Source organism: Phyllostomus discolor, chromosome 1, assembly GCF_004126475.2.
Source record: "Phyllostomus discolor isolate MPI-MPIP mPhyDis1 chromosome 1, mPhyDis1.pri.v3, whole genome shotgun sequence".
Lineage (NCBI taxonomy): Eukaryota > Metazoa > Chordata > Mammalia > Chiroptera > Phyllostomidae > Phyllostomus > Phyllostomus discolor.
In genome coordinates this window covers 211,575,344-211,700,374 of record NC_040903.2, presented here as the reverse complement: position 1 = coordinate 211,700,374, position 125,031 = coordinate 211,575,344, and the positions used below count along the sequence as shown (strand labels likewise).

The 125,031-nt window shown below is 52.2% G+C and overlaps 1 protein-coding gene and 1 long non-coding RNA gene across 6 annotated transcripts; one reads left to right on the top strand and one right to left on the bottom strand.

Moving 5' to 3' along the window:
* The first annotated feature begins 3,725 nt into the window (after positions 1-3,725).
* Positions 3,726-67,019, top strand: DICER1 (dicer 1, ribonuclease III). 5 transcript variants are annotated; one of them, XM_036013669.1, is made up of 29 exons: positions 3,726-3,862; positions 23,257-23,320; positions 24,260-24,360; positions 27,848-28,036; positions 28,682-28,844; positions 29,793-29,923; positions 30,889-31,023; positions 31,435-31,595; positions 33,486-33,654; positions 34,874-35,346; positions 41,721-41,853; positions 43,039-43,281; positions 43,868-44,022; positions 46,447-46,579; positions 47,386-47,461; positions 48,118-48,257; positions 49,037-49,216; positions 49,444-49,657; positions 49,861-50,014; positions 50,962-51,144; positions 51,393-51,498; positions 52,683-52,858; positions 53,659-54,439; positions 57,485-57,640; positions 60,996-61,884; positions 63,550-63,818; positions 66,137-66,299; positions 66,391-66,466; positions 66,825-67,019. In XM_036013669.1, the coding sequence occupies exons 4-29, from the start codon at positions 27,893-27,895 to the stop codon at positions 66,988-66,990; spliced, it is 5,769 nt and encodes a 1,922-aa protein (XP_035869562.1). In that variant the 5' UTR covers positions 3,726-3,862; positions 23,257-23,320; positions 24,260-24,360; positions 27,848-27,892; the 3' UTR covers positions 66,991-67,019. The 5 variants fall into 5 exon arrangements, with proteins under 5 accessions (XP_035869562.1, XP_035869567.1, XP_035869574.1 ...); XM_036013674.1 differs by having other exon boundaries at positions 43,868-44,032; positions 46,457-46,579; XM_036013681.1 differs by lacking the exon at positions 24,260-24,360.
* LOC118497845 lies at positions 24,887-28,129 on the bottom strand. The gene is made up of 3 exons (XR_004900353.1): positions 28,117-28,129; positions 27,208-27,213; positions 24,887-25,359 (listed from the first exon to the last, which is right to left on the bottom strand). It is a non-coding gene; the product is annotated as an uncharacterized LOC118497845 (long non-coding RNA).
* Positions 67,020-125,031: the final 58,012 nt, after the last annotated feature.

Below are 125,031 nucleotides of genomic sequence, written 5' to 3'. Positions count from 1 at the left end.
TTCCGAATTTTTGTCCATCCCATGTGGGGTCAGAAGCAGCCTGTTCCACGTCTCCACCCGCCCTACCAGTCTGGATGGATGTGGATTGTTTAATTCCGTAGTTGTCAGACTTCCATTCGGCTCGATTTCTGATGGTGCTGAGTGATGGTGGTTCTATGATTTAGTTGTGATTTTGATGTGCTGTGCGAGAAGGTGAGCCATGTCTGCCTACTCCGCCATCTTGACCAGAAGTCCAACAACGAACTTGGAAAACTTCGGTAAGGTCCTGTGTGCTAGATTCTGTTTGTGAAGTTCTCACTTTTTTTAAAGAGGAACTTTATGGGGAGATGCTTTGGACCTATGTAATCTCTCATTCCTTGTCCAACTTCGACCCACTGGATTTAGTGAACATTGACATTTCTTGTCTGGTGATTGCCGAATGGTGATTTTTCTCATTCCATCGTTCCTTCCAAATTAATTGGCTGCATTCTACTCTAAGGGTTATCCCTTCTCCCATTTATTTATTCATTAAAAAATATCAGTGTGAACTCAAGGATTATACTTTATTACATGGGCTATATTCTCCTATTATAATTTATTTTAATGCTCAAATTTTCCCAGATTTGGCCAGCGGAAGCCCCTTCAAGATGACTGCTTTGTCTTGTTGAAATGTTTCCATAATTCCTTGAACATCTTCATACTTTCTGGCACAGTAAGATGTTCCAGGCTCACTTATGTGGTAGTTAAAATACATTTATATTTATTTATATTGCTATGCATATTGAAAACCTTGAATTCACATCAATACCTCTAATTCCAATCCAATCACAAGGCTTCTTGCTTTGCTCACTGCTCTGTCACCAACGGTGAGAAATCCGGCTCGTGTTGTCCTCAGCACAGTTTTCCTGTGTGTCATCCCCCTCGACACACCCAGCCACCTGACCTTCAGGCTGCCCTACCCTCCTTGTTTGTGCTCTGACCCCCGCATGACCTGACTTCCTAGCCCAACACGAGGGCGGCTATAATCTCCTCTGTAGACAGAAAAGCAGGGAGAACAAATTAGCAGAGAGAGATACACCAAAAATCAAAGGACACAGAGTATCCTTCGGGTTCCTGGAAGCTCTCCAAGGTTTCGTTCTAGTCCTTTGCTAAGAGGTGGCCGTGTTCCCGTTCCTGGCTTTGTGAGAAACTCCTACATCCTGATGATGAATTCTTCCCTTTTGGCTAAGCTACTTCAGGTTGGTTTCTGTTCCTTGTAAACAGAGTTATAAACAAGGGTCTATTTATATCCTGGTGTGTGCTACAAAAAAATAAAAAAGAAAAAAAGAACAAATTGTGGAATATAATCAGGGCAAAGGGAAATTAAAAATTAGCCTGCAGAAAATGCACACCACATGGTACCGTGCTATTGCTTCATGTGAGCTAAAATATTGGCGCTAAGATCTTCAGTGATCTAAACTAAGTGTGAAGTGCTGTCCCTTAGAAGATTTTGTCTCCACATTTAAAACAAACCAGCAACGGGAGGATGAATAGATACACCATCTGAGCAAAAGAGCCTAGAAGTGAACCCTTTAACAAATGGCCAATAAATGGCAAACTTTGTAGCCATCTGGAAAAAATATTACTTTGGACCCATACCTCACCCCATATGCTGAACCAGTTCCCAATGGATCCACGTTTAATTGCAAGAGATTGGAACTCTAAATGTCCATCGGCACAGTATTGGTAAATAAATGATGGCATATCCCTGCAATAAAAAGTTATGGGGATTGAAAACACAGTGAGGAGGTCCGTGTATATTGCCATAGACATCTTCTTGATGTATTAGGTAATAAAGAACAAGATGTAATCATTGCGTATGGCATACGGCCATTTTTGTAAGTCAGGGAATGTCTTGGCTTCTATAGGCATAAAGAATTCTCTGGAACAATGAGCAAAAAATAGTGGTTACATGTCTGGGCATGGGGATAGGTGTGGGGGAGAAATCCTTTTTATGTTTTCTGATGAATGAAACGTGTATAAGTATTTATTGAAAAGTTTTTAAAAATTGATGAAATCAGAGGAGCCCAGCTAGTTCTGACAGATTGGGAGGACACAGGAGCGGCTGAAAGTCTTACCTGCCCACAAATTCCCACTGCAGGGGGCCCCCAGCGGCCATCCCCACCCTGAGACGCCATCCTTCTCACCACGTGTTCCCTCCCCAAAGCCTTTCCGGATGTTCCTCGGGAGGCCTATTGCCCACGGTGCTTGTCGTAGAAGAAATGTCCTTCTTAGGGAAGTCTGCCAAGAGCACCTGACTATTTCCTCATTTTACCCACGAACATTCCGATTGTAGGTGCATTTATAGTGAATATGTGATCAAATCTGAGCACCGGAGGTGGTTGGCGCACACCAGCTTCACAGCCAGAACTCCTGGGTTCACGTCGCAGTTGTTGACTCACTAGCTGTTTATTTGCTGGAGGTTATTCATTTTGTTCATCTTGATGGACAGGGGTGTGGGGGGGACCCTGCCCCCAGGGTCCGTGTAAGGACCACAGGCTGACAACCGTCTGCCCAATAGCAATATAATGCGGGCTGTAGGAAGCATTACAATTCTTCTAGCACTCACATTTTAAAGACACAAATGAAACTAACGTTGATTCCCATATATGCAAAATATTACCACTTTAACATGTAATCGATATAAAATTATTAGTGAGATGTTTTACATTATTTGTTGGTACAGAACACACACATCTGAGTTCCGACCAGCGTGTCTCATTTGGGACTCGCTGTATCTTCAGTGCTCCGTAGGCCTCTGTGTTGAGCCTTGCTGGCCTAGCTAGGGTGCAGCACATAGTAGGCGCTAATTCTTGTGAGCAGAGGTGCAACTGCTGTTACCACCCCTCACCTGGAGTAAACCTGTGGGGGTAGTCCTCTGGGTGAGATGCCTGCACTTTGGGATAAATGAATAGGGTTTACTTTAAGCCAACTCAGTTGGCCTCCGTTATTCTAATTCACAGCTGCAAGGTGTGGTGCCGGTCACAGCCTCTGCAAATGAACAATTTACGCAAGAGGGGAGGCCACTGTCCCCATCTCAGTTATGTGGCTGTCCCAGTTCCGGGGGTAGGGGTGGGAGGTGGGGGTCCGCTGTCCCCCGACATGCGTTGGTCCCTGCACCACTCTAGCGGGGGTAAGGCAGGAGAGTGGGCAAGTCTTTTAAAAATGGGAGGCAAGCCGAGCCCCCGGAGAACAATTACGGCTGTGGGGCAAGGCCACGTTCAGGGAGCGGTGGGTGCCAGAAAGGGTAACGAGGCGCACGGACGAATTCCAAGAGCCCGCAGATCCGGCCAGGCTGGGCGAGCGTCCGCCAACTCGGCGTGCGGGCCCACGAAGGCCGCACCCACGCGGGGCCGCGGCGGCGGCGGCGGAACGCCGGGCCGGCCGGGCCGCCAACGCCGCCTGAGCCCCCGCGGCCGCCGTGTCCCGGCCGCTGAGTGGCCGAGGGGCCGGGATTAACCTTTCACCGCGGCGCCCCGCCCAATCACAGGCCCGCTCTCAGCCGGCGCGCGGCGAGCGCGGCGCGGGGGGGCGCGGGCGCCAGTGGGATTCTCCAAGCGGCCGTGCGCCGTCGCCGCGGGCTGTGCGCGGGCTTCGGGCGAGCCGGGCGCTGCGCAGTCTCCGCAGGCGCCGGCGGGAGGGGTCGAGGCGGAGGCGCGGCGCGGCGCAGGCTGCTCCAGGCCCAGGTGAATGGAGTAACCTGACAGCGGGGACCAGGCGACGGCGAGCGGGAGGAAATGGCGGCGGCGGCGGCGCCGGGCGGCACCGAGAGGCCTGGGCTGTGACGCACGCGCCGGAGCGGGGTCCGATGGTTCTCGAAGGCCCGCGGCGCCCCGTGCTGCAGGTGAGGCGGGCTCCTGCTGAGCCGCTTTGTGTCCGGGGCGGGGAGCGGCTCCGCCCGGCCCGGCGCGCGCCTCCGCTCCCGGCCCGCGTGGGCGCCGGGGCCCTGGGCCCGCGCTCCGGCCTGGCCCGCGGGGCGGAGACGGCGAGGGGCTGATGGTGCGGCCTCGCCTGGTCTCGGGCGGCGCGGCCTGCGGGGCGGGCGCCCACCCGCCGGGCTCTGCGCCTGCCCCGACCCTGGCGCGCCTCCTCAGTCCCCGCTTTGGAGTCACTTTGTGCGGTCGCTGCGGCCCTGGATCGGGACGCGGGCGCCTCCGCACGTGGAGCGGAGCGTGTCCTCAGCGCTCTTCCCGGCGGGTGGAGAGCAGGGGTTTGACAGGTCCGGTTACGCGCATGGAGTGGTGCGGACACGGCAGCGGCGTCTCGGGAGCATCCTAGGGACCTGCGGTGGCGGCGGTCACTGCTCTGGGCGTCACTGGACACCTTTGGAAGGGCCTGGAGGGAAGGAAGCCTTCGGGGCCCGCCCGGGCAGGATTGGGAGGATTGTTCGTGTTTATTGGCAGGTGACCAAGCTCTGGGTCCCAGGGGACGGGTGACCGAGGCCATCTTTCCGCCCCTCCCCTCCGATGTTTTTGTGCCAGAACTTCTGGACTTGCAGAGAAGCCTTTCTTCAGAGTCTACAAGTTTGGTGGGGAAATCAGTGTGTGATTTAAGTTAGCACACCAGATTTGTGCAGATTATCTGGAAAAGCCGAGCTGCCCCGTGGCTTTGTCCGCAATACAGAGCTAGCAAACCACGTAGTGTACCTTCAGTAGCCTGAAGATGGGCGAAAACGGAGAGGAGTGGGGAACCCTTGCTCTGTAGTGTTGAGTCTGTGTGTGTGTGTGTGTGTGTGTGTGTGTGAGAGAGAGAGAGAGAGAGAGAGAGAAGAAAGTCATGCTGAAAAGGCACGCGTTACTGATCCACGCAAGTTGAGTGTTCTTCCGACTTTTCACAACATTCATCTAATGAGAGCATCGCTTTGAAGTCTGTGCTCCTTGAGGCACTTTGTTCTCTGCGTTTTCTGGATCTTTACAATGCTGATTTCCAGTCGTCTTTGTGTTGCTGCTCTTGGAGTGCAGCGCTCTCAGTGAATGGAAAAGGGCACAAGTTAGGTAACTTGGAAATCATGTTTTTTTAATGTGCTTTGATAAAAGGACACATGGTAGTGGAAACATACAATAAAGACCACATTTTTAAAAAGGTCAACTAATTTGTAAAATGTATTGATAGAAACTTTAAAATTTCTAAATAAAATTACTCATCTTAACCAAGAGCCCCAAAACTTATTACAGGGTGGATGAGGGAACAGGAGCGTGGGTGAGGGGGCTAGTGACAGTAATTTTAACATCACTAATGTCTGCAGGAAGTGGGTTCTGGAATAATCAGTGTATTTTGCCAAGCATTGCCTTTAGAACTAGATAGCTACATGTGGTACATATATGTTATATGTGCCATGTGCCATGTATATACACACATAGCGTTATTTCAAAACTTCATTTTAAGGCATATTTTATAAAACTTAAGTCTGCCTATAGATTAGAAACATGAAAGATTGCTTTTAATATGGTCACTGTGAGCCTTTAAATGGTAATGTTGGTTTACAGGTTTAATCATGGCATCAGAATGCTCTTTTAAAAAGAGATGGATTAGTCAAATTTAATTTGGGGAGAAAAGACTTTTCCTGCAATTATTTTAGTAAGGGCTTGCTTTACTTCGATGCTGCTGCGGCGCCCTGGAAGGGTGAGGATTGTCTGCCGTGTAGCGCTCGTGGCGTGGCGTGTGCATTGTGCAGTGAGGTGGGTTTGCCGTTGCTGAGTTTTATTTTCTTGGTCATAGAAGACACGTTATTTCGCCGTGGCTCACGGTCTTCTTTGGCAGTGATTCTGCGGCGTTATGTGCTGGGCATTATGTTCATAGTGCAGCGCTACCTTCCAGGAGGAAGGATGTCATCTGTGGCTTTAGGATAGACGGACATCCGTTCCCTGCTGCTGTCTGCCGTGCGAGGTGCTCGCTCCGCCTGAGAAAGTAGATGTTCAGTAGACGTTCTCTCACGTGCGGCCTTACCACCCCGTGGTCATTCCTCGTGGGAAGGAGAAGGGGGATACGCATCAGTGAGAAAGGCCTCCTTGTCCGGTGCCAGGACGTTGCAGGTGCATCCTCATGTGGTCCTCGCGGGAGCCGAGGCTCAGATTATTGCCCAGAGCCGGGAGTCTGGCCGTGGCGGAGCAGGGCTGGCCCAGTGTGCTTCCAGGGCCCGGCCCCTCTGCTCCTTCTGCTGTGTTCCGTTGCCGCTCTGCGTGGATTTCAGGGAACACCTACCTGACCTGTAGGTAAGTCTCCAGTTAATGCTTGCTGAGTGAAGGAGACGCTGTCGAACCATTTTTAAATGTTCAGGTGGCCTCCCGTTATTGGACTATTTCAGGTTTTTTCTTTATTTATGGTAAAACATACTTAACAGAATTTGTCATTTTAACTGTTTTTAAGTGTACAGGTTGGTGGCATTAAGTACACGTTGTTGTGCAACCATCACCACCGTCGGTCTCCAGAACTTTTTCGTCTTCCTCCACTGAGGCTCCGTCCCCATGGCACACCAGCTCCCCTCCCCCCTCCTTCCAGCCCAGCAGCCGTCCTGCTTTCTGGGTGCGCGGGGCTGCTCTCGGAACCGCACCTGAGTGGAATCATTGTTTAAATCAGTGTTTATTCTTTTGCAACTGGTTTACTTAGCATAGCGTCTTCAGGGCTCGTGTAAGTTGTAGCATGCGTCCGGATTTCCTTCCTTCCTGAGGCTGGATGGTCTGGGCATACACTGCATTTTATTCAGCCCTTTGTCCAGAGGTGGACACCTGGGTCGCTTCTGCCTTTGGCTTGGTGAGGAATGCCGCTGCAGACACAGGTGGGCAGGTGCCTGTTTGAGCCCCTGCTTTCGTTTCTCGCGGGCATCGTTTCTTGATCTTCAAAACGCCGGACTCAGAATTTATCGCAGTGTGAATCTTCTCAGGGTTGTTCCAGATGTTGACTTTCCTACAAACAGTTCCTCTTTGTCATAAAAGACGTGAATCTCCTCGAGGCCCAGGATTGACTCATTTTTATGACTTCAGTTCCTATCGGTGTCTGGCAAATGGGTACTCAGAATAACCGGGTTTATCCCGTCCGTCCATCACGGAGCCGGAGGACAGTGCTGGCCGGGTCCGGGTTCAACTGGTGTAAACAGTGAGCCGGAGCCAGCGGTTTACCTTGTTTGCCTTGTGCTTTGCTTTTCTGGACGTGCAAGGTTTGGTTCATCCTGGAAGCCCAGTGGAAGTCCTGCCTGCTTTATCATCTGTCTGCTTTGGGAAAGGATTCGAGGCCGTCTGAACAGCAGCAGGCGTCCGGAAGGACTGAGCACGGTGACGGTTGCGGGTCCGGGGTGGAGGGGGCGGGAGGGGAGCGGAGGAGAAGCCCAGGGCAGGCATAGCTCTGCATTTGCATGTAACTAGAGGCTTTTTTATTTATTTAAATATTAGTCAAAGCAAAAGAGGAAGCAGTGCTAATTATAGTTGGCATTGATTAATGAAAGGAAGTATACCAGTTAACCAGGAGAAAGACTTTTCTCTTGTATGATGAATAAGCAGTTGTTTAAATTCCTACAAAAATGACATTAATAACACGAGGACAGAACGGCTTACCAATGGTAGAGAAACATTTTTCACATGCCGTTTTAGAGAAACTAGTTAGAAGCTTTAGGCATAATTAAAAAGTTTTAGTAATACAGGTGTACGTCATCCTGGTGATTTGATTTAGTAGATGTAGTTCATTTGTCCTTCACATGATTGCCCGGAAACACCAGTCATCCGATTCAGGCTTCTGACGGGTGCCCAGTGGCAGCCTGTTCACAGTGCCCGCGATCCCCCCAGCGCGGCAGTTGGGGTTTCGGGCTCTCCCTGCCGTCCTTAGGGGCGAGGGCTGGCCTGAGGGGGGCGCTGCTTGTGTGGAGGTGCGTGCTCGGCCAGTGCACGCGGAGGGCGCCCTGCAGCCGATCCTCGGACAGCGTGGGGCGGAAGGGGGGGCTGATCCCCACCCAGGTGAAAAGCTGTGTATAACTTTGGATTTCTTAAAAACTTGTGTGCCCCTCGCAGTTGGCACAGAATTGGCTCCTGGACCAGTCCTCCCCACCCCCGTCCCCCTGTGAGTGCCAGAATCCGTGGGTGCCCAAGCTCCCCGTGTGTGATGGCCCTCTGCAACCACGGATCGAAAACGGTGCAGGGATTTGTTGAGGGAAAATCCGCGCGATAGTGGGTCCCTGACCCTCGCTGTGGTGTGTGTTCAAGGGTCAGCTGTGTTTTTGAGGTCTACCTGATGACATGGAAATTTTCCGTAACATAAGAAGACCTTTTTAAAATAAATTCTGAGTACAAAATGACTCTCCTCTTTATATCTAAAATCGTCAGTGAATTGTTGGTTCACCTTTAGCATGCGAAGTTGCTATCCATGTCAAATAAATGACTAAGAAGTTGCCACAAGAAAGCATTGCCTGAGGATGTCTATAAGACTTAATAGAAATGAGACATGAAATACTTGAATTTTGTTCTAACGCTTTGGTTTTTTATACTCGTAGTGACATTAAGTGTCCGTTACAGTTTCTAGAAGAGTAAGGATGGAATAGAACAGTGCCTGGCGTACAGAAGGTGCTCAGATTTGTTCAGTGAGTAAATTAGCTTGTATTACTTTTTTCAGTACTCAGAGGCTAACACAGGTTTATGGAGAATAACGTTGCTTTTATATTAAGCTTTTAAAAAAATTATTACTGTTCTGATTTCGGACAAATCATGCTGCTTGGCTCATCTCCATTAGCGAGGTGCATGTAATTAGTGGCATAGAAACATTGTGGGCTGGGAGAAGTGTTAAGAACTTCATAGAAGAAAATTGCTATAAAAATCGGGGAGTTACACTGGTAGTGTAGGCTTTCTCCTCGTTGAAGTGGGCTGAGCCTCATAGTTGCCGTGGTTCTTTTTTAGGTCACAGTTCAATGTATGTAATAAAGCCAGGATTTTAAAAACACATTTGGAAATTCTCTTGGGGATTAAAAAATACCAGTACATCATCATGAAAGAAGGATCTCAACTTGAAAACTGAGCTTGAAATGGTAGAGAAAGTTTCTTTGGTTGAGGAGTTAGATCAGTAGCCCCGTTTGAAGCGGGGGAAGGCAGTGGACTTACCTGGTATTTTGAGATTCCCGGTGTTCCGTCCCCCTCCTATCCTGGGGACAGCCCAGGAGGGCACAGTCAGCAGGATGAGCCCACGGATTGGAGGGCCCCTCTTACTTACACACCCTGCTGCACGGCCTTCACTCACGTGCAGCTCCGGCCAGTGGCGTCTTGAGCCTTTCCCGCTTTCCAGAATTAAATGTTAATGCATTATAGAGATGTTTAAGATCACAACTTTGGCGTCAGAGAGACCAGGGTTCAAACCCAGGTTCCTGCAGTGCACGGCTGGGGAACGGAGGCCTACGGCAGCCTCCGAGTCTCACCTTGCTGGTTGGCGAACTGGTCGTGATAACGGTGTCTACCTCTGCAGGTTGTGAGACAATCGGTTTCTTAAACTCCTAGCTGATTTCTAGCACGTAACTACCCTTTGATAACATTTAGTTGGTTTTTTAAACATTTAAACACTCAGAGAAAACCGTGCTATCCTCTTCAAGTGATTAGATGATGGTATTTTTCTCTGAAATTGTTAACACTGAGGCGTGAGTCTGTGTCGATGACGGGAGGTGAGAAGGAAAGGCGGGCTCGCGGGCCCGTCCTGCAGGCGGTTTCTGTGTTGAGGGCCGTCTGCCCTGGGTGTGGGCTTCTGCGTCAGCGACAGCAGGTGTCACCCTGCCTTCGGTGTGGCCGACTTTCCCCGGGTCTCCGTTCTCCGGCCGTGCGTGAGTACGCGTGTCATCCTCAGATCTGTGTTTTGAACCAGCATGAGCGTTTTATGGTGTCGCATGTACTCGATGTGGCCAGTGGTTTTTACTCTTCAGGGCCTTCTGATTGGCACGTACTCGTAATCTCACATGAAATTGCGGGAGGCACAGGGCATCCCCTCGACCGCTATCCATAGACGCTTCACGCGGGTTATGTCTGCGCAGGTAGTGACAAGTCGTGGGCTCCCTCGGGGACAACAACAGAATTCTGGGTAATTGCGGCAGGAGTTACGCGTGGTTGGAACCGAATGAACGGTGTGAAGTAATGAGTGGTAAAGAAACCTGTGTTCTGGTTTGGTTTTACTCCTAAGTAACTGTCTGTATGCTAAGGGAAGGCTACCTGGGCCTTTCTGGTCTCGTCTTTAATTTTCTCACGATAAAAGGAGAACATTTACAAGCCTCCAGCATGCTGTAGTCAGTGATCTTTGAAGCACCCATATAATTCAGGTACCTGTCTGTTCCAAGCTGAGATTCTAAACTGAATTCTGGATGTGAAAAGGAGAGGCTGCGCGTCCTGAGCATCGAAGGAAAGGACGTGACAGAGTTGAGAGGTGTTCTGAGCAAGAAATGTCAGATAAAAACCCTGGGAAGTAGTCTTAAAAGGAGATAAAGCCAGATTTTTGCCTTGACTGGATGGCAGCATCTTTCGGAGACAATTGAGTCTTTTCATCGTCTGTCTCTGCATCTGGTGTGGCTCAGTAAACGCTTGCTGGTGGGAGAGACTCTGGACCTGTTTAGTGCTTTCTGTCTGATTGGCGTGGTGGAGCCCACGGCCCTAGTGAGAGGCCTCTGCTGCGGTTAATGAGAAGACAAGGGCCTGATAGGTGCCCTGGCGTTTTAATCTTAGAAGCATTTATTTTACATACAACACTGTACTGAGATTACATAGCCTTTTTCACAGTTTTGTGTAGCTAAACATTAAAAAGGAAAAAAAAGCAATTTCTAAATCTTTATATGTACCCATTACATATAATAAACTTAAGTGATTTATTAACCTTATACCAAACATTATTTTGGGTATTCTAAGGAAAAGGCAGAAAGTTGTTGATTAAAAATATGGACACATAACAGAATGACCTGAGTCAGGTATGTAATGTGGCACGTCCAGGGAACTGGGATTGCGGCAGGCTGCAGTTCCCGCGTGCGGCCACTCTAGCGTCCCGGGAGGAGGGATTCTGTGTCGCTCACGCAACCCGTGGGCTCGGGCTGCCCGCACGGCCTCCCACGGTGAGCCATGGCCGGGCAGTGTTCCCCTTTGGAAACATTCGCCCAGTTCCCACTGACGTACAGGGTGGGACAGAGTCGGGGTACGGTTGTCAGTACGCGAAACAGAACTTTCATATTATTGTTTGTTAATTGTATGTATTGTTTTCCATACAAACAACTGGAAACCTGCTTTTGCCCCACGCTGTGTGAACAGTATTCCGAAGGAGAGTATCGATTTCACACTCAGTCTTTGTAGACCTGTAGCTCTTCCTGCTCCTGAACGTTAGGGGAATTCTGGAAGGTTTTTCTTTTCTTTTTAAACATATGAGTTGGGTCCATACTTGGGCCAAGAGTAGGAACATGAATAATTTTTAAAGCCTCTTTAGCACATACACACACACACACACACACACAGTGAAACCTGTGTCTGGCCCGAGCAACACACACGCTGGCAAAATGCGCACTGTGTTGTTTGTCTTGAGTGAGGAAAAAAATGGCACATTGTGGTTTCTGTAAAATTCATTTATCTGGCTTCATTTACTGCATCTGAACCGTTCCCCTTTATGATGATCTCTCTTACTATAGAATTTTTCATTCACTGGGGAAAGAAGTCATTATGTAGCGTTTGTGTCAAACGGTAAGCCGTGTTTAGTCTGCGACTGAGGGGAATAAAAATACTAGAAAAGCGGTGAGACACACAGTCAGTTACTGTGTATTTATGGAGCACCTGCGTTTCTAGACTGCGAGGCCAAGAGAAACGTAAGTGAACAGGACTGATTTCGGTTGTTAAGGCTTTACAATTAAAGCAATGCTTATTTAGATAAGTTTATGCAGATTCAATTAAGAATAAAATATTCAGTTATTTTGCCTCTCATCTGAAATTGGATCCACTCTTTTTCAACCCGTTGAGACCGAAAGGAACTTACGGAGATGCAGCTTATTTTGACTGGCATGTCGTTGTAAACAGATACCTCATTTGAGATCACAGTGTAGTGTATATTGTGGAGATAAGGGAGTCAGACAAAATTTTAAGTAGAATTCCACCATTCCCATTTATTAGTCAAATGGCTTTTGATAAGTTATTTCAAATCCCTGTACAGTGGAGATGATGCTTAGTGTTGTTTTGAGGACAGTATTAGCGAGATGGTGGAATTTAGAAGCTTAGTGAAGTCTTCTCCCTTACCCTCGTAGTGTGGCAGCTTTTGCTATTTTATACCCACTATGGTCAAAGAAGAATTTATTGTGTTAAGGATTGTTTTCTTCTCTTTTTAAAAAATAATTCTCTCTTTTTAAAAAAATGATTTTATTTATTTTTAGAGAAAGGGGAAGGGAAGGAGACAGGGAGGGAGAGAAACATCATTGTGTGGTTGCCTCTCACACGCCCCCTACTGGGGACCTGGCCCGCAACCCAGACACGTGCCCTGACTGGGAATGTGGCTGGCAACCCTTTGGTTCTCAGAGGGGCGCCCAATCCACTGAGCCACGCCAGCCAGGGCTGTTTTCTTCTCTTTTAAAATAAACTTTGAATTAAATTAGTTTCACTGGATAAACAGGTATAAATCCCCAGGACACACAGAGTCTGCGCACCTGCAGCCAGTGCCCGTGTGTCGTCAGCCCCTCCCAGTGCCCGCCCTGGACACGGCCCCCACGCCGACTTAACTACCTTGATTTACTTTAACGGTGAGCCGGCTTTTTGGCCAGCCCAATAACCTGACTGCTCTAACTGCTTATGAAGTTCATTGACCATTTTTATATCCTGTGCCGAGAAGTCCTGTAGGCCCGCTCTATTTGCTTGACTGCCTTTTGTTTATTGATTTGTGGGAGTTGTTTATGTTATCTCCTGCTCTTCATAAGGTCATTCAATGAGCAGTTCTAATGGAACTGCAGTCCAGTTTGCCCGTTTTTCCCTTTATGATTAGTGCTTTTTATATCTTGTCTATAAGAAGTTTCTGCTTACCCCAAGGACATGAAGGTTTTCGTCTGTCTGCGTTTTCTAGATAATTTTGTTTGATTTTGTTCATGTGGGTATATAATCTAGCTGGCGTTGATTTCTGTGTGTGGGGTGAGGGGCAGGGGCCCAGATTCATTTTTTCCGTCTGGACACACAGCCTGGCTCTGATTTGGAGGGATTGTTCTTTTCCCTGCGGCACTACAGTATTTTCCATCTTTAACCTTATATGTGTAGGCCTGTTTCCGTATGTTACTCTGTCATTGTCTTTTCTTGTGCCAGTACCCACACGATCTTAATTACTCTAGCTTCCTAGCAAGTCCTGATACATCGGTTGATTTTCTTTATGTTAAGCCATCTTTGCATTCCTGTGACAAACCGCAGCTGGTTGTGATGCATTTGTCTTTTTGTATATCCCCTGGGTTCGGTTTGTTAGGGTTTTCTTTAGGATTTTCATGCTTTTCTGTTTGAGAGCTGGGTCTGTACTGGTACTGTACTGTCACTTGACTGTCCTTGTTGGGTTTGGTGTCAAGTTCATGCTTGTTTTATAGTGAGAGCTGGGAAGTGCTCTCTCTCGTTTCGGTCCTGAAGAGTTTGTTTCTAACACTAGAGTTACTCAGTGAACATTTAGAAGAATCACTAGCGAAGTCATCTGGGCTTGGAGTTTTTAATAATTTTTAATAATCCATTTTCTTTAAAAGGTATAGAATTCTTCAAATTTTGTTTCTTCAAGATGTTAACTTTGGAAAATTGTGTTTTCTCAAGGCATTTGTCCACTTCACTTGAAGTGATTCCTTGAATGCCACTAGGAAATAATTGATACTGAAAATAACCAGATAAAACTTTACTCCATTTGGAAAAATTGCAACTTTTTTTTTTAAGTTTACAAGGTAATGGTCTTTTTTTAATTTTTTTTAGATTTTTATTTATTTATTTTTAGAGAGGGAAGGGAGGGAGAAAGAGAGAGAGAGAGAGAAACATCAATGTGCAGTTGCTGGGGGCTGTGGCCTGCAACCCAGGCATGTGCCCTGACTGGGAATCGAACTTGCGACTCTTTGGTTCACAGCCCGAGCTACTTTTTAAGAGACCATTAAGTAAAATAAAAAATACTCTTTGTTGTGTGTATTGAAGAATAGACTATGGTTAATGCCACTTAAATTAGGTTTATTAAACTCTCAGTTAGGCACAAGTATGATTTATGTGGACAAAGTTAGTTTCCTGAGAACTAATGATATCCAAAAGCTCTTGGTATGTGAAATCTGTGATTAGATTGGAAGCTAAATTTTTATTTTTTTTAATATTTTATTTATTTTTAGAGAGAGAAGGGAAGGAGAAAGAGAGGGAGAGAAACATCAGTGTGTGGCTGCTTCTCGCTCACTCTCTACTGAGGACCTGGCCTGCAACCCAGACACGTGCCCTGACTGGGAATCGAACTGGCGACTCTTTGGTTTGCAGGCCAGCACTCAGTCCGCTGAGTCACTCCGCCAGGGCACGGAAGCTAAATTTTTAACCTTTGACCAAAACTCACTTTGGATTAATCCAACCAGTTAATTGTAATTTAACATATGCTTTATCACTCTTTGAATGATTGTTTCTAAGTAGGAATAAAAATATGTAAAGTGTAAAATAGGGGTATCTTTAAAACATTTTGAGAAGAGCACAGTGAATACATTTGGCTTCCTCCTGCTAATATATGCAATTCTTTTTCCACAACAAACACGTTAGGTACTTTTTAGTGATCTGCATGTATGACTTGGCTGATGATGTAAATGTATGCGTTATGGGCTATTTAGGGGAGCAAGAGGACCTGGAGCTGACGCCTTTGTAGCCCCCTTTAGAGAAACAGGGCCCAGACTGAGGCCTTATCGGTGGGGAATGGATTCCGTCACCACTGTGACTTTGAGCCCGCTTCCTTCCGTCTCACGTCCGAATTGTTCTGTAATATAGGGATACTGGGTTTATTGTGACGTGATTGAGTAAAATAGCGGTTGTTAGCTTAGGAGGCTTCATTTATTCCGATACTGCTGCTTTTGCCCTGGAGCTCCTGAATTCCTATAATGGACGGTATAATTTTTTTTTTCTTTTGTATTTAGCAAGTAGCAAATCTTTATCTTTCTTTTCAGATTAATTGAGTTTTTGGAACAGCCTACTTCCCTTGGCAGCTAAGTGTGGCTCTCTGAGTGGAAGGAAACGTGCAGCAGGCAGGCAAGGACGGAGCCTCGGAGCTTGAGACGGGGTGGCACACCGTCCCGGCTCCCCCAGGGCCGGGGTGGGTGGGCAGGTGGGTCGTGGGAGGGGACTTCCAGTGCACAGGCAGGACAGCTGCAGGCACACCAATGTGAACACGGGTAGTGTTTGTAACCAGGAAAAGGAATGTCTGCTCTGACGGAAAGGGTTCAAGTTCAGGAGTCTCTTCCTTGTGTTTAGATGTTCTTGCCCGTGGGCCCTGGGTACAGTGAATCCTTCTTGGACTGAGGTTAACTGGGTGAGAACCCTTGGTGTATACCGAGACTAGGAAAGCGGGCGGACGCCCGGGTCTTGCTTGAAGCCGGCAGGACGAGGCCCAGGTCCTTGCAGAGCCATCCAGAAGGCCACCTGCAGTCTCGCTCCTGCTCGTCTTACCGGTTTCGTTGTCTCTCCCTTCTCCTGTGGACAGGGTGCTCCAGCACATTGCTGGTGCTGCTGCTGCTGCTGCTGCTGCTCTCGGTGCCTTCAGCCCGACCTGCGGGCTGTCTCGTCCCCTTCCCGACTAGAGCTGCTACTGCCCGTTCTGTAAGACTGACCCCAGTCCAGTGCTCACCCTCCCCATGGCGCACACTCGCGTCAGGGGTGTCTTGCTCAGTAACTGTCTGTGGAACACATGAATAATTTAAGAGTCAGGAGGTAAAACAGATGTTTTTAAGTGGGGGGAAACCACCTTGAATATGACTTTTTATATTACTCTGAAGTGAAATTGGGTAAGTTCCATTGTTCTGTTTTCTACTCTTAGCCAAATACTGATTTATCAGTATTTAGTAGAGTTTTGCATTTTACTTTATGTTGTAAAATATTTCAAACTTGGAGAGTTGTAGTAATAGAATTTACCATTTACCATTTACCATTCCAAGCATAACGCTCTTCACTACTAAATATTTGAGGCATATTTTCTGAGAACAAGAATATTCTCTTACATAATCACAATACAGTTGTCACATTGGGGAATTTCACATTGATAATATTTACATTTTACCAATGTTACTATAGGGGAGGGAAAAAACTCTCCGTGTTCTGGTCCAGGGGGTGGAGACTGTTAGTTAAACTGGCGGAGGATGGAGTAACGAGAGCAGAAAAGGTTTGTTCTGCCTGCAGGCACTCGAGAGAATCACGGGAAGACCCGAAGGAGTGGCTAGGCTGGGCGCCCCGTGCTGCTGTAATACAGGCTGATGAGCTGTGCAGACAGATGGGGCGAGGCCAGGGAAGAGGAGTGTGGGCTTCTAGGGACGGCAAATTGTGGCTGGGCGAACCTCCGGGGGAACGGGGAAGATGCGGGTGGTTCATGCAGATTGGAGTGCACGGGGCCTCCAGGGACTCGTCGTCTCCCCCTGGCACCAAAGGAGGGGGAGGGGCTGCCCCCACAAAGGGAAGTCTGTGGCCTGCTCTCAGGCAGAGATGGGGAGGGCAGTTTCCTCCTGTGTCCGCCTTTCTCTCTTGCCTGCAGCTCAGAATAGCCCTTCTGCCAGCGGGACATGTTGTGAGTGGCATGTTCTGATCATGGCCTTTCTGCAAGTTTCCTTCCCCGATGCAAGGGCCAGCCCAGCCCAGGAGTGTGCATGGTATTTAGTTGTCATGTGTCTTTACTCTTATTTTTTTATTATTTTTTAATCCTCACCCTAGGATATCTATTTTTTAAATTAAAGATTTTATTTACTTATTTGAGACAGAGACAGAGACAGAGACAGAGATCGACTGCCCTCTGCACGCACCCCGGCCTGGGATCGAACCTGAAACCTAGGCGTGTGCCCTGACCAAGGGTGGAACCTGCTGCCTTTTGGTGCACGGGACAATGCTGCGACCCGCTGAGCCACCCAGCGGGGGCGTCTCTGTACTCTTATTTCTGATAGTTTCTCAGCTTTTGTCCTTTATGATACGGACGGTTTGGAAGAGCACAAGCCAGTTGTTTTGTAAATGCCTTTCAGAACTGGTTAGATTCAGGCTTCGCACTTCCGGCAGGAGAACTGATACTTCTGAGTGCATCACGTTAGGGGGTACCTGTTGTCAGTTGGTCCCCATACTGGTGATGTCAGCTGTGTCCCTTGGGGTGAGTCAAAGTGGTGTCTGTCAGGTTTCCCAGTGGAAAACTTCAATTTCCATTTCAAATAGCAATCTGTGCAGATATCTTAAGGTGTTGTAAATATTCTTTTATAATCATTACCTAATAGTGTTAGCATCCATTAATGATTCTTGCCTCAATTTCACTAATACGGTTAAAAATGGTGATTTTTTTTGTCTATCTTCTACCCTTACTGACATTGAATAGAGTTTTATATGGGTTATAAGTCTAATAAAAATACAGTTCTAAATTGAAAAATCAATGAGAAGTATTTTTTGAGTCTTTGGGTTTTCCCAGTTGTACCTGAAACTGTAGGGCTCTAAATCGTTGCGGAAACGTTGTCAAGGTTAGTGTGGGATCAGACTGCGTGCCCGTAGGAGACGGTCGCGTGGTGGCCGGGAGCCGGCCCGGATGGTCCCTCCGACGGCAGGACGAGTGCGGTGGGCGGCATCAGAAATGCCACCGCGCACAGGGGCGTCTCCCCGGCGTCGGCCCTTTTGGTCCGTCCGGAGCTTTTCCTCGTGGGCGGAGGGGCAAGGATGGGGGCGTTAAAATGATGAAGATCATTTGGGCTGTTGAAAGGCTCCGAAAAGCAGGAAGCGTGTACATTGAAATTTTCTTCAACCTACAAAGATACATGTTGATTTAAGGTCAGAGAAATAAAGTTTATTTTCAGCAGAGCCAGTGGACAAAGCTGTACTTACAGATGGTGCCCGCTTTGCCCGGACTCAGGAGGCTGCCTCAGGCCTGACTCGGCCGTGCAGACGGCCTGTGGGTGCCGGGTGGCGGGGGTGGGCCCCCGGAGGAGAAGCTCGTCCGCGGAGGTCGGGGTGCACGCGCCGCAGGGAAGCGGATCCCGCGAGTGGGTGCTCCCGGGGCAGTGCCCGTGCGGTGGAGTGGTGGTGCGGTGGTGTGGGGCTCCACTCCGAGCCCGGGGCTTCGGGCACTCTCTTTTCCGACTCCACGCGGCCTGGCGCGACCTCGCACTCAGCCTCTCTCAGGCTCGTTTTGTCTCAGGACTTCTCTTTAGTGTTCAGGTGTCCGCGTGATGCTGTGTTAAATCGCTTCACATAGAAAACTGTGGCCCCTTCACCTCATGGGTGGCCGTAAGTGGTGTAAAAGATCGGTAGGTGGTGTCGTGAATTGAGTACAATTCTAGCGCTCGTTGAACAGTGTTTTTATTGAGTCAAGGACAGAAAGCAGGCATCAAACATCAGCCGTAAAACTCAGCTTGGACGCTAGTGGGGTTCAGAGTGTTCGGTTCTCCTGAAGCAGAGTTGCAGGGCGAGTGGCGCTGTCGGCAACCTGCCGGGGAGGGACAGGTGTCTGCGATTCTGATGAGCGGGCAAGCGTTCCGGTGAGTGGGCCGTTGGCCGGCGGCCTAGAGACACTGTGTGTATGGAAATGTTGACGGATGGAATTTGTTAAAATGGTATTTGACCTGCATTCAGCTTCAATTTTGGACAAATCTAATTTTAGGCATAATTACGTTGCAGTGTAAACATAATATATTTACGTTACAGATTTAGAGAAACCCAGAAATTTGGTTCATAGAGTAGTGCAGGAAAAAGAAGGCCATTGAATTTGTGGTTTAAGTTATAGAAACTGGGGTAAAATGTACTGCCTTTAATGGCTCCAGAAGGAAGAGATTTTTCTTCTCCAGTACCTAAAACAGAATCATTCATCTCTAAACTATTGTCTTTATACAAATCATTCTCAGTGTGTAAGTTTGTTTTCCAATTCTAAAAGTAATAAAGTGATCAAATTGTAGGTAATTTTAAAATGCAGAAAAGTTTTCAGGAAAAGAAATTACTCCCAGCAATAATCACATGCTCAATTTTTGAGTGAATATTTTCTCTCCATTTTTCCCTCCCTCCCCCATAAATTTTTAACTTGAAGATGTAGTCATGGTATTACTGTAAATAAAAATGTTCTACTTTTTTCATTGAATGCTATAACATAAGCATTTTTGTTCATTATAAACTCATTCTTTTTAATGGCTCGATTGAACTTTGTTATATAGAATGAACCGTGGTTTACCAAACCATTCCCTCGTTCACTGTGAGACATTCAGGTCTGGGCATGGGGTGGGAGGTGCACTTTTTGCTGTTATGGTTAGTAATGTCGAGGGAAGCATCTCTCGAGGGTTTTTTTGTTCATGTTGGTAGGCTAGATTAATCTGCGAGGATTTCTAAGTAGCGATGACAGATATGACGAGTTACAATGGAAATGTCTGTGAGATTAAGACTCTGAAGAGGTCAGTGTTCACATCCTTGACGTCGTTATCCCTCTGCCTTCCCTCTGGTCCCTGCCTTTGGTTCGCCCCTGTTGTCGTCACGGCCCGTGGTCACCAGATGCAGCTGGCTGACAACCCTTGAAATGTCTGTCCTGTGTGCTGTAGTAGTTTCAGAGGTTTCCAGTTCTTTTTTTTCTAACTTTCTGTATTTTCGAAACTTGTCCATTTGGTGATGACGACTTCTTGCCCATTTGTGCACCGTTTCACTGCCTGAGGGCCAGGGAGAAGGGGGGGAGTGTTTTTAGTGCTGTCTCTGGGGCCAACGGGAATAGCCTGGGACTCTGCATTTTGCTTTTAAAGAAAACCAGTGGACACAGAGCTATTTGATTTTATTTTACATTATATACTCTATTTTGTGACTCAAACAGGTCTTATCCTACTGTAAATTCATCATGACTAGGTAGTTTGGAGTTTTGGGTTTTTTGTGTTCATCAGGTTAAAATACTGCATACAATCTTGTATGCTTTAAATTTTTATGAGAATACACTTTCTATCCTGAATTTTGGGATTAATAAAACATCTTAGATTTTCTTCAGGAAATTCCTTAGTGCCTTAAGAACTGTTTGAAAACATGGTTCTGGGTAGAGATGGCACTGTGGTTTTTTAAAAGCGGCCCCTTAGCATGTTCTGTGCAGCGGGCAGTTCTTCTCCACCAGGCTTAACGCACTCCGTGTGCGCGGTCTTCCCTGGTCTTCATGGCAGGCGGGTGCTCCTGTCTTGGAGGTGAGGAAACGACCTTAGAGAAAGGCGGTGGAGTCTGACAAGGCTTGGTCTTCCGGACACTGGACCCCTCGCTGGCATTCAGATGATTTTAAATGAGAAACACTTGAAAAAACAAGAAAGACTTTGCTTTCTACATCCCCAGTGGCCTTACTCGGTGCCCCTCCTACACCGGAGGGCCTCTGGTGTGTGTGGGGGGGGGGGGTGTGACTATATGAGGGCCTGTTCAGAGGTGAGCCTGTGGGCTTGACTTAGGAAGTTAGCGTAAACCGGTGAGACGCTGCTCGAACTTGAATGTGGAAGAGGGTGGGTGGCAGGAGTTACAGAACTCGGATCCTTTCTATGTGCAGGTTTCTTTTTAGTGGGGCTGTTTGTCCTCTGAGCTCCCTCTTCTCTTTTTGAAATTCCTTTCCCCGGTACAATTCAGGCAGCGCATTGTAGGGTTTCTCTAGTACTGGGGTTCCACGAGATGGAATTTTGTTGTTTGGTATTTGTTATTTGGCTATTTGAGAATTGGACTCTTTTTAATTTTTTTTTAAGCTGGTGCTGGAGAAATAGGATTAGAAGCACAGTCTCTTCACAGCCCAGGAAATCTGCCCACAAAGGTGGAAGGGGAGAAGACAGCCCTGGCGTTGAGGACGCAGGGGCGAGGCAGGCGGCGACGTCCTTCTTTTGCGCAGCTCGGTGGTTACAGCCTGCTGCGTCCGCTGCGTCCCTGCCATCAGGGCAAACTGCTGACTTCTTACAGTTTTCACTGGGGGCAGGGTTTGCAGTTTGGGGTGGATCACAAAGGAGGCCCATCTCTTCCTAGGAAACTCGGAGACTGGGCATTATCTTTCTTGATCACACTTCAGATTGCGCTCTCAGGTCCTTAAGGAAACACTCCCGAGAAGTGAGGAGGACTCAGGTTTAAGATTCACACACATTTGGAAAGGACCGAGAAAGACTTTTGTGGAAAAAAAAAAGGATAGGGAAAGGGTCTCTTCCATTTATTTTTAAGTGGGAGAATTAGCCTCTTTCTTTTAGTTTTGCCCTTAAGCCAACGACCACATAAGCAGTCATATAAAAGCTGTCACTGGGTGTCCAGGGCCAGGGATCCCTTAAGTGATTTAGGCTTGGTTGGGGTTAAAATTGTGCCTTGGATGCCATAGCATATTTGTAATGTTAAAAAAAAAAATTAACTTCCATGGCTGAAAGTCTCTAAAAGAAAGGGTTTATTAGGCCATTGCTAGGAGTTAAAAAAAAAAAAAAAGACTGGCCTCGGGGCATGGGGTGGCTAGGTGGACGAGACAGCTTGTTCATAGTCCTGGAGTTTTGCAGGTGTTTTTATACATCAGGTGGGGGAGAGAAAGAGGGAATCCCTTCGGAAGGGATTGGCACTGGCGATAGAAAGGGCAGGAGAAGGTGATGCGGGCCACTTCTGGGACAGCAGAGTCCTGGGGAGGGGGAGTCGGCTCCCTGGGGTAGGCTGTGCGCAAGTCTGGAGAGCTCAGGTGTGAACCAGAAGCCGAGGTTCCTGGGGTTCAGAGTTGGCTTGCTGTTCACTCTTTGGAAAAACCTGGGAAATGGCCACCTGGAAATGAATCTGCAATTTCAACACAGGCCAAGGAGTGTGAGCAGTGTTGTTAGCTCTGGCTTAGGGCCTTAAACAGGCTAACTGCTCTTCATCTGTCTGTCTGTCTGTCTCTCTAGCCACTGTAATTTTAATTTAGAGCATCTCAGAATTGTCTTCCTGGTCAGTTACTGTGAACTAGTCTAATGGCTCTTCGGCCATTTTTCAGTTTTATCTGTTAGTTTACAGAAGTACTTTTGGCCCTGTTTTGATGTGACAGTGTCCGTGTTGTATTCACTTTTGTTCACTGTAGGACTTTATGGTAGTTGTGCATTTGGTCTTCACAAGAGCAGGAATACAATCTGGACGTTGATATCTGTAAAGTTACTAGTATCAGACTCTGTGACACGTTACAAGAAAATGAGCGAGTTGGAAGTTTGCTTTTACCGGGAAGCTCTACGTGCCTTTGGACTTGAGACCAGAGGGTCGGTCGGTTGCCTGTTGTCGCAAGCCTGTGTGGGAGGCAGTGCAGCCCTGTGCCGGGGCAGGTGCCGATGTGTGCTGAGCCGGCTGGTTTATACCAACCCCCGCCGGCGGTATGTGGCCTGTCTCTTTCACAGTTAAAGGAGCCTATCAGATAGGAGTTTGCATGTTGGTAATTTAAGTCGTGGTCGTCAATTAAAATTAAAAACGCAACCGATTGTCTCTGTGTTATGAACATAAAATCAGTTCTCATTGTGCTCGGCATGTTAGCTTTCTAAAGTATCTATACAGGATTGTCTGGGGAAATAATTTGGGTAATTCAGCAGTCATAGTGGAGCTGCAATGAATTTTAAAGGATTATCAGCTTCCTGTTTTGGTTATGGAGGGTGCTTCTAGAAAAGAGGTGACTTTGAAGGAGAAGAGAGGGGGTGATGCTGGTCTGCTGAGTGCACGTCTTCCTGGGTGGTGGCGTGGAATGGAATTCCAGCGGCAGCGCGAGGCAGCGTTAGGAAGTGGGGATCCAGGAGCTTGGAGACAGGGAGACGCTGGGGTGCTCCTGTAAAGCGTGAGACTGACTTAGCTCAGCCTGTAAGTGTCTTTAGAGCCGGACTTTCCTGGGGAAAGTGTACTTGGCTGCCAGCAATTCTCCCTTATGTCAGATTGTACTAACAACTTTTTAAAATTTTCAAATTAGAACATAATAAATACAGATTTTAAAGGGCATCTCTTTCAGACATGTACCGTTTTCTTGACTCCCAATAGATATAACTAAATTATCTTATCAGGGATCTTACTCTGATGAGTTATACATGGAAATTTTGTTAAGTAGGAAATGTCTTAAAGTTGGTTTTTAAAGATGAGTTGCATGTTCTAAAATATTCTCTCTGATTGCTTTTAGGTTACCTAGGGTATGAATTAATACAGACTTGGAAACTGAAAGAACTTAGACTCAGCATTTTGAGGTAAATATGTACATACTTAAATAGTGTTAAGGGGTCCCCGTTCTGCTTTGTTAACTTCTAGGAGCTAAGTCTGTGTGCGAAGTGAGAGGGCTGAGCCTCCATGGGACTGTTCTTTGCACGGCCAGGCCGGACGTAGGTAGCGAGAGGAGGCTGCTGCTGCCCGTCCCTCCCTCCCGGGCCTCGCACCCAGAGGCGCCGCGGTGCGCCGGCGGACCCCGGCCGGTCCAGCAGTCGGTGGTGCCGACGGAGTCAGCTTTTGTCTCAATACGGTGTGCTGCCTGGGTTTTCGATTTATAATCTCTACTGGGAGAGCCGCTTCCAATTTAAATTTCTCTACAATATTAATTAATATTGGCGAACTATGCTCCTAAATTATTTTATTCATAAATGAATTCTGTAAGAGTTTATAGTGGGGGTTTAACTGTTCTTTGAATTTGTTTTTAATTTCATCTTGAGAAATTGAAATGGCCTGGTGGATTTTGTACACATATTGCAGACCTATTTCTGGGTGACTTGGATTTTTCAGCCAGGGTACCTCCTCTGGTGACCTTCATTGTTCTGGGTGTGGGAATTTAGGAAATAACACACTCTTATCCTTTTGTTCTTTCATTTTCCTAGTTGCTATCTTTAGAGTTTTACTTTGTTTCAGAATTTATTTACTTTGTTTCATTTCCTTGTATTCATTTCAGAATCTTTTCTTGCACTTTTTTCTCTCCCCCACATCTCTTGGAATTAGGCCTACTATTGTTCCTTTCCTTAGCCTTTGTTTTAGAATCACTTAGTGTCCTACAATAACCAAATGTCTTTTGTTTAGGATTTAATACGAAAATAATGGCCTTTATTCAACTCTTCATATCAATAAGACGCTCTTATAGATGTATTTGTATTCAGTTTAAGTGCCAGAACCTTAAAATTGGCTATTTTTGCGTTTGTTTTTAGAGCGGAAGCATGGGCATGCTGTGATTTTCCAATGAGCTGCTGTCACAATGTCAAAATGCAGTTCAGACAACAGCAACACAGAGGTCTCACACATTAAAACGGTAAATCAGCAATTTATCCTCCGTGGAGAATGGAAAGGAGTTTGTATGTTGCACTAAGCTGTTTCTAAGAGAATAACGCATGGGAGGTGTGGAACCACCTGGCCGGTCTCGGGAGTGTCAGCCGTCTGGCCAGAGTTCAAGTCCGTGGTTGAAAGCCAGCCCCGCGCAGGTGCTGCTGGCGCCGCGAGACGGTCAGCGGCGGTCAGCTAGCGCCTCTGAGAGCCGCAGAACCTCACTCACCGGCAGGGGTTCGGGGCTTTTCAGAAAGGGCGAGTAATGGGAGAAACGAAAAACCTATTTCAGCGTGCCAGAGGAAGTAAAAATTGGCAAAATTATAGATTGCTCTGTTTTTACATTATTGGATTACCTGTTGAATTTTTAAGTCTTGGATCTGCGCTCCTCTCGCTCGGAAGTCTGTTACTGGGGCTAGCCACCGTGTTCTGAAAGAGTGAACATCGCCGTAAATGTCAGGGCCTCATGGAGACTGACTGGGAGGGTGAAGTTGCTGTCCCCCATCTCCTCGCAGGTCCCGTCTCCTGCACCCCGCGAGGCCAGGAGGAGTGGGGTGGGGGTGGGTTTCCAAACCGAATAGAAAGACCTTTTTGAGCAGTCTGTGATTCTGTTCTGTACATTGTTGTGTGGACATTCATGAATCCCTGATGCAGTTCGCTGGATAGTGTTTAACTGTATACATGGTGCATGTGCCAAGAAGTTTAAGAGTTGTGGGGAATGAGGCTGTACACCTTGTTCTTACGGGGCGTGTGCCAGTAAAAGAACAAGGTGTGTGAGTGTGTCTCTGGATGTGTGCAGCATGGTCTGTACTGTGAAAGGCAGAAAGAGGCTGTCCGAAGGTTCTTGTGCCACGTGTGTGGGCATTGTTTTTATTCTGCAGACCTGTGTTGGCCGTGCGTCCTGTCCTGGGCGTGGTTGGGCACAGCGGGTGGTGCAGACGTGTGAGACACACAGCTCTTGCAGTCCGGGAAACCCCGGTCCAGCTGGCTAGGAAACCCCGTTTACTTTGTGCAACTCTCTCCTTGGAAATTTCAGCTTTACGGAAAAGTGGCAAGGCGCGAAGAGGACAAAGAACACGCACGCGCTTCACCCACATTGCCCGTTTGCTTTATCAGTTGCACACACACACCGTACACGTGTCTATACGTGCTTTCTCGTTCTGAACCACTTGAGAGTCAGTTGCATGTCTCATGGCCCGTGACCGCTAAACACTTGAGTGTACCCTTCCCAAGAATAAGGCCCTCACTCCCCTTACAGAGCCCATAGCCACAGTGCGGTTACAACCCAGTGACTTCAGCAGCGCCCTTTCCGTGGACATGTAGTGTCCTTTCTGGCGTCGCTCTGCCACGCAGGGTCCAGCCTGAGACTGGTTTCTGCATTTAGGTGTCATGTCTCTTGAAAGTCTTCTTTACAAGTCTTCTGGAACATTTTCATCGTTTCTTTTGTTGTATTTTATGATACGTTTTTGAAGAATGCAGACCTCCCTTTTAAAAAACAGAACATTCTTCTCAGTTGTTTTGGGACAGTTTTTTCTGGAGTTGTTAATTATTATAATTACTGATGTCACCTGCCTGAGAAGAAAGGTGACTTGGTGGCAGTGGAGGAGGGGTGTTGCTGGCTTCTGCCTGGACGTGACGGAGGAAGGTGCGTTTGGGGGTTCACGCTGTTGCCCTCTTCCCTCTCCCTTCCTCCCCACTCCTCCCCAGGATGGAGCCTGATTTCCTGGCACTCTGCCGTGTCTGTGCTTTGGGTCGGGTGAAAAGTGAGGGTCAGGCTTGAGGACACACGGTCCTGGGCAGGAAGCAGCCTGCGGCGAGGAGGGGGAACGGCAGAGGGAGCCTGAGAATGCAGCCAGGTGGGAGGTGCCTACGGATCTCGGCCTTGGCCTTCAGAGTGGCCTGTTGACTCTCAGGAAACTAAGTAAATAGGTTTTCACTTTGGGCTCTTGGCGGCTGTGTTGAGTAAACAGCTTGAATGATGAACCTGAAGGTGTGTATCTTGTGGGCCTGCAGAACTGAGAAAAGTGAATGCTTGGTGTGGGGTGAAAGGAATGGCTGTTGGGGTTCGGGTTCAGTGGAGAGAGAGCAGATTGTTTCTTCGGTCCAGGGAGAAGGATGACTTGGTGGTTTGCTTGCCGTCTTCCTCCAGGAAGCGTGATGAGAGCGGCTGTGCCGGCTGGTCCCCAGATGGCGCCTGCCTTGCTGAGGCCCGAGCTCCTGCAGCCGTGTACCCTGTTCCGCTCCCCCGAGGTGGCACTTGTGCTAGTTGGGCGGCGAGCTCTGGCCCACGAGTTACTCTCTGAGACCAGATTTGTGTCGTGTTCACGCAGGAGACAGGACTGCACTGGGGACCTCTCGTCGGGTTGGTGCCGCAGCTGAGGCTCCTGTGCTGTGCGGGTTGTAATGGAGTGTGTCAGGATGTTCGGAGTTCTTGTTGTTCAGGAACAAAGAGCCGTGTTCTTCCCTTTCAGTTCCGTAGGGCGATAACAATGAAAACAAAGAACACTGCAAAGCAGCGCAAGGGAGGAAATTGCCTTCTGCCGGGCAAGTGAATTCCGCTGACAGTCAGGGAGGCTGGTGACGGACCTAGAGAGTGGAAGCCCTAAACCTCCGTCCGCAGGTTAGGGCCGTTAGAAAGACCGATTTTGGTCGTTTTACATACAGATTTAATATCTTTGGGAAAGAAGACAGAAAGACACAAGAGTGCTTTGCTACCATAAAAAAAACACTCATTTCACAGAGCAGTGTGTTTTAATTTAACTGGGATACGTATCGTTTTAAAGATATGTGTTTAAGTAGTCGATCCTCTCTGCCAGGTTGGTAGGTGAGAAAAGACCTGTGGCTTGGGTCTCGTGACGAATGACTCCGTGCTGGCAGGCATCCGAGCCGCCCCCCCCCCCCCCCCCCACGCAGGCACAGCGCTAAGCGCCTTCTGCACAGCGTCCCCTGACCTTAGCAGTGGTGGCGCCGCAGGCCTCACAGATGACACTCGGAATGTACCTGTGTACATGCTTACATGTTTTGTGTAGACATGCATTCATGCATTTGAAAAGGCGTCCTACTCTACATGTTACGGACATGGTTCTGTCCAGTAAGTACAGACGTGTGCTCTCTCCTTGGATCCCAGGTATTTCAGTGGAGCCATTCCATCATTTGCTTAGCTGATTTCTTATTAATACACTTAAAGTAATTTCTCGTTCCCAGGAATAATACAGCAGTACATGTTCACGTGCTGACCTGTTTGTATGGTTGCCCGATTCTTTTAGACAAGTTTCTGGGGTCAGGTTGCTGGGTTGGAGAGAAGAGAGTGCTTGGCTTTTACAGTGGATCCTCTTTGATCAAGAAAAAGCCAGAACAGTTACAGGAGGAGTTCGAAAGGCTCACAGGAGTGATATTCTGATGTTTCTCTTGTTTCTGTGCTCTCTTGTTTTTAACCCTGCATGGTTGTGTAATGGTATTCTTTTTCCCTTTTGTAGTAAGCTGTGCTAGAACCAAAATGCAATGAAAGAAACACTGGATGAATGAAAAGCCCTGCTTTGCAGCCCCTCAGCATGGCAGGCCTGCAGCTCATGACCCCTGCTTCCTCACCAATGGGTCCTTTCTTTGGACTGCCATGGCAGCAAGAAGCAATTCATGATAACATTTATACGCCGAGAAAATATCAGGTACTAATGAGAACACTAATACTGGAGCATTTTCACTAAAATGGAGTAAATTAGCATACAGTTGACACAACTCATAAAACTCATTTACCTTTTCAAGCTTTCCTCTTCTGATTAATTTTCTCATTCCAAATGCCTTTGTTTGTAATAGTCCTTTTCTTTTCTAACATCTGCTGGGTCATTGGTTTGATAGTTTTATTTGTGAAGTTTTTCATTTTTCCCCCTCTGGAAACCTCGCTGTTCCCTAACGTCCCTTTGGAGGCGTCTGTCCTCATGAGCTGGGTGGAAGTGGGATTGGCCCGAGCGACCGTGAGCGGGCAGAACCACGGTCGCTGTAAATGCAGTCGTCCCCGCAGTCCCAGAGCGGTGTTCCTTCCATGCAAAAGTCTGTCTTAAAGAGACCGTAGGTGCGCTTCAACATAAACGCCCGTCATGTACAGCTGTGTGGGCCTCCGCAGCACAGCTGTACGTGACAGGTGTTTTAGTGCCTCCGGTTATCATTTGTATGCACAGATGCAGGAGGTACGCACCTTGATGGGAGGAAGGTTGTAGAAAACAGTGGAAGTTCCCGAGTTAGAACAGAATGCAGTTTTCTGGATTCTGCGCTTGGACAGGAGGTGCATAATCTCTTTTCCCGCCGTGCTCCAGGTCGAACTGCTCGAAGCAGCTCTGGACCGCAACACCATCGTCTGTTTGAACACTGGCTCAGGGAAGACGTTCATCGCCGTGCTGCTCACTAAGGAGCTGTCCTATCAGATCCGGGGGGACCTCACCAGACATGGGAAGAGGACGGTGTTCCTGGTCAACTCCGGTAATGGGCGCCTGTGTTGCCGGACTGCGTGGGGGACGCGGCATGAGGTTCCTGTGGCTAAGCAGAGTTCCTCTGTGCGCGCTGGGTTGAATCATTAAAGATGTAGCAAGTTCGACAGAGAATGTGCCTGTTGAAGCTCTGATAGCAGAAATACAATTCTGTTTTATTTCTTGACGGTATTTCTCTTAAATCCTAGACATTTTATTTCACAGGTGTTAAACTTTAGCTTTTCTTTTAAATGTAATTGCACTTAATTCTGAGTCTACATTTCTTTTGAATGGATTACTATTAGAACATAATCAAAGTTGTGACAGTTATTTTGCGTTTGGTGTTTTTAGCTTCATAAAATATGTCAAAGTGTGCTAGATTATGAGATAGGTAACTTCTTGATTTATGATTTTACTATACCAGTTGTAGAAAGAAAGTTACCTGCTTTGTACTAGTTACTCAGTGAGTTCCCAACACTGGTTTCTGTGTGTTTGGGATTACACGTTAAAATAAAAAAGCGTAGAATGTGAACACACGCTGCTTGGGTACTAATAATGGCTGGGCCATTCCCCTGTTTTTCTGGATGGTCTCCGCATGTGATGTTCCTCTATGCCTTAAATATGCATTGGTCTCTGTTGTTTCCTGGTGAAACGATCTGATTCTATTGAAGGACACAGGAGGGTGGGTCTGCAGTGGTTACCATTCTAGCCTGAAAGCTCAGGTTGTAGGCTGGGGAGGGGGGGGTTAGCTCTAGAGCCAGCAGGTGACGCGGGGTTCTGTGGAGGGAGTGACAGGGGCGGGCTGGTGAGTCTGATCCGAGCAGTTTGGAAATGCCTGCTATGTCGGGGGTGAGGTGTAGTACATCATGGGAAAGGTTTTCTTAACTGTCTTAGTCGTTAGTTCAGAGAACCAGTTAGAGCCAACTTGTCATGTTTACACGGAGTTTTTGTTTGTGATCAGCAAACCAGGTCGCTCCGCAAGTGTCCGCCGTCAGAACTCATTCTGATCTCAAGGTTGGGGAATACTCAGACCTAGAAGTCAATGCATCTTGGACAAAAGAGAAATGGAACCAAGAGTTTACTAAGCACCAGGTAAGGCTTGTAGAGAAAGTTCACTCCGTAAACCCCCGTGAGTCCTGGACCCGGTGGGTTAGGGGGCCTTATCCTTGCCCGTCGGAGCAGGACTTGAACCTCCGCTTCCCTGTGCCTGTCGGCCCAGCAGCCAGCCCTGTGCACTCTTCTGCCCTGTGCGCCTCAGCCTCGGGCCACATAAATCGCTCATTTGTGTTGCTCCTACTTAGAAAAGAAACAGCTTTGTCGTGTGATTTACTTGGTTGGAAAAAGCGTAAATTCCACCTGCCTATTTCCAACTTGCAGGTAACCTGCTTCCAGAAAACGTACTCGAGTTAGATGTCTCGGGACTGGAGGCACTTCGTGGCTGAGGTCTTTGGGCCTTTAACGAGGTTTCCTCTGACCTCGCGCTCCCGTGTAGCCCGGCCTGTGCTGAGTGAGGGCCTCTGGCGTGCTGGTGCCAGCGGCTCTGCAGAGCAGGGAAGAGCTGCTTCCAGCCGGCCTGCGGGTCCCCCCGGAGTGGGCGGAGCCCACATTTAAAAAGCACTGGAATGGCCCCAGAAAGATAAGCTATAAAGGGAGCACTTAGTTTGTGTCGTCTTCTAGAAAACCTTGTCAGATCAATGGGGAGAAAAAAGAAAAAAACAGTGTGAAGTATTTTGTGGTTTGATTACATTCGCGGGACTCACCGGTCAAAAGATGTCTGTAGGAACCTAAAAACCTGAAGTAGATTTAATAGAGCTATCATTTTTTAAAAAAGGTCTTCATTATCAAGAATTTTTCTCGTAGTCTGTTTCATGTTTTCCTAACTCTGCTTCGTGGTTCTGAAGTATGAGCTTCCACACATTCAGCTTTTCACTGTACTTACGGCAGATGATTTCGTGGTTCTCGCCCGCAGTCCGCGGCTCCCTGGTCCCCTTCCGTGTGGGTGGGTCCGGCAGGCGAGTGGCGCGCTGGTTTGCGAACTGACGTTGGTTTCATTTTAGGTTCTCATTATGACTTGCTATGTCGCCTTGATTGTTTTGAAAAATGGCTACTTATCGCTGTCAGACATTAACCTCCTGGTGTTTGATGAGTGTCATCTTGCAATCCTAGACCACCCCTACCGAGAAATTATGAAGGTGAGCTTTCGTATTTTGTTAGTCTTAGTGCTTCAGGTCAGATTACTGCGTATAAGCAGTATTTTTATATGTTAAAAACAATGATGTTAGTTGCCAATTTTGAGAACTTGGTTCCAGTGTGTGAATGAATGAATATTAATGTTCACTTATATCTATACTCTATAATAAGAAACTGTAATAAATCTATAATCTAAATCTGTAATAAAATTTTAAACATAAATGAATCGCACAATCTGTCATAGCATATTTAAATCTTCCCTTTTGATAAACAGAGCTTTTAAATAAGCTACTGTACTTCTGTAAGTAATATTTTTAGTATTTGTCAGTCACTTTGACATGTTTTAATACGGAGTTATCTCTTTTGTTATGGCCTTGCAAAATGAATTTTTTCCTTATCTTTTATTATGCTAGCTCTGTGAAAGTTGCCCATCATGCCCTCGTATTTTGGGACTGACTGCTTCCATTTTAAATGGGAAATGTGATCCAGAGGAATTAGAAGAAAAGATTCAGAAACTGGAGAAAATTCTTAAGAGTAATGCCGAAACTGCAACTGACCTGGTGGTCTTAGACAGGTACGCGCTCGGCTGGACTCGGTGTGGCCGGACCAGCGGGCACTGACCTCAAGCCCTCAGGGCCTGCCGCTGTGCCTTGCAGCTGCGGCCTGTTTCAGAGAGAGCGCGGCTGCTGACGGGCGTGAGCAGGACTAGCGGCTCTTTGTTGGCACAGCTACTGGTGGCTGCGGGCGGGGACTTAGCCTTTCCCCACAGAGGAGCTCCTTGCGCCGTCAGAGGGAAGGCTGCATCAACGCGGACCCTTCGTAGTTGCTGATACTGACAGGGCCTGGGGGCGTGGACAGGGTAGTGTGTCCTCTTCCATCAGGGTGTGCGCTCTGTTTCCCATGGCCTACGTGTCCCGTGGGATGGTTTGAAAAGAACACTATTTAGAGAATTTAGTATTTTACAATATGCTTTAAAATAATTGGAAGCACTTTGAAAATGGGAGTGAATTTCTGAGAAAGATGTTTATGACTTCTAAGTTTGTCTCTTTGGAGAGGTTGCTATTTTGAGTTTCATTAATACACACACACACACACACACACACACACAACATGCTTTTTGATTTAAGTTCCTGGAAGGGAGCCTGTATAAATTAGATTTTAAAATAAAAGTAATTAATTCATTTCATATTAAAATACCTTTGTATCCTTGTAAGATACAATCCAGAACAAGGCTAAAGATTACCAAGTGCGACAGTTACAATAAACAGAGAAGACTGACTGCTCAGGTTGTGGGCTTGGGTCAGACGTGGGTTTCGAACACTGACTCCACTGGCTGTAAGCTCTGTGGCTTCAAGTGAGCCAGTTGCCGTCCCTGAAGTGATACAGTGGCCTTGACAATGGTTTCAGGGAGTTTTTTGATGATTAATTACATTGACACCTAGAAAACAACTTTCAGTGTGCCTGTCCTTTAGTAGAATTTTGGGAGAGTTCTCTAGGTAGAGTGAGAAGAAAAGGAAATGTTTCAGGTTATGGAATTTGGGTACCCGAGGGCTATATGAAACACAGACCTCGTAACCTTTGGGACGTGTAGTTTTGACCTCGGAGCCAAGACGATCCACGACGCAGCAGTGAAGGCTGTGCTCCTGCTTTCGTTTGACCCGAATTAGGCTGGTAGGCTGCCCTGCTGACATCTTCCAAACCAGCAGCTGCAGTGGGGCGTTTAAGTGCAACTGACAAGTCCTCTGTTGAATTTGGCGCTGCCTGGTTCTCTAACTGGCCCTTTGGTTAAGGATAGATTATGGTGGAGCATAATGAAAACGGAAGCAGTAACTATGTCCTCACTGTACTTCTTTTCCGTAATTATGTCTTGTGCTTTTAGAGTAATACGTGTCATTCTGGTCGTCATAGTTTATGAAATGCATGAAAGATCCAAGGAATGACATTGTAATTGATCGAAAGTGGAAGGGAACTTTCCTTATGTCGGAAGAAGTTAAAAACAAAGTTGACATTTGCAGGTGCTGAAGTTTCAAATAGTATGGAAATGAAGCAGTTTAATGATGACACTTTCTCCCTGTGATGTACCCCCCATCACCGACTTCTGCTGAGAAGTCGTCATCACTGGGTTTCTGGAGTATTTTGACCAGCATTGTTCCTAAGCAGATAAAAGATGAAAGTCTAACCCTAAAAAACAAAATGAAAAGCCTGGGGTGATGATGAGTTCACAAAACCCTGAGACGGCCAGCTTTCTGCAGTCGCACCTGGAGCCCTGGCAGGCGGGGCGCAGCCCGGACACCGGCGAGCCCCCGCCCGCCGCCCCCCGCCTCACGGGGAGGCCATGAGCCCGCTGTCCCCAGCAGGCGCACCACTGAACGTGGCGGTTTCTTTGGGGTTTGGATGCGCAGTGGGTCGTGATGCAGTAGTGAGTTTATTGTAGTATCGGCAACTTTTGTTTCTGCTGTTCAAGGTATACTTCGCAGCCGTACGAGATTGTGGTAGACTGTGGACCGTTTGTGGACAGAAGTGGGCTTTACGAAAGACTGCTGATGGAATTAGAAGAAGCACTTAATTTTATCAATGACTGTAACATATCTGTGCATTCAAAAGAAAGAGATTCTACTTTAATTTCTAAACAGGTAAGCATCTACAAGTAAGTACAGGAAGTATAATAAAAGGCTTCTGTTTTAGTATTGAAATGAAAATATGCTTCTAATGAGGCTATTTTCTGTTCATTTTAATTGAAAGCCTTACCTTCTTAGCATGTGTAACAGATTTTTTATTAAACATGGATTGGGTTGAGTTTACTGCTACCTGACAGACATTGCTGCTCAGTGTAGACCTCCCTGACTTGAGGGATGACTTAGGGTTCGTGTCACGGCTATTTAAATACAAGGAGTCTGTTTTCCCCTGGCCCCCCGTGGTCAGATGGGTCAGCTCCTGTTCAAACCCTTTCGTCTGAGGGCTCCTTGTATGAGGTGGGCATGAGCTCATCATCCTGTGTGGGACCCAGCTTTGAGAAGAGATCCCTTAGGGTAGTGGTTCCCAAAGTGTGGACCCCCCCCACCCCCCGGAACTTCTGGGACATGCAGATTACGGGTCCATCCCGGACCCAGGGAGTGTGAGTCTCTAGGGCGGGGTTCTGACCGCCGAGACAGACAAGTCCTCCAGTTACCCTGACGCATTGAAACTTGGGAACTTGCTCTAGGACTTTGCAACTGTTTGTGAGTGTTGACCCTGTTGAATTTGCATGTTATTTCTCTCTCACTGGCTTTTCTGAAGCAGCAGAGCCCAGACTCTTTCCAGCCCCTGAGTTTTCATCATGTCTGTGTGCAGTCCCCCGGGCCCTTCGCTCGGCTGCGGGAGATCCCTCAGTTACCCGCTGTGGGTCTGTGTTCTGCTCCGCGCCAGGGTTGGAAGGTGTGGTTCTCTGGGCACAGAGTTGAAGGAGACGTGTTGCTCTCTGATACCTAAAATAAAATGACTCCTGCTACGGAATTCCTTGCACAGTTACCTGGAAGTAAATGGCTCACTTGTACTTCTAACTGGTTACAGATGAAAAGTTAAATTTTATTATCCTTATACAGTTGCATCTTTTAATTCCTGTTATTTAACTGTTTTTGCTGGGGAAAAGAAAAGAATGGTTCTGGACATAATATATATGAACCAGCAGAGCTTGGAGAGTCCTCCGGCTGCTCCCCCCAGCCTCAGGGAAGTAAGCTCAGTGTTGATGGCAGTGGGGCAAACTTGTTCCAGAGGGGCAGTTCGGAGACAGCTTAACCCCAGTTGAACCCTGCAGGGAAAGGCTGCCTGCTGCCTGCTGACTGTTTACGCTCAGCTCTGCACGTTCTGTTGTAGATACTGTCAGACTGTCGCGCGGTGCTGGTGGTCCTGGGGCCCTGGTGCGCGGACAAAGTGGCCGGCATGATGGTGAGGGAGCTGCAGAAGTACATCAAGCACGAGCAGGAGGAGCTGCACAGGAAGTTTCTATTGTTTACAGACACTTTCCTACGGAAAATACATGCACTATGTGAAGAGCACTTCTCACCTGCCTCACTTGACCTGAAATTTGTAACTCCTAAAGTGATAAAACTGCTTGAAATCCTACGCAAATACAAACCATATGAGCGGCAGCAGTTTGAAAGCGTTGAGTGGTACAATAATAGGAACCAGGATAATTATGTGTCTTGGAGCGATTCTGAGGATGATGATGAGGATGAAGAGATTGAAGAAAAGGAGAAGCCAGAGACAAATTTTCCTTCTCCATTTACCAATATTTTATGTGGGATTATTTTTGTGGAAAGAAGATACACAGCAGTCGTCTTAAACAGGTAAATCTCCAAGACGAGCATTTCCCCCCGAGTAGAACGAGGTAGCTTTTCGCTCAGTGACTGGGCCGGGACGGCCCTCGGAGCCGGCAGAGCGGCGACGTGAGTGCCCTGCCCGGCCCGCTGTGGTGCGACCCGTGTCCAGTGGGTGCCACACGGGGTCGACGGGGGTCGACAGCGAGGATGTGTGTGCACGGTAGCTTCCCCGAAAGGCTGGATTTCGCATGGCTGAGACTTTCTCTCCAAGGATGCCTTGCTGTTCTAATTCAGCTAAAGCAGAGAGCAGGGGTAGAAGGAGGAAGGTGCAGTGGAGCGTCCCTTGTTTTGGTCCAGCTGTGGACTCGGTTCAGACACTTATGCTCTGTGACGACGTGTCAGGCGCCGTGTGCCGCGGTCCACGCAGCAAGCTCTCTTCTGAAGGCAGGCTTTTATGTTAGCTTCTCCCCACCCCCCGAATAACAGATGTCGGTTCAGGCCTGTGCACGTGCAGGTCTGCAGTGGAGAGAGTTTAGGACCCCTGGCCTCGCAGTTTGGATGGCTCCACAGGCTGCGTGCCAAAACGACCTGAGTCGGGGGAGAGTGAAGCGTTAGGGAGGAGTGTGGGAGCTGCGGGCGAAGGAGGCAGGGGGTCCGGGCAGGTGGTGCGTTCCCGCCCACCCTCTTCCACGGCAGGGTGTCTTCCCTGAGCACGGGCCTGCCGGGAGCTGGGCTTGAAGTCTGTGTCAGGCTGTCACCTAGTGTCTGGTTCTTTCGGTCTGCGGACAGACGCTCCGTTATTGCAAGGGCCCAGGGCCGGGGGCAGGGGGGGTAGGGGGTGTACGGAGTGCTGCAGGCCAGCTTCTTCTCGGTGAGACCCAGTAATTGGCCGGAGCTGATCCCGCGGAGCCTTTGCTGCAAGTAGTGATCTCTGAGGGGAAATTAAGCTTTGCTTCCTGAGGTAATTTGGGATTTTTTTTTCCTAAACTGCTTCTGACTGGTTTGGGATTTTTGAAAACTTACTTGAGTAACGAGAAATTGGACTCTGGGGTCGTCATCTGGTGGTTTTCAGTCTGGCAATTTTCATAGTCATTGGGCCTGATCCTCGTGATGAACGCAGAGCGAAATAACTGGAGGTAGTGAGTTATGCCGAAATCAGAAGTTAAGGTTGGAAAGGGCCCCCACCGACGATCTAAGCCAGCCCACTTAGTTTTATACAAGAGAGGGAGGGCCTCGGGGGAGAGCGCTGGGCTCCGAGTCGGATCGCTGGCTAGTGACAGAGGCAGTTCGAGAACCCTGGTGCCTGCCCCTCGTCTCCATTGCCCCTGCAATCAGAGGGCCCCGGCGTCCGCGGAGGACACTGACCGGGCGTGGAGTGGGAAGGCTGCTGGGGCCGGGAGGGCTCGCCCTTGGCACCGCTCTCCGAGGGCTCACGGACACGCGCCCCGCCCTCCCGAGTGCTGCAGGGTTCAGCCCGTGTTCCCGGGCTTGGAGAGGAGGGTGCGGGTGTGTTTTCTTCCTTGCCGCTCGTCTCCGCGTGTGTTTTTCAATGTAGAGGCGGGGCCAGTTTTCATTGCAGCGGCCTTAGCCTGAAAAGGTTTTATCAAAAATCAACCCGTTACTTCCTATTGACTCTGAGGATCAGATGAATTGTGATCAACTCTCAAAAAATGCGGCTGGAATTTAGTGTTGGATGATGAATCAAGAGCGGTTTGCGGGTTGACTTTATGGGCAGCTAATTAAATATACAATAGAGGTCTTGTTCCAGTTCGCTTTTTAATAAGCTTAGAAAAACTTCCTGAAATCCAGAATCCAGATTCTTTCCTTCCATCAACTTAATGGGAGGAAAAACCCCTTCTTCAGTGAACAGTTTCATGGGCGTATGGGCTGTTGTCGTACACGGGCAGTTTCCTCCTCTCCTAATTACAAACTAAATCACAGTTCCCCTTCTGTGTGCAGTGTAGGTGTGCGTGTACAGGCTTACGTTTGTAGTTTTTCTTTTGCCACGTGTACATGTGTATTTATGGCTTATAATTTATCGTTATATGTGTATTTTTCAGTTGCACAACCCTCATGGGGAGAAGGTGGGTATTTTTACTCTGTTGTAGATGAGGAAACCGAGACTCAGTTGGTGCCTGTCCCAGGGTCACACGGATACCAAGGGGCAGCAGGCGGCTTCCATTCGGCCTAGTGTGCCTCCCGCTGTGTGGCTTACTGGTATCCTGTGGCGCGGGGGCTGGGCTGACCTGGGTGTGTGTCCCCCCCCACCCCCACCACTCTGCACCCCCCTAATAACTCTTGTTCGCAGAAAGGCTGCAGAGATAGGACAGCTCCCCTGTGGCCCCGTGGCCCCCATCTCGGACCAACGTCTCCTGTGGCCGCGGCGCACTCACCACGGCACAACCGGGAGCGGCGCTGCAGTGTCGCTGTTGGCTGGACTCCAGGCTTCACTTGAGTTTTACTGCTTTTCCCATGAGTATCCTTTCCTTTCCCCCAGCGTAAGTGCTGCCGAAACGAGCACTGACGTCCTCTGTATAATCCAGGCACCACACCGCTCCAGTTCTGCCTCTGTCGTCTGTGGTCTGCTGCAGTTTCTCAGGCTGGCTTTCTTTTTCTTTAAAGTTTTTCTTACTGATTATGCTATTACAGTTTTCCCAATTTTCCCCCTTTATCCCCTCTCCACCCTGCCCCCCCAGTCCTCCAGTATTCCCCCCCTTAGTTCATGTCCATGGGTTGTTCATATAAGTTCTTTGAGTCCTCTGTTTCCTATACCACTTTTTATCTTTCCCCGTCTATTTTATGCCTACTAATTGTGCTGCTGCTTCCCTGTGCCTTTTCCCCACTACTCCTCCCTTCCCCCTCCCCACTGAACCCCTCTGTGTGATCCCTCCATTTCTCTGGTTCTGTTCCTGTTCTGGCTGTTTGCTCAGTTTTTGTTTTCGTTGTTTTTCTTTTCTTTTACGTTCATTTGTTAATAGTTGTGAGTTTGTTGTCATTTTATTGTTCATATTTTTTATCTTCTTTTTCTTAGAGAAGTCCCTTTAATGTTTCATATAATAAGGGCTTGGACCTTATCTGGGAAGCACTTTATCTGCCCTTCCATTCTAAATGAAAGCTTTGCCAGATAGAGTCATCTTGGATGTAGGTCCTTGCCTTTTGTGACTTGGAATACTTCTTTCCAGCCCCTTCTTGCCTGCAAGGTTTCTTTTGAGAAATCAGCTGATAGTCTTTGGGGAACTCCTTTGTAAGTAACTGTCTCCTTTTCTCTTGCTGCTTTTAGGTTTTCTTTTTGTCTCTAATCTTGGGTAACTTAATGATGATATGCCATGGTGTGTTCCTCTTTGGGTCCAACTTCTTTGGGACTCTCTGGGGTTCCTGGACTTCTTGGAAGTCTATTTCCTTCGCTAGATTGGGGAAGTTTTCCTTCATTATTTTTTCAAATAAGTTTTCAATTTCTTGCTATTGTTTTTCTCCTTCTGGCACCCCTATAATTCAGATACTGGAACGTTTCAGGTTGTCCCAGAGAATTCTTAGCCTCTCTTCATTTTTTTGGATTCTTGTGTCTTTGTTCTGATCCAGTTGGATGTTTATTTCTTCCTTTTGTTCCAAATTGTTGCTTTGAATTCTGGTTTCCTTATTGTCACCGTTGGTTCCCTGAATGTTTTGCTTTATTTCATTTTGGCTATCTTTCATTTTCCAACCAAGTTCGATCAGTTCTGTGAGCATTTTGATTACCAGAGCTTTAAATTCTCCATCAGATAGGTTGGCAGTCTCCTCATCGAGTAGTTCTGAGGATTTGCTGTGTTCTTTCATTGGGGCCGTGTTTCTTTGTCTCAGGGCACCTGGTAAGTTGTAAGGGGGCGGGTCTCAGGTATTCACCCGGGGGGGGGGGGCGGGGGGGGCAACCCTCCTGGCTGCACTGCCTGTGGGGGAGGGGCCGGAGAGGGAACAGTGCATCCGCCTGCTCCTCTCGAGTGCACTTTCCGACAGACTCTCAAGTCGGACTGGAGGGGTCTCCCACCGAGGCAACCCCGTAGCCCGAGGTCAGCCCCGAGTCTCAGTTTCCCTCCAAGTCAGCTCGGCACTCAGCCCCGCCCTCCGAGCCAGCCCTGTGGCCCGCCTTAGCAGTCTGGTTCTTCTCATTGATTCTTCCGTTTAATTCCTTGGTTGTCAGAATTCCACACACTTCGATTTTCTGGTGCTTTCGGTGGTTTATTGATTTTAGGTTGGTTGTTATCCTCCTTTTGGTTGTGCGAAGAGGTGAAGGGTTTCTACCCACGCCTCCATCTTGGCCGGAACTCCAAAATTATATCAGTTTCTCAGGCTTTCCTTGTTTTTGATGACCTTGACAGTCTTGAGGAGCACTACTCAGGTATTTTGTAGAAATAAGTTTTATGTTTTGGGGGGGAAATAAGTTTTATGCTGTTAGTCGGTAATGTTTGTGGAATGTTACAGAAATATTGGTCTCTGGATTTGAAATTAGGAGAAAACAATAACCAGCTCGCTACAGATCATTCCAGAAGCTCTGTGCGCCAGAAGACGGCATGCGTCGCTGCACAGCTTGCTTGTGGCAGCAACCCGCGGACTCAGGGTGAGAGTCGGGGGAGGCCAGCGAGACTCTGGCTTCCAGTTAGTTCTCTGGTGCCGCGGCCTCTTTGGGTGGCAAGGCCTGCTCCCCAGGAGCCCCCCGCGGCAGCCGGCCGGCGCTCCTTCCGGGCACGGGGTTTGGCCTCCCTCCAACTCATCTGAGAGAGAAATAAGTTTTCTCTCTCTGCATGTTATCAGCCCACGTATATAGCCTTTAATTGCTGCTCACCAGAGATTCTGTTTATTACTGCGCCTGTGGTCTGTGCTGTTCTCTGCAGTGTTGGTGGGAGTTTCACAAAGTAGAAATCAATTCAGTGCTTCCACTTCTCAGCTGATCGGAGCCTGCCAGACTGATTATCTTGGCAAAGTGAAATACAGTGGGTGCCTGATTTGGAGTAGCTTGAAATGAATTGTTTTAGCCTCTGTTGCATTCATATTGATGCTTGCTTACATGAGCTAAAATTTGGAAGCGCATATTTCTGAGATAATTTCATATTTTAGATCTTGGGTCATGTTATTTGTTTACCTGTGGCACTGCTTTCTGCTCCGCGTGTCTTAAGCTTATTATTACAATTAAACAAAGCTTGGGACATGTTAAGGAAGTTCCTGATTCTGAACGTTTAAGTGCTTGAATTGCAGACAGCCTTTCAGACTAACCTCGGCGTGCCGGGGCTGTGCCGATGGAGGCGGGAGGATATTTTAGATGGCCACTCGAGGTTTCTTCCAGCTCTTTGATATTAGTCTGTTTCATGTATTTATAAAAGAAAAAACAGAATGGTTTGACTTAAAAATGCAATTTTCTATTAGGAATTTATGCTATGTTGTATGACTTCAGAAGGCCCATATGGAATCACTTATGTCAGGTGTGGAACCGTTTATCCTGCGTGCTGAGTTTCTGAACGCGGGTATTTCCAAAATAGCTGTAATGGCAACACTAACTGTTAACCTTCTGTGGCGCGTAACGTGATCCCCTGCCGTAGCTCTTTCCCGTTTCTCAGCGGGAAGGCCAGCCCTGGGCAACGAGCGCTGCGGGCTAACGCGGAGGAGCAGGCGGGAAGAGCGAGCTCCGGAGTCTTGCTCTTGCATCCGAGGATGGGACGGGGCTCTGGCACCGCTGTGCCGGGTCCGGGATCTGCCGTGCAGAGCTGTGGTCCGTGGCCAGGCACGGCGGTGTCGGGACCGGAGATGCTTTTCATGGACACAGGCGTTCCTCCCCCGGAGCCCCGCGCGCCTGGTGCGGGGTGTTGGGTAAGACGACAAGAACTCACCAGCCCTCTTTTCACGCACGGCGGGACTCTGTCCTTGCACGCAGAGGGCGAGGAGGTTGCCTTTGCTGTGGAATTTCCCCCTTTGGCATCGGGGGGTGTGATGCTTCTGCGGTGAAAGCGAGGCCACGGAGACGAGGGCACGGCCGCCGCCGCAGGTCCTGCCTGCGCGCGGACAAGTGTGTGCGGCCTGAAGCCGAGACGGAGGAGGGGTTCCTGTTCCCCCCGCCTGGCTCCGTGCTCCCCAGGCCTCGGTTCCATCAAGGCGTCACTGCCCAATTAGGAAGGCGGAGGCACTGGGACCATTTTATTCGTCAGTGTGAATCGCCCTGTATTTGGTGTCGTAAGTGCTAGGTTCACGGTTTGCTCAGTGGAGGGTGGCAGTGATTTCTGTTTAAGCTTCTTGGAAAAAAAAATACGGGATCATTTTGTTAGGTATGTTGGCAAAAAATACGTGCATTTCCATTTTGAGGGAGACCTTCCAAACAAGGTCTAAATTTTTTTTCCCCTCACCAGTGCTTAACTTCAAAATGTATGTAATTTTCTTAGATTGATAAAGGAAGCTGGCAAACAAGATCCAGAGCTGGCTTACATCAGCAGCAATTTCATAACTGGACATGGCATCGGAAAGAATCAGCCTCGTAACAAACAGATGGAAGCAGAATTCAGAAAACAGGAAGAGGTGAGTTACAGCGGCCGTGCGGTGACGGTTTCAGGACGCACGCAGGCACGCTGTGGCCCCAGGAACTCCCTCTCTTCGAGATTCCATAGCATTCCTTGGAATACGGGGAGCAGCCGTCTCCTCCGAGGGGGCTGTATAGTGATTCGTACGTTCAGGATTAGAACCGAGGTCCGATTAATAATCAGTTTTGTGTCCTAATCAACCGTGTCGTTTTCCTCTGTCAACCTGGTGGCACTCGAGCGCTTCTCACAGACAGACAGTGTGTGCACTCCCCACGCCTCCGACTCCACGTGACTCTGAAGCAGCCCGCGGAAGTTTCTCCTGAGTGGGTTCTGTTTTGCTTTCCATCAGCATTTTGTATTTTTTTCCCATGCTTTTTAAAATTTTAGTATAGAAAACAGCATTTTGAAGGTGTGGAAACCTAATTACAGTGTTCTGGCTCACAAAAACTTTTTATTTAAAGTTTGTTCTTTAACTTAAAAGTCGCAGAAGAACTCACGGCGACGTCATACCCTACGTCATAGCGCTTTGGTAACATCCCTAGTCCGGGGAGTGCAGTAGCCGGAGTCTGACAGGTGTCTGAAACCCAGTTTACTGGGTTAGTTATTCTGGACTGGCGTGTGATGTTACTTTAAATCTGGTAGGGAAAAAGTTTTCACTTTATTTTCTAACTGATTTTGATTTCGGCAATGGAAAATCCCCCAAGATTCCAGAGAAGTAAATAATGCCTTGCTTATCATTTTATAGGGATTTTAGTGAATTTTTACATCTTTGGGCAGTTGCTGGCACAGCCTCACAGACCTAAGACAGCAGCATTGCAGAGGGTCAGAAGGTCAGCAGGACTCGGGAAGTGCGTTCACTCGTTCAAAACTCCTCCGGCTAAATTCTCCTGTGCCTCTGAGGGGGCCACGCCCTTCGGCCCGAAGGCTCTCTGTGATTTGTACGTGGACGCTGTGTCCGGTTGAGAGGCACTTCAGCTTTTCAGGCCAGGCTCAGTTGCAAACTGTCTTTTGCCCATGTGTTCACGCATCTTGAGTTTCGTCTGATGTCATCTTCTTTTGCCTGGCCTTAAAAGTTTAGTGTGCCCAGAGTATATGTTAGAAATGACAGTTGTCACTTCCTTTTACAACATTGGTTTCTTTGGAGAATTTCTTATAATTGCTTTCTTTGGTGGATTTTTTTCAGGTACTCAGAAAATTTCGGGCTCATGAGACCAACCTGCTTATTGCGACAAGTATCGTGGAAGAGGGCGTCGATATACCGAAGTGCAACTTGGTGGTCCGTTTCGATTTGCCCACGGAGTATCGCTCCTACGTTCAATCCAAGGGACGAGCCAGGGCCCCGATCTCCAATTACATAATGTTAGCGGACACGGACAAGATAAAAAGTTTTGAAGAAGATCTGAAAACATATAAAGCTATTGAGAAGGTAAGACCCCCAAATTAACACAGGATCTTTGTTGTTCTCTATATACGTAGAAATAGATAAAAACAAGTCTCCACAGAGAATGGTCTCACAAGGCATGTGCACTGTGTACATTATAAGAAAGCGAACCTACAAAGAGCCAGCAGTGTTTTCTAAAGTGTTTGAAATCCTATAGTAAAGTAGTGCAAACAGTCGTGTGGATTAGTGAGGAAGGAGGCCTGGAAGGCACAGTGGTCATGTGCACAGTGTAGTGACAGTTGATTGACCGGGTTGTGGAGGGATTCGGGAGTGGTGCCAGAGCTCCTGCGCGAAAGAAAGGTCGGTGACTGCACGCGCACGTGCGTGTGCTCGCACAGGTGGGCGTGGCGCTCTAACCCCTGTGCCTGTAGGCGAGTGTCTCCCTGCCGCTGATGCTAGGAGGGATGCACCGGGAGGAATTCCCTGCAGCGGGTGCCTTGCAAGTAGTGAAGTGTGGTTAGCAGAGAGAGGTTTCGCGTCGAAGAAACTACCCTAGGTCAGAGGTAGATGGCCTGCGTGTGGCAAAGGAGGCGTTAGTTCTCATCACAGATTCTGTTTATGAAATGCCCAGATCCTGAGAAACAAGTGCTCCAAGTCGGCCGATTCCGGTGAGGCCGACGTGGAGCCCGTGGTGGACGACGACGACGTCTTCCCGCCGTACGTGCTGAGGCCCGACGACGGCGGCCCGCGAGTCACGATCAACACGGCCATCGGGCACATCAACAGGTACGGTGCGGGCTCGCCTGCACGTGAGCGCTGCAGACTTGAAGTCGAACCTGTAAGTATGGTGTTGTTCACCTTTCGTAAACCGTCAGCAGTCTTTCCTGTATGGCCTGCAATGTCTTGATAAGAGAAGGAGAAGCTGTTTTCTCCATTCATTCTTTTTGGTCAGGAGGCACAGAGAGTATTGCACAGTAAAATGTTTGGTTCTCATTGACCAGGTTGACATGGTGAAGGCATGCTTATTTTAATTAGATTTAATTTCACAATGCTCACTAATATATTTTCCTGAATTCTGACTTTATTGTTTCGTGCCACAGTGTTGGGAGATACTGCACTTCTCATCAGCAAGGATTTAAGATTATGATGAATTAACTTGTGTTTTTGGGTACGTTCTAGCTTACTTTGTCCTGAGCTGGCGATGGCATTTTTAAGAGCTAAGAAGAGCAGGCACGTACCTGTGTTACGTATCAGGGTAAATCTCACGTAGAGGCAAAATACAGCAGCAGCAGCAAGTCTGAGTTCTTCTTTTTAACTTTTATTTCGAAATAATTTCGTACTTTAAAAAGTTGCGAGAATGCCACAAAGAGCTCCCACACACCGTTCGCCCAGGGAGAGCCACTCCGGTTTCACGAGCGTGCTCTTTGTGGTGAGAGAGTCCGTCCAGGACCATGCGTTGTGTCTGTTTTCCTCATCACCCCTGGTCTCCTTCAGCCTGGGGCGGTTCTCCAGTCTTCCCTTGACTTCGGTGACCTTGCGGCTTTGGCAGATTGACAGGCCAGCCCCGCCGCGGCCTGTCTCCCAGTTTGGGTTCATCTGCTATTCTGGGGGTCAGGCCCAGGTCATGCGTGTTTAGCCAGCGTGTCTGCTCATCTCATCTCATTGGGGCGCTCGGCGTCCCCTGTGCTCACCCCGGCCGCGGGCACTCGGACCACTTACGGGAGGTCCGCCGGCCTGGGCTGCTGTGAGATTACCTTCCCCTCAAATTCGTGACTCACTTCGTGGAGAGACTTTATAAAATGTATTCCTCTTCCCCGTTTCACCCTTTACCTTAAATATCTATTGCTGTTTCTTGCCTAAATTGATTATTACTATGATTTCTGTAGAATGGATATTTTCTTATTCTATTTTTTTTCCTGCATTTATTAGTTGCCCTCTTATCATCCAGTGTGAATTAGTGGACTGCTGGTTTTGTTCAGTGGGTTATAATCTACTAATCTGATCTATTGTTTGTTTTGATGTTAAAATTTTGGCCAGTGGGAGCCCGTTCCAGCTAGCTTACAGGTCTTCTATCATGTTACTACTCTTCCCTGAACGCGTCCGTATTTTGTGGAACACCAGCATGGCCCGCTCTGAAGCCTGTTTTCCCTGCCCTGGACTAGACACTGGCTGTTTCTGCCAAAGGGCCCGGTTCTTTTCACTGCAGAATGCACGGTGCTTGAACACACAGGCCTGAACGCCGGTGTGTGCGTTGCCACCCAAGAACTGCCGCCACCGGGCTCTTCAGTGGACGGAGCCGGAAAATAACCCTGTGCCTGGGCACGTGTATCTGTTCACATACCACTGGCATCCGTCTTTCCGTGTCTGGCTGTTTGTCTGTTGCTACTCTGCATTTCGGGTGACACCAGAGAGTCCGTTCTAGTTTTCCTCTTTCCCATCTTCGTTCCTGGCTTCCTCGGGGGTGAGAATTAGGATTCCGCTGTCTTCCAAAGGATTTTGTGTTCTGTCTCCCTGTACGTAGTCAGCGTCCTGCACTGCAGGGCTGGCGTCACGTGTGGGTGCCCTAACTGCACGGGCCCTGCCCCCCTGGGGTGCCTTCCTGTCCCAGCAGCCTCCTTGCTCTGCCTCAGCTCCCTGTAAGCTGGCTACTTACCCTGCAGCCACACACTCCTGGGCCGCGCTGGTGGTCTTGTCCTCAGGCCCCCGTCTGTCAGCACCGGGCTGTCCTCCTGCCCTCTGCCGACACCTTCCTTGCACAGCCCCGGTGGTGGCGGACAGTTGTGAGAGTGTATTGTCGTAACGGAGTCAGAGCAGTATTTTCTGCACCATCCAGCATGCTAGTCCTTTGACATGTGTGGCTATTTAAATTCAAATTTCAGTTTTAGTTAAAGTTAAATAGCATAAAAAGTCCCGTTCCCTGGCTGTCCTCGCCGCATTTCAGGGCCTCGGCGGTGACCCTGTTGGGGACAGTGCACTCACAACAGAACGCCATCGCAGACAGTTCTCTTGGACGGCCCATCCGTCTCCTCGACAGTCTGCGGTGGTGACGTCCCAGTTCCACATGCAGACGCCGCGCCAGTAGAGGGGTGGAGGGACGCCAGAAATCAGACTCCGGGACGTGAATATCAGCAGAAATGTTTCATCCGTTACTTGGCTTGAGCCGAGCTGTTTCTCGGCTGGATCGAGCGTCCGCACTCCTTGTCCCCACAGATACTGCGCAAGACTGCCCAGTGACCCGTTCACTCACCTGGCTCCCAAGTGCAGGACCCGGGAGCTGCCTGATGGCACCTTCTACTCCACGCTGTATCTGCCAATCAACTCGCCTCTCCGAGCCTCCATTGTTGTAAGTTTAGGGAAAGAGGTGGTTGTGCTTTTAACATATGCCATGAATGGACTTTTTTTTTCTCGCTTCTCTAAGCCTGTGCAATTTATAGGTAAATACGCCTTTACATCCACTTTGAAAATTAGATATATAAATCTCTTTTGTAGTCAACTACATGTTCAATTTTTTAATAGACTGTATAACTTACAGACTGAGAATTGGAATGTATGACCTCTGAAATTTCCTGTAAGATCTGATTAATGTGAACATTTCTGATAGAATCGTTCAGCTGCGGCTCAGATACAGTGACACAGAATTCATTAAATACAGTTGGGCTGCTAGTTACTTGGTCGTTGACAGTCTGCCTTTGAGTAACTGCTGTCCTTGGTCCCAAGCCAATGTCCAGGCGCCGTCCCGAGGTGACCCCTCTCCAGTGCACGTTGCAGGTTGTTCAGTGCGCGCTGTGTGTGTCACTGTGTGTGCTGTGGTCACGTCCTGGTGTGTCTTCCTTTTGGGGGTGTGTATTTATAGGTTAGTGAAAAAAATGTATTAAAGTCTTATTAAAATTTAAGTTCACCAAAATTGTCAGACCTTAATTAAAATTGGTTTAGCTTTTCCTGGGCAAGATTTTTAAAGATGGCTATTTTAGATATGGAGATTAGGACATCTTAAACTTGTTGACATTTTTCAAAATAAAGAACTTTACTCTGGCAAATTTCAACTTGAAAGGCATTGGGGCAGAGGTTCTGTGGCTGTTTTCGGTGTTAATGTAGCTGCGTGTATATACACATATAACAAAATGTATATGTATGTTTTGTTATTTTCAGGGTCCACCAATGAGTTGTATACGATTGGCTGAGAGAGTTGTGGCTCTTATTTGCTGTGAGAAACTGCACAAAATTGGTAAGTGTTTGAAAAGCACGTGCAGATACAAGTAGAGTTAAAAACACGGTGAAACAAGAGCACACGGAGGACTTCGTAGGCCCCTGCGGGTCGTGGGGGGTGGGGGGCGGACTCGACTGTTGCCTTGTGCGGCCGTGGTGACCGTGGGGGTGACCGGGACGGGACGGGACGTGACGGGAAGGTCCGGCACAGGGGTGACGGTGCTTTCCCTTCCGAGGCCGAGCTGCAGGCCGCTGTCGTTTTTGCTTCTTTACTGACTTCTCTTAAGTACATAAAGGTTTTCTTACGCTCTCAAGTCACAAATGTTTGTGTTTTACTACAGCTCTCAAATAACTCTATATTTGTGTACAAATTAATTCACTTTTTGTAAAAATGGAAAGACTCGTTCTCCATGGCTTTTGTCGAGTGGTGATAATGTGCCGTTTTCCTGTTTACATGGTTTTATTATTGAAACAGTTTTAATCCTGCTCATGTTGAGTGTGTGAATGTCAGCGCAGGCTTTGCCTGAGGGTCTCGTTCGACTGCGTTTTCACGGAGAGCAGAGGGGCTTTGTCATCGCCCTCCCGGCTGCTTCCTGGTGCGGCGCTGTGCCGTGCTGTTCCCTGGTGCCGTGGGAGGCAACCTTTGTACTTGTTAATTCTCTCTGACTTCCTTAGGCGAACTGGATGACCATTTGATGCCCGTTGGAAAAGAAACTGTTAAATATGAGGAAGAGCTCGATTTGCATGACGAAGAAGAGACCAGTGTCCCAGGCAGACCGGGTTCCACGAAGCGAAGACAGTGCTACCCAAAGGCAGTTAGTATTGGTTAGAACTGAGCGCAAATCTGGCCCCCTCTGACTTTTAACTCCCTGCGTGTCACCTCACAGCACCTCTGCTCGGCTCCCAGCCCCCTGTGCTTCGGTCTGCCCTGGGCCCCCACGCGGCTCCCCCTTTACACCCCCTCTCAGCCCTGCTCTCTGCGTGCCCGGGGCATTCCTCCCCGCCCAGGCACCGTGTCTGCTTGCTTCTCCACCGGGTTCTTGGACTCTCCCCTCTGATCCTATGCAGAGTGATTGTATTTCACGTAGGACAAATTCTTTGTTTCATTCACTGTAGCGATAAGATGATTGCTCTGCCTATGTCTGGGGCTAAGACAAAAGAGAATCTGTATGAGAAAATGGGCAAGTGAAGAAATGCCCGTTCATGAGGGGCACACCTGGGGGGTATGAGTACAGGTGTGTGTCAGGAGTGGGGGCGTGGCCACCTGGGGGGCAGGATCAGCCGTCTCAGTGTGTGTGTCCAGGTTGGTCCGTGGCCGGGTTCAGGCACTGAAGCGTCCCGGTCTGACTGCTCCTTGGAGGTGTAGAAGTGGCAGTACTTTCTCAGGTCGGCGAACTGGACCACCTTGCACCCGAGCCCGAGAAATGCTTGCTCTCCGGTGGGCTCAGTGACCCGGGGTCTTCTGCCTCGGTTCTCCGTAGCTTTTCCTCATCGTTGTTTACTAAAGCCAGAAGTAAATTTGCTTTCTTGCCAACATCTGGGAAAGGGGCCGTTATACTTCAGCTTGATGCTCACTTTTTTTTTCCGCTTCTAGATCCCGGAATGTCTGAGGGACAGCTATCCCAAGCCAGATCAGCCCTGCTACCTGTACGTGATCGGAATGGTTCTCACCACACCGCTACCTGATGAGCTCAACTTCAGGAGGCGGAAGCTCTATCCCCCTGAGGACACCACAAGATGCTTCGGAATACTGACAGCCAAACCCATACCTCAAGTAAGACTTCATAATGAACAGAGTATGTTAAAAATACATGGTCTCTTTAACAGAGGAAAAACTAAGAGGACTGCCTTTTGTTGCTCAGCATGTTTGCCGTTTAAAAATTGAGGTGTGTCTTCGATTCCCCGATAGAGAGCATTGTCCCCCTTCTGACGTTAAATACTTGCAAAGGAAGGAAACGCCCGCCCGTTGACTTTGGGATGCTTTCTTTTCTTTTCGCCAAGATCCCGCACTTTCCTGTGTACACGCGCTCTGGGGAGGTGACCATATCCATCGAGCTGAAGAAGTCCGGTTTCACCCTGTCTCTTCAAATGCTCGAGCTGATCACCAGACTCCACCAGTACATATTCTCGCACATCCTTCGCCTCGAGAAGCCTGCACTAGAGTTTAAACCCACAGACGCCGACTCAGCGTACTGTGTTCTACCTCTGAATGTTGGTAAGCGGGGCCCAGACTCGAACGCGCCCACTTCCGCTCGCTGAAAGGTGGGAGTTTGCTTGCGGCCGGCTTTTGTGTGTACTGCAGACTCTCTTACTGTTGCGGTAACTCTGCATGAGACTAGCATGTGAGCGTACAGCTCAAGTGAGCATCTTTTCTGTGTTACTGCACGTTCACACGCTGGGCTCTGTGTCTCCCCTCAGTTAACGACTCCAGCACTTTGGACATTGACTTCAAATTCATGGAAGATATTGAGAAATCCGAAGCTCGCATAGGCATTCCCAGTACAAAGTATTCAAAAGAAACACCCTTTGTTTTTAAATTGGAAGATTACCAGGATGCAGTTATCATTCCAAGGTAGGTGGTTAAGTGGAACTCAAAGTGCTGGTGATGCTCTGTTTCAAAAGATCAACTTGTTCGGGAGAGAATGGAAGTGGGCTGTGATTTTGGCCTTGGTGTTTCTCCTAGAAAATTCAAGTGTCTCTTCACGGTGTACTTGTTCTCTACAATTTATGTCCTTAAAAAACAAAACCCAAACAATGTAGTTGAGATTTCACTTTGTGAAGGTCAGGTAACCTGAGTGGTGATGGGCTTTCTTGGTAAAATTGCCATCCTTTTAATCCCCCAAGTCTTTCAGATGAGCATTGCAAGTGATCATAGATAATATTTCTCTGGAAATTTTATAAGGAATAATGCTATTACGTGCAAAGGACATTGTAAATCAAAATGTTTTTTTCTTATTTTGTAAAAATTTAGGGAATGGAGACTTTTAGCAATAAAATTAAATATAGGCACTTTTCAGAGAATTAGAGTACTGGCTATAATGCACTCTTTCTCTGATTCTTTTTCTTTGTGCACCTCCAGGCTGTACTTTAAATGTCAGCTGTCATCAAACTGTCAGCATCGTAAATGGGGCAGTGACACATTCCACGTGGCGGGTGTCTGCCGTGGGTAGCATCAGTAATGTACTGTGTGTTTACGCAGTTGGGGTATTGGGAGTTTTGTGTACTGTTCTCAGGGGTGCCACGTAGCACCCCTGTGCGGTCCGTGTCAGACAGGCGAGACAGGAGTAAGGGGAAGCAGGGCAGAATGGTCAGTTGGGTCTTACTTGATAGAGATGTAGTTCTTTTTTTCAAAACTGCTTGAAATACATAATTTGGAACTGAAGCTTTCCTTAATGTTCCTTATTTTTAACCTTTTGAACTCTTACATTAAAATCATAATTGCCCTTCCATGTTAAAATCAGTTGTGTTTTGAGGATAGTTGATTTAAATGGAAAGACACTGGTCGTTTTTCTTTTTCAGGTATCGAAATTTTGATCAGCCTCATCGATTTTATGTAGCTGATGTGTACACTGATCTTACCCCACTGAGTAAATTTCCTTCCCCCGAGTATGAAACTTTCGCAGAGTATTATAAAACAAAGTATAACCTTGACCTGACCAATCTCAACCAGCCGCTGCTGGATGTGGACCACACATCTTCAAGGTAAGGAGTTTCACTGCTGGCGTTTTCCCAGAGGTCACTAGGCACGTGGAGGGGTTCGCTGTCCCTACCGCCCACCTGTAGCCTGTGACTCAGACTTTCCACTCACACCGTCATCCAGGGTGTGGTCCAGGGGTCTGGGGTTGAAGCGAGCGCTGCGGGTGGTTTGTGGGCACACCAGAGTGGGGGGGTCGCTGTGCAGGTGCACCCATTCCTGTCTGGCGGGTAAAATTATTGTGGCATTTTTGCAGACTCAACCTTCTGACGCCTCGCCACTTGAACCAGAAAGGGAAAGCTCTCCCCCTGAGCAGTGCTGAGAAGAGGAAAGCCAAGTGGGAGAGCCTGCAGAACAAACAGGTGATGAGCTGCTGGTCGCTGGCGTAACTTAGTACTTGTAGGGACAGGTTTGACTTTTACAATACCAGGTGAACTAAGAGACTGGCAAATATTTTGGAAATTGCCCAACTCCTGGGTTTTGTTTTGGTTTAATTGATATCCCATGTTGGCTTTTCTCGTTGTCTTTTTGGTAAGTATGAGTGGATCAGCTTTTATATTCAGTCCATTGATACATTTATATCATGGAATCACCCTTATAAATTCTAGCATAAATCTCATTTGGCTTTCAAGGATTATTTTTTTAAAGATTTTATTTATTTATTCTTAGAGAGGGAAGGGAGAGAGAGAGAGAGAAACATCAATGTGCGGTTGCTGGGAGCCATGGCCTGCAACCCAGGCATGCGCCCTGACTGGGAATTGAACCTGTGATGCCTGGTTCGCAGCCCGCGCTCAAACCACTGAGCTATGCCAGCCAGGGCGGATTATTTTTAAGAAATATTTTTTCTTAATTATTTAAGGTTTTATTTATTTATTTTTAGAGAGAGGGGAAGAGAGGGAGAAAGAAGGAAACAATGTGGTTGTCTCTCTCACGCCCCCTACTGGGGACCTGGCCCGCAACTCAGGCAGGTGCCCCCACTGGGAGTCAAACCGGCCACCCTTTGATTTGCAGGCTGGCGTTCAGTCCACTAAACCACACCAGCCAGGGCTGAAATTTGGCTTTCAGTTTTTCAGTTACAGTTGACATTAGTTTCAGATGCACAGCGTAGTGGCTAGACATTTGTATAACTTACAGAGGAATCCCCTCAGTAAGTCCGGGATCTCCTTGACACCATACACAGTTATATTATCGGTTATATTCCCTGTGCTTTACTTTACATCCCCATGACTGTCTCGTAACCACCGACTTGTACTTCTTAATCCCTTCACCTTTTCCACTCGGTCTTCTACCCCCTTCCTGCTGGCAGCCATCAGTTTAGCTTATATACTTGGTCCGCTGACACGAGTATATCATGAAATCACCCTTATAGTCCTAGGGTAAGACCCATGTGGCCTTCAAGGGTTATTTTTTAATGTTTTTAAAAATAAGATTTTGCTAGTACTCATGATTTTTGTCTTTATTTGTTAGTGAAATTGATCTTAAATTTGTTTTTCATTCTTTCGTGTTCGGTTTAAATGTACCTTTTCGCATTTTTTCACGCTCCAAGATCCTGGTTCCGGAGCTCTGTGCCATCCACCCCATTCCAGCATCACTGTGGAGAAAAGCGGTCTGCCTGCCCAGCATACTCTACCGCCTTCACTGCCTTCTGACCGCGGAGGAGCTGCGCGCCCAGACGGCCAGCGACGCTGGCGTGGGCGTCCAGTCCCTTCCTGTGGATTTTCGGTAGGTCCCCGGTGTCGGCAGAGAGAGCAAAAGAAGGGAATGAAGTCAAACTTTTAATTTTAAGTGAATTGGCTCTTATTCTTGAAAACGGATATCTAATACATAAGATAAATGCATGCTTGGATTCCCGAGGGAAGAGCGGCCTAGTCCTGTGTTCCGTGCATCCGCACAGGGCGAGGACGCACGCAGACCAAAACCGATCATCTTGCCTCAGCGGTGGCGGCTGGAGGGAGAGCGGAAGCGGCCTTTGTCACCGTGGTGACGCTCCGAGGCGGCTTCCTCCTGAAAATCCACTGCGTATTGAGAAGTGATCGCCGCAAAACGCGCTTCGTCCTCATTATGTCCTTTCCACTAGTAGTCTCTGCATTCTAGGGAATGTATTGGTTTAACCACTCAGATTAGTTTTGTTTATCCAGTTGGCAAGACCGAGATGGTTGTAGAGATTGAGGAACTTTGTAACGGTAGGAATTGTTATTAGCTTTTCTTTCAGGGAGGAAGCTCAGGCTCAGAGAGGTTCTCTAAGTTGCCCAGAGTCGCCCAGCCAGTTAACCAGAGGCCTCAGGCCAGCTGCTGGCTGCCTGTCCTCGGCTCCTGCTGCCACGGGCCGGGCCCCACCGTGCAGCTGTCCTTGTGCAGACTTCCGGTGGTGCCGGTTTCCGCCCTGGAACCTGGTGTCTCTTCCTGAGTAGGAGGTGTTTATGCTGATCTTTATTTGTTCTTCATCCTACTCACCCTGCTCTGAGCCTAGCCCTGTGGAAGGATCTGACGAAAACTTACAAACATGTCTTTGGTCTTTGCAGATACCCTAACTTAGACTTTGGGTGGAAAAAATCTATCGACAGCAAATCCTTCATCTCAATGGCTAACTCCTCTCCAGCTGAAAATGATAATTACTGCAAGCACAGCACAACTGTCCCTGAAAATGCTGCGCATCAAGGTGCTAATAGAGCCTCCTCTCCAGAAGATCATGACCAAATGTCTGTGAGCTGCAGCGCGTTCTTCGGTGAGCCGTCCGGTAGACTCCCGGTTGAAGTTTCAAGAGACCCGACAGCAATTAATGGTCTTTCTTACCATGGAAATCTTGCCAATGGCAGTTATGACTTAGCTAACAGAGACTTTTGCCAAGGAAATCAGCTGAAATGCTACAAGCAGGAAATACCTGTACAACCAACTACCTCATATCCCATTCAAAATTTATACACTTACGAGAACCAGCCCAAGCCCAGCGATGAATGTACTCTACTGAGTAACACATACCTTGATGGAAATGCTAACTCATCTACCTCAGACGGCAGTCCCGTGGTGGCCGCGGTGCCTGGTACTCCGGAAGCTGTTACGGTCCTCAAAGGCGGGACGGGCTCTGAGCGGGGTCCTCCTCCCGGGTACTCCTCGAGGACTCTCGGCCCAAATCCCGGGCTCATCCTTCAGGCTTTGACCCTTTCAAACGCTAGTGATGGATTTAACCTGGAGCGGCTGGAGATGCTCGGTGACTCCTTTCTAAAGCACGCCATCACCACGTACCTGTTTTGCACTTACCCCGATGCTCACGAGGGCCGCCTTTCCTACATGAGAAGCAAAAAGGTAAGGCAGCGTTCTCCTGTTCTCGGCAGTCAGAGGGATTTGTCTGGGCACCTAAATTGCTGTAAAGGACCGGGTGGTTTGCGAGGAAGAGGAAAGGGTGCACCTCAGGGCTTGCCACACCCGACCTGTGCAGCTGCAGCCTGCGGCACAGCCACCCAGGGACTGGCACGGGTCTGCGTTTCACCGGTGATGCCCTCAGGCGTGGGGGCCGGCTGACGTGTGTGTGCCTAGGTTACTCCTAACCCTCGAACAGTTCTTTGGGAGGATGCCGCCTCGGCACACCGGGCATGTGTGCGTGGACGAGACCCAGGGCCTCCCTGGGGCAGCTCATCTCCAGGGCTCCAGGGGGCCAGGGAAGGGGGGGGCAGGGCCTTGCCCGAGCCCGTGACCACAGCCTGAGCAGAGCGAGCCCAGGGTTCTGAGCGAGCAGCACCTGAGAACCCAAAGGAAGGGCAGCTGCTTCAATTTCGTGTGGGATCAGGGCCTACGGAGGAAAGGTGATGAAGGTAGAATAGTTAATGATGATAAAAGAGGTGTCACAGGCAACGTGTACCTGTGTACCTGCTGGACAGGTAACTTAGGAAGTACTCAGGGCGGGGGTGAACAGGAGAGGCGAGGTCACAGCGCGTGTGTGAGAGGGACGAGTGGCAGGCTGTGTTGGCGCTCGGTGAACCAGAGGGGGCGGCAGCAGAAGTGGGGACATTTCTGGAAAAAAGACTTGAAAAGGAAGGTGGGCTGAAGCCACATTGTGGGACATCTTCCATGCCAGGCAAGGGAGTTTGCACTTGGAAAGCTGGCACTGTTGAGTGTCGAAGGCACTTTTTGCATAGGGGACTAAAGTGGTGGCTTTCAGTGATCGATCTCGTAGCAGAATGCAGAGTGAGTTGAGAAACAAGACCAGCCTAAGCGGAGCGACCAGATAGGTTCTGAAGAAGTCCAAGCTCACGCAGAAAATTCGGTAGATCTGAGCTCCGGCAGTAAGGGAGGGGCTTGGGGGGTCATGGCTGTAGCCAGCACTTAGGAAGTGCTTACTCGGGCCAGACACTGCTCTCTCTGCCGTTCCGTTTGTCAGGTGAGGGTACTGGGTCAGCAGAGGCCGCCTGCCCGGGGTCCCCTGGCAAGAGGTGACAGAGCCCAGCCTGGCTTTAGAGACCTTGCTCGTCACCATTGCACCGACCCCCCCCTGGTGTCACCCTGTAACACCAGGCACTGCCCTGGGCATTTCACAGGCCTTCTCCCCTAGTCTCCCCAGCAAGCCCCTGAGAGGTAGATGACATGCCCCCATTTTACAGGTAAAAAGCTGCCTAGAGAGTGAGCAGTTCTCGCAAGGCCATCCAGCTCGTCTGCCGTCGTCGGAGAGCGTGCCCCACGCTGGGACGCACGCCGTCCGCGTCTGCTGTGCTGCCTCCCGGTGTGGCTGGGGGCGGGGAGGCGGGGGCGGGGAGGACGCAGTGATGACAGCCATATACACCGGAAGGCTGGGGTGATGGACGGAAGTGTAGGAATTGGGGTTTGGGCTGGGTTTTTAGACCCCGTGGACTATGAAGGGCAGTGCTCAGGTAGCGGAGGGTTTTGGGCCAAGACGCAGTCTGGGGAGTAGCCGTCACACAGGTGACAGCCGAAGCTCTGAGCGCGGACACGATTCCCCGGGGTGGCCGCAGGAAGGCGGTGTCGGAGGCCGAACGACCAGAAAGAACAGTCTGTGTGCTCTGTAAGGGAGAAAGACGTCATTGCAGATTTCGGAAATTCGCCCACTCCCCTGCTCAGAAAGCTCTGGCTCCTATTCCCTGCAGAAACCCTCCCCCGCCCCCACCTGGTGTGAGGCCTTCCGGGGCGCTCAGCACCAGACGCGTCCTGTCTGGTCACCTGGCTGCCGCGGTGGGTCCTCGCCCAGCCCTCCCTTGTGCACGCAGGCGGCCGGCGTTCTTCTCAGGGCGCTCCCCCCATTTCTGTCGGGGTTCTGCTGGGCCCACGATGAGTCCTCAGTTCTTTCTTCCTTTTCTGCCTGCCACCCATTTCTGTCGGCTTAGAATGTGATTCCATCCCTTTCAAGCCCCTGTTGCACTTGACCCTCTCGTTGGCCTCTGGGGCGTTGTGTTCTTGTGGTGTGGAAAAGGAGGCGAGCGTCACTGGAGCTGTCACAGCACAGTGTTCCAGGCAGCACACGAAAGCCCTGGGAAGCCCTGGCGCGTCCTGAGTGCTGGGCGGGTGGCGCTGCCTTGCTGACTTTGCTCTCTGAGGGCTGCCCGGCCCGGCGCCTCGCCTCTCCTGGGTGGGCGCTCGTCCCAGGGGATGGTGTTGGGGGGGGCAGGGGGAGAGCTCATGCGGTACTTAAATAAAAGGAAACCCAGTTTTTAGGAAACAAAAATGAGGTTCAGTCCTAGACCCTAGTTTTCAAGCAAAAGTGAGACAGAAATGCACTGATTTGAGTAAATTAGGGAGGAGACGAGGCCTCGGGGAGAGCAGAGAGGAGTGTTTGTTGACACGAATAAATGGGGAGTGGTCGGTGGTTGCCTCTTGCTCCGTTTTCAGAGGGTTGAACACAACTGTCTTGAAATGCCATCCAAAACAAAGAGTAGCGTTTGAGGAAACGTTGCAGTTGAAACCATATTTGTGGCTTAGGTTCCAGCAAGACAAGATTATCTCAGCTCTGTTCAGGGCCAGTCTGCACTTTCTTCCATTGAGGATGTTGTGCCATCTTGGGCTTTTTATACACGTCTTTTTCTGATGGCCCCAGTTAGCAGTTTGCATTTTGTATCATCAGGTCGTGCTTTCAAAAGGTTGAAATTGAACTCCTCTGAGTTTATAAGGAATTTGCACGTGTGCGTGTATATATGTATGAGTTTTTTTCTGATCTGCATTTAATATTCAGAAATAGTCATCTAACTACATGAAAGGATATAGAATTTAGTATTTTCTGCCAGTATTTACAATTGAGGATCAGTTAAAGTAATATTGGTAAAAACGTGTTAGTATGTCTTGCATAAATTCAGGAGTGATCATTTATAATTTATAGTAAGTACCTTACAAATTTTTCTGCTAAAGGTCAGCAACTGTAATCTCTATCGGCTCGGAAAAAAGAAGGGACTGCCCAGCCGCATGGTGGTGTCGATATTTGATCCCCCTGTGAACTGGCTTCCTCCTGGTTATGTAGTGAATCAAGACAAAAGTAACGCAGATAAATGGGAAAAGGATGACATGGTAAGTTTTTGGTAACTGGAAGGAGTTATGTTTTGGTGATGGGGAGAATTTTGTTCTATTAATTTTTTTACTTCTTTTTCCTGCTATGTTTATAATTAAGTAGGTATTTGATATATTGAGTTAGTAACTCTATAAATCGGCTTTTCATTGAATTTACAACCACTCTGGCAATTTTGGTGGAAGACAAGTTTTATTATCTTGTTTGCCAGAGGCGAAGAGTATCTGATGCTATCTATGGTCCAAAAAAAGAAGAGAAGGAGAAACCCTGCAGCGTTTCGCTGCCCTGTTGTGTGTTGTGGTTTGTAACAGACCCTCGGCTCTGCTGCTCAGCACAGTGACTTGGGTGGCCTGTGCGCTCCGGCCTGTGAAACAGCGAAACGCCAGCAACGTCTGCGTGGGCAGCGCAGGGCTTTTCAGGACGGTTTCTCCTCTCGCGACCTAAACATCGTGATAAATAAATCTCCATGCCTAGAGGTTGCAGTTTTCTGGAAAGAGTTTCAGTCTTGCCAGTGACTGCGGAAGACTGCAAATGTTAGCTGCAGCTGCTCTGCTTGTGGCGTCTTGTCTTGAAGGCCACCAGGGGGCACCGCAGAGGGCCTCGGCGCCGCCGGGCTGCAGGAGCCGCGAGCCGGGTGGCCGGCGGAGGACGCCAGAGCCCCTTCCGAGGGGAGAGGCGATCTCGGGCACTTCGCTTTCCCGGGTATTTATTTCGTGCCAGTGATAAACTGGTTCGCTGTTACTTCATTTTTACTTCGGGCCAACAATGAGAAGACCGTCTCTTTCACAGGTTATATTTCCCAACTGTGCATGTTCTTATCTTCTTCTGACATGCACGTCCTCCGTATCTGTCTTAAGTGTTTCCAGGCTGCGTGCTCTATGACTCTATTTGGATTTCTGCCTCCTTATTGAGTATGTTTCTAAGTCATGCAGCATTTGACTTATTATAGAAATTAAACTTATGTGGAGAAGAAATAGGGTGTTTTAATGCAAGTCGGGCTATAAAAAGTACGTTTGTCATTAATATAGAAATAGGTGGAACCTTAGGGGAAAAGTGTATAGCTTCTGAGAATTTTAGAAAAAATACTGCATTTTTACAAAAATTATTCTAAAAAATGTATCCTGCCATGTAAATACTGTTTCATAATATAATTGATCTTTTAAAGCAAAACAAATTTAGCATAAAGTGGACATCAACATGTCGTTTTGATTAAAACAATTTTTTTTAGAGTATAACACACAGTTCTTTTCTTGACGTTTCAGATGAACTGACACTGGTTCTTTGAACACATTAAAGTACTGTTTATTCTTTCACTGAATAATTTATAGTTATTGAGATAGACTCTTGCATGGTATTGAGAAGCATACGCTTAACCCGTTCCTGTTCTGCCTGCCCTGCCCTTCACCTGATAGGGCTCGGTGAGCACCACACACAGATGCCGAAGGTGGTGACAACTCAGGTAGAAAGTCCGCTTGAACTATAAGAGAAGAATTTCATGCTGCGCTTTTATTTTCAAAATGCTTGAAGTGCTCTTGGAAACTATTTACTGAGGTAGAATTCCTCGGTTTTGCAGATAAAGAAACTGAAACCCAGGGGCTTAAGAATTTTGCCCAAGATCATACAGCTCATTTTTGATAAAACCCAGTCCTTTTCTTTGTGCTCTGCCAGTTATAGTCTGCGTCAGCACCTCACTAAAGATATATAAGGGTTTTTTAAATAAAAAATGCTTCAGTCTCTGCTCTGACCGGCGAGGCTCGGCAGGCTGGGCGTTGGGCTGCAGGGCGCACGGCCGCAGGTTCCGTTCCGGGCAGGGCGCGTGCCGGGTGAGGGGTGAGGGCGCGTCCTGGGCTGCGGCCCGCCCCAGGTGGGGGCGCGTGGGAGAGGCAGCCGATGGACGCATCTCTCCTTTATTCCTCCCCCCACTCCCACGTCTCTAAAAAATAAATAAAACCTTTAAAAAATCCTATTCAGTCTGATTTTTTTTTTATTGTAATTTGGCCCGTTCTTCCAAGGACCAAAACAAGAGTCAAAACCATCTGATGCTACCTGGAAAGCAGAGGGGTTTTAGCAGGAGGGAACGGCGCCCAGAGGTCTGCCGTTGCGGCTCTTTTGGCGCGCTTCCTTGTCCTTCAGAAAGCTCTGTCAACTTTTCTTATTTAAAAAAGCATGGATAGTTATAGCTGTATGGCTTCTGCTCTTATTTCTTTTCAAACAATTGTAGTTTGTATCTCTTTTGAGTCTGGCTTAAAATGAAAGTATTTGTGGTATTTAAAAAGTGCCTGACAGAAAGTTTGAAAACTTTTTTCCCAGAATGCTCTGGCAAGTTATCACTATTAAAACTGAAGCACCCCCTCCTGCTTATCCCCCCAAAGTATAGTCTTGGGGTTTGTTTGTTTTTAATTTTACTGCTCAACAGAAACTTGGCATCTTCCTAGCACTGCAGAAAAAGTTATATCGCTGCTGAGTCCCAGCCCATTATTAAGGTTGTCATTCACAAATAAGCTTTCGCCAAAGAAATTGGAATTAGCAAAGGCCTTCTGTCAGAAATTGGATTGCTGTGTTTCACGTTAGTCTAGATTTTCTTCCATTTTTGTCAGCCCTGCTGTACTCTGTTACTGTGATTACTGCAGCTCCGTGGAGGGGAGAGCGTGCTTTCTCAGATTCATAGCTTAAAGGCTCAGTGACCACTTTCAGTCTTCAAGTAACACAGTCTAGTTTGACATCGTAGCAAATGTGAAGTAAAACAAGGACAGAAACTTGACCATGAAACTCTGCCACGCATTCTTATTGTGTAGACATAGGGGCAGAAACTTCATAATGAAATAAATGCTTGCACGTCTGTAATGTTACCAAGATATAAGAAATACTTTCATCTGTCTTTATATTATACTTCGAATTGCAAAGATAGTGCTTTTTCTGCATCTGGAGTTTAATTTTATTAATTAAAAAATCTTTTTAAAGCTTTGTCAGCAAGACCGAAGACCTCCCCGACTAGCACGTGAGTGCTCTCCGCCGTGTGCTGCCAGAGTCAGACTTCCGAGCCGAGGCTTTGCCTCACGGACGTTCGTTGTAACTTCGAGTACCGTGTATGGAGCCCTTAACTCACAGCTTCATACTGGATAAAGGTCGTTTTATAGCTTAGAAAATGAACATTCAAAGAACATGTTTTACTTTGTTTATATGATTAAATAACTTATTTTATGTTAATTGAAAACAAATGGCCGTGATTTTAAAGTTGCCTTTTAGTATTTGTGGTTGTCATTTGAAATTATCCATAACCCTCGCTTTCACTGAGTCTCAGACCCTTTTAAAAACAGCAGCTATGTCTCCTGTCCCTCCCCGCCCCCCTCGCTGCAGACAAAGGACTGCCTGCTGGCCAACGGCAAGCTGGACGAGGCCTCCGAGGAGGACGAGGAGGAGGAGGAGGACCTGGCGTGGCGGGCCCCCAGGGAGGACGCCGACGACGAGGACGACCTCCTGGAGTACGACCAGGAGCACATCAAGTTCATAGACAACATGCTGATGGGGTCCGGCGCTTTCGTCAGGAGGATCCCTCTCTCCCCCTTGTCCACCGCCGACTCTGCGTACGAATGGAAGATGCCCAGGAAGTCCTCCCTGGGCAGCATGCCCTTCTCGTCCGACTTCGAGGACTTCGACTACAGCTCGTGGGATGCCATGTGCTACCTGGACCCCAGCAAAGCCGTGGAGGAGGACGACTTCGTGGTGGGCTTCTGGAGCCCCTCGGAGGAGACCTGCGGCGCCGACGCCGGGAGGCAGGCCGTCTGCTACGACCTGCACACGGAGCAGTGCATCGCCGACAAGAGCATCGCGGACTGCGTGGAGGCCCTGCTGGGCTGCTACCTGACCAGCTGCGGCGAGCGGGCCGCGCAGCTCTTCCTCTGCTCGCTGGGGCTGAAGGTGCTCCCCGTGGCCGGGAGGGCTGGCCGGGACAGCGCCCCGGGCCCCGCTCGCGGGAGCCTCGGCAGCCAGCAGAGGAGCCTTTCGGGAGGCCGGGCTGCCGCCCCCGCAGCCGGCCCGCGCGCCTCCGCGCCCAGGGACTTGGAGTACGGCTGCTTGAAGATCCCGCCGAGGTGTATGTTTGACCATCCGGACGCGGACAAAACACTGAATCACCTGATATCAGGTTTTGAGAATTTTGAAAAGAAAATCAACTACAGATTCAAGAACAAGGCTTACCTTCTACAGGCTTTCACGCACGCCTCCTACCACTACAATACCATTACTGGTAAGGAGCCCCCGGCCCCCGCGTCCTTTCTCTGAGACTCAGACCGTGTGTTAATTGCGTCACTGTGGCCTTGTGAAAAAAAGATCTGTGCGCGTACAGACCTAGTGCTAAAGACGCACGGTCGGGGGAGGAGGCAGCGAGCAGTGAAAGGAGCCCTGATGTGCTGCTCCGTCTGAGAGCACGCGCAGCTCCCTGGGCCCCGTCCGTGCTCCTGCCGTCCCCGTGCGAGCTGCGTGGTTGGGGCGGGGGGGCTGCAGCATGTCCCCCCCAGTGTCTCTCTGCAGCCCGCACAGTGCTGCCTGTGGTTCCTGATTTATTTGGGTGTTCTGGTTGTGTTTCCACGTCCTTTTATCATCCTTCCTGGACAAAAAGGCCCCTCTCTCAGAGGCCTTTTTACGTCTAAAGATGAATAGATGGTGAGAACCTCCTTCACAGAAGGGTGCGCTGCCCCGGCTCTCACGGCCGCCACCTTTTCTCTGATTCCCGCTCCACCTGTGGGCCCCTCTCTTCTCTGTAGGCTCCCCGTCCCGTCCGTTAGATGGGGGGGGGGGTGGCCCTGAAACAGAAGCTGGCTTCAGCCTGGGGGACACAGCTGAAGTCGGCGTATTTCTTCTGTATCAGAGTAACAAGGGCTTGAATCCAGGATACCAAAGCAAAGTATAAAGTTTGTATAAAAAAAAAACGATGTAGATCAAAGTGGTCTGAAAAACGTAGAGCCAAAAGGTGAAAACGGCCCAGCTCTGGACGAGACAGACAGGGGAGACGAAAGCCTGTTTTCCTGGGGGGGGGCGGGGGGGGGGCAGAAACAAGGCGTGGCCGTCGGTTGCACAGTCCTGGGGCGCAAGTCTGGTTCCCAGCCTGTCTCCGCCCCACCTCCTGAACCACCGGGGGTGCTGGGGCAAGTGACTATGTCTGTCCCTGCCTCAGTTTCCTCAGTTGGATGGGCTCTCTGAGTCGCTGAGAACATTGAGATTCTGGTTAATCCTGATAACTTTTTATGTTTTGACAACCAACTGCTTTTGCCTCAGGTCTTGGCTCACTCTCACAACTCTTCTTTCTCACTCTCTTGGTTTGTGTCAAATTCAACATCTCTGATCCAAGTTGAGAAGAGGGTGCTGTCCTCTTATGTAACAGACACGGCCCGGGCGTGACGAGGCCCGGTGTCCCTTAGACACACTGGAGTGTGAGAGAGCCGGTGTGCACTGATGGCTGCGGGGCGTGCAGTGGAGGGGGTGGGGGGCGTGCAGGGCTTGGCCCCCCGGAAGTGACGGTGTGGCGGGGGCTGCTACGACCGTGTCCGGCACCTGCCGGGCCAGCACAGTGCCAGATGCCAGGGGAACGGGGCTCAGTGGTCGTGACGTCAGCTGGGAGAGGTTTTTTCCTTAATAAGCCATTTGTCTTTGGGCCACTTACAGATTTTACTACTGCAACTTACGTATGTAAAAGAAATGTGCTTAATATGCCAGTCAAGTTTCATTGCCAGGGGTTTCGGTAAGTATGACAATGTTGAGTAATTTTGTCATTGAAGAACATAGGTGAAAATGGACCCAAATAAAAGTCTCTCAAATGGCCCCGGGGTCAGGCCTCCCTCTCAGTTTCTCCGTGGAACCCACCACGTAGACGGTCCTGCCCAGGCTCACGGCCCCGCTCCGGCTCCCCCCGCAGATTGCTACCAGCGCCTAGAGTTCCTGGGAGATGCGATTCTGGACTACCTCATAACCAAGCACCTTTACGAAGACCCTCGGCAGCACTCCCCAGGGGTCCTGACCGACCTGCGCTCCGCCCTGGTCAACAACACCATCTTCGCGTCGCTGGCCGTGAAGTATGACTACCACAAGTACTTCAAGGCCGTGTCCCCGGAGCTCTTCCACGTGATCGACGACTTCGTGCAGTTCCAGCTCGAGAAGAACGAGATGCAGGGCATGGATTCCGAGGTCAGTGCGCCGGGGGGCGTGTTCGGACCCGAGCTCCGTCGGGCGCCCGGGCTCTCGGGCGTTTCGGTGCTCTGGCGGCACCTGCGTGTTCCCGGGAGAGCTGGGCCCGCGCCAGAGTCTCCGGGGGACCTTCTGACCTTGGCCGCCCGCGCTGGGGGAGGGGAGGGGAGACTGACCAGAGTAGTCAGACAGTGTGCCTTTCCCGACCCCACTCGGGCTCCCGAGACGTGCAGCCCCCGCCCCCATGGCAGCTCCACCGAGGGGAAGCTCCTTGGTGTCCGTCCGCTCTGCCTTGCTGTCCAGAGGGGATCGGGGTGTTTGCTCACGTCCCAGGTGGACGGCACAGATACCATTCTGCTTCTACTGGAGGTGGGAAGATCGCAGTTTAAACACCAAGCTTCTCCATTTTTAACCGTTGGAATTGGAGAGGCTCCTCCTGTGAGTTCAGCCAGAGGTCCCCTGGTGACGGAGCTGACTCCGACGTGGGGGCTGCTGCGCGCTGTGTCTGGACGGGGGCTGCTCAGGCGTGCCCCGCGCCCCGGTCGCTCAGCGCCGTCCCCCGAGTGCCCCCGAGGGTGCTCTCGTCTCTCCTCCTTCCCCTGCCAGTTCTTTCGTTTTTCTTGGTTTTGTAGGTTTCTTGTAAGCGGTTCAGGAATTCATTCATAAATTCCTCTGGTAGCTCTTTGAGTTGTTCTTTCTTTGATTTGTGCCTTCCCTTTTTTTAAAGCCCCAAACCCTTGTTGGGGAGTGAGTGCGTTTTCTGGACTTCCTGCCCCGAGAGGAAGGAAGGGCCTCGGTGCTGGGGCATCGAACAGGCAGGCAGCCGGCGGCCCGGGCAGAGCCTGTGCGGGAAGGCGGTCGGCTGTGACGGGAGTGTGTGTGTTGGGGGGAGACCCGCTGGCCGTGCCCCCCACGGGTGCCTCCCCGGGCCGGCAGTCCGAGGGTGAGCCCAGCTCGTCGCGAGACCGGGGTCGGAGCCGTCACCCCACAGAGGGCAGCGTTCTCTCCGGTCCGCGCCGGGGAGGTGTTTTGCACTTGGAGTGCGAGGAGTTTAGATGTAAATTCTCTCAGATGACCGGTTCTGTTCAGTTTTGTTCATGCTTTTTCTTCCCTTTGTTTGTAGAAACAGGTATAGAGGTTGCAGAAGCTGATTGGAAATGTCATGGTCTGACTTTCTAGTTTCCTGTTTGGTTTTAAGAAAATCTCCTCACCTTCCTGGGCCTCAATTTTCTCATCTGTAAAAGGAGACAGTTAAGCTTCTTAAGTTTTCAAATATTGCTTAGGAGCAAGAACTGTCTTCTTTTTCCAGTGGTCGGCACTATAAATGTTACATAGAACTCTGTATCACTGAACAGTCTGTTTAGAAATTACTGGCACCCTGCTTTTTGTTTCTCTTTCACAAGTAATCTGTGTTTATTTTAGAAAATGCAGATAAGCAAACAGAAAATTAAGGTTACGCAGACACACAACCTGAGAAGCAGCGCAGATTAACCCTTCCTTTCACCACGTGCACGTGGGAGGGTGCCGTCCGGCGCCGATCGGCGTGACGACTGTCCGTCGCTGCCGCCGGCCAGCACACGGCTGCCTGGGACGTGCCTGCCAGCCCCTTGTGGCCGGACACTTCCGTCGTTTCCGGTTAGGGCTCCTAGTAAACCTGCGATAAACATCCTTATTTATCCAGTTACCTCCTTAAGAGGAACTTCCAGACGTGGAATTGCTGTGTCAAAGAATTAGGAACCTTTGAAAGGCTTTAGAAACACACGTAAGTTTTTATTCTGTGAACTTGAATACCCGCTGTGCATGCGTCAGGGACTGGCTCACAGCGAACGTGTACTGAGTGTTTCATAGAAGGGAGCTTGGAGGAAAATACCTCCCAATGGCACCTCCCTGCCCAGAGTGCCCTGCCTGGTCCTGGCCGAGCCACTGCAGGTGGAACCGTTAACGGACAGGCGTCTGGTGGCGAGTGAATTTGAAAAGTCTTTCAAATATATGTATTGACTATTTCTAATTTTGTGTTGAAAGTTGTTTTTGTTTTTATTTAGAAATAATCCTTTTCTTCTTTGTTGGGTTATAGAATACTAAATGGGAGTGGATTTTTTTTTCTTTTGGTTTTTCTGGAGCAGTTTGAAAGCACCCCTCAGTGTCAGATAAACAATGCTGCGGAGAGCCCAGCACACCAGGGCGGGCGTGCCGTAAACGGCTGGTGGCCTTACCTCTGTTCCGGACGCAGTGCCAGTCGCGGCCGGGAAAAGAGGCGCCTCGCAGACGGCCCTTAAAAACGGCCTCTGTGCTCACCAGCCGTTTTCTCTCTGTCACAGCTCAGGAGGTCTGAGGAGGACGAAGAGAAGGAAGAGGACATTGAAGTCCCCAAGGCCATGGGAGACATTTTTGAGTCACTAGCCGGCGCCATCTACATGGACAGCGGGATGTCGCTGGAGACGGTGTGGCAGGTGTACTACCCCATGATGCGGCCGCTGATAGGTACCGCCGGCTCCCCTTGGAAGGATGCACAGTCAGAACGGAAAACAACTTCAAGGGTACTATTTACATTATTCTTTCATTTTGATTACAGAAAAATTTTCTGCAAATGTGCCCCGTTCCCCTGTGCGAGAATTGCTTGAAATGGAACCAGAAACCGCCAAATTTAGGTAAGCAAAAATGTGCATGGAAAAAATTAACCTACTTAAAATCACGGCGGGGGGAGTTCTCAAAGATGCCATCAGCGAATGATTCTGAAAAATATTTACACTGGGGCACGCTCTCCTGCAGTTTCCACTTGTAGTCTGATTGACTTCTCCCTTCGTTTTCGTAAAGCGAAGCCGGACTAGGGGGAGGGGGAGCGGCAGCCCTGTCGGCCGCTGGTGTGCAGGGAGTCACGGTGCGCGGCTCCTCCGTGTGGCGGCAGCCGGCACCCGGGCTCTTGGCCGAGCGCCCGCGCCGGGTGCTGAGTGACAGTCATAATAAATACTTCTGACTGCTAATTCAAGCTGTTCGGCCTCTCTGCAGCCCGGCTGAGAGAACTTACGACGGCAAGGTCAGAGTCACCGTGGAAGTGGTAGGCAAGGGGAAGTTCAAAGGTGTCGGCCGCAGCTACAGGATCGCCAAATCCGCAGCAGCACGCAGAGCCCTACGAAGCCTCAAAGCTAATCAACCTCAGGTTCCCAACAGCTGAAACCCCTTTTTAAAATTCAAAAAAAGAAAAGGCAGAATTAAGGTGGAAATATTTAAATTGAAAAGGATGATTTTAAAGTCGATACTGAGCGGAACGAATTGAAGGCAGAATTTAAAGTTTGATAACAAGATAGATTACAGAATAAAACATTTAACATGTGTATAAAAACTTTGGAACTAATTGTAGTTTTAGTTTTTTGCGCAGACACAATCTTGTCTTCTCTCCTCACTTCCGCTTTGTTCAAATCACAAGAGTGCTTTAATGATGACGTTTAGCAAGTGTTCAAAGTAATGATTGACAGTTTTGGGGGTTGTTTTGTTTTGTTTTTAGCTTGATTTTTCTGTCACTTTTGCTTAGTGCTAGGAGGCCACGGAGCTGCCACCTCAGACAGTCCCGAGAGGGGCGTCACAGCCCTCGTGCCGGCCTCAGTCCCTGCGGTGCTGCCTCGGTGGGGCCCGGCAGGCGGCTGCGGGCGGAGGGAAGCGTGCCAGTGTCGTCTCTGTGTCCGTGCCCCGTCGTGTGCGGTGACGGCCTTCCCGGCGCTAGTGCGCCCAGTAGCGAGGGACAGGTCGCAGTGAGCGCTGGCTGGCATGTTGGTGAATCCAGTTTTAGTTTTCTCATGCCACCTAGTCTTGCATAAAGAAGGTTCTTGCCTTAAAAGTAATATCCTCATGGATAGTCTTTAATTTTGGATCTTTTTTTGGAACAAACCAATTTTACATTCCCTTCATGTTGTTACGCATTCGATTTTGAGACAGCGTGATACTCGCAACTCACTGGTGTAGCGGTAACTTACGTTCGAACAGGATATTAGGGTTTCCATCACGTGTACTGAAAACATTTTAAAAACCAGGATCTGTAGCCTACGGATTTTTTAAAACTATAATAAAAATGATCTTTGGCTAAATACCCAATTTTACTAAAAAAAAAAAAAAAAAAGAAAACCCTCCTACTAGGTAGTTCCACTGATGGAAGTTGTTTGTGGCAAATAGTGTTGCCCTGTAGGCTGTTTCTCTAACAAAGTGAACTTTAGACATATCACACCTAAAATATGCTGCAGATTTTATAATCATCGGTTACTTACTTAAGGAAGCGAAACCCAGCACCTTCCCCCTTCGTCTTCTCACGTGAGTTTCTCACTGTGCTTTCCACAGTGTCGCATGTGCACTCCACCTACCAAAGCTGTGCCCTTCACGCCGTGCAAGTTCATGTTCGCGATCAACTGCCGTGACGTTGATGCATCTGTGACTTAGCTCATTAACTTAGATAACCTAGCTTGTTATTTCCGTCTTTGCAAAAGGAAAAAAAAAAAGACATTTTTAGGCATTTGCCTGAGTTCCTTTAGTTTGACCGGTAGGCACTCTCCACTTAAATACCTCAGTTCTCCTTTCCTTTGGCACGCGCTCCCCTGTTTGGTGCTATGTCTGTGTGTTATGCTTGAAGTTTTCATTTTTTTTGCACTGTACCTACGATACCTCTTAATTTACCTGTATAAAAGCTGTGGGTCAGTCCCACGCGCCCACCAGCACACCAGTAGAGGTTTGCCGCAGTGTGCCCGTTACTTACGCTTGAAGGTGAAGGGCGCGGAGCAGAGGTCCCGAACCTGAGGCTCCGTGCGGCTGAGTCCTGTGCTCCTCGCTCTGCCCGCACCCCCGCCCCAGGGGAGCCCCTCTGCACGTCCGCCCACCGAGGAGACCTCAGTGCAGGGGGCTGCGGAGCACCCCCCCCCCCCCGCCCCGGCGCGTGCCGTCTCCCGCCTCACGCTTCCATCGGAGGGGGCTGAGTTACTCGATGAGTTTCCGAGGATATTAGTTTGGGTGGGCTTATTTTTAAAATACTGAATTCTGATTTGGCAACATAGATTTCTTTTCTGTTCTTTTTTAAATATCTCAACATAAGATCTCCTGGCAAGTTAAAACCAAGCAATTCTTGAATAACATAACTAAGTTTGTACAGTGAGTAAGGCTGGGTGTGGATTTTACTCGTGAGGGGGATGTGTGATGAGGTTCCGTCACACGTCTCCGAGTAACGCATGAACTACCTGCCGCCAGGAGCCTGGGGCTCGGCACCGCGCCTGACGCACTGGCCCCAGGGTGGAGGGGCTCCCGCCTCCTGGCACCCAAACCAGACTGTCCCGCAGTTACAGTTCCCGTTGGGAGAAAAATGCCTCAATATATTTTGTAACCTTAAGAAGAGTATTTTTTGTTAATGCTAAAAAGTTCAGACTTCGATATGATTAGGTCATACATTCTCAGGGGTTCAAATTTCCCACTACCATTCAAAATGTTTTATCGACAGCAAACTTAAGTTACTTCTTTCTCTTTTCTCTCGCTCTCATCCCCCCGTTCTCCGCCCCTCTCTCCCTCCCTCCCTCTCTTCCCCCTCTCTGTCTCTCTTTTTGCTGGAGAAAAGTAGCTGATTTTAATTTGTGGCTCACACTTCGAAGCACCCTCTGATCCCCTGGTGACTAGGTTAAAAATGAGAAGCTACGAGTTAGATCTATGAAATGGTTATGAACGCTTTTGTGCTGCTGACTTGAATGCTGTAAAGACTTCCCCAGTTTAGCTTGTTGAAATGTTTTGTGTCCATTAATTAAGGGAAGAAAAAATCACTCTGTGTCGCCCCACTGTCCGACTGTGTGTGTCATCCCTTGTCCTGTGACTGCGACGCGCGACTGAATGTAACACGGAAGTCCCACCCGCGCACGGGCTGTCCTCGTGCGCCCGGCGCCCCCGGACGGGGCTGGCGCAGCCTGTCTCGAAACGCAACCCCTGGAACTCCTCGTGGTGACCGTGTGGAGGGCGGCTGGCTTGGACCTTCCTTGTAAATGTTTCTGGTTTCTTTTGTGATGTACCTTCCGCGGTCCTAACTATGCTGCGTTCCGCATTGTAATGGCTCCCCACCCCTCTGTTCATGTAGCACAGATGAGCATTGCACTTGGTACCACGCTTTACCTCATTTCAAGGAAGAGAGAGGCTCCGCTGAGAGGAAGGATGGGGTTTGGCCTCGCTGCTGTTTTGATTTGCCGAATCTGAAAAAGGATGGTTGTAATGCTTGCGATGTGTCCTGTACTTGCACAACTTAAATGGATCATTTTTGTCTGTGGCATTTTTACTGTTTGTGAAAGTATGACAGAGATGTGTTACCTGAACTCTTAATTATGTTTTAAAGTTGTTTGTTACTTTTTTTCTTTTACATTATGTGAAGTGATTAAATTTAGAATGACCTCTAACACTCCTGTAATTACCTTTTAAAATACTAATATTGTTATTTTCTTAATGATAGCTTATCCTCAGACGGATTCAAATTACCCTGCCTAGGTGGCAGGAGACCTGAGGCCGCCCTGGTCCTGTTGGTTCAGCTCGTGCACGCAGCCGCTCGCCCGGTGGCCCGCTCCTGCGGCTGCTGCCTGCCACCTGCCACCGGGCGGCGGCTGCGGAGGGCGGAGGCCAGTCCCCGCCCAGACCCAGGCCCAGACCCGCGGCAGCCGGTCTTGAAGCCCAGCGCATTTAAAACTCTACGTCTTGCCCTGTTAGAGCATCTGATTCTCTCACACAAAACTTAAGCCACCAAACTGACGCCGTGGTGTTTTACTTAAACCGCGTCTGAACCGACGGCGAGCTCCTCCCCGGCCCGTGCTCCCCGCCGAGCGGTCCCTGTCGTGTCTGTGGCCACACGGCTCCTCCGTCCCGCTCAGCCAGGTGTGCCCTTCCCACCTCCGAGTCCCTTTCAGGAATTCGGTTGTTTCCCAGTACGTGTCTTTATTTTATATTGTACATGCAAAGTTTTCAAGACGTGTTGAAGACCAAGAACACGAAAGTGGTTTTAACAGTTGTTGGAGACGCCAGTAGCCCTGGCCAGGGGATTTGCTTTGAGACTATTGCGTTTTCCCACTGGCAGTGAAAAGGATCTTGCGAAACTAACTTGTAAATATAGTTTAATCATTAATTCCTTTTGTTCCAGTCTGTTTTTGTTTGGACATCAACCACAGACGATTTCAGTTTTGTAGCTGTGTTCAGAACTCACCGCGGCAGCAGGCAGCAGGTGACGCAGCAGAACTGCCAAGGCGAACAGGAAGGAACGCCGCTGGCTTTCCTGCTGTACATAGAGCGAGGGAAGGCGACTCAGCTCAAGTACAGCTCACGTGTGCCCTGACTGACAGCGAAGTGTCTGCCGTCACGTGCTGCAGGTGTTCCTGAGGAGCGCGGCAGCGGGACTCACTCGTGCCGCGGTCCGCACCTTATGGGTCAGTTCCCTTCAGCTCCTCGTTTCTTTTTTGATAATTGTAGCTGAGTAAATCCCCAATAAAGCTATGGTCTGTTCATGTTCACCCTGCGTCCTGTTTTCTTCTTTTCTCAGTTCGGTCGGCTCAGGCGGGTGGTAGCTCAAGGAGTCGTAGCAGAAGGGATCGTCAGAATGTTTTGACTCCACGGTCCTGTGAAAACGCCTATTTTAATGCGATGAAACTTTGTTTACCGAGTTCTGCTTCACAGCCACTCGCAGCGTGGAACACGGGAACAATTGTCTTTTTCTTCTCACGATTTGAATAATCCCAGCATGTTTTCCTGCAGCTCCGCCACACCGCCTGACGCGTTCCAGCCCCGGGGTACTCGTGATGGATTGGACACATTGCTCGAGAGGAGTGGGTTATTCTGGAACCGAGTGGGCAGAGTGTCCCGCTCCCAGGCCTGCAGGCCCACTTCCACGTCGTGGGCTAAGAAAGAATTTTATTATTTCAAGCCTCGACCCAGCCTTTCTGTAACCGCAGTAACTGGCACTAGTAGAAATAACTTGGCCGTAGGAACGAGATGGTAAATGCTAAGTTTCTTAGAACAAGGAGAAGGTTTCAGTTTCCCTTTGTAAGAGTTTAAATTAATCCCTTCCTTTCCCCTCCCTCTCCGTTCCCTCACTGGAGGAGGAGACTCGAGTGCATTTCGGTCCTGAGGCATTGGGTCAAGGGCTACGTGCATGCTTGCGTGCCTGCCTGCATGTGTGCCTGCGTGCGTGTGTGGGTGTTACCGCCCAGGATCCCCCGGACGGGGAAGGCCAAGCCTCGGCCACTAAGGCTCCTTCCTGCCGCCCCTCGACTGTGTCCCTCGGCCAGCAGGGAGCACACAGCCAGCCCAGGCATATCAGCTTGCAGATCGGGATGGGCGTGGAGAGAATCCAGATGGAAGTGAGCATTTTTTCCCCCTGTGCAGCTCCGTGACCTTGGTGCACGTTTAGACAGAACGGTAGACACTGACCCAGCTGGCGCAGCAGCCGGTCGGGCTGTGGTCTTGGGCCAACAATGCTTGGAGCTGGGGGTGCCCCTGGGTGGGTATGCGGGCTGGGCTGGAGTGGGCTTCCCAGCTTGCCCGCCAGGCATGGCGTGACCCACTCACTCTGCCGTCTGTTTCCTTTTGTGGTGGAACAGGGAACTTACCACGTTAGCCATTTGTGAGCATATAGTTCAGTGGCACTAAGTTCATTAACATTGTTACGTGACCACCACCACCATTGATTTCCAGCGCTTTTTCTTTTTTCTGTTTTTAGATTTTATTCATTTATTTTTAGAGAGGGAAGGGAGAGAGACAGAGAAACATCAATGTGGGGTTGCTGGGGATGGTGGCCTGCAACCCAGGCATGTACCCTGACTGGGAATCGAACCTGCGATGCTTTGGTTCGCAGCCCGCGCTCAATCCACTGAGCTACACCAGCCAGGGCGATTTCCAGCACTTTTTCTTGATCTCAAACCGGAACTGTCCCCGTGAAACGCCAGCTTCCCCTCCCCTCACCCTCAGCCCCTGGCCGCCACCGTTGTACTTTCTGACTCTGAGCCTGGCTGTGCTAGGTCCGTCCTCTGCCAGGATCAGACCGTATGTGCCTTCCGGTGTCTGGCGTCTTTATTTCCCTCTGCATCGTAAGTGAATCTTCAAGGCCCATGCCTGCTGTGCTGTGTCACCAATTCCTTTCCCAGGCCGAGGGATAGTTTGTAGACTTTGCCTGTGCATCTGCTGGCGCTGGGCTGCTGCCCCGTTCGGCCGTGTGAATGGTGCTGCTGCAAGTGTCTGCATGCACACACGCCTGGATCCCTGCGCCCAGTTCTTCAGTGTACGCGCCCGGAAGTGCGGCTGCTAAATCACATGGTCATTCCACGCGTACTATTCTGAGAAACCTCCGTGCTGGTTAACTCCGGGGCTGCACCATGCGACATTCTTGCCAGCAGCGCACAAGGGTTTCCGTCCCTCCTCATCCTCACCCACACTTGTTTCCTTGTTGGTTGCTGGTTTTGGCGACAGCTGTGCTAATGGCGTGAGTTGGCGTCTTACTGTGGTTTTGATTTGGATCTCCCTGCCGAACAGTGATGCTGAGCGTTTTTTTCCAGGTGCTTATTGGCCATGAGTATGTGTTCGGAGAAACATCTATTCAAGTCCTTCCTCCATTTTTGAATTGGGTGGTTCATTTTTTGTTGAGTTTTAGGAGTTCTTTATATATCCTGGATAATAAACTCTTACTAGATTTTCTCCCAGTCTGTGGGTTGTCTTTTTTTTTTTTACTCCCTTGAAAATTCTCTCTTGAAAAATGTTGAATTGCAAGACCCACTGCTGTGGCTAGGCCTGCGAAAGCATTGTCACGTGCCCACTGCCTGAGCACGTGCCAGGTGCCCGGGCTGCGCCGGAGTTTGATGGGTTTATGCTGTTTACTCCTCCCCACAGTGGCAAAAATGGCTCTGTTTGGAGGGAAATGAAAGCACAGAGGTTGAACCTGAGAACTGCAGGCCGACCCCCTGGATCCCAGCACCGTTACTTGGGGCAAGTTCATTGCTCCCTCTCAGCCCCACGTCCTGGCCTGCGGCGTGAGAAGCAGCCATTCGGGTCAGGCAGAGTTCACGTAAGACGCTGGGCATAGTACCCAGCATACCATAAGCCCATCGCTGAATGCTGATTGTCCCTGCGACCCCCATTTTACAGATGGGAACAAGGAGGCCCAGAGAAGTGAAGTAACTTGAGTGAAGTCACAGTAATGAGTCAGGGCCTTGAACCCATGTCTGCCTAAATCAAGAGATGCTTAGCCATCACTCAACAATTCTCCACCTCGTGGATCTTTTGAGATGAAAGAGGCATTAAGATATGTGGCTGTACGTGCACATGTGCTGCATGTATTTCCTGCGGAGAAGGGGACTGGAGGCTGACCCGTGAGCAGGGTCGGCAGCAGTCTCGGGGTTTCTGTTCCTTTGTTTTCAAGGTGACCCGCCAGCTTGTTTTTTTCAAACGGGGCCGAGAGTCAGGTCTGCGTTCGAGAGCCAGGCTCAGAACCTGCCGTGGTGACCCCGCTGCCCGGCTCACAGGAGCCCGAGGAATGGGCGCCCGCCCAGTGGCCACTGAGGGGCCGCGCACGGGGCCGGTCTTGAGAAAAGCCATCAGTTCCCGCGTTTCACACAACGCTCAGCCAGGTGCGGTGAGAAGCGAGCCTCTGCTCCAGCTTCCGCTTTCCCACCTGCATTTGCATCCCCGTGTTTTCAGAATGCAAAGTGCCCTCAGGAAAGCCACTCCTGTTGTGCTGTGAGGTGTCACTAGCAGTGTCACCGGGCTGGAGTAGAGCCAGGGCTTCGGTTCCAGTGTGTGACACACACACACACACACACACACACAAAAAACACCTCGCAGCAGAAGTGCGGCCCCTGGTGGCATTTTGCCCTTCGACCTTGTGACCACCCCCAGTTTCTCCCGGTTGGGGGAGGAGGGCGGCAGAGGTTGGTACAGGTGTGCCCGAGGATCTAACCAGGAGTGTAAATCAGATGGTGAAGGGTGACTAGGGTGCTGTGTTCACCCTGAACACTTTTTCTAGCTTTTTTGGAAATCATTTTTGATGAGCTGCTTATTATCCTGGACGGTACCCCCACCTTTTGGCTTTGAACATTGTCTTTCATTTGTAAGACTTCCCACCCTCCCCCCCCCCCGCTGGAGCAGCTTCCAGGGATGTTGAACACACATGACGCGGCACAGAGGGGTTCCCTGGTGACCTGAGTTTGGGGGGGCGTGGTTAAACAAAGTCAGAGGGGGCCATTCTGGGGCTTCTCAGGCTCTTGGCTGTGCCTTGGGGCTGGTAGGGAGGGCTGCGTCTCCCAGACTGGTCAGACACAGGCCTTCACGGTGGGTCTTGTGAGACCAGCGTCCAAGCAGCACACCTGAGGACATGCCCTGCCAAGGACCCTGGAGGCAACGGGAGCTCAGCCAGCCAGCCCGAGGTCACGTGGGAAGCTGACCAGCGCTCCCTGCAGTCAGTGGGCTGGAAGGGAAGGCTAAAGCTCTCTAATCCCTGGGTCACTCCGGCTCCCCGTTCATGGTGAGTGAGTCTAGGTCCCGTGGTTCTGGCTGAACTTGGCTTGCAACAAGGACTCATAAAGCCACTAAAATGTATGTTTTACGTCAAAATGGGTTTGGTGTGCATGTCCACGTGCTGGACCCTGGCAGTCCCAGAGCAGGACACGACTCACGGAGCCGGCCTCCCTCAGAGGGTCGAAAGCCATTGTTTCCCCAGTGACCCCAAGTCTGTGGTTTGTAGGGAGGCCTTTCTGGGTGCTGTCGCCTCTGCCCAAATGCCCTTGGGACACCTCTACTCAAGTAACACCATTCTTCCCCGCAGAGCTGCCTGGATGCGGAAGTCCCCAGCAAACGTCCTCCAGTCCCCAGCCCTGCCCTCGGCCTGGGTCCCCACCACACACTCCCAGCCCCTTCTCCCAGCACCTCGCCTTCCTGTCGCCACTTCTGCCCGTCCCCTAGCTGCCGGGCTGCACAGGGACTGTTCCAAGCACACACCTGCACGTTCCAGGTCCCCAGTGCTGCTGCTGTGCTGCCCTCTCTGCTGTGTGCAGGTGCGAGTTCAGTGTTCAGGAGTGTTCAGGAGACGGCGGAGGCAGAAGATCAGGAGGGGAGGGTGGGGGGCGGGGGTGGCTGCTAGCAGAGGAGAGGGAGCCTCTGCTCTTTACAGCCAAGGGGAATGGGACCCGGGCCCCTCCGCAAAGTGTGTCACAGCCTCAGGTGTCAGCCGGCCGGTCTGACACCATTGCTACAGGTAGAGAGACATCTGGAAGGTAGAGAGACATCTGTGTTGCCCAGAGATTGGGTTGGAACGGACACTGTGAACCTTGCAGCTGATCTCCTCCTTGTTCGCTTTGACTGCCGGGCGACTCGGACCAGGTTTCTAGCAGATGTCTAGTTCTCTGTTCACTCGATATTTATGAAGCGCCTTCTGAGTCCGGGCACGGAGCAGCGAGTACATGCAGTTCTGGCCCTCGTAACGGGCGGCTGCATCTGGAGTGGGTCTGGGTGGGGAGGACCGGCCGCAGCCCCAGCAGCGGGCAGTTGTTTGCTGGAAATAAAAGCCTGTGTTTGCATCCGCTCCCTCCTTCCTGATTCTCCATCCTCCTGTGTTGTTACGTCATCTGTACACTCACCGTTGTCACGGGTGGTTTTGGGGACAAGATGCACTGTATCAAACATTGATATGCCTAGTCCAAAATACATTTCCACAGCAGCTACTGAGGGGCGGACGGGAGCTGGCCTGGGGGAGGAAGGGGTCCCCAAGGAGGCAGGCAGCATTCCCTAGCCACAGCCCTGAGCCTTTGCTGCCAAGTCCCCGTGGGCCACCGAGGTACGTGGGCACCGCCACAGCGCACGCGCTGTTTTTGCAAAGGCAAGGGAGACGACAGCCAGCAAGGCTCCTCGTGCGACAGGGGGCATTGTGCTCTCAGTTTCGTCACACTGAGAGCTCAGGCTTGCGTGTGGGCAGACACCGTGGGACACAAGTTGCTTTTATGGGAAAGTGTGTTTGAGCTGGGAGTTCTTTTAAGAGCTGTAAGGCCACTTTGGGTTTTGTTGGGTGGGTAGTTATTTTTGCTTGTATTTACCTATTTAGGAATAAAGGGCTGAATCAGTCCTCTTAACGAGCCAGAATTCTAACTTGAGGTTATGTTTATAAATAGAACATCCAGGCTTTCCAGAACGCAAACTCACTGAAACCAGTTTTGTTGACAAAGGGGAGGCACTGTCAACCAGTGGGTGAGCATTTTTAGGCAGCTGGGATTCTGGAGTGGCAGACATGCCCCCAGGGCCACTCAAGTTTAACCCGCCTGTGCCCGGCTCCCCTAGGGCCGGGCGCCTGCACCCGAGGGGAGCCTCGCCCCACCCACTACCTCTGGCCTCTTGGTCGGTCTCCTTGTCTATACAGTGAAGGAGGGGGCTCACGGGATGTACTAGCAGTCGATAATCTCAAAGCCACAGAAATCTGATTTATGAATGCAGGGATAGATTTGAATCATGGCTGGTCAAGACTGCGAATTGCTAGAGGCCAAGGTCATGTTCATGACCTTTTGCTCAATATGTATGCATTCCTCCACAAGCATGACCCAGCATTGTTTGTGGCTGGGTCCGCCCCCCTAGCCCCCGGGTGCCATGGGGTCAGTAGGAACCAGTCTGATGGACAAGTCTTACCATCCAGTGGTGGAGGGGGCGTTGGGGAAACAAGCATTAAATAAAGCTGATAATTTTAGGGAGTGATACTTGCTAGGAAGACAGTGAGACAGGGCAGGGTAGTCGAGTGACTGGTAGGGTGGTGTGGCCAAGTTCAAACAACCTGTACTGAGTCCCTGCTGCTCTGCTCACGTCCGCTGAACGTCACAGAAGAGTCGCGCTCCTGGCGTTTCCGCTTCAGAGATGACTCAGGATCCGCAGGGAGACGGAAGACACAGCAGCGCCTTACGTGATGGTGGGGACAACTGACCAAGGAATGGTGTGCCTCTGACCAAGGAATTTCAGTCCTGTGTCCCCTCCGATAAAGGGCTGGCCAGGGCGTAGGAGGAAAAGGCTGGAGGGTTAGGGGGACATTTCCTGCTGGGTTTGAGGGGTGAGCGGGCGTCCTGGCCATGGTAGTCGGTCTGGGGCGCCGTGGCCATCGGCAGTCTGTTCCCGGACGACGTTACTCTGGGGACGATGGGTCCAGGGAGGCCCCCCCTTGGGACTTGCCTTTGCCCATGTCGTCAAGTCCTGCATGAGGGATCATTGAAGGTAAGCCATCACGATAAATCCTCAAAATTAACTCTCCCATTTCAATCCAAATACACAGTTTCAGGGTGGACAGTGATGCCCCTGCAAACACCCTAAGAGCGGCTGTGTTTTTCTGCGCTGCAGTTTCAAACCTGTATCTCCTTAAGCAGCTCTCCTCCTCTCTGAGTCTCGGGTTGCTCACGCATGAGATGGGGCCTGAACCAGACCCGTGACTCTGAGCTAGAGTCACAGCAAAATCAGAACCCCGGGCGAGCCCGGGTGTCTGTGCAGTTTTACAAAGCTGCCCAGGTGACGTTAACATTAACGTGCGGCGAGGCGAGGAAACAAGGAGGTGGGAACAGGGTCTCCCACGGGGCTCTGCAGAGGCTGATGGGGCCGGGAAGCGGGGGCGGTCTGCGGGGCTGGGCCTCCTCCCTCCGCCAGAGAGCTCTTCCCATGTTGTTGGCTCTGCTTGTTGAGCTTTCTTAGCACATTGTGTTGGAAGAAAGGGCTCGACTGTCAAAAATTGACGTTTGAGCCCTGGCTCGTGTGGCTCAGTGGATTGAGCGCGGGCTGCGAACCCAAGTGTCGTAGGTTCGATTCCCAGTCAGGGCACATGCCTGGGTTGCAGGCCACGGCCCCCAGCAACCTCTCTCTCTTTCTCTCTCTCTCTCTCTCTCCCTCCCTCCCTTCTCTCTCTAAAAAAATAAATAAGTAAATAAATCTTTAAAAAATGAATATTTAAAATTTAAAAAAAATTGGCGTTTGAAAATCACCGGTACAGAAGCCTGTTAGGGACTCCCCGTCTGTGGCTCCCTGTGGTAGGGCTCCACCCCAGCCCACCCCGACCCTACCCCACCCCCACCCCGGTGATCTGGGTCGGTACCATTTCTGTCCTCAGAGCAGCTGCAGCCCCCGCCCCCCCAGGTCTGGCCACCTTTCCCAGCCCGGCGAGCTAATCCCCCCGTGTGGCTACGCAGCACTACAATGAGGGGTTTGATTGCCTCCTTGTGAGTTACTGCCGAGTGCCCTGGTGAAGGGTTGAAGGTATTTGAGATCCTTTGGGATCCGATGCAAGATATTACTAAACGAGACTCCATTTAATAGGTGATAAATCTTGATATTGCAAGTTTAATATAGTTTGATGGTTGTAAATCCAGTGAATCTGCGGTAGGAATTTGCTGTGTGTTGCGTTTATGAAATATTTAGTCAGGTGTTTTTAAAGGTACGACTTTTCTCATAAGGCACTAACTTTTATGGGCTTAACAAGAGAATTTCGTGCTGGTGTCAGTGTGCTGCTGTTTGTGGGCCTTTGAAATGAAAAAAAGGAAGCTGTTTTGTAGCGGGATTTTTTTTTGTATTATAAGAAAGCTCTTTGGCAATATTCACAGTAATAGTCAAATCAAGAAATAGATTTTAGTACCTTTAAGAATATATTTTAGAATAAGCAACTTAAGAGTAAGCTTGTATTTGATGTTTAGGCTGTAAACATGAGGATGAGGTACGTGCATGGGCTGACATGTGGCCAAGGGCGGAAGTTGGGGCAGGTCCACTAGGTTGGTGGCCAGGCTCTCGTTACTGGCCACGTGTGTTTGTTTCAAATCTCCGTGTAACAAACTCGCGTAAGTCTGACGGCTCAAAACCACATGCCCTCACTCCCTCACGGCTCTTGTGGCTCAGGAGTCTGGGCACAGCTCCGCAGGGCCTTCCGCCCGGGGGCTGGCGGGCTGTCGCTGAGGTCTCACCTGGCTGAGGTCTCACCTGGGCTGAGGTCTCACCTGGGCTCCAGAGCCTTCCAAGCTCCTGTGGTTGTCGGCCCAATTCACTGCCTTGAAGATGCAGAACCCCGGGCCGCCTTGCTTTTTGGGGGCCAGCAGGACGGCTGCGTTCCCACTTCCGTCTCTCTTTTCGGGGGAGGCCTGGCCCCTTTTTAGCAGGTTCACCTCAGTAGGTTGGGCCCACCTGGGATAATACTAATTTTGTGTAATTCAAGGTCAACTGATTAGGGACCTTAATTACATCTGTGAAATCCTTTCACCTTTGCCCTGTTACATGACCAGGGCAGTGACATCCTGCCCGAGTCTCAGGTCCCGCCCACCCCCAAGGGGAGGCTGTTATACAATATACAGGGCACACACACCAAGGGGTGGGGGTCTCGGGGGCCATCTCAGCCGTCACACTACGGCTGTGACCTTCCACAAGGCTCTGCTCATCTCGGAGCTTTCCTTTCTCCAGCTGCCATGCAGCGACGGCAGTCCCTACCTGTCGTGGAGGTTGCCGTGGGCCTCGAGAGACTGTGGGGAAGCCCCGGGTGCAGTGGGCCGCGTGGGCAGGGCAGGCAGGGAGTCCCTGAGTGGGCGAAGGTGTGGGGAGCGCTACTGACCTCGCAGCTCCCCTTCGGGCCGCAGGGCCCACCTGAGCACCCGAGCGGACGTGAGAAGGAAGACACGCAGACACCCTTCCCTTCCTTCCCCTCCATCGGTGGCCCAGACGGGCACCGGCACCGCTCCTGTCGGCGTCCACTCTTCACAGCAGTTGCCTTTTCAGACCCGCACACGCTGAACAGTGGCCGCGGACACGCTTGTTGAGGGGCGATTAGCAATGAACGCAGCGTCCCGTGCTTGCTCGACTCGGATGTCCTCCCAGCCACGCGCTGGGACAGAAAGACGCCCTGCTCGGGGTCTCTGCGACCCTCCGTGAGTGGCAGCGCTGGGGGAGACACGCCCCCTCCTTCCCGGTGCGCCCCCCGCCCAGTGGTCCCCCCGATCACCTTCCCTTTCACAGTCGGTGCAGAGCCCGGCTGGACTGGGAGAGCAGAAGACGGACCGTGGGCGCCCGCTGCCGCGGGTCGCCGGTGGGCTATCAGCCAAGCCGTCTCTGGAGCACAGATAACGGCTCTGGCCGCCCGTTGTGCCCGAAGGCGCCCCCCCGCACGGCCGTAATTACAAACGCAGGGAAATGGAGGGAAAATCCATCTTATTTAAAAGTGTTTTAGTGTCAGCAAACACGCTGCGATGCCATTAGGAAAGTTTTTGTTAAGGACACATTCGACTTGAGGTTTTTAATTTGTTTGAAGTGTTTTGCTAAAACAGAATTATGTTGGAGTTTACATAAAAGTAGAGAATGACATGAAAAGTTTTAACTTAAGCAGCAAAATATAAAGGCTAATCTTATTTAAAAGTAATATGTATGTCTTGATTGAGTGCCCAGATCCTCTCAACTGGGACTTTTTAGTGGAATCGGGTCTGAGCTGTTACACTGAGTTAGACCGAGAAAGGGTTTCCTGAGCTTATATTGCCAGACCTGGAATACTCTTGTGGCTGCATTTAATAAAGAAACGAAAGTCTTGAGTAAGGGGATATGATTTTTTATGACAGAAGGAATGCAAATAACTTTTAGTCTCATTGCCTTCGCTGGGTTTGGTTTGATTTGATGGCGTTTAATAATGACTTATAACCTGTGCTGACAATATGCAGGCCCGCACAACGTCATTTCACTCATTTATTCTGTGCGCTGTAAAAACAAAGAGATGGCAAATAAATATATGGAATGTTCATTGTTTGTCAGAGGGCCCAAGCCAAGAGTTTTCAGTGACCTTTTAAAATATGGTCCCAGGCTAGTACTAAAATGTCTGTCACTCAACACAAACACTTGCATGCTTTGACTCTTTAACCCACGCATCTTGCGTTTCTCCCCTTCAAATGGGTGTATGAATTTCCAATCAGCTGCCCCGATTTAGGTTTTTGCATCGGAGGATTACTGTAAATTGCGGCCTGACAATTACAATACGCAGGGCACCGGCGAGTTATTAATGGGCTCGCCTACTGATGGCCTTTCAGCGCTGCCTCGGCCCTGCTGAGGCTCAGCCTAATTAGATCCAGGGGCAGGGGCCCCTGAGGAGGAGGTGAGTGGGGCGAAGGGGGGGGTCCCCGAGACCCTTCCCCCCGCCCCCCCGCAGAGGAAGATATCAATTGATTATGTATGGCTCCTGTCCGCCATGTCGGATCTCTAATGACTTGTATTGGCTTAAGGAGCTCTGGCTGATTTGACAGCGTCAAGCTCAGCTGACAAAGACCAGCAGGTGACTTTAATTGAGGACTTCGATGGCAAGAGGTTTTATGCAAGACAGAGCAACAGTTCAACAGACACAAAAGAGGCCTGTAAAAAAAAAAAAAAGTCTGTAGCCAGGCTCGAATGGGACTGGGACCAGGCCTGGAGTTAGCTACTTTCCTTTCGTTCAGTTTATACTTTTTTTTTTCCGCCCCTCCAGTGGTGGGATCAGGAAGGGAGACCCCCTAGCCTCCCCCATCCCCGCCCCTGGAAATTCTGCAGCCGTCTCTCCTCTCTTGGGTTTCAATATTTATCTTTAGGGATAAATTATGTCCAGGCATAAATTATGTTTGACACATCTCGATGCTGGGGGAAAAAATTAAATTTTTCACTGCTCTGAAAAACATTCCCCAGAACATATCACGCTCCGAGGGCGTCCTGAAAGGGCTGAGCGTGCTGTTTAGTTTTACAGAATTAAATGGATGGTCTGTCTGCAGCATCGGAAGGCGGAGGATAATGATCAGTGAGTGAATGAATGAAAAAAACAAAAAACCCGACGGCTGATAGGATCGCAGACTCGGAGACCTGGGAAAGGAGGGGAGAGGGCGGGCCGAGCTGGGTCCGGCTGGAAGGCCACTCACTGGTGGGGTCAGCGAGAAAACGCTCCGGGAGCCGCCTTGCTGTGTTGCAGGGCTGGGCCGGCCGAAGGCGTTGGGTCATCCGGGAGGCCGTGCGGCCGACATTTGCCAGTGGCCTCTGGTGCGCGCTCCACTTCAGGGGCTCAGAGGGGCTGTCCCTGCCTTTTTGGACACTACATGAGCGGTTCATCGTGACCCCGTCCCACCAACTCCACATCCTATCTATCCAACCAGGCGCCCTGCACTTGGCCTCACCCGACCCCCTGCCAAGCGTTTTCATGCTCCCAGCCTTGGCCTGGGCTACTTTCTCTGCCCGAAGTTCTCTTCCTCCTCCCTCCTCTTCATCTCGCCAAGTCTTGTTCACCTTTCATGGCACAGTTTGGTCACCTCCTCCAGGAAGCTTTCCGGGCCCTCCCTTGCCCTCCCCCCACCCCCCATCCTGACTCCGGAGCCCACAGTCCTGCCCACTGTGCTGTGTCACCGCCCACAAAGGGGTGGAGACTCTCAACACCGCAGCTGATGGCCGGAACGAAAGGTGCACGTCAGGAAAGGTACCGAAGGAGTCCTCCCAGAGCTGGGGAGAAGGGAGAGGTGAATTCTGGGGAGGTGGGTGGGAGCAGAATCCGGGGACACTTAGAAGGGAGGTGGACCCTGAGCCTGGGCAGCACTCTCGTGCAGTGGTGGTGGTGGGGTGTTCTGGGTAGAGCTTGGACTCCGGAGGTCAGTGGTCCAGTGCCAGATAGTTCAAGGGCAGAATGTTGTCCTCCAGGACTCCCGCTCGGAAGACCCCAGGGTGCGTTCAGGGTGCGAACGGCCTAGCTTGGCCTGCAAGTTATGAACAGGTTGGCAGATGCCCTTAAGGCCCCAAACAAGCAAATTCACACAGTCAGGCTGCCCTGCCTGTCGTGGCTCCCACTGTTGTGGCTCCCACTGTCATGGGTTCCACTGGGGTGGCCTCAGCCTCCCGCCTCTGCTCTGCCAAACAGCCTTCTCCCCCCACCCGGCCCTCCTCTGGGAAGCCCTCCTGGGTTCCAGGTCTGGGTGGAACCGACAGTTTCCTCGAGCGCCTGTCTAGCACGTGTGTTCAGCCTCGTTCATTGCGTTCCTGGAGCCCCACGGCGAGCTGCTTGGGGGCTGGAGTCAGAGTCACCTCTGTGTCCCCTGGGGTGGCCGGGCTCTGTCTGTGATTGGATGAAGGGGGAAGCCCAGAGGAAGAGCTGGTCCCAAAGGGCTTTCTCCATCTTCCGGTTTTGGAAGTCGCTTGATCTGTTGTTTTAAAACATACAACTTGGGCCCTGGCTGGCGTAGCTCAGTGGATCGAGCACGGGCTGCGAACCAAAGCATCGCAGGTTCTATTCCCAGTCAGGGCACATGCCTGGGTTGCAGGCCACGGCCCCCAGCAACCACACATTGATGTTTCTCTCTCTCTTTCTCTCTCCTTACCCTCTCTAAAAATAAATAAATAAAATCTTAAGAAAGAAAAAGAAGGAATTTTCTTAAAAAAAGAAAAACATACAACTTGGGACTCTTTTGTGATTATTTGTCTCTGGGGAATCTTTCTTAAGTACCTCGGCCTTGTGACTGCGGTGGTCCCATCTGGTTGCTGAGCATCGCTGGAGGCCCGGGCTCTGGGGGGGTTGGTGGCTCCTGCCATGGAGGTGACTCCTGCCGTGGAGGTGACCCGCTCCGGGGGCGGGGGAGGTGGCACAGAGGCAAACAGCAGTATGGCGAGAAGAAACCCGCACTCGGGCCAGGGAGGGAGGGTGGGATGGAGATGGCGACATCCCGGATCTTGTCTGAGAGGAAGGAGGTGAGGACTCTGTGCGTGCCATTCCTGGTGCCGGGGGTGGGCACAGTCTGAGCCCCTGCAGTGCAAGGACCATCAGAAGTTGTCCTAGTCTCCCTCGGGGCCTGGTCCAGAGCCTGACACAGGAGGTTTCCAATACATACAGAATGCATGCACGCGGGAGTGAGTGCTGAGTGTGCGGGGTGGGTCCTGGATCTGCCCGCCAGCCCTGAGTGTTAGCCCCAGCCCTGAGTGTTAGCCCCACCCCTGAGTGTTAGCCCCAGCCCTGAGTGTTAGCCCCAGCCCAGTTCCCCCCGGGGCCACACGCTCTCCCGAAACCCAGCCTGTGTGGTGGACCCATTGTCCCCTGGGTTTCTCTACCAGGTTGCTGGATGACCTGCTTCTCTCTTTCTCTAGAAACCCCCGGCCGCCCTGCTCCCCTCCTTCCCCCCTGCTGTACAAAGGGCTCTCCCACCACGACCGTCGCCAGGCCCTGCCCTTCCTGCTGGCCTGTCTGGACGTTTGTCCTAGCTCCTGCGTGGCTGCCAGTCTCCATCCTTCCTCTCCCGCCAACCCTGTCCTAGGCAGCTGTCAACGTTTTGGACAAAGACTGCTCAGTTCCCGCCTAGCCTGCCTCAAATGCCTCCTCCTCCTCCTCCCTCGTCCTCCATGCTCTGCCCCCTCTGCCTTGCTGAGCCCCTCAGCTGGCCCGGCCCAGCGGTCACCCAGCTCCCGCCTTCCTCCTTCACCTCAGCTTCCCTGCCCGTCCGCCACCTGCACTGGGGCTGCACACTCTAGGCTCCCTTCGCTGGCCGGGTGACCTTGGACTAGCTACTTACCCACGACCCTTCTTGGGTCTTGCGTGGCTGAGCTGAGTGGGTGGTTGGAGTGAGAGGTCAGAGATGAAGGTGACGTGCCGTCACGGAGAACAGCCCAGCTGGGCTGTTCTCCAGCCCAGCTGGAGTCGGGCAGGGCTGGGCTCGAACCCGGACTGTGCCCCTGCCCGGCTGTATGAGCTTCTGGAACAGGGGCCCCTGACAGCACCGTCGGGCTGTGCCAGTGCTTGGCACGGGGCCAGGCACGCCTTCCCTGCCGGCTGGCCCCGCCCCCAAGTGGCGGGAAAGGGTGCTCTTGGCTGTCCCCCATTTGTTTTGAGGCCACCTCGGATGCCTTTTCCCCCAAGGGCCCTGGAGTGGCCTAGAATCGCAGGCCAGCCTGGGGTTGCTGGCTGGGCAGAGCCTGGCGAGGTCAGGTGCCATACGGCTGAGCTGGTGTCCCTGTCGCTGCTCTGGCCTGGCCGCCTCACAGCCCTTTTCTGGAAAGTCCTTGCTCTCCCTGGCAAAACTCGGGCCTCAGCCAGGCCGCTGGCCCACGGACTCCCGGGGCCCTTGTGCAGCTGGAAGTCAGCCACGGCCTTTCACCCCGGGGCGGGGAGTGGAGCCGGCCTTCCACCCCGCTGGGAGGCTCCTGCGGGAGGGTTTGTGAACTTCATCCTCGGTCCAAAGATGCGACCGTGATGGATGGAGGTTTCCTGGCCAAACTCAGCTAAAAGGGGCCCCTCATTTTTAAGTGTCGGGCTGTGGAGGGCAGGGCGAGAGGATGAGGCATGGGGAAGAGGCCATGGCGGGGCTGTGGGCGGGGAGGGGGAGGCTGGGGACTTTCGGGCTTGGGAGCTCCCCCGGGCAGGCTCAGCCCGGAAGGCGGTGGTGGTGCCAGGGTGAGTGTAGCTGTCCCTGCAGGGACCACTGGTGCCTCCCGTGCATGACCCAGCCCCCACCCCCCCCCCCGGGCCCCACCTAAGGGGTTGTCATGACAGGCACCCAGAAGAAGAAGTGGCCTGTCACGGGCTGTGGAGATGCAGCCCCACCTCTGGGGCCCAGCAGCTCTGGGGGGCTAGGGACAGTGTAGCAATGTTCCTCCACCCTCATCCGGGAACACCCAGATGAGGGGCCGCCTTCCCCCTCCCCCCACAATCGTGCAATGTGAGAGCTGTGTGGGGCATTCAGAGCTCCCGGTAGAATTTTCCCTTCCCTCCCCAGACCATTTTCTAATGGGGAGAACGGGGCACAGGGAGGGGCAGTGGCTCTCCCATGTCCCCCCTACATGGCGCCTACCTGGCTGTGGACCTGAAGCAGCCGCCTGCCAGGGACCCTTTTCGCTTTACACCACACGCTCTTCTGTCACGTCCTCCCCCACCCCCACCACATCCTCCCTGTTTTATATTTTTCTTCTCCAGGCTCTTTCTGTCTCAGTCATCCCCTCGGCAAAGGGACGAAGCCGAGACGGAGGGGATTTTGAAAGACTGTGTACATGAAGCCCTGGCTGGTGTAGCTCAGTGGATTGAGCGCGGGCTGCGAACCAAAAAGTGTCGCAGGTTCGATTCCCAGTCAGGATACATGCCTGGGTTGCAGGCCACGGCCCCCAGCAAACGCACATTGATGCTTCTCTCTCTTTCTCCCTCCCTTCCCTCTCGAAAAATAAATAAATAAAATCTAAAAAAAAAAAAAAAAAGAGTGTGTACATGAGAAACCACTGGGAGGGGCTGGGAGAGGTGGACGGGAGATCCTGGGGAATGGGAGCCTGCTCCTCTGTGAGGGCTGTGGGGTGACGGGGAGCAAGAGGAGGTGAGGAGGTGGGACACCCGCAGAAAGGGAGGGGGGCACGATGGGGCAGAAGGGTCCCTAAGGAAGGAGGCTGGAGACCCAAGATTTTGGGGGGGGGTGGCTAAGGTACTCTGAATTTTTTTGGAGTAATGTTGGGTCTGAACAAATATAAAAGTGAGGATGACGGTGACGGCAGTGATGGTGTTGGTGATGGCGGTGATGACGATGATGATGAAAGGATGACATGGTGATGCTGACAGTGGTGATAATGATGATGATGGTGGTACAATGATGATGACGATGATGGTGTCAATGGTGTTGATGGTATTGATGGTGATGATGCTGGTGGTGATGATGGGGTGATGACGGTGATCATGGCGTTGATGCTACGATGATGATGGTGTTAACGATGATGATACGAACTCCCTCGTGTGACCACGGGTAAGTCCTTCATTCTCACTGGGCCTCAGTTTCTCCGGTGATGAAATGAGGAGGTAGAACTCCAGCCTCCTTTCTCCGCTGAGGTTCTGTGACCCCGGGAAAGGATCAGGAGGATTCAGGAAAACGTGCCAGGGAAGAGAGAGACAGGCTGGAGGAGAACAGGCGAGTTGGGGCTGAACAAGCAGGGGCGGAGAGGACGCCTCTGCGTGGTCACCCGACAGGGGGCCACCTGTCCCGAGAGTCTCTGTCGTCCTGAGCCGGGGAGGCCAGCCCCGAGCTTGTGGGGTGCAAGTGGGGCTCCCAGCACAGCCCAGCGGGCGCTGACAGCACCCCACGTCCCCCCAGCAGGTCCTCACCTGCTAATCACATCTACCAGACCTGCCCCTCCGGGAATCTGGCTCCACACAGTCACCGCCCCGCCCCCCAAAGGGTCTGGAGCAAATCATTAAAATATCAGGTTTCTGGCCTCTGGGGGATGAGTAGGTGCTAAAAAGAGGCCAAGCTGGATTTGTCAAAAACCAATCAGCTCTCACACACCAAATATCCCCTCTTGGTGCAAGCAAGCAAGCAACCAGCCTTGTGTTTAGGGGTGTGAGAGGCAGTGGGAGGGTGGAGAGGGGGACTCTGGGAAAGCACTTAACTCCAGGGCACTAATTAGTTGCCCTCAGGGCCAGACAGGGCCGCGGGGAGCCGGGGGAAAGGCCCAACTGTCCAGCGGGCTTAAGGCAAGAGCAATCACCCTGTGAGGCTTCTGCAAGCCCAGGTCTCCACCTGGGGAGGAAGCGGATGCAGTTCGGGCTCCGTCTTGCAGGCCTTCTGCAAGGGGCAAACGGGCCCGTAGCTGAGGAGCAACTCGGCGAGCTGCCACGCCGAGGAAATGCAACTTGTCTGCTCCTTCCTTGGGTCCGGCAGGGGCGTCCCACCTTCTGGCGTCTCTGGGCCACATATTAAATACACTGTGACACACAATCACACACACACACACAAAACCCTCATCAAGTTTTAAGTAAATTTAGGATTTTGTGTTGGGCCACATTCACAGCCATCCTGAGTCGTGCGTACGTGGCCCGTGGGTCACAGGCCGGACAGCCCTGGTGGAGAGCCTGAGAGCCACCGCCACGTGCCAGTCCCAGGGAGGGAGGCCGTGGGAGCCCACCTTCTGCCCTCGGCCACCGAGTTCTTCTATCTCCGGTTCTTCCTCGGCCTGAGACCGCAGCCGGGTCGTCTCTACTGGCTTGTCCTCTGCCCGACTCTGGACGTGGGGGCTCGCCAGGCCCTGCCGTGGGTTCAGCTCTGTCCTCCTCCCCCTTCCTCCCCGGTCTCTGTCTTCGACTCCCGCGGCCGCCATTGCTCTGGGTGCCAATGGCCCCCGAGGCCTCAGCCTCTCGTCCAGGATAACCTTCCCGCTTCCAGACTCCTGTCTCCGTCCGCCTCCGGGACTCTCCCTCTGGGGGGCCCCCAACCTGAGCTCACTGAGGAGGAGGCAGCAGCCTCCCAGCCCCTCCGAAGCCATTCCTCCTATGCGCGGGGGACGATACCCGCATCCACCCCATTGCCCACCTCGGAACCCTGGGACTCACACTGTGACCTTTGTCCTCCTCTGCTCGTCCGCCAGCCAGGGATGCCCGGGTCCTGCCCATCCCTCTGTCGGAGCTCTTGGTTTTGGTCATCTTCCCCAGCCTCCCCACTCACTGTCCTCCCGTCCCCGGCGCAGTCTTCTCTGACCCCTCCTGCAGTCACCGCCGTGGTCTTTCTGAATTGCAAGCCTGATCCCACCCCCTGCCGGGGCCCTCTGGTCCTCAGAAGCCCCTTCCCACGCAGGGGCCTGACGGGGCCTCTCTGGACCTGTGCTCTACGGGGTCTTGCTGCCAAAGGGCCCCCCACCTGTGGTTTCTACCTACTTACCAGCACGGCCGAAGCGAGTCACTTAACACCCTCAGCCTCAGTTTCCTCATCTGTGAAATGGGGACGATACGTGCCCAATGCACAGGCCGTGGTGAGGGTCCCATGTTCCCACACCGGGTCACGGGTACTCTGTGGGTGCGTGTGTGGAGCCCTGCGCCAGCGAGTACACGGAAGTGCAGGGTGGACATGAGGTTCTTTCTTAAAGTGTCAGTTTCACTCAATTCTTGAGGCCCAATATTTGTTTAGTTAGGTATTTAGGTCTCCAATATATTTTTATATTAAAACGTGGGCATATTGATTAAACAAACAAGCAAGCAAAATACGAAGGCTCTGAAATGAAGAGCAAGCTGACAGTAACCGGGGGGAGGGGGAGGGGTCATGGGAGGACAGGGGCAGCTTCGTCAAGGAACGGGTGTGAAGGACACATGGACAAAGCCACGGGGGAGGTAGGACCGAGGGTGGGAGGCGGGGATGGCTGGGGTGGGGGAGGAGGTGGGGGGGTAGAGACAACTGTACTTGAAAAGAAAAAGAATTAGCAAAATAAAAAATGCATTAAAAAAGCATGGACACATTATGGAATTGGATGCTTTAGAAGACACTGTTGGCGGCCCACCCGTGTCTCCTCACCCTTCTTCACAGGCAGGGCCAGGAGACGGACCCCGAGGGCAGCAGCCGGCACTGGGGTGTCCGTGCGGCCATGCCTGTTGTGGGCGGGGGTGGCGTGGGTGCACAGCTGGGGGCGTGCAGGCGACGTGGGCTCCAGCAGCAACCGGGGGCGGTTCCCTTCCTGCCCCAGCCCCCGCTGGTGGTTCTGGGGTCCTGCAGCTCGCAAGCTGATCTCGGGAGTCTGAGCCCGCCTCTGGGAGGGTGAGGCTGAGACAGGACTCTGTCTACCATCCACAGCCGGCAGGGAAAACAGCCGTGACGACAGCACAACAGCTGCCGATGGGCATGCTGACCGAGTTCCCGCACGCACTGTCTTCCCTTCATCTCGTTTCCCCATCGGGAGGCTCGGAGGCTCCGTGTCCCCAGGCCACACGGCTGGCGAGTGGCCACTGGGATTCCAGCTCCTGAAGGGTCTTGAGTGGCTTCTAACCTCCAGGCAAACAGCCATTTTGATCAGTGCCCTATGGTGGAAACTTCCAGAAGCATACCTTGGAGAAAGCAAGGGGGGCCGTCATCCGGGCGGTGCTGAGGAGTCCGGGGACCCCAGAAGCTCTCTGGGTTGGCAGGCGTTCCTCACGGGCCACCACTCAGTGACACCCTGCTTGTGAACAGCCCTCCCGCTGTCCCGCCGGACACCGACACGGGTGCGGGGCACCTCCCTTGTCCTCGGCGGCCCCCCGAAGGCAGTGCCGGCTCCAGGCCCTCAGCTGGGATTTTTCATGGGAAGTTCAGAATCCCGATTTCTTGACGAGAATTCCCATTTTAAGATATTGCCCACTATTTAGAGACATTTCAAATCCTCCCTCTGGGAGCCCAATTATCCCCCTCTGGGGGCTGAATTTTGCCCACAGCTGCCAGCTAGTGACCCTGGTGGTGCTGCGACACCAGCCAGAAGCCGCAAGGGTTGTGACTTCTGTCTCCTGTTCCCTCGAGAAACCCAGATCCCTGACTTCCATATGGTGAATGGGGGACCCCTTCCTGGGCCCAGCCGGGGGGCTGGGGATGAAATCTCTCTGCTGGCGGGGCTGAGCTAAACCTCCCTGTGCAACCGGGGGACCCCAAGGTGGGCAGGGGAGGGAGGCCACCAGTTCCCACCCTCCAGGCAGGGTCTGAACAGAGAGGAGAACCCCCCCTCTCCCGTGCCTCCTGGGCTCTGTCCCCATGCAGCTGGCACGGCCGGGCTGGACCACGCTGCAGTGGGGTTGGGGGGGGCCTGGTGTGAGCGCCTGGCGGGAACCCCCTCGCTGGCCTGTGTGGGTGGCTCTGCCCACTGGTTAGTCTTCAGAGCCCGGGGCGGTGGAGTTTGCTGACAATTGCCGAAGCCCTGGGTGAGCGGTGGGCCACCGACTTCAGAGGGCTGGGGTGTTTATGTCAAACCTTACAAACAGTTTACAGCCCACGGAGCAGAGTTTCCAGGCCGGGACCTCACTGCGGGGCGGCCCGAGAGGCTGCGGAAAGGGCAGGCGTCTAGCTGGTCCTCACAGGCGAGGGCCCCCGGGGTGGGGTGGGCGGCCCTGGGAGGGTCCTGGCTGCAGCCCCGGTTCACCTACCGTCTCGGTTCCCTCATTGCTGTGGGCTGAGTTGCGACTCCTCCAAAGACAGGTGGAAGTCCTACCCCCGATGCCCGTGGATGTGACCTCACTGGAAACAGGAGCCCTGCAGACCCGGTCAAGTTCAGGTGGAGAAGGGCCCTCATCAAATATACCAGGTGTTCTGATGAGAAGGCCGTGTGAAGGTGGGGACAGGGACTGGAGTGATGCGGCCACCAGCCACGGATGGCCGGGAGCCACCGAAGCTGGGAGGAGCCAGGAAGGATCCTTCCCCAAGAGGCTTCAGAGGGAAAGGGCCCTGCTGACCCCACAACTTCACAATGCCAGGCTGCAGAACTGGGGGAGGGTGGGTCTCTGTGCGTTTAGACACCCAGCATGCGGTTCCTCATTCTGGCACCCTGGGAAACCGACGCAGCCCCCACCTGCAGGCCCTCGGCCAGGGCTCCTTCACCGTGCATGCCCACCCAGGGCTCTCCGGGCCCAGACCCCCACACACCCTGCCTTGGGCATGTTCCCCTGGACACTCCCTGGGCCCCTGCAGCTCGGCTTTGCTGCAGCAGGAATGGCTCGCGCCCTTAGGGTGGCCTGGCGGGTCTCGAGGTCCTGGGTGCTCCCAGACCACAGGGCCCCGGAGCAGGTGAGCAGGGAGGCACAGGTATCACCTGGGAGTGAAGAAGGTGAGGTCCCGAGCATGTGACTGATGATGGAATCGGACACCTGGGGGGGCCAAGGATGGGACCTGGGACTGGGAGACGGAGGCAGAGCTCCAGCCCTCGAGGAAGGACCCAGCTGCCCTGCGGCTGCAGGGCTCTGTGCTCGGTGGCCTCTCGGGTGGCCTGGTGGAGTGACCGGGTCTGAGGTTCTGTGGCTCTGCTGTGGGGGGCGGCGGGTGGGGGGGGCACGCCGGGCGCTGACGAGCGCCACGTCTGTCTGCTCGATCTGAGCCCGCCCCCCGGTGTCCACACACTCACTCCTGTCTATTCTCCCGAGAAGCGAAACAAGCCCGTGAGGCTGAGCAGCTCCACGCCAGGCGTGCGTGTTCGCTGTAAAAATATTTTTGCGGGTCAGAAAATTGCACCAAAATGTTTTCACAGGCAAAAGGCTGCTGGGGAGGGGGCCGGCCCGCCTCGGGGTCAGGGGCCACGTGTGTGCGCCCGGACATGCGTTTCGGGGACAAGTGGGACGCACGCGGTGTGGGCCGGCAGCTCGCCGGCAGTTCCTGTGTGGTGCGCTCTCACGCTGGCCCCTGCTCTGAGGTCGGTCGGTGTGATGGCCGTCCGTCCCGCTTTGCAGTGGAGGAACGGAGGCCCAAGAGGCAGAGTGATGTCCCTGAGGCCACGAGGCCCGCGGGGGAGCAGAGCAGGGTAGGAGGCAGGGGCCCGTGTGCACGAGAGGATCAGAGCCAGCAGGGCCTCCTCCCATCTGCTCCTGGCGCAGGCACAGACGAGGCAAGCAGTGGGATGGCGCTGGGCTGCGACACCCGGTCTCCCAGCCTCCCTGGCTCCCGGCCTCCCTGGCTGAGCTTGTTGCCTCACTCCATGGGGTTGGAGGTGTCGTGTGAGAGCGGCCCGAGCAGCTCTGGGGCACAGCGGAAGCTCTCGGTGGGCATCTTTACACACAGCGACACCACGGCACACGTCACAGACCCACAAGAACCGCATCCCGCATCACAGACGCGCCCCTCGTAGCTGTGGTTTCAGGACTCATGGGGAAGTCACACAACACGGCTGTCACTTGGTTTACCCTCAACCATGTGTGCCCAATAAAAAAGGTGGGTGGAAAAGCCAATTTAAATAATGCAGGTGACTCCTCCTCCCCTCCATCTCCCCACCCCCCAGCCCACGGACAGTGTCGGGGGCAAAGCTGGGGGCAGTGGGACCAGGAGCTCCCAGGTACACTTCTTCCTCTGCCATGGCTCCACCCCCTCCGGCTCTGTGGCCTGGGGCTCGGGTGGGGAAGCGGATCCCTGGTGGGCAGCAGGGTGCCCTGAGGCGCTGGGAGGAGCTGGAGTGCGGGTGTGCCTGTGTGGGCTCTTGCCCCCTGTGCTGGTGTCATCTCGTACCTGGGGAAGATGGAGTCCCTGTGTGGGTTCGTCTGTCATCCTGCTCCCCAGGGACAGGGCCATGGCGAGCCCTGTCTGTGAACCTGGGCAGTGATGGATGGCACCGAGTCAGGGTCCTCCTGCCCTTGAGTGAGGGTGCTCCCTGCTCCAGCTCTGCAGGGAAGCATTTCTGGGGTCACCGACCACACCCGGAGCTGGGGCTTCTAGCAATGATGGGGGCAGAGCAGAGTGTGGTGACCCAAGGGATGTGTGCCAGGGGCTGCTCACAGCTGGGACGATGACGTCCTCTGAGGGGAGCTTGTACAGGGGTCAGTCATGCCCCCACACACTCATGGGGGCCCAGTAACAGGCTGTAAGGGAAGTCCCTTGGTGGTCAGCCCCTTTCCTGTGCCAGGCACCTGGCCGCCCCTCAGCTGCATAACCCCTTCGAATAAGATCTCGGTGCCAAACAGAAGACGTCACACGTCCCCGCTGTCGTCTCTGTACACCCAGAATGCACTGCAGGGCGGGCACGGCCGGGGTGGGGGGGGGGGGTCTGTGTAAACAACGTTTGAACAGAACTGTATAATATTTAGACCCATTTAGTCCAGGATGATGGCCCGCTAAGAGGGCTGGTGGTGACTGGCTCTCATGTTAGCCTGGAGACAAAAGATTTTATACACCAAACGCTCTCCTCTGCAAATCAGGAGAGCTGCCCAATCCCGGAGTGTGTTGCTGTGTGTATATACGTGTATATGTGTTGGGCTCACTGTGTGTGTGCACACGTGTGTGGTGGGGGGGACGGAGATCAGCTCCAGAGGGGGCTGTGCTGGTGGCCGCGTGGACGGATGCCAAGGAGGGGTCCGAAGGGCCCGCCGCCTCAGCCAGAGGCCAGGGCATCCAGAAGCGAGTGGGAGGCTGCGAAGCCACAGACCCGCCCCCAGAGAGGAGGGCAGGGGGCCGAGCTAAAGACTCAGCAAAGGTCAGGCGTGTGACAGACGCAGACAGGACTGGCAGGCAGGGGACAGGGGGGTACAGGGTGGGGAGCAGGTCCTCGCCTCCACAGACAATGGGGCCACGTTGACGCTGCTGCCACGGTGAAGCGGCATTTCCTGGACATCCCTGCCTGCGGGCCCCTCTGCTCAGCCCTACGGACGCTGTCCCATTCGATGTGCACCCCAGCATGAAGGCGCAAGGCTCTTACTGCCAGCCTCAGTGGATGGCATGACACCAGACACATGAGGTGACTCGTCCGGCATCCCACAGCAGGGGGGAGGGAGGGCTGCAGGCAGACCCGAGCTCGGACCCCTGTGTTGGGGGAAGACCTGCGTCACTGCCTGTTGCACAAACATTCTCACCTCCTGTGATGCTTAATTTGCATGTCAACTTGACTGGGCCACGGTGTCCAGATACGTGGCCAAACATTATTCTAGATGTTTCCACAGAGGGTGTTTTCGGAGATTGGCATTTAAATTGGTGGACTTTGAGTAAAGCAGATTGCACTCCCTTATGTGGGTGGGCCACACCAAATCAGTCGAAGGCTCGAATAGAACAAAAGACTGACCTCCCTCGGCAAGAGGGAGTCGTGCAGTAGACAGGGGCTGAACTTGAGTGCTGGCTTTCTCCCTGGTTCTCCAGCTTGCCGGGCCACCCTGCCGGTTCCGGACTTGCCAATCTCCATAACTGTACAAGCTCATATCTTAAAATCTACCCGTCCGTCCCATTGGCTTTGGTTTTCTGGAGACCCCTGACTCGTATCCCTGCCCGAGAGTGTGGATGGCAGTAGGAGGGAGAGCCCAAGACTGGGCAGCCTGAAACTGACTTGAATGGAAGTTTCTGGCACTTGGAGCGGCCCAGGAAGGCTGGAGAAGCCCAGGCGCCGTGAGGAACACAGTGCGTTTCCGGGCAGGTGGACGCCGAGCCGGAAAACACGTGGAGTTGAGACAGGGCGCCCCAGGCTAAGCCTGCTTCTGCCACGTCCATGCCCTGTGACTGTGGCCGAGCCACAGCCCTGCTCCACACCACTGTTTCCCTCTGTCCAGGTGTTCCTGTGGGGTCCTTCCTGTCTGGGGTATTCAATGACCTCCACAGGAATAGAGCAGAAGGAAGAACCCCGTGGAGGCCCGTGTCTTCCTGCCGGCACCTTCGTGCAGGCAGGCACCTGCTAGGGACCGCTGCTCCCCTCCCCGGTGGGGACGTGCGGAGGCAGAGCCGGCGGGAGAGCAGGCTCGGTGCTGCTTCCGCACCTGCTGGCCGCGTGGCCCCGGGCAGACCGGCCTGGACCCCGCATGCACGTGCCCTCTCTCCGGAATGGGGCGGTGACGTCACCTAGCTGGCTGGTTCTGCGGGTGAAGGAGGTGATAACGCAGGGCTGGCACCTGATACGTGTTTTAAGGAAGCACAGCGGCCACTGCCGCCGAACTCCTGGAGCGGGCGGAGGGGCCGGGAGACGCCTGGCCGAGCCCTCCTCTGATGGGCCCACATGCCCTGCCTCCCCATGGCCCCCATGGGGGGCCCACATGCCCCGTCTCCCCTCGGCCCCCATGGGGGCTGCTCTTGGAAGCATGGAGGGGACAGAGCTTTGTTCAGAGGCCTCTCTCCTGGACGTGCAGACAGCTCCGTCCTCCCCATGTCTTCCCCTCGTCCCTCCCCTGGTCCCTCCCCTGGCGTGTCTGTGCCCTCTCCTTATAAAACACTAGGCAGATTGCAGTAGGGCCCACCCAAAGGTGCCTGTTTTGCATCGATCTCCCTTGAAAGGCCCTGTCTTCAGATGTAGTCACATTCTGAGGCAGTAGGGGGTTAGAACGTCAGCAACCTCCGTTGACGTGGGGATTTCGGGGACACGCAATTCCGCCCATACCACCTCAGAAGGGACAGGTCTTGCTTGTGCTCCCCCAACTCATCGGGAGACTGAGTCACCAAGAGGTAAGTGACTTACCCCGAAGCCCATCACCGGCATGGGGCCGGGCCACATCCTGTTTCCCGCGCGCCAAAGGTCTCCTTGCCACCAGCCCAGGCTGCCTGGAAAGCGGAACGCGTCACCTCCGCGCTGCTGGGTCCCATCCCCGCAGGCGCACCTCATCAGCAAGACCGGGGCCTGGCGAGCCTCGACCTCACACTGCATCCCGCCGGCCCCCACCCCGACGGTGGCCTCGGTGTAATCGGACACCCGAGTCAGATGCCGCGGAATTAACAATCCTCCACATGGTATAAACAGAGTCTACACCAAATGCTCGCGAAAGGGTATTGCCTTTTAAATAGGCCCTGACAGCTGTGGAAAATATTATGCCCGCATAGGGTCCTTACATACGGCAGACATTAACCCGTGCAGCAGCACCCCCGAGCGGGTCCGGGGATCGCGTGTGAGATTTCGTTTTATTATGGATTGGATGCATGGAAGTAAGACCATAATCGTATTGTGCGCTGACCCCTGTTTTTACAGCTCTGTGTAAACGGCAGTCGCCGTATTTACAGAGGGAGGAATGAAAACACGCCGGCTGGCTGTGTTGTGGAAACCCGAGAGCCGCCGGGGCAGGGCCTGGCTTTTGTTGGTCGGAGGCCCCGGCCTGCTGGGAGCGGACGGCCTTGACAGGCAGGGGCTCGGAGCCGCGGGGACGCGAGCTCCCGGCTCCCGGGTGTTGGTCCTCGCTGCCGTGACCCCGGCCGGGGGTGGGGGGCGCTCGGTGGGCATGGTGGACTCTGGCCCAAGGGGGTTGTTTCTGTCTCTCTCTGCGGGGGCTGTGCCCCGAGGGTTCCGGCTTCGGAGCTGGGTGGGCCAGGGCTGGCCCTGGTGCTGGCCGAAGGAGTCTGTGATCTTGACCTTCAACCCTTGGAGCCCCGGTTTTCGTGTCTGAAACGTGGGGGTGGCAACACCCGTGTCATAGGTTCCTGTGAGGCTCGAAAGAGACTGTGAACAGACGGCGCCGGGCGTCCGGAATGTCCCCTGCTTCTGGGTTTGTCCCCCGGGCGGGCATGTACGTGCAGCAGCCGATGGATGTTTCTCGCTCACATCGGTGTTTCTCTCTCCTCTTCCCTCTCTAAAATCAATAAAACATAGCCTCAGGTGAGGAATAAAAAAAAAATTCTTGCCATTGTCCCTCCCCTTTTCTTCAATACCATTCTCTTCTTTTTTTCTTAAGAAATTTCTTTTTTTAAGATTTTATTTATTTATTTATTTTTAGAGAGGGAAGGGGGGAGAGAGAGAGAGAGAGAGAGAAACGTCAATGTGTGGTTGCTGAGGGTCATGGCCTGCAACCCAGGCATGTGCCCTGACTGGGAATCGAACCTGTGACGCTTTGGTTCGCAGCTCAAGCTGAATCCACTGAGCTACGCCAGCCAGGACCCATTATCTTCTTGTTACCGTGGACCTGATGATAGTCCTCAGAGAATGGCCGTGCTGCGGCAGCCACGGGCCACTTCGTGGAGCCCACTCGGGCTGCCAGGAGTCTCTTGCTGCTTGTTGGCATGGAAAGCCGGCTGGGGGGACAGGTGCGGGGAGAAAGCAAGGCTGAGGGCAGCGGTGGGCTGTCTGGTGCAGGGACTTGACCTTTAAGGAAGAGTGGCTAAGCGAGCTTTAATGGAGAAGTTAACGTCTGAGTAAAAGCCCGAAACCGTTTCCCTCGGAGAACTACATGCAGGCACTTGGGGCAAGAGGACCCCAGGCGGGGGGTGACAGGGACGGAGGCTGGGAGGCAGGCGCAGGCAGGGGGTTGAAGCGGGAGTGAGGGGACAGTGATGGGGGTGAGGCAGGGGCAGGCAGGGCCAGGTGTCCAGACGGGCATGTGGCCTGGTCACACGGGTGGAGCCGCGGCCCCCCTGCCGGCTGCAGCACAGGGACAGACACCAGGGGCTGGTGGCAACCCACGGGCAAGCCGCTGGAGGTCTGGGGTGTGCTGGACTGAATGTTCGCGTCCCCCCATCCATATGCTGACGCTCTGACCCCCCAGGGTGAGGGTATTGGGGGGCAGGGCCTTTGGGAGTCACTGGGTTTCAATGAGGCCATGAGGGTGGGCGGAGCCCCCGTGATGGGGTCCGTGGCCTCTTAGGAAGAGGAAGAGGCACCAGAGTTCTCTCTGCTCACACGTGGAGAAGGGGTCACGTGAGCGCGCAGTTAGAAGGTGGCCACCTACAAGCCAGCCCTCCCACTGGCATCCTCTGCCCCTACCCAAGTGTGGCTTTGGGAGAGGAGGGGAATCATCATTCTCTTTAAAGGGACAGTGGCCTGGGACCCAGGGGCAGGCTCGGCCCAGTGCTGGGGGTCCCAGCGATGGACGCCGCAGAGCCGTGCAGGGGCTGCCAAATGAGACCCGTCCTGGGGGAGGGACCCTGCTTGGACCTCTGGCGCAGGAGGCGGGGACCAGAGGGGGAGCGGGGTCGTCGGACGGGGCAGGTGTGCAGGGTTCCTCCATTACGTGAGGGTCTCGACTCCTTGCTCCTCCTGGCTCTTGGTGCCCATGAGTCTAGGGCAGTGCCTCTCTACTGGGGTGGTCTTACCCCCCAGGGGGCCACCATCAGGGTCTGGAGCCATCTGGGAGCACTGTTCTGGCACCTCGTGGGCGGAGGCCAAGGATGCCACTGAACGTCCTACAACGCCCACAACGGCCCCCAACAAAGGGCGGTCTGCCTCCGAGTGTCTGCTGCACTGTGATCACGAAGCCCGGGTCAGTGGCAGGTCAGTGGCTGACGAGGGCCTCAGAGGTCAAGGCACATTGAGGGTCAGGAAACTGAGGCCTGGGGAGGGGGAGGGGTTTACTAAGAGCCTCACGGTCAATCAGGGTCTCCACGTCCGGTGCCCATTCTCCTGCACCAGACCAGTCCCATTCCTGGGGCGCCTCGGAGAGCCCCCGTCTGTGCCTGCCCTTCGCACGGGCAGACGGTGGGGCTCAGGGCTAGCCAAGGGTTAAGGTCACGCCGTGCCCGCAGCCCTGTGCTCGTGGAGACACAGTCCCCACTTGCTGGGTGGCCGAGAGTCGGGAACGTACTTTTCTTTCGCTCTCCCCCTTCTCCAGAAATTGGACTGAGCTCAAACCAGACTCGCCATCTCCTCCCTGAGCCGCAGACCCAGGCAGGCCTCCTGGCTCATCCGTCTCACGGTCCAGCCCAGCACCACTGGCTCCGTTTCCACCCTTAACGAGAACCAGGGCTTCTCTGTGGATGGCCTGTGGCCCAGGGGCACCTAAAAGGCTCTGCCCCTTTGGGACAAAACAAGGAAAGGTCCCTCACCTCTCGGTTGTCAGGGATGGGTCCACAAGGAAGCTTCCAGCGTGGGCTTTGCATGCGGCCATGTCCCCAAACGCCTCTTTTGAGACCCAGAGGCAGGGCGCCAGGCCTCGGGCGGGAGCAGCGACTGATCAGAAGACCCCTTTCTCCAGTTACGCCTCAGATCGCGCTGGAGACAGGCGGGGTCCTCCCGCGGAATCTGGTGCAAATATGAGACCCTGGTTGGGGAGCCCAGCTTCCATGTGTGCATTAGCCAGCGCAGCCGGAGACCTGGCCTGTGGGTTCCGGTCCCTCCCGCCCATGGGAGCGTGCAGGACCGGCCCGTGGCTCTAGGCCAGTGCAGGTTTCCTGGCAGAGAAGTGGCCACGTGGGGCAGGCACCCCCGGCCGTCCGAGGGTGCAGGGAGGAGAGGAGGGCAAGGAGAGTCTGAGTGCGAGTTAGCATGTGAGTCCCATCTTTCTGTATTTTTCTTCTTTTAACCTCTTTATTGTGAGATAATGACAGTAGACTCATAGGACATTACCAAAACGGTACGGAGAGGCCCTGAGGCCCCCCCTAGCCTCCCCCCAGCCTCCCCCCGCGCAGTGGTGACATCTCATGTGACTGTTGTGCAGTGTCAAAGCAAGACACCGTTTGGCACACCTGGGGAACTGGATGACAGGCTTTGTGTGGCTGTCACTAGCTCGTGCAAGTGCTCATGTGGCTTTATTTCTGTCTCCGTGTGAGGTTCCGTGACACTTTACCCCACGTGTAGCTTTGCGTCACCACCACACAACCGTGACTCAGACTATGCCCCTCGGGGACTCTGTCCGGCGACCCCTGCACGGTCACCCCCGCCCTGCCATGCCTGACACCCCGGGTCCTCGCTGTTCCCGCACCTCTGTGACTCGGTCGCACTGGGAATGCTCCACAGGGGGGCCGTACACCGGGACCTCCTGGAGCCCGGCTGTTCGCACTCTGCACGATGCCCCCGAGATCATTCCGGTTCCTCCCTTTTTTCTCCCGAGGAGTGATCCTCCGTGGTGTGTGCGCACCAAATCTGTTCAACCCGGATTCCATCAACACGGCCAAGTGGGGCCGGTGGGTGGTGGCTGCGAGAGACAGGTGACACGGAATGACTCAGCCTCACCCTGGTTTGTACAGGACACGCCGAGGTGACAGGCCACGCTGTCCCTGTTCCCGTATTCACACGTTCACTCGGCATGTTTATTTGGCACCGCCTCTGTGCACATTTATTTGGCACCACCTCTGTGCAGCAGGAGTAACGCAACAGAGTAGAAGGAGACCCAAGTCCAGATGTCCGGGAGGCTATGGCTCGGGGAGGAGGCAAACGTTTAGCCATTAAACAGAAACGACGGTTGCAACTGGTGGAAGGGCTTTCGGGAAAACAGCCGAGTCCTGGGAGAGGAGGGAACTCACTGGGGAGGGCGGCGGCTGCAACACGTCACCTGAGCCAGACGGAGAGGCGACTGCCCGTGGGGGAGAAAGTTGTCCCAGGCCTGGGAACGGCACGTGCACTCCCTGGAAAAATGGGTGGAAGGCGGAAGGGCTGGAGTGTGACCCAGGGGCCCGAGGTAAGGCTGGGTCGTCACCTGGGTCCTCGTAGGTGGCGCCTTTAGCCCCCGGGGCAAGGGGACACCTTCCCGGTGTTTGAAACAGGGACGAGGTACTGCCTGGCCTGGGTCTCACGCAGACACGCCGGTGGCAGTGTGGGTGGATATTGGACCCTAGGGTGTGGGTGGGAGCTGGAGACTTATTGGGAGGTCACGGTGGCCTCCTGGGACCATGACCGTGGTGCACTGGGCTAAGCATTTGGCACTGGAAACTGAGAACTGGACCAGCTAGAGAGGCTGGAAAACCACGGGAGGAGTGGGTGGAGACGAGTCAGGGCGCGATAGTGTCCTGGGTCCGCATCGCCACTCGGGGCCGTGGGTTATGGGGAAAGCGCTGCATGAGGTGGCAGAAAGGGTGCGAACTGGCTCTGGACAGAGGGGCTGAGTTCAGATTCTGCTGCACTATTTACCGGCTGCCTGGGCCCGCTGGAGTGACTTAGCTTCTGGCAGCCTCTCTTTCCCCGTCTGCAGAATGGGTATAGTCCTTATGGAGCTGTTTCGAGGACCAAATGGGATGGTATGTGCGTGGCGCCCAGCACAGCGGCGGATGCAACAGGCCCTCAATAAATTGTAATCACCTTCCCATTGCCCGCTGCCGAGGGCAGGACTCGGGTCTTGTTCAGTCTGGTCCTGCCAGCATGTAGCCAAAGTCCCACACAGGGCAGGTGCTCCGTAAAGCCTCGTGAATTCTTCCCTTTCCCTGAACTTCCTCAACAGTCTTCTCACCCAGAGACACGTGGACAGTGCTGGGTGGCTGTGGGGCAGGGGTGGCTCCAGGGACAGGTCAGACTGCCGGTGGAGGGGGGGGCCCTTTGATGTGCTGGGCTGGGAGCGTTCTCTCCTTCGTTTCTAGAAAGCACGATGCACACTACACCACGGATGGCTGTGGAAGCGTTTCAGAGCCCACCCCAGGGAGAGGGGCTGGAGACGCAGACTCGGCAGGTCCGGAGGGGGAGGGGGCTACTGTATTTCTTCCACTTGAAGTCAAGTTCTTTCTCTTTCCTCCTACGTTCCAGCGCTTTTGAAGTCAGGATACACGACGCGCCTGGGTGTGCTCTGTGCCCCAGAACTGCAGTTAAATCTTTCAGCGGACGGGCGTTTACGGGGAAGAAATCTGGCCGTGCTGGGCTTCGCTTCCCCCGGCGCAGTAAGTCACTGCGAATTAGGCTGGGCGCGCCAGATGGAGCCTGTCTGAGGGTCTTCCGAGGCCCCCGGCGGTCTCTCTCTCTGCTGTCCAAAGCTTCTGAAAGTAGATGGAGATGCTTTATTATTTGGTGGTGTGTAACTTCCTCGGCGAGGTCCCCCGGGGGCGGTTACGGTGAGCGCGGAGACATTTGCTATTATGCGTCAGGGTTCACTCCCTGACAGTGCGCAAACCACCGAGTGAGTGAGAAGGGGTTCCTGTCCGCGGCGCGTGTGCCGTCCACGGGAAGCTCAGAGAAAGCGGGGTGTCCGTGGCACGGCCCACGGTCAGAGGGAACGAGTTCTCTTCCACCCCGGGCCCCGGTAGTAATAGTCACGGCTGTGCTTCCGTGGGTGGCGTGGGGTCCTGGCGACCCCAGAGAGAGGCCAGTGCCGACCAGACACGACCGGCGCCCTGTGCAGGGAGCACGTGAGCTCCTGCACGGGGTCAGGGTGTGCGGGGCGGAGGGGGCAGCAGAGGGCTGCTGGGAGGAGACACCCTTTGGGCTCTGGGTGCTCGGAGTTCCTGAGGGTGGGAGTCCCTGACGTCACGGCCTCCGGTCCCCTGGGCCGCTGCAGGTCAGCAGTGCCGGACGCCCGGGCCAGGAGGGAGCCCACTTGTTTGTGGGCGGTTCTGACTCCTACACACCAGGCTGCTCCTCCCCCTCAGCCCCCGGGCTCAGCCTGTGGTTTAGGGACAGAGTGGACAGCCCCTCCGCTTTCCGAAGGACAGCCCTTCAGAGAGGCGGCAGTACCAGCGTGGGTCTGAGCTCCGAACTGCCTGTCCCTCTGCGTATCGTCCTCTGTGACCCGCAGATGCCCCCAGGGCCCGTCTCACGGAGCGTGGGGAGACAGGGGGCCTCACGGGGCAGCGGAGGACCCCCAGCAGCTCCGTCTGTGCTGTCAGGGGTCAGGAGGGCACTGGTCGGCACATGGCAGCGTGTCCCAGGAGCGACCAAGGTGGGCGTGTCTCTCTCCGCAGTCCTGGGCAGAGCTCGGGCTGCCTGCCCGGGGCCCAGCCGGGCTTGCCCTGAGCACGTGGACCGACTTGACCCGCCCAGAGGTTTCCGACGGAGGGACCTGGTGCCCTGGGTTCTGAGGAGGCGGCTCAGGGCAGCTGTGATCCTTGGGCAACGGGCGGGGTGAGGGCGGGCTCCTGAATGCTCCTCTCCCCCACAGCGCAGCCCCAGCCCCAGCCCCAGCCCCAGCCCCAGCCCCAGCCCCATCTGTTTTACATATTGTGGTTCTGGGCGGAATGACTGACGTCTGAGGAAGGTGGGCTCCCAGGAAGGCGCTAGCTCAGCCTGCAGGCCACCACGGCCCCAGGGTCCCCGCCCTCCGCCTGCCTGGGCGTGACCGCTGATCGGAGCCTGGGCGTCGTGCGTGTCTCTGGGCGGGCTTCTCCACATCCTTTCTCTGTTACACGTTACGTGTCATTTCACGCTGCCCCAGCCCTTTCGGGCTTCAGAGCCAGGCAGGGTGCACTGACAGACAGACAGACGCTGCGGCCGTTGGCGCGTCCTCTGTGTCGCGCTCAGGTTTAGGGACGGGCCCAGGGCTGCGAGAAGCAGGGTGGCGCCTGGTCCCAAGACCCCCGACGAAGCACCCCTCCCCCACCTCGCACCACACGCAGCACCCCTCCCCGCGAGCACGGTGTGCGCCCACCCCACCCCCCCACCCTGCACGCTCCTTGTTCCTGAGCTATCCGGGAGGCCGAAGGCTTGGGGGCCCCTGCCCCAGCCCGGCCACATTCCTCTCCTGGAGTGTTTGTTTTATTTTCCTTCTGTCCTGTAAACACTCCGGGAGCCCGTGGGCATGGCGGGCGCTGTTTAGAGAGAAGCGAAGGATGACTGTCCAGCCAGGCCGTGCATTCAGGCTGAGCTGGTATCTCCCCACAGAGGCCGAAACCCTCAGCGGAAAGGACATGGTGGCCCTAACTGACCAGGGCCTCGGGCCCCGGGCCAGGGCCTGAGACCCAGCCCTGGGCAGCCTGCTCCGGGGTCCCTGTTCTGGGACGGGACACGCGATGACCCATTTCCCTCCCAGGGGCGCTGCTCTCACACACACACACACACACACACATACACAGGCCCCCCCACAGTGCACTCTTCCCCCCGACACCAGGGAAGAGCGAGGGGTGGGTGTTCTCTCCTGAAAGCCCCACCATTTCCCCTGGGGAGCACCAGCAACCCCTCTCCGCCCACACACGTTCCTCCTCTTCCTGGCATCAGCAGCGCCAGTTCCTTTCAGGGACCTTCCCCCCTCTGGGCTCAGCATGTAGGGTTCAGCCTGGGCCGACCCCCCCAGGAGCCCGGGAGGTGAGCCAGACCCGGCCGAGCAGAGGTGTGCCTCAGTGCAGCGATGGGCACGTGACCCAGCATGGCCAAAGGCAGCCCTTGGCCGGAGCTTTCCAGAAGAAGGCTGCCCCCCCAACTTCGGGCTGAGAGCCCCGAGGTGCGTGGGGTGGACCCCCACGGGAGGAAGAGGGTCCAGACCGGGTCCCATCCCTCCAGCTCCCTGGCACTCCCTGGCCAGCCCGTGCCCAGGGCGGAGCCTCTCCCGGGCTCCCTTAGAGGCTCCAATCAGCCTTCTCTGTGCCCAGTGAGTGTGGCCTGGGTCTACCCCTTGCACCCAAAGGTGCTCTGAGCAGTATGGGGGGAGGCCGAGAGGGTGACAGGCCTGAGGGCACTTTGGTGTGCAGAGGGAGCTAGGTGGCCAGGCTTGGTGAGAAGAAGGGTGGGCCGGGGGGCTCATTAAGTGACTGGCTAAGGGGCGGAGCCAGGGCTGAAAGTCAGGGCTCCATATCCCACCCCCTGCTCCTCCTCTGTCCTCCCCCCTCGGGGCAGCTCCAGGCCAGCTCTCCTAACGCTGGCCCGTCCCTCTGAGAGCAACCTGGGCTCTGCCTGTGGGGGCCTGACTCTCGGGTGTGGGGACCCTCTGCTCCGTGGTCCTTGCGCCTCCTCGCAGAGCAGGAAGGGGCCCGTGGACACCTGCGCTGGCCTCCTGTACTCCAGTGGGACAGTCCCGGGGTGCAGTCCCTAGTGTCCCAGACAGCCCCCAGCCAGGTGGGGCCCCAGTGCCCGCAGAGGGGACTGGCTGTTAGCCCACCTCTCCTGCCCCGCTCTGCCCTCCATCCTTCACTTGCTCCTCCCGGGACAACCTCCAGATCAACAACCGTCCCCAAGGCCTGGTCTCTGGCTCTGCTTGTGGGGAAGACAGTGATTTTGAGGGTAAAATGAGACCGTCCGTCTCTAGAGGTTAGGACCCCACCTGGCGTGAAGTAAGCACTTAATGAACAGAGGCCCCTGTAGCGCGGTATCATTACTCTCCTCCGTCATTGGCATCGCCACCGTCACCATCACCGTGGTCATCAAAGTCACGTTTCTGCTTTGGCCCAGGGCTGCCTAATGTAACAGACTCACTCGTCCGCCCACCCCACCTTCCCCGAGCCCCGCACGCAGCCTGGTGGCAGGCTCCCCGCACAGCTGCATTCCACATCAGCCGATAATCAGATGTCCCCAGAACCTGTCCCTGGTCCTGGCACCTGCCAGGGGCCCTGCTGCAGCGGCTTTGTTCTGCCTTTGAACCGCAAGGTAGAGGCTCAAGCATCCCAGCTGGAGCAAGGCCAGGGGAGCCGGCCCCTCCCTGGGGGCCCGGCAATCCCCTCCAGCGGCTTCCAGCAGGAAGATCCAGGGGCTCGCAGGAGGCAGGCGTCTTCTGGGCCCAGATGGCTGCACCCCCCCCCCAGCCCTTCCCCACACAAGATGCGCGTCCCTCCTGCTCCGTGGTCCGGTGATTAAAGCGAACATATTCAAAGCAAAGGGCTGTGCCAAATCAAAGGGAAAACGAGGAATGCATAAAACCCCAGGAGTTTAAGTTTCATATTGGAATATCAAAAGAATATTGAAATATAGGAATATCAAATACCAATTGGTTTTCTCTCTTTTTTTAATGTTTTGCATTTACAGACTCCATTTCAATGGGATAAAGCCTGGTGTCTTTAGGAGGCTCCCGTACAACCTGAACTGCACTGGTTGTAAAAGAAGGAGACTGGAGACCTGGGGTGCAGATAGGTTTTCTCCTGCACCCCCCCTCCTTTGCGCAGCCATACGGTGTCTAACTGCAAGGGCACCCAGAGACCCTCGCTGGTTTTCAGTCGAGCCACCGAGACCCCGTGGGGGAGCTCCTCTGACCCCGCCGGGTGCTGGGGAGTCACAGACAGAGTGAAGAATAAGAGTTGAATGTCACAGTTCTGCCTTCAAGGAATCTCAGTCCCCTGCTAACTAAGGCTGACCCCGAATGTGTTGCTCAGGGTTCTCTAGGGAGACAGAGTACGTGACACATCTGTGTGTATGTGCAGCGGTCTGTCCAGAAGGCATCCAGCCACGCACTATGAAAAGCAGAGACATTTACTGAGGGAGATACAAGAGACAAGAAACAATGTACATGGGACAATGACACCTGAGTCCCCTTCAAAGTTGGCACCTTGGGACCTCACCCAGTTCTCTCAATAGCCATCACTTTCCCTGTTGTACTTCCCTGAATCTCATCAACAGTCTGAAATCTCTTCCTTTTCAAAGGTGATTTTAGTTTTGGGAAAAGCCAAAAGTCACAGGGGACCAAACAGGGGGGCTGAGTCACCTGGGTGACTTGATGTTTCGCCAAAAAACTCCACATGAGACATGATGCATAAAATGGGCACATTTTTGTGATGAGTTGCCAATCACCAGTTGCCCGTACCTGCAGCCTTCCGAATCATCAGAATAGTTTCCGCAGAGGAATGTTCAAGCGAAACACAAAATTTCATGCAGATTTATGGCTCAACTTGCTCAGTCACTTTGAATGCGATGGCCATGCAGTGCACATGCTCACTCACTCAACAGTGTCTGCCACCCCCACTGACTAATGCAGTGAAGTCATCATTGTTCACGCATGCACATTCCAGCCCACTCTCCTTGGCTGCCTGTTTGCATAGGTATCGTGCACACTGTTCTCATTATACTAACAATGGCTAGAATTTTTCCAGACAGACATTGTATATACGTGTGTATCTATCTATCTATCTATCACCAATCTCTATGTCTTTCTCTAATCCGCTATGCCTACCTACCCAGAGATTTGTATTAAGACTTTGGCTCACATGATCGTGGGGGCAGGTCCGAAACCTGCAAATCAGTCCAGCGAGCTGGAAGCTCCAGCAGGACCTGAGCCTGAAGCGGATTCCTCCTCGTCAGGCAGCCTCAGTGTTTGCTCTGAAGGTCTTCAGCCCATCAGATGGGGCCCACTACAGTATGGAGGGTGCTTCCCTTTGCTCGAGTCTACCGATCATCTCTTCCAAGAAATGCCGTCACAGCAACGGCAACACTGGTGTTTGACTAAACAGCTAAGTACCAGAGCCTGGTCAAGCTGACCCGTAAAATTCACCAGCGTGCTTATCAACCTAAAAGGAGCGTACAGCTCACACAGTTCAGTGTGGAGTCTTCCTAGTTGCTCAGCCCCTCCGATGAGCCGAGCATTCTTTCTGGTGCTGGGGAATGTGTGGGAAACCAGGGGGGCTGTATGATGACACCCCCCCTCCAGAGGAAGCCTGGCGATGAAGGGGGCAGACACACACGAGGCAAGGTCAGGGAGTGGGAGCAGCCGTGGAGAGAGCATAACAGGACAGCATGATGGGTAGAAGTGACACGATAGGACTCTGGGTGGAGGGAGAGCGGCTTGGATGGAAAAGAGGGTCACCTCTCTGGCGAGGCGACATCTCAGCCGAGATCTGAATGACGTGAAGGAGCCGGCGATGAGACCGTGGGCGGGAAGCCTGCTCCTGGCACAGGGCACAGGCGGCGGAAATCCCTGAGGAGGGAAACAGCCTGAGGTCAGACAGAGGGCCATTCACCCGGAAGGAGTGCAGGAGTGTGTCGTGAGGTTAGAGGGGTAGACAGCGGCTGGACCCCTCTGGAGTTGGTGGGCCATTTATATTCTACGACTAATGGGGAGCCTTTAGACAGTCATAAGCAAGGGAATGACATGATCTGATTCATGCTTTTGGAGAGCCGCTCTGGCTGCCGGGCGGAGAACGGTGCAGGGAAGTGAGGCTGCAGATGGAGAGCCCGGTCGGGAGGCTGCTGCAGAAATCCGGGGGAGGAGAAGCAGCTCCCGGCGCTGTCGGGAGCTCTGCAAATCCTCTCGGCGATGAACTAGGCAGGGCTGGTAAAAATATTAAAGAGCAACTATTAAAGTCTCTGGAAATTGTTCTAAGGCCACGCAACAAATGAAGAAACATTTATCCAAGAAAATCCATTAAATCTGTGGCAATGCATTTATAATCCACTCCCTCTCCTCCGGTAACACAGGGTCCCTCTCTCCCCAGCCCCCCGGCCAAAGCTGCAGTGTCTCCTTGGGAGGAACAAGCCACCGGTGCTTCTCCTTGTCCCCAGCTCTGGGCTGCAGAGGCTCTACCCCGGGGGGAGCATCCCATGAGCCCCCGCTGGTGGAGCAGGAGCTCGAGCCCAGGTGGGCAGGCCAGGATTCCTGGGGCTCCAGGGGCCGGCTTGCTCCTAAGGTGGAGAGTCCCTAACGGGAGGCCCACATGCACGTAGAAGTCTCGAACCACAACATACACAAGAAGATCTAACAGATAAGACAGTCCACCTAACAACGGCAGAATGAGCATGTGGTCCATCTGCCCAGGGCACGTGGGATGCTCTCCAGAGTGGACCAGACCCTAGGTCATAAAACAAGCTTCGCTACATGTGTAAGTGTTTGGAATAATACACGTTCTCTGGCTGTAATGGAATGGTCTTAGAAATCAATGACAGATGGAAAATAGGGAATTTCACAAATATGTGCAAATTAGCCTATTCTTAAATAACCCAGGAAAATTCGAAAACGTTGTGAGACCCGTGAGAGCGAGGAGATGACACCCAGCACACATGGGGAGCAGCCGACGCCGTGTGTGCGTGGGAACTTGTAGGTGTGAATGTGTGCACTGAGGAAGAAAACGATCTCAGGTCAATAACTGAATTTTCCGTCTTACGTGACTGGAATAAAAAGAGCAAACCAAGCCTCCAGTGAGAAGCAGGAAGAACATAGTGGATACTAGAGAGGAAATAAATAAAATAGGGACCAGACCAACAACAGAAAAAATCAAGGCAACCAAAAACTGGGTCTTGGAAAAGACCAACTAAATTGACATATGGCTAGACTAACCTACACAGAGGAGAAAAGTCTCAAGTGGCCAAAATCAGGAGTGAAAGAGGAGACACCCAAACCGACTCGATGGAAATCAACAGGATGACCAAGGAGAACCCTGAGTCACTGCACCAACACAGTAGGTAGCAGACGAAACACGCAAGTTGCTAGAAACATGCCATCAACCAAAACAGAGAGAATAAACAGATCATCCAAACAGACTTCTGCAAAATAAAGGTGTGGAACCAGTCACTCCAAAACTTGCCACAAAGAAAAACCCAGGCTCAGGTGGTGGATTCCACCAAACATTTAAAGCGTGGATACCAATGCTTCACGAACTCTTCCAAAAACGAAGAGCAGGGAACACTTTCCAACTCATTCTGTAAGGCCGCCGCTGCCCTGACGCCCAAACCGGGCACAGACATAATGAAGAGAACGAGGCCAATGTCTCTTACAAACACTGAAGGACATAAGTACTCTCTGACCAGTGCAGTCAGGTATAAGCAGGATGGTGCACCTCGACAGGTGCGATTTCTCTCCCAGAAATGGGGTGGCTGCCAAGGGTGGGTGCAAGGAGGGGAATCCAGCAACTCTGAGGTTTGGGCCTGAAAAATTCACGCCACGTCCCGAGGAGGAAGAGACAGCCACATCCTCTTGGGGGGAGAAAACTGGGAGCTCTGGCTGGACATGTGTGAACAGCGTGGGGGACATCCTAGCGGGAACCATGGTGACAGTGTGCAGGCATGTGGCCCTCCCTGGATGGGAGGGACATTCCCTGTCGCTCTTCCTTCTGTGTGTCAATGAGAAAACCGAGGCTTGGGACGCTGGAGGCACCCCTTAAAGGGACCCATCCTGGGTGGCCACCGGGAAGGAGCCTTGAGATGTTGCCGAGCAGCCCGGGGGCCAGCCCCCAGGCCTGCTCGTCTGGATGAGGGAGTCCCTGTTCTTCACTGCTGGAGCCATTTGCAGCGGGAAGCATCCCCTGCAGTGCACGCACTCCAGGCTGTCCCATGCCCAGTCTCTGTATCTGCCAGCCCTCCCGGCTCCTCCGAATGAAACCCAACCCCAAGGCTGGGGAAGGTGGCCTCAGGCGCGGCTGGATCCCAAGACCCTCCCCCTGCTGCTGGGACACAGTGTCAGGCTTGAAGGCCTGCATCCTGGCAGCTTGGTGACCCTGATGCAAAGAGGACCCACTGATAGGAAGAACGCTTTCGGGCAGCCTGGAATCCGCTGTCCACTTTTGTGATGCGACGTCTGGGAGGGGTTCCGGTTCAGCCCCTTGGGAACCACCGTGGAAACCGGGAGCATCTGTCACCGGAAGAAGAGGGGAGGGCGCCGGGCGAGCAGAAAGCCACACATGCCTACGGCACCTGCCGCCCAAGGGCTTTGTGGCTCTTTCTTCGGGAGATGCCACAGCCCGGGTGTCCCTCTTAGAAACTCACAAGGCACCTTGGGATATGAAAGGCTCGGAGGAATCCTGCAGAGAAGGACAAGAGCTCTTGGAAGAACGTAACCCGGCATTGAACAAGCCCTGAGTGGGCCTCATCGGAACCCCAGTTCGGGACCAGGATGGGGGAGCGCTGGGCTCCGTGACCCTGCTCCCGGGCTCCGCCTCTCACATCTGTGAGTCCTTCAAGCTTGTATGGAAGATGACGTTCAAGGTCCTCTGCTCGAGAGGGTCCCGTGCATGTGCCAAGTCCCCTCAAGACCCGTGCGGCATAGTCGCAGCATGGATTGGGAGAGGTGGTCGCCCCCAGTATGCCCACCGTTCATCAATGTGTGTGGCTGAAGTAGGGAAAACCCCCTTGATACCCTAAAGGTGTGCCTGTGCCATTATCAGAATATGGAAACAGCCCCCCAACGCCCCCACCCCTACCCTGTCCCCAGCCCCGGGGGGTCTGGGAGGCACAACCTGGGTGGTTCAATGGGTAGGAGTTTAGGCTCCTCCCCTTGGAGTCGCTGGGGTTTGTGCGTGTTCACACGTGCAAGACGAGATTCCTGTGCGTGTACGTCTCAGACCTGTCTTATGCAAATGGAAGGAGCACCGCGTTGGTCGTAACTTCACGAGGCTGGGAGACCAGCCTCCAGGTCTGCATCTCGAGATAAAACGAGTTCATTACGGAGGCGGGCCATCACCTGGAATGGCCTCACACGGAGCCCCGGCCCCATCAGTGAGGACTCTGGTGGGACAGAGGTGTTCCAAGGATGTTCCCAGCCACCTGCGTTGCATCAGCCCTGCCTCGGGAGCCTGGGCTGAGGCTTCTGACCAGAGGCATGATGCTTCTCCTGTAGACAGCAGGCTGGATTTCCAGAGCTCTGCCTGCTGGCCCTGACGCGGGGTGGCCCTGCCCCACTCCATGGCAGCCAGCCTCATCTAGTTTTGTCCCCAAGGAAGCCAAGATGGGCTCCCAGGACGGCTCAGACCACCAAAGGCAAAAGGGAGGAGGCAAGACTCCAGAATCAGGCTGCAGAACCATCGGGAACTCGCTTTCCCTGACCACCGGAGCCTCCTGCGGCCCTCCCCGCCCTCGGCTTTCTGCCCAGGGACTTCTGCCTCCTAGGTCCTTCTTCTGAGGGACGAGATGGCTCCATACACGTGGAGGGACATGCGTCTCTCCCTTTTCACCAGAGAAAGGTTGTTGAAGAGGGAAGACGCTGCAAGAGCCTTCGGGGAGCTGGCTTCTTCAGACACGGGAAGCACGGGGGGCACCTCTAAGACCCTGTCCCTCACCGACAGCCACGGAGACACAGAAGTTCTGATGGTCGAAAGAGCCCGCGAGGCCACACTAGGAAACACGTTCGTGAAACACGATTGACGTGAGATTGACACGTGGCACACACCGCCCAATAGAAATATGGCGGAAGGCACGTGTATCGTTTCATACTTTTTGGTCACCTTAATAAAAAGAGGCAGGTCAAATTAGTTTTAATTCATGTTAACAATACATAGCATATATAATAAAGCTTTCATGGAAAATATTCAAACTGCCTCAGCTTTTAAATTGAAATACGGTCAATAAAATGAAAAACTCCGTTCCTCAGTAGTGCCGGTCACATTTTCCACATGCCGGTGGCTCAGCCTTTGCTCTTAACTGTCTAAATGTCCAATCTTTGGAAGGAAGCTACATTTTTTAATGGTTCAGACACCTACTCACCCTTTCTCGGCTTCTCGTGCTTGACGAACGGGAATGGAATGACTTGATTTGGGAAGCTTAACATTTTATTTTAAAAGCAATATAGCAACTGTAAGAGCAATTTGAACAGACAAAAATATTACCCATATCCTTACCTTGCACATTCTTGGGTAGCCTGTGTATACGCGTTCCACGCCACACATATCACACCTCCCAGTCCTCACACACGTGCACACGCTGTCTGATTTTGCACATCAGACAAGGTTAAGTTCAACAGTCTTCCCTCACACACCCTCCCAGAGCCCTGCACTTATCACCAGCACCTAGTGCACAGTAGGTGCTCAGTAAACACTTGTTGACTAAGTCGCCTTTGCAGCCCTGTCAGTTCTGCTCTGTAACATCTATTATTATAGTAAAACACACTTGCGGTTCGTGGCATCCTCTTTGCACCCGAAGGCTGCCCAGGGTTCTGTGCGGGATACTGGCCCTTCCCAAGCAGCTTTACGAGGGCCGTGTTTATCGACAACACTGCGAGGAACACCCATCTGCACGTAGCTGGGCACACTGAATTGTGTCTTCAGTACATCGCCTCCAGGGTGGCCAGACCAGGCCAGACCCGGGATCCCACCTGCAGCGCTTGAGCTGTGCGGCCAGGCTGCCGTCCAAAAGGCCGCACGCCCGCCCCGCCTGCCAGAGAGCCCCGGGTCACACTACCGTTTGCAGAAGTTTGTGTCCTGTTAAAACGATTTCTTTTGCTCAGTGAAGTGGATCCGTTAAAGGTTGCCTTTGGCGTAATGTTTCTACCTTGTTTCATCAGACTTGCGTGCCTTCTCCTTTGCAATTTTCTCGTTGGCTTCAAAGCTCAGAAAATAATTACTTCTCCAGGAGCCTGACAAATATTTGATTGTATTTTCTGCTAGGCTTTGGGGATAATGTAAGGTTTTATGTAGAGCTTTTTTTTTTATTGGAAAAACGAATATAGCAACATCGTGGAACATCTTGAAATAAAATTGCTCATGCCCTACACGACCACCCCATCAGAGCTCCCGTCATTCCCTGTGGCCCCTTTCCGAATTTTGCCACGCACACACACGTTTCCCATGGTCTGAGTCGGGGACAGAGGCGATGCTCTCTCCTGCTTTTTCACTTAGCATGATAGCATAAACATCTTCCCATGGTGCCTCCTAGCCTCCTGAAGAATCATTTTAGTTGCCGCGTAATATTTTATTGAGTGAACGTACCTTACGACTTGATTAACCAATGTCTTCTTTTTTGGATACCTGAGTTGCCTTCAGCTTTTTACGATTAAAAACAACTCGGCAATAAAATACTTTTACGCATCAAGTCTCTTTGGACGGTTTCTTTAGGACCGAGTCCCGGGGGGAACATTCCTGGGAAAGGGTATTAAACCGCAGCAGACACGGTTGTCTACACATGACCCCTTCATCTTTATAAACAGCGCCTCGGATCCTGCTCAATATTAAAATTACTTTCCCAGATGCCCTTGCAGCTGGCCCAGCCCTCTGCCTCCAGGAGGAGCAAGCAGAAGCCTGAACTTCGGTGACTGGGGAACACTACCGACCCCTGGTTTAAAAAGGAGGCATTCTGAGGCCAGGAGGAGGGGAGCCACCCCTCAGGCTGGGAGAGCAGACAGACAGAAGGACCCTGGCCACTGCGGACATCATGGAGGTGGGACCTCCGCCTTGGACCCTGTTTCTGGGCTCTCGGAATACGTCTCACTGGCCTGCCATTCCTCAAGTAGTTTGGAATATCGTATCAATTCCCGTGCTCCCCAGAGCGGGTGGAGCCGGGGGGTGTCTGGGGGAGGGGACTGACAGGTGCTAAACACCTCCAAGGTACGCACCAGGTGCCTGCCTACGGCATGTCCCCTACCCTTCCAGGACAGCTAACGGGGCAGAGGTTATGATCCCCATTTTACAGATCAGGACGTAGGGACAGACAGCTTTGACAGTCTTTCCAGGTTTTCTGACTCTCAAGGGGCAGAGCTAGGACCCCAATCCAGATGTGTAACCGGAAGTTCCATGATCTTCCTGTTCCTAAGAGGAAGCTGGCTGCACCCATGGGGAAGGAGAGCGAAGCCCATTCCTACAGCGAGCGCATTCCGCTGGGGTCAAAGGGGATGACGTCTGCTCCTGAGTTCACCGACCTCTGCCTCGGGCTCTCTCCCAGCTCCTGTTCACAACGGCGACCTGCTTCTGGCATTAGCCTTTCCCTTCTAGTCACCTCTTTATCTTCTGATTCCAAGGGCAGCAGGTGTCTATTGCAGAAAATGTGGACAGTCTAAGGGGGAAAATCAAAATCATCCAGGACCTCCTTCCCACAGTTAATCACTAAGAACATGTCAGTGCGGTTTCCTTCCGGTCTTTTTTCCTCGTTGCTGTTATTTACGCACTCACACACCGTTTCTGCCTAGTGCCTGTCACAGGGCCTGGCTAGGAAGACTTCGGCAGACACACCGTCAATGAATGGGTAAGCACACTGGCAAGACTGTATCCCAGATCTGGCGGGGTGCCTGGGACATAGTAGGCCACCAGTCAGTCTTGGTTGAATGAATAAAGAAGAAAATCAATGAACACTTTCTATCTCAGCTCCTAGCCTGGCACATAGTAGCTTCTCATTAAAATGGAAGAAAATCATTAAGGGCTGTTTTTTCATCCCTTTTTATCAGAAACATGTTCTCATTTTACTACAAACTCTTTATTGTTATTACCTTCGATGGCTGCGTAAGATTCTACCACTTCACCTTTTACTGGTCTCCTATTGATACATATTTTTAAAGTTTTAAAATTTTTACTTTTCTATAAAATGTTACTGCTATCCTCTCTGTGTGTGGCTGTACATGTTTTAAATAGATTCCTCAATGCGAGATTATTGGGTCAAAGATTTCTGACATGTTGCCCTTGAAATCAGTCTATCCGAACATTTTGTTCAGACCCGCGTCCAGGCCAGCAGGGCACACGTGTCTGTGTGATTTTCTGCTCCGCACCCCCGAACACCATCCGGGCTTGGTTTGGTTTCCTTTCCCCACCACGACTGCATTTGGCTGAGTGCTCAGCATTACGCGAAGCTCCAGAATGAACAAGAAGGGGAAGGGCCAACATAGTTGTTGCAAAAATGGGGTTAATTTAACCCTCCTAAGTGCATGATGGTATTTACACTTCAAATGCCAGGGTTTTCACAACGGGCCCATCTCCTCCTCTGGTCAGCGAGAAGCGGGAGCGGGCGGGTCTTCGCGGCTCCGGCGGACTGGAGTGCGGCCCCGGGCCCTCCTCAGGCACGCACAGGAATGTGGATTTCTTTCCTGCTCTGTACCGGTTCTTTGTGTCAAGTGCAAACTCATTTGAGAGTTCATTATGTGGTTTAATTGGGCTTAACACACTTCTGGCTTAGCTCTGACAAGGGCCTAACCTTTGGGTAACAATGAAAATAAATAATGTTTGTAGGCTACATTATAATTTTCAAATCAACTTCACATGCCTCAGCTCCTTTGAACCTCAAACGACTCCTGAGAGGAGGTGAGTATTACCATCACACCCACTGTTTTTTAGAGAACAGTGAGTTGTGGGGCGTTCTGTTGACTGGCCTGTGATCACATGATCACACGTCGGTGGAAGCAGGGCTTGAACTCTTGTTCTTGTTCTCTGACTCCAGCTCCCAGAGATTTTCTGCTCCGGGGGACTGAATAACATCCCACACCTGGTCAGAGCGAGCAGTGCCTACGCCATCTCCAGCTCATCTTCTTTCCTTCCTGGGTGCAGGGGGACCTCACTTCCAGCCCCCACACAGGGAGGGTCACGTGACCGGCTCTGGGTCTCGCCGTGTGAGTGGAAGTTGAGCCTGTTGTTCCGGGATGAAGCAGGAACGGCTCTTTTGCCAATGAGTCTTCTGTCTCTCTCGCCCCCTGCTGACGTGATTGGGGAGGAGCCCACTGTGTGAGCACATAGTGGGGCCGCGCAAATGGAGCATCCTGCATCCCCCAGACGTGCGTCGGAGCTTTGGGTGAGTGAGCGATCGAGTTTTGCGTTAAGTGGCTGAGATTTGGGGGGAGTGTTTGTTACGGCAGCCTCGCTGAGCTCACCCTGACGAATACAAGAAACTCGCACATACATGGGTGTCCTCCCTGAGGACTGTCCCGGGGTGGGGTACAACCTGGCTTCTAGGCTGAAGTCCGTCCCTTTTGTGACCTTATTCAAGTCACTTCGTCTGAATTGTTCGCTTTCTCATCTCCAATATCAAGTGATCGGGTATCAGTGGCGTCCGGCGTGTGTTTTATTATTATTGTTTAAGTCAAGTGCCCCTTCTTGTTGAATAGTATCTACCTCGTCATCCCAATGAATGCAAACTTAACGCTTTGCTGCTTGGCTGGTGGAGGCTGCTGAGTGGGGCTTCCGGAACTAGGCTGCTTGGCCTCCCCTCGGCGTGACCTCCGCCCGCCCCCTCCCCGGTTCCGAGAGTCTAAGGGGTGCTCTGGAGCTCCTTGAAACCCAGCTAGCCAAGTGTGGAGTGGGAGGGGCGTCCAGGCTGTTTTGTGGTACTTCGCTTTGAACACACCGGGCGTGTATTTCAGGCTGTGAGCCCTGCAAACTTCTTCCCATCAGAGCAACCCTTCTTTCAGGAGGCAGGAGATGGTCTCCGTGGAACCCACGCGCATTCCTGCTGCTGGCCGGTGTTCCCTGAGCGCCTGTGGGTGCCAGGCCTCGTCTGAACCACGGGGGGTCCCGAAGGGCTGAGATAGCTTCTGTTCTGAGGCGTTACTGTACCGTGAGAAGTGCCGGGAAGAGTTGGAGGTAAAGGAGAATACGTTTTATCTGTAACCGTTGTGCAAAAAAAATTACTGTTTTTGAGCTCCATTATGTTCTGAGCACTTCGGACGAATTATTTTGAATCTTCACGGCCATCCAGTATGTCCCAAGTATTTAGCCTCCTTGGTGTTCCCTCATATTGCCTTTGGGGTCACTTTTGCTTTTAAGAGTTAAAGGAGAACAACTGGAACCCCTACGCGCATGGGATGAGACCCTCATCGGCACCCTCCACCCAATTTCTTTGCAGAATCTTGGTGGGGGGGGGGGGGTTGTCCGCTTCTCCTGGTCTCCCCCAAGTCTAAGCCCTGCCTCCTCGGAATTCCTCGTGGCACCTTCATCTCACCTGTGTTCTGGCCCATCCACTCCGCTCCGTCCCCCCATCTGGTTCCCCCAGACAACCCATGGAAGGCCAATGTGGGGGCTGGGGCCCAGGGGGGTTCCAGCCCTGGCGCCACCTCGATGCACGTGGCTTCAAGTTCCCCTTTGCTGTGACTTACTCTTTGTCACGACATTTGTTCCTCGGCCTCTGTAGGTGGCAGGGAGCAGTACTGGGATTTTTCTTTCTCCGATACAAATGACGCTGTGTCATCTGTCATCCCCACTCCCTTCCCCAAAACCCCTGCTTGGAAGGCAAAGCGGTTGTTTTATTTTATTTTTTTAAACATTCTCCATTTCATGCCCAGAAGGCACAGTCCACCCCCCTTGTTCTTGGTTCTGTATTTGCGCATTTGCCTCTTCACTGAGACGTATCTGTAACTCCCATTTTACGCACATGCGCAGAGCCTTGAAAACAGTCTCCAGGTGTGCCCATTTGCACCTGAGGCCGAACACCGTGACACGGCACCCCTCGTTCATGCTCGAATGCTGTAAACCAGGGTCCTGCGGTATTTTGTCCCATTTTTTTGTATTTTTGCATGTTTTTCTGGTGATGTTCCTGTTATAATGCCCCTCAAAGCATAGTGTTGGCTAGGCTAGTGTAGGAAGGCTGTGATGATGGTGATGATGATGATGATAAGAATAATTTTTTAAAAGCCCTGACCCATGTGGTTCAGTTGGTTGGGTGTCACCCTGCAAAGCGAAAGACCACCAGTTTGATTCCCAATCAGGGTACATGCCTGAGATTCATCTGGTTGGGGTGCATGCAAGGGGCAACTGATGGATGTTTCTCTCCCTCTTTCTCCCTCCCTCCCCCATCTCTAAGAATAAATAAATAAAATCTTTTACAATAATAAAAATAAAAAGGAAGACGGTGACGTGTCCATTCCAGAAAACGTGTGTTCCTTCAGGCATGAGTGACAGTGCGGTTGGCCGTGCGTTTACTATGGATGCATCAACAATACGTAGTAAATAAGGTGTCTTTAAACAGGAGCGCCCATAACACAAGCTTACGTCTTAACTGGTAAACGCAAGCGTCGTGACCAGAGGCTCACGGGAGCCTCACCCTGTGTTTCTCTCTGAGGGGCCACGGCTCCGTCGTTGCTAACTCAGTGCGCCCGGCGACTTCATAGGATGTAACCACCGTGAGTAATGAGAACCCACTGTGCTTGCTTACCCTTTTCATTTCGTACACAAGGGAGGTGAGCTCAGAGAAGGCCGTTGCCAAGTTCATGCCCAGGTGGGGCCTCAGAACCATCCGAGACCCTTGCTCGTCCCACGAAGCTGGGCTGGCCCCACCGCCCCACCTCCTTGCTCCCTGCTCTCCCCTCCGCAGCCTCTGAAACTCAAGGTTTATTTTCTATCCCTTAAGGGGTCATGGAAAAATTGCCCATCCCCGCTTGTCCCCTGCATTTTAATTGTCCCAGAAGGGTGTGGGGGCTGAGGGTGGTAACCTGTCCCCCCCACGGCCCGCAAGCTGGCCCGGGGGACAAAGGGCCCCCCATTTCAAGTTCTCCCACCCCCAACTTTGAAGCTTAATAGCTTTAAAATCTTACAAGTTGTAAAAACAATTAAAGCAATAATCTTAAAAAGAAGCAGAATGCGGGCCTTCAAAGGCATGCGAGCCATTCACACTTCGTGGTTAAATGCAGCCCGTAGCCGGGGCGGGCCTGAGAAAACGCAGAGGCGTCCTGCGAATTTGTTGATGCCAGTTTGGACAGACTGTTTATTTTCATGATTTCATGGAAGAATTTTAATTTAATGAGTGTTTTATACTCTAATGTAAAGCATCGTTCGAGCCCTGTAATTACTGTGTCAAAATAAGCCTTCTTAAGCGGCAGCAGCTTGAACCCGGGGGCTGGGACTCGCATCCGAATCGGCGGGTGGGAAGGGGGGTGGGAAGGGGGTGGGGGCTGCGCGGAGCCCACCGCCTCCTTAATGGGCCGGAAACCAACACCCAAATGGGTGGAGGGGTGTCTCCTAGGGCTAATTCCCCCCGAGACGTGCGGCTTAAACACTGGAGCGGATGGGCCAGGAGACAAGACTCTGGTCCTCCTTGGTCATTCTGAGGCTGCTCCTGACTGAGAAGTAACTTACTCTGGGAACGGCCTGTGTATCCATCCCCCACGGTGTGTGCCACTAGGCAACCTCAGACACGCATTTTATCGTTTCGGGTCCCCCATCCCTCCTTTTTAAGAAGAGAATATTTTGCTTTTGGCTTTATGTATGACCCACAGAAATTATTGGTTTTCCTTTATTTTATTTTATTTTATTTTATTTATTTTTTATAAAGTCTAACTCATTTTATTTTATTTTTTTAAAGATTTTATTTATTTATTTCCAGAGAGGGAAGGGAGGGAGAAAGAGAGAGAGAGAGAGAGAAACATCAATGTGTGGTTGCTGGGGGCCATGGCCTGCAACCCAGGCATGTGCCCTGCCTGGGAATCGAACCTGCGATGCTTTGGTTCGCAGCCCGCGCTCAGTCCACTGAGCTACGCCAGCCAGGGCTCATTTATTTATTTCAAAGCACGGAAGAGACTTCTGTGCCACCCAGAAGAAGGAAGGGCAGCTGCTCCCATCCTCTGGGTCCAAGTTTTAGGCCAAGTGCAAACCTCTAGTTGTAGCAAATTCCCTGTCCCTGTGCGCTACCTGCTTTTGCTGCCGTCATGTCCAATCTGCAAAGGGCCAGCCTTCCCACGGGCCTCACGCTCTTCTCGAATGAAGCCCGAAATGGTCTTTCCAGACGCAGGCTGAGAACCTCATCTTTCATCACACCCCCTTGTCCCTGCATGGGGGATCCCCCAAACAAGCCCCTGGAACGTGGTCTCCAGGGAATCTTTTTTCATGCTGAGCAGCCCAGATTTGTGCTCCTTGCTCCAAGGCCAAGAATCCGGCTGCAATTCGATAACTTGCTATTTCCATTCCTGCTAAGAAATACATGTGTAGTCAAATGCTGAGACCTTTTCTTTTTTTGGCTTCCAATTTCTTGTTTAATCCACTTTTTTAAAGTATTTTTTATTGATTATGCTATTATGGTTGCCCCAGTTTTTCCTCTTTGCCCCCCTCTGCCAGGACCCCCCTGCCCTCCAGCATTCCCCGTCCTTAGTTCATGTCCATGGGTCATGCCTGTAAGTTCTTGGGCTTCTCCATTTCCTATGGTTCCTATTCTTAACCGCCCCTTGTCTATTTTGTCCCTACCGTTTATGCTTCTTATTTCCTGTACCTTCCCCCCATCCTCCCCGCTCCTCCTCCCCGCTGATAACCCTCCCTGTGATCTCCATTTCTGTGATTCCGTTCCTGTTCCAGTGGTTTGCTTAGTTTGTTTCTGTTACTGGTTTTTTTTTTTAGATTCAGTTGTTGATAGTTGTTTGTTGTGCTTTTACTGTTCATAGTTTTGATCTTCTTCTTTTTCTTAGATAAGCCCCTTTAACATTTCGTATAATAAGGGCTTGGTGACGAGTCCTTTTCTCAGCAAGGGAGGAAAGGACTTCTCACTGTCGTGAGGACCAGCCTCTTCCATTTGCATTCAATGGCACTGGCCAGGCGGGAAGCCAGAGCAGCAGCGAACATGAGAACATCTCACAGCATCCACAGTCCTCCCCGGGTTCACCGGCTCCTTCCCCGCCCCCGCCCCAGAGTCAGGGCTGCTGCTATTGTTCTCCTGCTGGGAGACCCAGAGCTCTGGGAGGTAAAACGTGTTACTAGGGACGTGGGGAGTGGGGGCAGGACTTCCCTTCTGGTCCTTTCTGACTCTCAGCTTAAAGTTCTTCCTAATGAAGATGGTCAGATTTGGCAGAAGAAGGAAAGAGAAAGACTCCCCACTAAATTTAAATTCAGATGACAATGGATACTTTAAAAACATGCCCACGTGATATGTAGGACTTCCGTACACTAAAACATCATTTGTTAACGTGAAGTTCAAATTTAACTGGGCTCCTGTATTTTATCTGAACACCCCGCTCTCCCATGCGCCAGCCATCTTCCCTTACATACATGAAGACAGGGACCCTTGGGCTGCAAACTGTTGGCCCCTGGCTGAATCCACTAGCAGCTCAGTGTATTTCTGCTGATGTATTTGAACTTGGAATGTGGGGTGTTTTCGGTGGTGCAGGCGCTCTTCAGGCCCCACGGTGCCCACCCCACCCAAGTGGCACCAAGAGCCTCCAGGTGCCTGTGCAGCCTGGTCTCCCTACTTCGAGGTGGGCACCCCGTTCCTGTCCTTCCTGGCCTTGCTGCCCCATGGCTTCTGGCTGGAGGCCCCCAGTGGCAGTGTCGAGAAGCCCTGTTGTGCATCATCTTTTGAAGAAAGAAAAGAAAATATTTCAGCTGCTTATAATGTGCCAACACCTCTTTCACAGCCACGATCCCCCTCATAGTCTAGGAGGTGGGCATGACTACCCCCAGGCTGCCAGTGAGGGTGTGGATTCAGCAAAGACAGCTCACCGGTCCGGGCACGTGTCTGGCAGCACAAAGGGGCGTCTGACTCCCACGCCCCCTATCTCTACCCGTGGCGCATCTATCTTAAAACTCATTCGCTCATTTCTGTGACCAGCATTTGTCCAGTGACGACCATGCACCCGGGGCCTTGCCGGGTCCATTGCATAGCTGGCTGTGTTTACTTCTTTCCCTTGAGCAGGACTAAGCCCCAAACAGAAAGGCGTCGGCAAAGGTCTTTGGCTGTTCTCATCCTGCAGTCCGGGGCCGGGTCTGGATTTTTATTTTGCAAGCACACCGCATCTCGGCGGAAACCCCTCTTCTCATTTTGCGCCTATGATGCCGCTAAATTGTCCCCTGGATTTATTTCAAAGCGAAGAGAAGCAGCAGAGATTGCAATTCTTATGCTGTAGTTGCTCTTTTTAACTCAATTACGTCCTGACAATTCGGAATGAAACTCGGGGCATGTCTTTGTTTAAGCCGTCGCCCTTCCATCAGAGCAGTCAGCTGGAGGCGCATGGCTAGTGTCAGGGCTAACGATCTTTGACAAGGGCATTTAGCGGTTGTAATTCAAATCTAATTCAGAACATCTTAGCACCGGACCTGTCAGGCCCTTAAAATGCACTGTAACTACAAAACCAAGGGCAGCGGGGCCGCAGCCAGCTCTGTGCGGCCTCAAGTTGATATGTCAACAAGAGCAGTTACAATTAGGGGTTCTTTCAAGCATACTAAACTAATTTACAGTACTCTGGAAAAGTGGGAAAAGAACCTGAGGCTTAAAATCCCGGGACTTCTAGATTTCAAACCCCCAGCACATAAAAACACAATTAGAGTTCGGCACCAGACAGCGCGGGCTCGAGTCTGCCTTTTGGGTGCCACGTGTCCTGGCTGCCCTGAGAGTAGGGAGGCGTAGACATGCGTGCATGTGCAAAGCAAAAGCAAAATAATAGTTGACTCTCGACCACTAACAAAAAAAAAAAAAGCAACAAAAAAAAAAACTACCCTTGTCAGGTCTGATTAGGATCACGTTGTGGGTTTGTCGAACCCTAAATCGGCAACGTACTTATTTATTATTTGTGGATGCTGCTTGTAATCGAATCTGGCTTAATTGGGGAGTGCTTCTCCTGGACGGGGTTCCACATTTGGCCACAAAGCACCCAGAGTCGGTGTGGCCTGCATGGTTGGGCCGGGAGAGGGGAGATGCGGAGCGTGGCCAGCCCGCTGGACACAGACAGGATTAGGGCGACCAACATGCAATTTCACCATCAAGATAAAACAGGGCTCGATTTTAAAGCGCTCGGCTGAGCCTGAGCAGCTGCGCGCTTTTAAGAGGCACGGCCTTTCATGCAAGGACAAAGGCTAATGGGGGTGTTTGCAGATTTTGCTTTTATGATTTATCTACTTTTTACGCACGACAATATGGAGCCTCCACTCGGGGGACTCGTAAATGTGATTTTACTTCCCAAATTACAAAGCTAGTCAATTATTCGGGAATGAGTCATTCATTCAAAAGTGTCAGTAATGGGATGTGTTAACCATCAGGAAATTTTACACCAATTGGAATTATAAACACCAGATCGGAAAAAAGAAGAAAAAAAGAAAATCTGAGCCAGCGGTTAACTCTATTTATGAATGGTGCCTCCTGTTAGGTCCTGCGTTTGGGGGAAGGCCGAGCCGGAGAAAACACATGAGTGGGTTTTCTCCCCTCCTACCTCCACATCGCTACCCCACACTCGAGTTCTTGGAACACATTTGCCAGCGAGACACGGCCGGACGGTGAGCCACCGCGCTCGGTTACGGAAGGGACGCTGACAGAGATGGGGCCGGAGGGGTGACCAGTCGGTACTTGAGGCCGCCAGGACCCTGTCGGCTGTGGGCTGGGCCGAGGACACAGCAGTGGAGGAGGGACTGGAGGGCGGGCCCAGCCGTTCCCATGTCGCTGCCTGGCGAGCATCCTCCTCTGCTGTGCACCCTGTCCCCTGGGACTCCCTGCCTCGGGGGTTGCTCCCCCTGCCAGGAGCCAGCCACGCGGTGCCCACCCTGGTGGCTTTGGTTTGATCCCAGCATTCGTAAACTCTTCCTTGGAGGCAGGCCTCTTGGAAAACTGCAGCTGGGCATTAGCAGGGGAGTGTCACTGGAGAGGTTTCATCGCTATGACTGATCCCAGTGGAAACTGAGGCAGAAACCGTCATGGGCTGGTCTGTCCCGGAGTTGTTTCTGGGATCGGGGTTGGGGGCGCCGTGGCATCAGAGCCGGGCGTGGCCAGCAGACCATCTGCCGGCCTATGGTGAGGCCCACGGCACCTGTGTGTGCCTACAAGACTCGCTCACCCTCTCTGATTCCTGGACGTGACTTCCGGCTCCCAACCA

What these genes read in the sequence shown, in the direction of transcription:
- DICER1 (XM_036013681.1), top strand. Translation starts at nt 27,893, where the DNA reads ATGAAAAGCCCTGCTTTGCAGCCCCTCAGCATGGCAGGCCTGCAGCTC. An exon ending in GACAGTGCTACCCAAAGGCA is followed by an intron (nt 48,258 to 49,036) that starts GTTAGTATTGGT and finishes TTCCGCTTCTAG; the next exon opens with ATCCCGGAATGTCTGAGGGA. An exon ending in CCACTACAATACCATTACTG is followed by an intron (nt 61,885 to 63,549) that starts GTAAGGAGCCCC and finishes CTCCCCCCGCAG; the next exon opens with ATTGCTACCAGCGCCTAGAG.